Raw genomic sequence first — 144,179 nt, forward strand, 5'->3', positions numbered from 1 at the left:
GCTGGCTTGAACACAGTACATAATTGTGTAAATTTTAGTGTATTAAGCCCTATTTGAGCTGGATTAATTTTACCTGGGGAGGTGCTGTAATTTGAATGATTTCCAACCAGATCTGTCATATTAATCCAGTATAAATATGCCATGTGCATAGTTTTTACAAGACAAGTAATGATTCTAGAGTGACTTACCTCCTATTCTCCAAACTCAAAGCTCCTCAATTATAGCAGTCCTGCTCAAATCGACATCCACTGTCTGAAATGTCATTAAGAAATGGCAGTTAAGGGGAACCGTGGAAGTCAAGACAAGATCTGAACGACCAAGAAAAGTCTCAGATAGAGCTGATCGTATGCTGGCCAGAAAGGTAAAGCAAAACCCCCACATGACAGCAAAGAACCTGCAGGAAGGTTTAGCCAACACAGGAGTGGTGGTGCACTGTTCTACTGTGCAGCGCTGCCTGAACAAACGTGATCAGCATGAAAAATTCATCAGAAGGAAATCTTACCTATGACCTCATCACAAAAGTCAACATCTGAAAGTATGCAAAACAATATCTAGAAATAATTGCTGTGGATGGATGAAGTAAAAATAGAACTCTGTGGCCACAATCACCAAATGTATTTTGGAGAAAAAAGCAGCAGCATTTGATGAAAGGAACACCTTGTGCAACTGTTCAGCATGGGGGGTGGATCCATTACAGCACCTCCCCGGGTAAAACTAACCCAGCTCAAATAGGGCTTAATACACTAAAATGTATGCAATTGTATATAACAAAACCGGATGAGGCTGAAGTCACCTTCCTATTCACCAGCTTCTTGTTCAAATTTTCCCATTCCACCTTAAATGATGCAGCAGTTAATGAGGCGTCTGATGCATCAGAATCTAACTGCTGCATCATTTAAGGTGGAACGGGAAAATTCATTCTACTTCAACTTCAGCTTTCTACAAAGCTGAAGTCAGCTTCTTATTCACAAGTTTCTTGTTCGAATTTTCCTGTTCCGCCTTAAATGGTGTAGCCATAACATTCTAGAGCCTCAATTTTCCCGTTCCACCTTAAACGGTGCAGCAGTTACATTTTGGAGCCTAAATTTTCCTGTTCCACCTTAAATGGTGCTGCAGTTAATGAGGTGTCTCAGGCACCAAGATGTAACTGCAGTAACATTTAAGGTGGAACTTGAAAATTCAAACAAGAAGCTGGAGAATAAGAAGAAATAAGAAAACAGCACCACCTTTGTTTTCCTTTTTTGTGACCTGAAGACACTAAACTCATTTCCCTAATCCTCAAGTTCATGATGAGACTCCTGAAAACCACATGCTTCTGATGTTGGCTGAATTACAATGTGAAGGAAAATAAACTCGAAAGCACCTCTTGCCTTCATTTGGTGAGTTGAATGAACCCACTTTACTAGCCTAATGCTAGTCTATATATCATTTAGATGCAAATAAGTTGTTATTGTTGGGAAGTGTGGTGCCTGCCGCATAATGCTGATGTAAACATCCATGCAATGATCTTTAGATCCGGGCTATTTGGGGTAATTTGGGGAAATTACAGAGATCCTTTATCCCACACAGATCGGCCAGTCAAATAACGCACAAATTACATTACAGGACCTCCTCTGGTAAAACTAATCCAGCTCCAATAGGGCTTCAGTCAGCTAAAAGCAAAAGGCACCCCAGCTAATGACAGCACAATGGGTGTAAAAGCTTTTTAAAAGTGTTATCGAGTTTATATGCTGAGGCCATTTTTCACTTCCAAATAAAGACTAAAATTACAATCTCTCATCCATAATGACCACCAGCCAATCACCAGCCATTTTCCTTATTTACCAGCAGCAGTAATGAAACTTGCAGCTAATCAAAGAAGGAGCTGACACGCACACAAAGTAGGGATTATTTTCCAAAATGTGAGTTTATGACTATAGTCTGCAGCATGTCTAATTATTTATAATAGTCTATCTAAACATCCGAAGGGAAGTGCGGAATAAATTAAAATGTAAATTGGCCAAACCCCCCTAGGGAGGTCTCATGTTGCCTAATTAAAACTCTGATGCATTTAATTTGAGGGCGATTAGCCCAGCCAAAATGAATACGCCCAAGCATACGTCCCACAACACGCATACATGCACAAGGCCTTGCAAATAATTTCACCAATGTAAGCCCCGAGGCGCACAAATTAGAATGTTAAATGTTTTATTTAGTCGGTAAACATTTGTGGAGTAAAATATGTGGACCACCACTGTTCTTGGGTGAGAAATGATGATATTTGGCACAACATAGCATATTAGTTTTGAAAAGAAATGAATGGCAGATGAGCAAATGGCAGAACACTAATCAGAAATATACAGGTTTCAATCAAGATGTGCAATGCTATGTGCATTTTAGTTGACATTAAATTAAAAATTTGGTGAAAAATGGCATATTTTCCCCCCCTTTACCCAAAATGTAGTTGATTAGTAAGGACATATTTAGTGTGTGAAGGCTAATGTAGCTAACAAGTAAACCACCAATTAGCACTGCAAGACTTGCTTATCTGGTTTCTGACAGTGTTTAGACAAACCGTTACATATAAAAAGGTATGAAAGTATGGACAAAATTCACTTTCTAGCTATGCACACTTTTGTCTATGTTTCTAGATAACAGTTTGTCATACAGTGTCAGAAACCACATAATCCAGTCTAGTAGAAATTACTCAACAACTTAACAAGGTTTGACACAACTGTGCAATGATTTAGACCCACGGTTAGCATGATGCTAATTGTTGGACTAATAGCTCCCATTACTTGTAAGCTACATTAGCCTCATAGCATCAGTACAAAAAAATCAGTTCAAAAAATATATATTTTATATATCAATATAAAAAAAATAAAGGAGCAAATTTCAGACACCAAACATGTAAAGTAAAAATTTGGTGAAAATTTGGCCATTGTTATGTTATTCCACGTGGTTGCTAAGGTGTTGCTAGGCCATTGTTATGTTATTCCAGGTGGTTGCTAAGGTGTTGCTAGGCCATTAATATGTTAGGTGTTGCTAGGCCATTGCTAAATTGTCCCAGATGGTTGCTAAGGCATCGCTAGGCCATTGTTAAGTTATTCCCTGTGGTTGCTAAGGGGTTGCTAGGCCATTAATATGTTAGGTGTTGCTAGGCCATTGTTAAATTGTCCCAGATGGTTGCTAAGGCGTCGCTAGGCCATTGTTATGTTATTCCCTGTGACTACTAAGGTGTTGCTAGGCCATTGTTATGTTATTCCAGGTGGTTGCTAAGGTGTTGCTAGGCCATTAATATGTTAGGTGTTGTTAGGCCATTGCTAAATTGTCTCAGATTGTTGCTAAGGCGTCGCTAGGCCATTGTTATGTTATTTGATGTGGTTGCTAAGGTGTTGCTAGGCCATTGTTATGTTATTCCAGGTGGTTGCTAAAGTGGTGCTAGGCCATTGATATATTTGGTGTTGCTAGGCCATTGCTAAATTGTCCCAGGTGGTTGCTAAGGTGTTGCTAGGCCATTGATATGTTAGGTGTTGCTAGGCCATTGCTAAATTGTCCCAGATGGTTGTTAAGGTGTTGCTAGGCCATTGCTATGTTATCCATGTGGTTGCTAAGGTGTTGCTAGGCCATTGTTCCACGTGGTTGCTAAGGTGATGCTAAGTCATTGATATGTTAGGTGTTGCTAGGCCATTGCTAAATTGTCCCAGGTGGTTGCTAAGGTGTTGCTAGGCCATTGTTATGTTATTCCATGTGGTTGCTAAGTTGTTGCTAGGCCATTGTTCCACGTGGTTACTAAGGTGTTGCTAAGCCATTAACATGTTAGGTGTTGCTAGGCCATTTCTAAATTGTCCCAGGTGCTTGCTAAGGTGTTGCTAGGCCATTGTTATGTTATTCCACGTGGTTGCTAAGCTGTTGCTAGGCCATTGTTATGTTATTCCGTGTGGTTGCTAAGGTGGTGCTTGGCCATTGATATGTTAGGTGTTGCTAGGCCATTGCTATGTTATTCCAGGTGGTTGCTAAGGTGATGCAAAGCCATTGATATGTTAGGTTTTGCTAGGCCATTGCTAAATTGTCCCAGGTGGTTGCTAAGGTGTTGCTAGGCCATTGTTATGTTATTCCATGTGGTTGCTAAGTTGTTGCTAGGCCATTGTTCCAGGTGGTTGCTAAGGTGTTGCTAAGCCATTAACATGTTAGGTGTTGCTAGGCCATTTCTAAATTGTCCCAGGTGCTTGCTAAGGTGTTGCTAGGCCATTGTTATGTTATTCCACGTGGTTGCTAAGCTGTTGCTAGGCCATTGTTATGTTATTCCATGTGGTTGCTAAGGTGGTGCTTGGCCATTGATATGTTAGGTGTTGCTAGGCCATTGCTATGTTATTCCAGGTGGTTGCTAAGGTGATGCAAGGCCATTGGTATGTTAGATGTTGTTAGGCCATTGCTAAATTATCCCAGGTGGTTGATTACCACAGACATATTTGGTGTGTGAAGGCTAATGTAGCTAACAAGTAAACCTCCTATTAGCACTGCATTGTCTTATAGACTTGCTTATGTGGTTTCTTACAGTGTATAATATACTGTTACATAAAATGTATAGAATTATGGTTAAAATTCATTCTTTTTAGCAATGCTAACACACTTTTGTCTATGTTTATAGATAACAGAGTGTCATACAGTGTCAGAAACCACATAATCCAGTCTTTTTGAGATTACTCAACAACTTAACAAGGTTTGAAGCAACTGTGCAATGATTTACACATGCAGTTAGCATGATGCTAATTGTTGGACTATTAACTTCCCTTACTTGTAAGCTACATTAGCCTCGTAGCACCAGCGCAAAAATAAAGGACCAAACTTCAGACACAAAACATGTTTTTTGAGTGACTATAGTTGGAGTAAGAGGTGAAAGTGCACATTTTGTCAGCTAAACTCCACACAAATGAAACCAAATTGAACTGGATTGAATGCAGGACATGGCAAGATAACAGCCAGGCTCTGAATCATGTCCGTCTGGAGCTACTCAGACAGAAAATTGTTGGAATACGGCAGTTAATGTAATAAATCTGAGAGTGAATTACTGTTTCATTTCCGAAGGAACTGCTGAAAGACTCCAACCCACAATGAGAGAATTTTTTTTTTCTTTTGCTGCCTTTATAAAATATTACGTTAATAATAACAAGCATAATATGAGTTTAATGGCAGAAATGTACAGAGATAAGATGGTTATTCAAAGGCCCCTGAAATAACATCCAGCGGAGCATTTATTCCCAGTTGTCATGGAAGCCATATATAAATGAGCTGCATATATTGAAAACACCAGGGTTAGATGAAGGCCTACAAATGGGAGTTAAATTTGCACATACATTCACTTCGCTGCAGGAGTTAATGAAATACTGGCAACATTACTGAGCATATAGTTATTTTAATACAAGTGGAAATTGAGTTTTAAATGGTGAGGCAGACAGTCATGCTGTACGTAGCCCTTTCATGTACACATAATCTGAATAAATGAGTAAAGAAATATAATGTAGATAGTGTGAGTGTAAACAGAAATAAGGGCATTGGTTAGGGGCTGTTACGTGGTTGCTAAGGTGTTGCTAGGCCATTGTTATGTTATTCCAGGTGGTTGTTAAAGTGTTGCTAGGCCATTGATATGTTAAGAGTTGCTAGGCCATTGCTGACCAATTATACATTAGGTGTTTCTTGGCCAATGATATGTTATTCCAGGTGGTTGCTAAGGTGTTGCTAGGCCATTGTTATGTTATTCCAGGTGGTTGTTAAAGTGTTGTTAGACCAATGACATCTTAGGTGTTGCTAGGCCGATGATATGTTATTCCAGGTGGTTGCTAAGGTGTTGCTAGGCCGATGATATGTTACTCCAGGTGGTTGTTAAGGTGTTGCTGGGCCATTGATATATTAGATCTTGCTAGGTCATTGATATATTATCCCAGGTGGTTGCTAAGGTGGTGCTAGGCCATTGATATGTTATTCCAGGTGGTTGCTATGCCATTGATATGTTAGGTATTGCTAGGCCATTGCTAAATTATCCCAGGTGGTTGCTATGGTGTTTGCATGTAATAGTTACACTATATGGACAAAAGTATGTGGACACCTGACCATCACACCCCCTTTGTGGCTATAACCACCTCCACCTTCTGAGTATACCTGTTAGTGGATGTGACTGAAACACCTGAACTCAATAATTAGGAGGGGTGTCCACATACTTTTGGTCATATGGTGTATATAATTATTACCAATCATTAACAAGCTATTAGATAACAATAAAGCTTCCTGTCATTATACAATGTTACACAAATTTCTAGCATGACTGCAGCTTTAGGGGGTCCAAGCACTTGTTTTCTTCTGTATGCAAAAATATCTCCTATTATTATTATTATTATATATATATATATATATATATATATATATATATATATAATATATATATTATTATTATTATTATTTTCCCTGCATTCTTTAGCTTTTTAAGCCTTTAATCCCTCTCTCTGATGACTGCACTGCCTCTAAAGGGCTGACCCACATAAAAGCATTATCAGAAGTAACTCTATACTAATGCATACACTCTCTGAGAATGGATAAGAGCCTATTTCAGGAAGAGCAGAGCGTCAAAACAGCGCGCAAGAGATAAAGAGTAAGAGTAAGAGATGAAAGAAGGGTAACTAGAATTTCATTCTGCACTGGCAGAAACAGCTTAGCCTGAACTGAGGAAACGCAGCCAATATAAGTGACATGTACAATTCAGCTTTTAGGATGCTGTGAAAAAAAGTTCAAGTACAGCCAGAAAAGCACTGAGATGAAAGGCAAATAGCACAGTGCAGATGTTAAAAAGCTTTAAAAAGTGTTATCAAGTGTGTGCTTTACAGAGCAAAATAAAAAAAAAGTCTCACACCAACATTTAAGACTGATCCAATCTGAGCCTGTTCTTTATTTACTAGGAGCAGTTACAAAATTGGAAGCTATTCAACGAAGAAAAAGACAACATAGACAGTATTTTGCTAGAAAGTTGCGAGAGTCTGGTAGGTTTCATTGCTCAATGTGAACAAGAACCACCACAGGCCGACGTGTAGGGCCCACCAAGTAGCCCAAAACAGGCCGACAAGTTTGGTTTACAATGACCACTGTTAATGTTAGCTAATGTTCCACTGATCATTGCTTAGTAACCGGAAACTCACAATGCATTTCAACTGAAAGGAGTAACAAGTACATTGTGGAAGTTTTAGAATTTGGACACTCAGAGAAAAAGACCGGCTTATCTATTATTAAAAATTAGTATAAACTCAAAGTTCACCTTTAATTTAAGGAAATTTACATCCAAATCAGGTATGATAGGAATTATAACTATTGCCATACGTAGCCCCCCATTTTTAAGGATTAAAGGTATTTGGACAATTGGCTTCTGAGCATTTCCATAGCCAGGTGTGTGTTATTCCTTCATTATTTCACTTACATAAAAGGTCTAGAGGTAGCATTTGGAATCTGTTGCAGTTGGCTCTCAATATGAAGTCCAAAGAGATTCACTGCCAGTAAAGCGAGCAATCATTAGGCTAAAAATCTGAAGTTTCACCTCCTCGCCCACAGATGTCACTGTCTCCAGAAGTCTAAAGGAGTTAAGTCACCTGATCTTCTTTAGCAGCCATTTTGTATATAAGCATGTGGTCTAGGCATTTTTCTTTGTGAAGTCTTGTTCTAGCCATGCTATGCAATTCTGAGTGGTTTATTTCTGGTTTTGCTTTCCTGGTCTTGCTCTCTTGCTGTGTGTTCTGGTTTGTGCTTCTGCTTTGAGCTTTCTGGTTCAGTATGTGATCACCTGGATTTGACCTTGCCTGTTCAAGAAAATGGGTTTACTACATTAAGCCTGCACTTGACTCCAAGCCCTTGTTGCGAGTCCCTTTGTGACAACCAGAGAGATGGTGAGAAATTGGTGCGGCCAAATCCAACATTTGTAACATTAAAAAGAAAGAATACACTAGCAAGCTCAGAAACACAAAAAGGGTCTGGAAGACCATGGAAAACAAGTGTGGTAGTGTGTCAAAGTCAACAACCAACAGAAGACTTACCTCAAACACAGGAAGACCAGATTATTGTTTGCCAGAAAAAAAAGAAAAAAAAAAAAGCCAGTACAGTTTTAGAACATCATATGGATAAATGAGATGATCCAAAGCCTCCTTATCTGTGAAGCATGGTGGCGGTAGTGTTATGGCGTAGGAATGTATGGCTGTCAATGGAACTGGTTTCAACGATGCTGAATCCAAATGCTATTTACAAACATTATTGAGTGTTGTGTCAACCACAACTGAGCAAAAGGTCAATTAGAGTAATTGCTATTTTGATCAAGTGGCTTTGATCTTGCTGTAGCTTTGAAGTATTTCCAGAGTAAAAATTCAACAAAACGTGGTGCAAATTTAAATTTCATTTTATTAAGTGTCTTTTTATATTTTGTATATTTTCATATACAATACATATAAATATATTGTAAACAGTTTGTTAATTCGTAGATTTTAAATCTATCTATCTATCTATCTATCTATCTATTTATCTATCTATTAAGGATTTTGAAAGACACCATTAGTGGACAGTAGAGAGCTATTATGATCTTACTGGTGTTTTGGTGACCAGACGGTAGCTGGACAGAGAAGCCAGCTTGAAATTCCCTCCCTTCAATCCCCAAATGGGCTTTAAAGCTCTGCTAGAGAAAGCACACGCAAGGCAATCCAGTTATCTGTACAAGCACAGGCCACACACCAGGACCTCTTCGATTAGCTGAAAGCAGTGAGGAAACCTGAAAAAAGTACATTAATAAGTAAATAAATACAAGGAAACATTCCGTTGCTCTTTTAATTATCATTGCAGTTTTTCCAAAGAATCCACACATCCGAAAGGAGCAGATAAAGCTTAGTTTTCTTATATTTCAGTCCGAATGGTTTGTCCCACATTTCAGCCCAGACTGCTTTTTGAAGGAGTCACAATATAGGGCAGCCAGTCAGAACAGAGGTTGGAAACAAAATGAAGCCAATCAAAATGAAGAAAAAATACCATGTGATCATCACATGACATAATTTCAAAAGAAATAATGTTGATTATTTGCAGCTAACCTGATTGGTTAAGTAGCTAGCCAGCTAATGTCACAATGACAGCTGTGTAAGCAGTTGTTGGTTCTGCTTTGTTAGCTTGGTGTTATCATGATCTACATAGGCTATCATTTTTTTCTCCATTAATAAATCGCCATTTCATATCAAATTGGAGGTTCCTTTTGGATGAAAAAGGAAATAATTTTTTTACAGAAGATTATACTATATAGACAAAAGTATTGGGACACCTACACATCACACCCTACAGGAGCTTTTATGAATCCCATTCTAAATCCATAGGCATTAATATGGAGTTGGTCCCCCTTTGCAGTTATAACAGCTTCCACTCTTCTCGGAAGCTTTCAAGATTTTGGAGAGAGTCTGTGGGGATTGTTCAATGGGGTTGAGGTCAGGTCTTTGTGCAGGTCAGTTCTTCCACACCAAACTCACCCAGTCATGACTTTATGGAGCTGCTTTGGTGCACTGGGGCTCAGTCATGCTGGAACAGAAAAGGTTCTTCCCCAAACTGTTCCCACAAAGTTGGAAGTGTAGAACTGTCCAAAATGTCTCGGTGCTGAAGCATTAAGATTTCCCTTCACTGGAACTAAGGGTTCTAGACCAACCCCTGAAAAACAACCCTGTATCATCATCCCTCCTCCACCAAACTTTACAGCTGGCACAGTGCAGTCAGGCAGGTAACGGCTCTCCAAGCGACATCCCGTTAAGTTACACAAAATGCTGATGAATGCATTGCTTGATACCTGAGCCATTGTGTTGTGATAGTTCTGTTATAAATTTTTGGCAAAAAAACATATTTGTAATATAAACAATTATTCCGGGATTAAGCAATGTGCAACTGTGATCTATCACAGCTCCTCTGATGAATAACGTTGCTCACATGAGCTATGAGTTTTGCTGACCCCGTGTGACGCAACACTGCCAACCCAAACAACATAAAATGCATGCAGGGTGGAGAGGGACATACAGGCCATTGTAAGGAAAAAATAGTACCCAAAGAAATTTTTTCGAATTTAGCACTATTTTACCGTGACATACACCGATCAGGCACCGCCTCCTTGTTTCTACGCTCATTGTCCATTTTATCAGCTCCACTTGCTATATAGGTGCATTTTGTAGTTCTACAGTTACAGACTGTAGTCCATCTGTTTCTCTGCATACTTTGTTAGCCCCCTTTTGCCCTGTTCTTCAGTGGTCAGGACCCCCATGGACCCTCACAGAGCAGGTACTATTTGGGTGGTGGATCATTCTCAGCACTGCAGTGACACTGATGTGGTGGTGGTGTGTTAGTGTGTGTTGTGCAGGTACGAGTGGATCAGACATAGCAGTGCTGCTGGAGTTCTTAAACACTGTGTCCACTCACTGTTCACTCTATTAGACACTCCTACCTTGTCAGTCCACCTTGTAGATGTAAAGTCAGAGACGATAGCTCATCTGCTGCTGCACAGTTTGTGTTGGTCATCCTCTAGTCCTTCATCAGCGGTCACAGGACGCTGCCCACAGGACGCTGTTGGCTGGATATTTTTGGTTGGTGGACTATTCTCAGTCCAGCAGTGACACTGAGGTGTTTAAAAACTCCAGCAGCACTGCTGTGTCTGCCAGGAGAGATACGCCACATGTATGACCCTTTTGGCATGTGTAAAATCATTTGGGCATAAAGAACCAGAGGTTTTTTTTTGCTACTGTGTTTCCTATCACTGTATAAAAGAGACACCAGTCTTCCTTTATTGCTGGATGCATTGTGATTGACTGACTTGTCTAATCAGAGTAAGAATAAACATGACTGAAGCATGACTTGAATTCTTAGCTATGTTAAAACAAAATAAAATCTGGATTTTCCGCTTGGTTAAGAACACATTCTTTGTGGTTCAAATGAATGCAGCAGCAGCATTCAGAAATCCTGTTATACAGGAGAAGAGAGGACTAAATCCCCAGAAAAAGCCACACTTTTGTGTCGGCCTTGCAGAGTTAAAGGTCTGTATATGATAATGAGTGTTTAAAAGGTGGGTGAGCATCCACCCCGGCATGCTCTGACCTCCACTGTGGCTCTCACGCGGTCAGAAACCACAGGACGTTCTCACTTTCAAATCCTTCACTGTCCAAATGCAGTTAAAAGAACAAGAACTTTGCTATTTATTCTCCACAAAATGTGTGTGAGGATCCCACTCACAGCTGTGAAGACCCTCAGTGACGCATACACTCGCTAAGAACAAAACCTCTCTGATGGTGCCACAAAAGCAGCATTTCCACTTCAGACCTTCATCTGTACTGAAGCTGAGTGGGCAACAATGCATCTCCTTATCTAATACACACACACACACACACACACTCACACACACACAGAGCTCTTCCCACTCACACTTCCCCCTTCTCCCACAGAGATGGATGGAAAACTCCAAACTGTCCTTTATTTTCTCTCCTGTCCTCCTCCGGATTGTTGGTGTGTTTTCAGCCGGTCAGCAAAATCGCTCCACTGCAGATGGACTAGGTTCTGACTTATTGGACCACTGTGTGGTCAATCGCTGGAAAAAGAGGCCCGGACGGCATCGCACAAATACAAGAAAGTGAAACAAAACTTTTGTTGTTGAAGTTTGACTCAAAGTTTCCCTCACCTCAGGATTTATCTCGTCGCTAAGGTCAACAAATGATGACGCATCTGCATTGGACAAAAATAAAGATGTCCAGAACATTTGCTAGCACTGGCTTAATGTGGTCAACATTAGCCAGGCTAGTACATAGCAATGTTACTACAAAAATAATCTCCCATTAACATCCCATTCATGGTGTAACTTCATTTAATACAATCCTAAAAGCTTTGCATTTAGTATGACCTAATGTTTAGTATTTTACCCTGTGGCTCAATGACCATGCTGGTCGCCCAGCATGACCACTATGAGTAAGCTGGTCAACCAATATGACCAAGCTGGCAGACCAGCAAAACCATCTCAAACAAAAAGATTCCCTGTGCTGGTCAGTCATCTAAGTTGGCCTACTAGCATGCATGACGATGACCATGTTAAGGGTCTGTTTTTGCCTAGTCCAGCTGGATGTCCAGTTTGTCAGAATCATAATCAATCTAGTACATCTGAAACCTTAGGATGAGCATTTAGTATTTTACTGTGCAGCTTGTTGACCTGGCTGGTTGTCCAGCATGACCAGCTTGATCCACTTGGATGACTAGCATGACAAGCTTGACCAATGTTGGTCAGGCATGACCAGCATGAGCTAGGAAATCATCGAAATCCTCAAACTCAAATGAAAACATACCATTGTGGGTCATCTCACATTAATTACATGTTCTTGATTTGCCTGACTCATCATGGTTGACTACTGACCGAACAGCAATATGATTGCTTCAGTCCGTATGATTGATTATGTTTTGCTCACCCTGAAGTAAGAGGGTTACTATCTGCTGGACTGATTTACCACTAAACTTCCAAGTCCAGTTTGAGTCAAAGTACTGCTGTCAGATGTCAGACAGTCTGAAAGGTCCAGATCGTTCTGTTCACGACTATCGACATCAGTGGGAGACGGCAAATTATTTCAGACTGTTGTTACCGTAGTAACATTAACAGGAAAGCTGTTCTTGAGAGTGCAACGTCCAGCTTACTTCAAGTAGAGTCATACTTGTAGTCCAGAAAACTTTACTTGTTTGCACTCTTTCAATTGTAGCAGCTTCTTGACCCAACTTGGCTCTAATGGTACACATCCATTTCCCTTCACTAGTGTTGTCCCACTTGTGGGGCATTTGTCTGTAATTTCATGTGTTAATTACAAAATCAAGGGTTTTAAATAATCTGTTCATAGTCAAGTAAGCAACTATGCCATGCATAAAAGGAAATTATTCAGGAAGCTATGAGAATATACAGTGTATATATACAGAATATACATATCTAGTTGCCCAATTGGTCAGTTGAGACCATCTCTGTTTTTTCACCCCTCCATCAGTCACGTTCTTACTGCTCGCTATTCCAAAATAAAGCTTTAAAGCGAAAGATTTAGATGATGAATTTGTGGACAGAGTTAAAGGTGCAGTTATTATAGATTTTCTACAACTACTGTTGTAAGTCTTACAATGAGAGCATTTTAGTGGACTCGCGCAGAGGTGGACATCCCCTTGCTAAGTAAGCTAACAGTTTTCCATACTGGTTAATGAGAAGAGTACTCCACCAAGAAGCTTCCTGCTGTCCAGTGCTGTGCACCTGCATGCCTCACTCACCCTTCCAATGATACTGGTCCCGGCGCATACTCAAAAGAAATGCAATCTGAATCAACATATTGTGGCATCCCTAGATGCTGCATTGGTGTCAGAAGTGGAATACTGCCCCCCAGCAGCCTGGAAAGAAATGGGGCTTCAACGAACTCAAAGGCACATGGCAAAGAAGAAGAAACAGCACAGCGTGGCTTGGTAGTGGAGCCTGGCTGGAGGATGGAGAAAGAAGCAGTGGCGAGGACACATGGCCGGCGGCTAGGGGTAATGACCAGCGGCTGGAGTGGCATTGTGGCCTGACACCACAAAAATCTTGGGTAAAGTTCAAATCTGCCTTTTTACGTTCATGTTCAAAGACTATAGTATATCTACAATTGAGACTTTACAAATAAGGTACAGATTTCATGGCACACTGCACAACTGTAATTCTGGTAGCAACACAAAGTTGATCTGAAGTAATGAAAAGGTACAAAATGTAGGCAAAATGCAAATTTACACGTCTGAAAATGGAACTGAATGCACATTTCCAAAATTACTCACTTTTTATAGTTGCACCTAATAATTCAGTACTTAATAACTTTATAAATGCTTTCAAATTTCACAATTCATGAATACGATATGTCTTGATTTACATCTAACTCCACATAAAAGCTTAGGCAAAATGTCAAAACCATGAAAATGACAAGATAATATACAAGTTACACTGTTGTGGACACCCCTTATTAGTGAATTCAACTGCAATGAGGTGCACTCACTGCTGACACAGGAGTTCAAATACACATTCAGCTTGTATAATCTCCCTAGAAAGGCATCAAGAATAGAATGGGGTGCTCTAGAGCAGCCACACATGAGTTCACAACGCCCAGTGCCAAGTGTCAGCTAGAGGGGTATAAAGCCACCCAGCACTGGGCTGTCAAGAAGTGGAACTGCGTTCGTTGGAGTGAGAGAGCTCTACAATACCTTTAGGATACATTGGAGTGATCCACAACTAATCACCCAACACCAGTTCTCGACCTCATTCTTGTGGCTGAACACAATCAAATCCTCACAGCAATGTTCCGACATCTAGTGTAACACCTTTCCAGAAGAGTAGAGGCTGTTACTGCAGCCAAACACCTTTTAATACTCTTGGTTTTAGAAGAAACATTTGGATGAGCAGGTGTCCGCAAACCTTTGGCCATATAGTGTATTTCTGACCACTTGCAAGTAGACTTAGAAGCACATTAGCTACATTAGCTTATGTGTTGGTGGCATTTCCGCTGTATTATTGTATTATTAGAAGACAACATTGCTATGTGGCAAAGCAACAAGCGATTTTATTTATTTTATTTATTTTTTTTTATTCTTTATTACCATGGTTTAAATAACCACCATCTCTTGAATGGACTTCTTCTTCTATATATGTTGAGGACACTGTCACGCAGCCACAACAGGATGATAGGCATAAGAAAGGAAAAGATACCTTTCAGTCTCAGCACCGCTTGCAGCAACGTTTGCATGACTGGTTTTGACCAGAATGTTAACGCTAAGCCTGCTCGTTCTATCACCAGTTCCATTAGCCGATTTAATTAGCTTGAGCAGAGCCTGCCACTCAGAAGCAAATCAGTGGCTATTATAAATTAGCTCAGCATGGGGCAAATGCTATCATAACCTGAATTAAAAACAGATACTGTGTAACCTGATTCCTTCATAGAGTTCTTTCACTGCATTATTTTTATTTATTTTGACCAACTGAGCAGCCCGTGGATATTCCTGCCCACTTGGCATCAGCCTGTTGTCCCAGGATTAGCGATGGCAATTTAGAAGTAGAGGATTGCGTGGTCAAAGTGGGTTAGTGGGAGAGAATGCACTGAGCTTTTTATACAATGCCATTTTCTCTCTCACATATGCATGCAAATCTGACCAGTGTGGTCACATGATTTTGTAGAGTCAAGGTCTGTCATTTCTTCATGATGCTAGATTTACAGTGTAATGGTTTTTGCATATTTGTCACACTAAATGGTTTTAGATCCTAATACAAGAGATAAGAACATGAGGAAACACACAACTGCCTAAACATAATAACTCTGCTCTGCTAAATGCTTCCTATAACTGGAGACAGTCACATTGGTGTGGAGCAATTATGGATTAGCTTTAATGCAGCCATCAGTGGGCTACCGAGCACTGCCCATTTAAGGTCCTCCCACAGCTTTCCAGTGGGGTTCAATTCAGGACTTTGCTTAGGACACTCCACAAACTCTATTTCTTTGAGCCATTCAGAGATGGACTTACTTGTGGGGTCAGATTGCTGCCTTGCTGCATAACCCAACTGTGCTTGAGCTTCAGCTAATGGACTGATAACTGAACATTCTCATGCATGATTTTGTAGTAGGGAGTCCATGGTTCCATCAATTGTGGCAAGTTACCCAGACCCTGAAGCAGCAAAGAATCCCTACACTATCACACTACCACCACCATATTTCACTGGTGGTATTAATGTGGAATGCTGTGTTACCTTTACGCCAGATGGAACAAGACCGTTTTCTTCCAAAACGTTCCACTTTCAGTCCACAGAACATTATTCTTAAAGGCTTCAGGGTTATCAAGGTGTTTTGGTTAGACGCACCTTTATGGTACTATTGGTTAGCAGTGGTTTTCGCCTTGCAACTCTCCCATGAAAACCATTTTTGCATAGTCTCTTTCTAACGATGGAATCATAGATGCTGACCTTATCTGAGGTGAGTGAGACCTGCAGTTCTCTGGGTTCTTATGTGACTTCCAGGAGGAATTTTGGTAGGTCATCCGCTCCTTTGAGGATGAAAAACTCCTTCCTTCTTGTTAATATGTAAAGCATGTGGACATGTGAACACTCATGCATGAATGTTCCACAGTCTGAAGTTGCTCCAGCAGGGGGAGCTATCAGCATGCACTTTTGTGTGCATCATTTAGAAAACAGAAACAAGCATCCACACCAGCAGGAGCTCGCCCACATGTTTCCAGTCACAACTTTTTAAAACATACTCTGTATTTTTAGACATCACCCAGACCTAATAGTAGTCAATGGATAACTAATAGTACATAATGCTAATGTAAGCAAAGATGACTCATGATGTTGACATGCCAAAAATTAGTGGGAGACCACCAGAAACATTCAAATTGCAATGTTTTATTAATGATAACGAGGACTTTGAGGATGAAATGAAGATGAAGTTGGGATTGTGCCTGTTGTAAAAAAAAAAATACCAACCCAACTATATATTACACAACCAGCTTGTTGGGTTATCATTACACTGAGAGTCTGGCGGTTCCTTCCACTGTCTCAGTAACACTAACTCATACTGTTAGTGACCACACAGCAGCAGACTAGTGATTACTGAAAGAAACAGTTCAGCCATTCAGCTAAGCGGCTCTGTTAGCGTGTTTTTCACACCGAATACTGCTGCCTGTCGTCCCACACCACCAATGTGTTGTTAAGCTCTGTCTACTGGCGCGCATACACTTGTCAGAAATTGCTTCGAGGTGGCAGTCACAGGTATCGGTATCCCCATCACCAAGTGCCAGTATCGGCACCGTTACCGATACAGTATCAGTATCAGTGTAACACTAATATTCAGATTCACTTAAAGGCCTTCCTTGATTAGGTGTGGTAGATTTAGGTTGAGTCCAAACTCTGCAGGATGGTGCATCTCCAGGACCAGGACTGAGCATCCCTGTACTGCCTAGACTAGTGATCACCAACTTTGGTCCCGGAGATCTACCTTCCTACAGAGTCTAGTTCCAACAACAATCTGCCACACCTGCTCTGCCTAATTAGCTGCTTCAGAAGTTCCCGATTTGCTGGATGAGATGCATTAATGTAAGGAAAGGGAGGGAGCAGAAATAAATTCTCCCGGAAAGCAGATCTCCAGGAAGAGATCACTGGTGACCACTGGTCTAGACTTTATCCTAATTAGCAGAGGTAAATTTCACATTGTGAGGTTTTTAATTGTGTTTTAGTGTCTCAATTTCATAAAAAAAAAAGATAAAGCTATCTGAAATGTAGGTGACTAACAAATTTCATTTTTTAAAGATAACAAAAAAGGAAATCAACTGTGCGTCTCTCCCTGCAGGTCTGTCTTCCTCTCTCTCTTCCTTTCTTCAGAGGTTGTTTAGTCTGTGTGACTCATCTCTCCAGTCTAATTTTCATGCAGAGCTCTTCCTCTCTGTCTGCTGGTGAAAGCTTCAGAAAAGCTCAGTGTTCTCTCTCACTTTGTAGTTCCTCAGCAGAACATCTCAGTGAAGACCAGCAGAGGCCATCTTATTCCCCAACTCCTCAGACTCATCAGCTGCATAATGAACAACGATTTCATGTCTTTATTCACGCAGAGCTTGGGTTAGTGTCGAACAAGCTACTTAAAAGATGTGACAAAGTAAGTTACGAGATACTCTATAAAAACGGCTCAGCTACACGAAGGCTGCCCTTTACTAATTAAACTGCTAGTTATATAGCTAAAGTAGTTTGCAACGTCGAGGCTAATGAAAAATGTTAATGACCTACCAGGTAAACAGTTTGTTCTTAGAATTTTTTTCAATTAAAAAAATACAAAAGTATAGCATAATTAGTTCTTCTCATTTGGTCTTAAGGACTGATTCTGGATTCTAGTGCTAACTCCATAGCTAATGCTGATGGTCCTGAAAATATTGGAAAAAGTCATCAGCTTCAAGCAACATAACACTAATATTCTGAAAGTATGGGTATTCTTTCAAAATAGCAAGCTGGATTCTCTTTAGAATCATAACCCTAGCTGGAGTGGTAGAAGAAGAAGAAGAAGAAGAAGATGAAGATGATGAAGAAGATGATGATGATGATGAAGATTCTCTTTGGTTGGAAAATGTCTAGGGAGCCTTAGTTAGAAATTATGGAGAACTTTTAAAATCAAGACGAGATCTGGAAAACCAAGAAAATTCTCTGACAGAACTGCTCAAAGACTGGTCAGGTATGCAAAGCAAAACCCCCATGTCATGGCCAAGAACACATGGGGTGATTTTGCCAGCATGGGAATAGTGGTGAACTGGCCCAGTGTGCAGAGTTGTTGGACAGACTGCAAATGGAATGCATGGAAGGGTCATCAGAAGGTGAGATTGTATGTATGTATGTATGTATGTATGTATGTATGTAGATATAGATATACAGATATATATATATATATATATATGTATATATATATATATATATATATATATATATATATATATATATATTACGCAAAACAATACTTAGATGAACAAAAGGCATTTCAGAATGCAGTGACTGTGGTCTGATTAAACCGATATTGAACTGCTTTGCTTCTATCACCAAAGGTATGTTTAGAGAAAAAAGAAGCAGTATTTGATGAAAGGAACACCTTGCCAACTGTTAAGCATGGGGCGTATCAGTTGTGTTTTGGGGTTGTGTGGCAGCCAGTAGGACAGGAAATGTTGTGAGAACAGAAAGAATTTTATGAGGTTACACTGGATACAGTATGTCCCACTTTCGCTTTAATGACAGCATGCGCTCAAGCTGGCATGGGCGCCACAAGTTTGTGCAAAAGCCTCTCATGAGCAGATCAAATCCACCCGAGAGTCGCCTGAACACGAGCTTGAATGGAAAGAATAAGACTCAAAAACAAATCTGACCTTTTCGTACAAAGTCAGGTCAGTGTCAATGCCAATGCTAAAATCTGTATAGTGACCAAACAATAGAGTAGAATCTTGAATTTTTCATCTTCAATTTGCTTGTCATAGCAGTTCTTTCATTAAAATATTTTACATTTCTAAAAATTGAACTTGAATATGGTCTCAGACTTTTGGACCCCAGTGTAGTTAGAATATTGTAGATACTTGTAGCAAAGCTATTGCCCAACGCTGCCTAAGGCAACCAAAGACAGCAGAGAAAACTCACTATAGTTGTTGCTCTGTTTACATGGCTTTCCCAAATCCCTGGACACGGTACAGGGGTGAGATCAAAGGGTAGCCGTGTGTGCGGTCAAAGATCAGCATGGCCGGCAGGTCTCAAAGATGCTAAACAGAAGGATTGGACCTAGCATCCCAGATTAGCCCAGATTATTACTTACAAATCCCACCACTTGCTTAATCAGGACTTCACTGCTGATCTTAGCTCAAGTTGTTTCTCTTACAACCTCTAAATTGGGTCTAGCAACTACTAAAGTGGAAGAATGTTGCTTTGATGCTACATCTATGCTACTGCATAACAAATTAGCATCTTAGATCATTGGGTTGAATCAATCTACAGGACTACACTGAGGTCTGAAGCTAAAAGGAGCTGCTTGGAGATCAGCAGGAGGTGGTTCTGGCCCTGAGGCCTCCATATGTGCAGGCGTAGGGCTGAGATGCCCAAAGAGGATTGGCCTTTATTGTCTTACGGCTCAACCGATGCTAATCTAGAAGGAGTGAGGGCAGATAGACTGGCTAATTCTACCTGGGGATCGAGATTGAACTTGAGATCCACTCTTAGCCCAGAGCGTTTATGAGCACTGAGTGTATTATTGCGCAGGTGGGATTAGGCTAACCTTTAAAGGAAGGCCCACAGTGCAATAACTCAACCTGTGTGCGTCTGATTACAGTTTGTCAAAGTGACAGTGCTGATGTGAGATCAGTTTATTTTGCCTTAGGTGGCCTAATGAGGGTTATTAAAGAAGACGGAGGGGATCGTTCAGACGCTGAGGTGCTGAGAGACAGTCTGAGAGAGAGAGAGAGTGACTGATGGAGAGACTAATGGTTGGTTATAAACTTGACATTATCATTATTAAATAAAACACTGACTGATAATCTTTTTGGCAACTGGTCCACCTTTTAAGGGACCCTCAGGGAGGAACCTTTCCAGGGAAACGCTGTTTAGACCATCAACTTTTAGAACATTTAGAGTCATTATTATTTTTCTGTACTTTAGGTTTACATAAGAGATTTATTTAAATATGATCGCATACTGTTCTTCTTTCAGCAGCAGTAGAAAATGCTTAATCTGTGAAAGTGTGTGAATATTAAGTAGCCTAATTATTACATAGTTATATAATGTAATTAAATATGTAATTACATTCTATAATTTAGAAACATGAAGGAAACACAGAATGGTTGCGCAGCTTAAATGGCTTCCACTTCCTGCTAGGTTGTTGCTAGTTTCTGTAGTGGTTTCTCTGGTGTTGCTGGCTGGTTGCTATGGTGTTGGTAAATGGTTGTCACATGGTTGCTATGGTGTTGCTGTGGTTGCTAGGTGTCTAAGTAGTTGCTGTGCTTTTGTTAAGTGGTTGCTATGGTGTTGCTTGGTGGTTGCTAGGGTATCCCAGGTGGTTGCTATGGTGTTGGTAAGTGGTTGCTAGGTGGTTGCTATGGTGTTGGTAAATGGTTGCTAAGTGGTTGCCATGGTGTTGCTAAGTGGTTTCAACGGTATCCCAGGTGGTTGCTATGGTGCTGCTAAGTTGGTGGTTGCTATGGTTGCCTAAGTCCATTGCCACTATAAATTTCCTGCTACCTTAATTTCACTACTACCTTAAATATCTTAAATCCACTACCACCTTAAATCTCCTGCTACCTTAAATCAAGTGCAACCTTAAATACACTACCACCTAAAATCTCCTGCTACCTTAAAATTGTGTGTGTGTGTGTGTGTGGTGTGGTGTGGTGTGGTGTGGTGTGGTGTGTGGAGTGTGTGTGGCGTGTTGTGTTTTTGAAAAGTGTGCTGTGTTGAGTGTGTGTGTGAGTGTTTTTGTATCATCATAACGTAGGAAAGGTCTCAAAACATTTGCACTCTGTTCATTCTTATGGAAAGAAATCCACAAAATTCTGTTGCTACACAGAAACCGTGCATCTGATCAAAAAGCTGTACACAAGCACGGATCACACAACCAGACAATCTGGAATGGTGTTGATATCTTGATAACATAGTATATCTTGATAGTTGTGCATTGCAAAGAAACCATAATTAGAAGGTAAAAGTTTGTGAAATTAAGTTGGCTTGACAAAGTACTGGTTTGTTTATGATGTGTTTATGTTGTTGTTTTTGGTAATATTAAATTAAAGGGGTTATTTTTGTGGTTTGGTTTTTTAAATAGCTGTTGCTATGGTATTCCAGGTTGTTGCAAGAGTGTTGCTAGTCGGTTTCTCTTGTATTCTGGGTGATTGTTAGGTTGTTGCCTAGCTATGGTATTGCAGGTAGTTGTTGGGGTGTCGGTAGGTAGTTGCTCTGATACATCAGGTGGGTGAGCCCATGTTGCTAGGTGGTTGCTATATACAGGTACTTGTTATGGTGTTATGGTGTTGCAATGCGGTTGCTGTGGTGTTCCACCTGGCTCCTAGGGCACTGCTAGGCAGTTGTTAGGTGGTTGCTGTATTGGTATGTGGTTGTTAGAGTGTTGCTAAGTGGTTGCTAAACGTATCTAAGGCTGTTGCTAGGCTGCCAGGGTGTTGCTAGGCACACTATAGTATTTCAGCTGGTTGCTAGTGCATTGCTAGGCAGTTGTTAGATAGTGGCTCGGTCTTCGCTATAGTATTGATCAGTGGTTGCCTAGGTATTTCAGGTGGTTGCTAGGGGGTTGCAAAGCTAAGGCATCTGTATGGTTGTTAGGGTATTTAGTATTCCAGGTGGTTGCTAGTGTTGATAGTTGGTTGCTATGTTATCTCTAATGGTTGCTAAGTTGTGCTACAGTGGTGCAAGATGGTTGTTATGGTATCTCTTGTGGTTGCCAAGGGGTTGTGCCTGTGTATGTGTGTTTGTACTGTGTATGAGCATTTGTAATGTGTATTTAGTGTATTATTGTGTAATAACTGTGTAATTAATTTGCATTTGTGTGAATTGTGTGGGTATAAGTGTGTAATTACTGGGCGTTAGTCTTGTATGTAAGTCTGTCTGTACAGAGGTCTCTTCTGTGACATTATTTATTAATGTAATTTCCATTTGTCAAGTTAACCAAGTAACTGTGTGATTAAATACATATATTTGTTATATAATAAATGTAATCTATATTCATATAATTCAAACAAAGCCTGCTTTTGTTATAGTCAGCCATAAACATGACTTTATTCATTATCATTTATATATTTTAAACTAAAATATGACAAAGAAAACATCAGACATGAACAATGTGGACAGTATAATACTGATTATGGGATCAATGCCCACAAATTTCTGCATCAGTCCGTCCCTGGAGGTAGCCTGCCTGGCTCTCAGAGGGAGATTTGAAGGGATAAAGGATTAAATTGTTTGCAGAAGGCCACCAGAGGAGGGAATCCCGCTGATCTGTTTATGGCTCTGACCGACTCAGCCAGCGAAACTCTCCCAGGGCCAAAAGCATCGGTCAACGTAACAAAGCACCACATTACTCCCACCGCCATCCATTTTCCAGCCTCAGGAGGATTATGATGTTTCTATACACACGACACACTGGTTTGTACTGCCATTTTTGTGTCCCTATGTTCTTCTGTTTATGCTAGATGCTACTATGCTAATGCTAACCCAACCCTATTAAGGTTTAAAAAGAATTTGATAAGTAAAAAGATACTATTTTAGAAAAATATCTTGTTGTCGCACTAAATTTTGTATATCCACTCCAGTTCTAGATATTAGTGCTGCAATTAAAAAGGTTCTAATGTAAATTGCATCTGGTGTCATTCTAAAAGATGTTGCCACTGGCAAATTCACGTGACCACAATTGATCGTCTGACAGGAGAGTCTCGCAACACACTCTCTTACCTTGTCATTGCTCTGAGAGAAGCCAGCAGACACTCGAAAAGGGTTGCAGGATGACCTAAAAATGGCAGAACAACAGCTACACTGGAAACAAGAAGTAATAAAATGAACTGCAATCATTTCCATTCCTAGAACTCTGCTAAAAAACAAAGCACAGAGGCGCATGTCTAAAATTGGCACTTAAATCAGAAGAATACATTCTTTTTGACTATACAAAAGTAGAACTCTGTGGAAATAATTCAGATCGCCGTTCTTGGAGAAAGAGGGAGTTGCATGTAAGGTCCCGAAAACACCCACAGTGAAGTATGAGGGTGGGAGCATCATGATATGGAACTGCTTTTCTGTAAATGGTACACAGCATTGAGGGAAACTGTGACATATTCGAGGAGAATTGAAACGCTTCAGCCAAGGAACCAAACTTGAGGAAAATATTGTTGCTGTTCAAAGAAAAAAAGTATCTCCAAAATAGTAACTTTACAGGAGAGGAGAAAAACACTCGTACCTTTTAATGTAAGTTAATGTAAAGAGATTTTATTCCAAGTGATTTTGGAGCATTTCTACTGGTCCATTCATCATTTCACACAACATAAAGGAGAGCTGGTGTGTTAAAATAATGTAGAAAAATTAAAATCGACAAAAACAGAGATGCATGGTTTTCTTTGGACAGCGACGATATGGACGTTTCAGCAACACAATGACCCCAAACATACAGCCAAAATAACTCCAGACTGGTTACTAAATAAGAAAGTGAAGGCTCTTATGGCCTAGCCCTGACTTTCCCATTGAAAATTATTTATGGATTTTGAAATTGCAAGCCCACTAGAGGGACCCTCGTGACCTCGGGGAAACTGAAGACTTGTGCTAGCTAGCTATTTGTTAGTGATCTACAGATGATCATAAATATGTAGAAGTTATTATTCAGTCTTAATGTGGTGTTTCTAGGAATGTTTATCAGTATGTTTACTGATAAACACATAATGGCACCACTATTCAAAAGTACTCATTCAAAACCCAGTTAGCTTAGCAAGCTAGCAAATTTTTAGCTAGATAATTCAGTTTGTATTTCTGTTTTTGTGTCTCTGCTTGACTGTAGATACTGCTGTGCTCCACCGAACCCAACGCTAACCTTAGAATTAGCAACTAAATGATTAGCTGTAGCTTCTTTAACCCAATATACACCTATCAGGCATAACATCATGACCACCTCCTTGTTTCTACACTCATTGTCCATTTTATCAGTTCCACTTACTATATAGGAGCACTTTGTAGTTCTACAGTTACAGACTGTAGTCCATCTGTTTCTCTGATACTTTGTTAGTCCCCTTTTACCCTGTTCATCAGTGGTCAGGACCCCCATGGACCCTCACAGAGCAGGTACTATTTGGGTGGTGGATGATTCTCAGTCCAGCAGTAACACTGATGTGGTGGTGGTGGTGTGTTAGTGTGTGTTGCGCTGGTCTGAGTGGATCAGACACAGCAGTGCTGCTGGAGTTTTTAAACACCTCAGTGTCACTACTGAGAATAGTCCACCAACCAAAAATATCCAGCCAACAGCGTCCTGTGGGCAGCGTCCTGTGGGCAGCGTCCTGTGACCACTGATGAAGGACTAGAGGATGACCAACACAAACTGTGCAGCAGCAGATGAGCTATCGTCTCTGACTTTACATCTACAAGGTGGACTGACAAGATAGGAGTGTCTAATAGAGTGGACAGTGAGTGGACACAGTGTTTAAGAACTCCAGCAGCACTGCTGTGTCTGATCCACTCATACCAGCACAACACACACTAACACACCACCACCACGTCAGTGTTACTGCAGTGCTGAGAATGATCCACCACCCAAATAGTACCTGCTCTGTGAGGGTCCATGGGGGTCCTGGCCACTGAAGAACAGGGTAAAAGGGGGCTAACAAAGTATCAGAGAAACAGATGGACTACAGTCTGTAACTGTAGAACTACAAAGTGCACCTATATAGTAAGTGGAGCTGATAAAATGGACAATGAGCGTAGAAACAAGGAGGTGGTCATAATGTTAGGCCTGATCAGTGTAAGCTCACACACAAATACTGCTATAGTGAGGCAAAAATTTCAGACGTCCAGTCTGAGATGTAAAACCACAATGACCAGCCAGACTGAGCTCATTCCTTACTTGCTAGTAGCAGATCTGAAACTGCCAGCTATTCAATAAAGAATGAGCCAATACAAACTCCCTGCAAGCTCACTGTCTGCCCTCAGCACCGTTATTCCGTGTTGTCAGGTGTTTTTCTTTCTTTCTTTCAGGGATAAAAGCATACAGCGCTGTCTTTCCTTCAGAGCTGGAGCTGATATGATCAGGACGCTACAGGAAGGTCAGATATTTCTCTCTCTGCACAATAAAACCTGCACTCCACACCTGCAGTCTGCAGAGAAAAGACGAAACATGATGCTAAACAGCTTTGCTAATTCTCTACTGACAAAGTAGATCGTTCAGACGGAGTGGAACGGAAAATTATGGTGAAAAAATGACAAATTGCCAACATTGTAGCTAACAGAGATGGGCAGCACTTTCCATGAATACAGTCCAGTTCATGTCCCACAACCTTTTTGAAGGTAAAAAGCAATAAAGTGACTTTTTATCTCTGTAAAAAGTGAAGGAATCTGTACTTAAAATGTATTAAAATCCACATTTAAACCATCACAAAAACAGAAAATGTCCGTATTCACCTTTTAATATGGTGATGTTGGGCCCCCCTCACTGACATTAAACTTTTCTATAAAATATATTGATTCAAATCTTCCAGTAACACCAAAATTACAATGTGTTTTGGTTCACTTCCAGTTTAATTTTAGCCTGTGCGTTTACCTTAGCCATGCGTTTCCTGCATAAAAAACTGAATATTCCGTTTATTATGATATTTACAGGAATTTTCATCTACTTGTTGATTTCTGCAGAATGACCATCAGAGTCAGCATTTAGTACCACTTTAAAATAAGACCTCCCTTATAAAGAGTTTATGAATGGTTTAAAATGAGTTAATTAACGGTGATTATTTAGGTCATAAAGATCTTAAAATCATTAATAAGCAGTTACAACGCATGAATAAAAGGGCAACAGTGACCTGTTTGCCTAATAGTGAACCTTCATTCATTCACACTATTACACCTCAGATTTTGATGTTTATTGATCTTACTTTGTCTTCTATATCAGTCAGAATTAAACCTGTCAGCTTAATTTTCTTATTCATCAGATATAACAGCTCCCTTTTGGCCTTTTTATTAATGTGTTATAACTGCTTATTAATGATTTTTAAAGTCTTTATGACCTAATTAATAAGCATTACCAAACTAATCTTAAGCCAGGTACCCAGGATTCTCCTCCTGTTCTCTGAATTTACACACAAATCTTTGACCAATCAGCCCTTTCACCAAATTATTCTTAGAAAAGAATAATATTCATAATTTTTAAGTTTGAGTAAACTATGTGGTTATTAGTAGTTAGCATGCAAATTCGCACCCGTATAAAAGCTACCCACTCCTGACTGCTGCTTATTTTAGACTAAATGTGCCCATTTTTAACCCTATTTTTTACAAGAAATAAATTGAAAAATTGCTTGAAACTAAGATTCTAATGTTAACATTTTGATAAACTCTTCTGTTCTATGTTGTATACATCTATACTTCTATATGTTTATCTGTTTTTTACTGCATTAAAGGGGAACTACACCAATTTTGCAAAATTACTTAATCATTCAAGCACTAAGTTTACTTAATTATTCAGAGTGGTTTGGTGTGAAACGCGCCTCTCTAGAGAAACTTAAAATCAAAATTGTTCACCATTGTAGTCCTAGGAACCAGACGTCCGTAGGTCTACACTACAGAATCACCATTTTATCTGCTATCCAAAATGACCAGTGAACAACATATGTCTTATAAGGATTTATTTTGCTGCTGTCAGAAGAAAACCTTGTATCTCCATTTTTGTCATTTTTCAGTTTTTGTTGTAATTTGAAAATGCCTGTTGCTCTTTACATTGTATGTAGATTTCATGATGAATGGACCAATAGAAACGGCCCAAAATCACTTGAAAAACGTCTGGTTCCATTGACTTACATTAAAAGTAAAGTAAGTTTTTTTCCTTCTCCTGTAAAGTTACCATTTTGGAGATATGAAGTTTTCTTCAGACAACAGCGATATTTTATGCTGATAATGGTTAAATAGTGCTAAATTTGAAAAAATATGTTTTTGGGTACTATTTTTTACTTACAACGCCCTGCGTGTACCTCTCCACCCTGCACTCCTTTTGTGTTGTTTGGGTTGGCGGTGTTGCATCACACGGTGTCAGCAAAACTCAGAGCTTATGTGAGTAACGTTATTCATCAGAGAAGCTGTGATAGATCATAGCTGCTCCTTGCTGTCCTTCCCCGTAAACTGGTGAGCAGAGTAGCAAGTAGTTTATTGTGGACAGCATCAATTTCTATTCGCTCTGGGTTCTTCTGCTTCGGCACTGGCGGGTTTTCTCTTTTTCTCTCTCTCGTGCGGCGCATTCACTGAACAGAAAACAACGCCAAGCAACACTGGAACTACAGAAAGCAAAACAGTTCAGATAAGACTGAACAGCTGTGTGTTTTCACCCAATCCCCAATATAAATTCACCCAAGATAATATGGCATAACTAAAATTCCGTGATCAATATTATTTTCAATTCGAAATAAACACCAAACAATCGTACTGATAAACACTTTTTGTGCTTTTTGTCGCTGATTGGGTGAAACAGCTGCCGTACAAACCTTTTTTGAACCTTTGGACTTTCTGTAGTTCCAGTGTTGCTTGGCGTTGTTATCTGTTCCATGAATGCGCCGCCCGAGGACCTGATTAGTCAAAGGGAATGTGAATTTGAGGAGGAACTGATTAGACACAACACCAAGTTGAATGGCTGCGGCTACGTGCTAGTAACTACAAAAGCACATTAGCTGCTTTTGATCTCAGTTGAGATGCGGTTTTGACAGGAAACAAAAAAATAATCCTGGAGTTATATTTTTACTAAAAATACATTTAGAGCAAAACTTTATAACAAAACTATCACAAAACAATGTCTCAGGTGTCAAGCAACACATTCATAATCATTTTGTGTAATAACTTAATGGGATGTAGCTTTAAGACCCCTTTGGACGTCTGGTTCCTAGTACTACAATGGTGACCAACTCTGACTCGGAAACTTTCTCTAGAAGGGCGCATTTCACACCGAACCACTCTGAATGATTTTGGTTACATCTAAACCATTAGATGATTAAGTAATTTTGCAAAATCGGGTGGAGTTCCCCTTTAATATCAACATAATGAAAAACATGATCTCTGTGTTCAACCCTGTCACTCGCTTTGTTTGACAGCTTGAGGTGGGAAAATGCATTTTCTTAAGGTTAAGCATTTACTGTGATGAACACTTTGTCAAAACATACCAAATTTTTGAAGAGTTTCATGGCTTAAAATTAACTCTGTTCATGAAAAGTGCTGGAAACCCATTAGCATCAATCAGCATCATACAGACTGCGTGTCTAAGTCATCACACTCTTGGCTCAAACTGTGTGGAGTTGTTCAGTGTCTCTAATAGACTTGTTTTTTTGTGGTTTCTGACACTGACACATTTGTTATTTATATACACGGACAAAAGTACTTTTGTCCATTCTGTAAAGCCTGAAGCAATAACTTAAAAGTCAGAGGTGTCAGGTCACACTTTGGACTACGTCATACGTCTTTATGTATTAACTTCACAAACATAATCTCAAAAAATGCTGTAAAATCAACATCATACTGATGAAAGATATGAAGACAAAAGTAGATAATTCACTCACATCCACAGAAGACACATCTTTTGCCGAGTGTTGACTGAGTTCTCTTTGAATTCTCTTTCAATGCACTCGCAGTCATCAGATTTATCCGCTCGGGGAAGGGGTCCGAAACACAACCCATGTAAGAAAATGTTCTTCCGCAGATTGCATGCACTTCCACCAGAGAGGTCTCCAAATCCCAAAAACTGACACAGTGTTGCTTTAATTGAGCCAATCTTTTTCAGTAGGACAACTATAGCTGGGGGCAGTCGTGGGCTGGAGTTGTGGGCTGGAGGTTAGGGAACCAGCCTTGCGACCAGAAGGAGCCGACTGAGGTACCCTTGAGCAAGGCACCTAACCCCCAACTGCTCCCCAGGCGCTGTGGATAGGGCTGCCCACTCTGGGCAAGTGTGCTCACTGCCCCCTAGTGTGTGTCTTCACTAGTGTGTATGTGGTGTTTCACTGCACGGATAGGTTAGATTGCGGTGGTAAAATTTCCAATGGAGTCTGGCTGCAGACATGCACTCTCAGCCAGATGCACTCTCAGCCCTAGTGACGTCACGTGCACATGCACTCTCTGCCACAATGGCAGAAGCAGCCCAACGGCATGTTAAATTTTGGCTACTGATGCTTAGCGACATCATCACTTAATCCATTTTTTGGCCAAAACACGGCTAGAAAGTTACATTTAATGTACCTCCTGTTGAAAAAAAATCATAGAACCCATAAAAAGTGTCTGTTAGTTCCTGGTGGTTTTCAGTAATTGCTAATGGTATTCTGTGTTTTCCTGATGGGTTGATATCACAGTGTAAAGGACTCTGATCATTTAATCAGGTGTTTTGGGACTGATTCCACATACATTTGATCATTTCCTAACACTCTAATGGCAACCATTAAGCCAATTCCCATTAGGAAGCAAAGCCATCAGTGCAAACACACTTACGTTGTGACAACGTACTGTTTCGGTGCCCACAGCGTCGTCTGCTCGGTGCTCTCGACGTGGTCACAAAGTGGAAATGTAATTCCTCAGAAAGAGATGACAGCTGACAACTTTCTAGGAGGTTGTGACAACATTGACGAGACAGCAAAAGTAATCGGTACTATGTTGACTGTATGTTGTCACAACCTCCTAGAATCCTTAATGAGTTCTATTTTAATCAAACTTACTGTTTTTTGATAACCTGTTCTGATCGTCTTCAGCCTGGCTTTCATGCGTTTCAGCAGTAACGTTAGCCTTTTTGTTTTTTCTGACATTCATGTCTTATGGTAGGTTTTATTTTGAAAGTTTCCCATATTTAATTACCTTATTATCAGTATGGCAGCGTTAATATACATTCAGTGTAACTCTTGTTGCCCAGCAGTTCGTGTTTCGCTGTTTTTCCTCATAAAACCAACAAAATCACTGTCGTGGCAGAGCAGCACTGACGTCATTAATAAGCTAGTGGTGCATGTCAGACTGAGAGTGCATGTCTGCAGCCAGACCCTTCTCAAAATGTCCCCATAGTGGGACTAATAAGGGTCACTTAATCTTAATCTAATCTTAATAATCATTTGCAACGGTAAAATACAGAGCCCTGCTGGTGACATCCTATAGAAATGAAAATAGTTTGTGACCATGACTTAGTAAGGCGTGGGAACAAGATAATTAAGTGGAGGCCATGACTTAGTAAGGCATGGAAATGAGATCCTAATGCGTGGCCACAACTTAGTAAGGTGTGGGAACGAGATCCTTATGCATGACAAATTTAACCAATATAGCGAGATTTGTTTGTATCGTCAAATCAAGTCGATGTAAAATATTCTTTTTTTTGATGGCACAGAATTCTTCCGTCGTAGCTAAATGGCTAGCAATTTTGTTTAATTTTCTTTTTATGATTTTACAGTCTTGTGTTATATTTGCATGCATTTGAAATGATCAGGCCACTCAAATCTTCTTGTGGGCCATAAAAAAGCCTGTATGTATTAAATAAGGGTGGCCCAAGAATTAAACTCTGCGGGACACCACAGGTCACTGGAGCTTTCTCATTACACATGCTTTGTATTGTACATAAATCTAAACTCTTTTAAAACACTAAACAAACTCAGTAAATAATCAGTTTCAACTGTTTTAAGTGCTTCTTAACTACTTTTTTTAGCTTAGCTAAAGAAATCCAAACACCCCAGTGCAGGCTCGATTTGACTAACTGGTGCTCTGCTATTACAAGTATAGATGATAAAAACACTCGGTGTTGGAGTGACAGAAAGCCGAAACCCAACCAGTTCGGCAGTGCTTTAACCTGTAGCCTGCTAGGCTAAGCTAACGCGAGCACATTGTGCCTCCCGCTGCACTACAGGCTCAGTTCTAGCACACTGATGATTAAAAACACCCATTTATAGGATAAAGACACGTATCTGAGAGCACAAATGCTTGAGTTGCAAAAGGAACTCGATGGTTGCCCCAATCAGGAGCCCCCAGACTATATGTTTAATCCATCTTAAATACAACCCAGGAAGAAGAGTGGCAGCAGAGGGAGAGGAGAGAGAAAAGAGGCAGAACAAAGGGCAGCAATAATGGAGTGGAAGTGAAATGAATTGCATCTGAATAAATTTGGAAAACGAGGAATGGAAACAGATATGAGTGCACACGCATACCCGTCCACACGCAGCGACTTCTCCCGAGATCAGATCTCAATATTTTTGCATTTTAAGGCTGTGAGTGATTCTTTTCAAAGGCCTTCGTTTTTCATCACTACACATGCACACCTGTCCACACAGCTGCAGCGATTCCTCTCAAACTCGCTAATATTTTAACTTCACATTTCAACACAACAGCCTGTTTTTACCATCTAGTTCAACCAAAAAACTCTCTCTTGAATGTTCTGTTGGTTTGCTCTGCTGCAGTCTTACTACGGACCCTAATTGCAAAACAAGTTGAAACAGTATGTGAAATGCTACTGAAAACATACAAAACTCCAGCAGCACTGCTGTGTCTGATCCACTCGTACCAGCGCAACACACACTAACACACCACCACCAAGTCAGTGTTACTGCAGTGCTGAGAATGATCCACCACCCAAATAGTACCTGCTCTGCGAGGGTCCATGGGGGTCCTGACCACTGAAGAACAGGGTAAAAGGGGGCTAACAAAGTATCAGAGAAACAGATGGACTACAGTCTGTAACTGTAGAACTACAAAGTGCACCTATATAGTAAGTGGAGCTGATAAAATGGACAATGAGCATAGAAACAAGGAGGTGGTCAGAATGTTATGCCTGATCGGTGTATGTTAGTGTTCAAAAGTAGCCGAGGGAAGTCAGTAGGTTTTCATGTGGATGAGTAATAGAGGCTGCCTCAGACGAGCTAACGAGCTAAAGCTACAGCTAGCTGGTAAAGCACTGGATGCTAATGAGGACTCGTCATCTTCTTAAAGGTCTTTTCTCATCAGTGCATGATGTGGACGAACATGTTGATGTGATTGTGCCATCCATCTGTCTTCCAGGCCTTTCTGTGTTTCTGATCTCACCACTGCATTCTTTCTTTTTAAGGATGTACCAAATAGTTCACTCAGCAACACCTAATGTTTTTGCCGTCTCTATGATTGGTTTGTTTTCATTCTTCTGTCTAATCATGATTTGCTTTACTGGCAGTGAAGCTCTTTGGACTTCATTTTGAGGGTTAATAGCAACAGAAGCTATAGGTAGACAATTAAACTAACAATAACTTTGTCAACGTTTAAATATTTATAGACCTGGAGCTCCCGAGTGGCGCATCATCAGGAGATCGCATATTCGATCCCTGGTGATGCTACAGCTATCTGTGGTCAGGAGTCCAAGAAAGCCCAACTGGCCTTGCTCTCTGGGTGGGTAGGATGGCCCCCTCTTTCCCCACCACTCAACATGATGCTAGTCAGTGCAGGCATCTAAATAAATAAACAAGTTATTCTTTATTAATCCCACAACAGGGAAATTCACCTCCGCATTTAACCCATCTGTACAGTGAAACACCACATACACACTAGTGAACACACACACTAGGGGCAGTAAACACACTTGCCCAGAGCGGTGGGCAGCCCTATCCACAGCACCCAGGGAGTAGTTGGGGGTTAGGTGCCTTGCTCAAGGGCACTTCAGTCATGTCCTGTCAGTTCAGGGGATTGAACTGGTGACCTTCCAGTCACAAAACTGGTTCCCTAACCTCCAGCCCATGACTGCCCCTAAGCTTGTAACTCGGCGAGGCTCCATGTGCCGCTGCTGAGGTGCCCACATCTGAGCAGGTGTGTCCTCTGTTGCGTCCTCTACGTCATCTGTTAGCTGATGTAACAGAATTGGCGGTTGACGCTATCCTTTGAGCACGTTCAGCTCTCCAATGACATTGCATGAGCAGCAGTTCGCAAAGACGCGGTGGAACTTCACAGGTCTTGGAGGAAGCGTGTACTAGCCTTCGCCCTCCTAACCCTGGGGGAATCGTGTGATTGGGGGAGTCCTAACTACTGGGGGGAACTAGATACGACTAAATTGGGGAGAAAATTGGGGGGAAAAAATAATAATTATAGACCTGACTGTGATATACTTACTCACAAATATGCGTAAACTCACCACATTTAACAGTCCTGTTAGAACATAAAACTGCCATTGGATTTAGTTCTGTATATTTTCTCCGTCTTTCCTTGATTAAACAAAAGGAATAATTGAATAGTTCTGCCAGAAACACTCAGGAGGCAGGAGTGGAAAGATCAGCATGAAAAGATTCAGCAGAGTGTACAATATTTTTGGCCTAGGCCCCGTCCTTGTTCCAGGTCTTGAGGTGTTGAGATCCTTGCTGATCCTGCTGGATCAAGATGGCAGGGATGGAGCCTACCCCTGGACAATCGGACAAGGACCAAACTCATGGTGGCGAGGAGGAAGGAGGGGAACGTGAAACATCTACACCTGAAAGCAGCAGAATAGGTGCATAAATCGAATCATTTTAAAGACAGATTTATACTCGTCCAAAGGTATGAATGAATGAATAACATAGTATTAGCAGAATTTTTGCTAAAGCTTCCATTGATTTCAGTATTTGGCTACTGGCACCTCTAATAATTAATGGGGTACTAAAGCACCCATGTACATTCTTGTTCTCTAGTACACACAATCTTAGTAATAGGTGACTGGATTCCTCTTGCTGACTACGCCAATCTGAACACACCACTCGCAGGATGCTCTGTCCACGCCGTAAACCACACTGATCCTCCATGTGTGTGATTCAAAGTGGTGGAGCAGAATTAGGTGACAGATGCAGAGATGCAGAGGGTCTAAATCCAGGGCTGATTTAAGAAATCCCCCATTTAGAGGTTGATGTCTGAAATGTAGTGTAACATTTGCACAGATTAATGTTGTCATTGGCTGGCTATTGGGTTTAAAAAGAGGAAAGAGAATTACAGATAAACAGTCTGGTCCCCTCATGCCTCGTACTTTATCAGGGTCAGTAAAGACGTCAGTCCACACAGACACACAAGAGCTTTAACCCTCACCGGTGAGCCATTCTGAGAATTTCTCAGAATTCTGAGAGGAGTTTCGGTGCATGCATGTTCACACTGACCACAGTGAAACATGTCGGCATGTAGAATCTGAGCTTTCTGTGTGCTACAGTGTTTCTTATCACTGCATAAAAGATGCACGACTCATGTTTTCTTGCTCAAAAAGGTAGTTTATGAGACAAACTGAAAGAATGAATTCTGATTTTTCAGATCACTTTCTTTACATATCAAATAAACACAATAACAGAACTCAGAACTCATCAACAGAAAAGATTAAAAAGAAGAAATAGCCCATTTTATTTCAGCCTAGGGTTCATTGGGCCTAAGATTTTGGTTTGAACCTGAATATAGCCCAAAAAAAGCCTGACCTACAGCACCAAATTGAGTCAGAATTGAGTCAGAAGCCCAACAAAATTTTATCAATTGTATCAACGCATTTGGTGCCTGAAACTGAAGTGAACTCAAGGAAATTCTGTCCTCCAACTGGCCCAAAGTTAAACCTGGTTAAGACTGTCAGGGCATTTCTTCACCGCACAATAACTGACAGTGACGTAGCCATGGCAACGTAAAACAACACCAATAATTTTTTAGCTTATTATTTTCTGGCAGAGGTCGGACTTTCAATCAGTGTAAGATATCAGATTGCAGGGGTAAACTTACGTTCAACTGGGAAAGTTTATGTTGGTGAGTGTTAGTGACTCAAGAAAACCGAACACCATTAGCAACCACCTGGGATACCATGGCAATGCCATAGTCCAGGCATGTCAAACTGGGGACCTTCTGGGCCAAAGTGCTGTGGATATTAGCATTTACCCTCATCTAATGCTATGAATTCAGTTCATGAAGTCCTTGCTAATTAGCTCATGAGCTGAGTCAGGTGTGTTTAAATGAGGCAGTGTGCTGAAATCTGCAGTGTTTTGGCCTGCAAGGACTCGAGCCTGACACATGTGCCTTAGTCAGTGGTTTTGGCTTTATGAGTAACTAGGCCAACACTGCACATGTGCAGTATGACAGGCTAGAAGTGTGTGTACAGTTTGGGTTACAGTACTCCTGAATGCACAATACACACACACACTAAACTATGTTGTCATGGTGAATGTGAGCAGAGATTGTTAATATTCATGAGGCTGTCTATCTGCTTATCTCCAGTATTAGCTAATAAATGAATACAGTACTGATCAAAAAACTGCCAGTGTTTTATCTCCATATCCTTTCAGACAGTAAATATGCACCCAGATGGCGCGGCGTGTGTGTTATCAGGGCTTTAGAGATAAGACGCGTCTTGTTTGGAGAGTCAGTCAGCAGCCGGTCATTTGCTGTTATAATAAGCATGTTTTAGGGAATTGATATGAAGCACAGACTCTGTACACATGCCAGGTGTGATGTTCATTGTAAGAGTGTATTGTTTCCATGGTAACGGCAGATTAAAAGTATAAAAGTGAGGATAAAACCACCGCCTGTTATTGGACACAATGGCACTGATCTGAGTTCAGTTGTTTCTCTTTATGGCTATGGTAAGAATCATGGAACTCAAGACTAGTGGAGGCACAACCCAACACATTTTGGTTTTTGGTGAATATTTTTAAAAATATTTAAGTTGGAATAAGCAGATTTTTAGACAAGCAACATAAACATCTCTGCTACAAACGAACCCATGAATTAGGTTTCTAGCACCTACAGTTCATGTAAAAGGTCCCACTTTATATTAAATATCTCTAATAACTGTGTAGTTACACATGAATAACAACACTGTAACTGCTGATGATTTAGTCACTGTTACAGATGGATTACAGAAGTACAGCCTATGTAATTACACATGTGTATCAACTTCAGTGTTGCCTCATGTAATTACACAAGTGTATCTTCTACGCAGGAACGTTCCTGTAGTGTAGTGCACTTTATAAGTGGACAGTTCCTATGTAGTTGTTATGTAAGTACTGTGTAATAATGCAGTGATAATATAAACATTTTCTTTGGGGGGAAACACAACACAGTTAAATAACGTCATTAAAGTTACATGTTAAGATAAGGTGACATCTGCTGTATTGTCACATTACAGAATGGTTTAAAGCTGAAACTTGTTACAGTGTCACAGCACTAGCAGAACGGCTCGACGGTGAGGAAAACCACACCTCCTCCAAGTGAACAAGTACTGTGTCTGTCCACAGCTGATGTGCGAAGAACTCTACACAGAGTCAACCCACGGAAGGCTCCAGGATCCGACAGTATACCGGGCAGAGTGCTCAGAAAATGCACTGAACAGCTGGCTGATGTTCTCACGGACATATTCAACATCTCTCTGAGCACTGCAGTCGTTCCAATGTGCTTCAAATCCATCACCATCATCCCTGTGCCGAAGAGGTCTCCAGTGTCCTGTCTCAATGACTACTGTCCCGTTGCACTCACTCCAATCATCATGAAGTGCTTTGAGAGTCTTGTCATGAGGCACATTAAAGACCAGCTTCCTCCTTCACTGGACCTACTGCAATTTGCATTTCGCCCCAACCGCTCAATAGATGATGCCATCTCCACCACACTCCACCTGGCTCTCACCCACCTGGACAATAAAGACACCTATGTCAGAATGCTGTTCATAGACTTCAGTTCAGCATTCAACACCATCATCCCTCAGCAGCTGATTGGAAAACTGAGCCTGCTGGGCCTGAACACCTCCCTCTGTAACTGAGTCCTGGATTTCCTGACTAAGAGACCTCAGTTAGTCAGGATAGGTAATAACATCTCCAGCACCACCATACTGAGCACCGGCGCCCCTCAGGGCTGTGTGCTCAGTCCGCTGCTGTTTACCCTGCTGACTCATGACTGTGCTGCAAAGTACAGCTCAAACCACATCATCAAGTTTGCTGATGACACAACTGTGGTGGGTCTGATCAGCAAGAATGACGAGTCAGCGTACAGAGAGGAGGTGCAGCGGCTAACAGACGGAACCAACAACATGTCTCTGAATGTAGACAAAACAAAGGAGATGGTTGTCGACTTCCGAAGAGTGCGGGGTGACCACGCTCCACTGAACATCACTGGTTCTGCTGTGGAAATCGTCCAGAGCACCAAGTTCTTCGGCGTCCACATCACAGAGAACCCCACCTGGTCCCTCAACACCAACTCCATAGTCAAGAGAGCCCAGCAGCGCCTCTACTTCCTACGGAGACTGAAGAAAGTTCATCTCCCCCCCCATCCTCACTATGTTCTACAGAGGGACTGTGGAGAGCATTCTGAGCAGCTGCATCATCGCCTGGTTCGGGAATTGCACCGCCTCCGACCGCAAGATCCTACAGCGCATAGTGAGGACAGCTGAGAAGCTCATCGGGGTCTCTCTCCCCTCCATCATGGACATCTACACCACACGCTGCATCCGCAAAGCCACCAGCATCGTGAACGACCCCATCCATCCCTCACACGGACTTTTTTCACTGCTGCCGTCTGGCAGAAGGTACCGGAGCATCCGTGCCATCACTGCCAGACTCTGCAACAGCTTTGTCCCTCAAGCAATCACTCACAAGGTCTGAACTAAATCCCCCCCCTACACACTCATACACATCTCTTTTGATGCTCTACTTGCACTATCTATCTGGAACATTGTTGCCAATACTGTGTTTACCCTGTTTTTCACTACCTCAGTAACTGTTTTACTACCTCAGTAACTGCTGTGTATATGTATGTTATATGACGTAACTTACAGATCACATCATGTTAAATATATCTGCACCTTATTCCTCTACCTCATGTCCAGAAATCTGTGCTGTGTCGGTGCTACACTGTCCGGTCTGTTTACTGTGTCTAATGTCTGTTTAATTTATTGTATTTATTGTATTGTTTCTAACTTAAATTTTGTTTGCACTCTGTCTGCACGTTCATACTTTGTAATTTTGTACTTTTGTACTTTTTGTTCCTTGTTGCACCGTGTTGTTCCTGGAGGAACGTAATTTCGCTCCACTGTGTACTTGTACATAGATGGAATGACAATAAAAGCCTCTTGACTTGACTTGACTTGACTTGGTGGTGTGTTAGTGTGTGTTATGCTGGTCTGAGTGGATCAGACACAGCAGTGCTGCTGGAGTTCTTAAACACTGTGTCCACTCACTGTCCACTCTATTAGACACCCTACCTTGTCAGTCCACCTTGTAGATGTAAAGTCAGAGACGATAGCTCATCTGCTGCTGCACCGTTTGTGTTGGTCATCCTCTAGTCCTTCATCAGTGGTCACAGAACGCTGTTGGCTGGATATTTTCGGTTGGTGGACTATTCTCAGTCCAGCAGTGACACTGAGGTGTTTAAAAACTCCAGCAGCACTGCTGTGTCTGATCCACTCAGACCAGCACAACACACACTAACACACCACCACCACGTCAGTGTTACTGCAGTGCTGAGAATGATCCACCACCCAAATAGTACCTGCTCTGTGAGGTCAGGGTTATTATATAGGCCATATGACACTTGTATGAATGCATGTATAAAGCATGAAGAATACAGGATTTATAATAAGCGCTACCACCATTTTAATATCAGAACACAGCGTGTAAAAATATGCTGTAAAGATGGGCGACTTCTTTACAAACACTGAAGTTCTTAAAGCCTGAGTAGACTGATAAACCAATGTGATGCTGCTCTAGTAATCCCACCACTGCTCCCATAATCCCACTGCCACCTCATGAACTAAGCAAGCAATTTGGGATTATGGGAACAGCAGTGGGATTGTGAGAGCAGCAGTGGGATTGTGGGAGCAGCAGTGGGATTATGGGGGCAGCAGTGGGATTGTGGGAGCTGCCGTAGGATTATGGAGGCAACAGTGGGATTATGGGGCCAGCAGTGGGATTATGGGGCCAGCAGTGGGATTATGGAGGCAGCAGTGGGATTATGGAGGCAACAGTGGGATTATGGGGCAGCAGTGGGATTGGGGGAGCAGCAGTGGGATTATGGAGGCAGCAGTGGGATTGTGGGAACTGCAGTAGGATTATGGGGCAGCAGTGGGACTGTGGGAGCAGCAGTAAGATTATGGGGGCAGGAGTGGATTGAAGCCAAAATAATGTAAAATTTTGTAATTTCATTTAAATAAGTGAAATTTTAATGAAATATATTAATAGAAGAATTACATGAAGAAAACTGCTAATCAGTAACAGCAAGGAAAAATGTGAATGAAATAAAAATTACAATTAGCTGTTACAATTTTTCCCATCAGTTTTATCGATATGTAAAATATATATATGTTCTAAATAATGTCTTTGGAATACATTACTAAATACTTTCAGGACAGTGTATTCAGTATTCAGCCATCACTACTTTTTCTAAGTATTCTTCCCACCCCTAGTTTGAATGATGCTAATTAGCAGAATAGTAGCTTCCGTTACTTAGCTATATTAGCTTTGTAGCTCCAGTGTAAAACTAAGGTAGCTAATTTGCTGATCGACTACATTTGGTTTTCACTTTGTTTTTCTTAAGCTTTCCTCTATGGAGATAACTGTTCCACTTTTTCCCTAAATAACAGTAAAATAAAGAGCTTGTAAAGTTAAAGTTGAGTCTCCTACTTTCTTTAGCATAGCAATTCCTCTCCTAACATGACTGTGTGTCAAAAAAGAGGGTACAAGCTAAGAGCTAAAAGGAATGTGCCTTAATCTGCACCTCATAATTCCGCTTTTAAATAGCTGGAGCAGATTGTAGCAGCCGCCTTCAAATGAAGTTAAAGTGCGGCATGACAGACTGTCCAAAAGCATCCAGCAGCATTCACGCATTTCTATTTATACAACAAATTATGCGAGATATTTTTACAAACTGGAGTCTTTTTTAACAAGCAGATCATTTCACACCCCTGCTTTTCCACTCAGGACCATTCAAATATAATTTGGATCCTCGGCTTGACAGACGTGAAAGTTTAGCACGGCTGACAGAGGAAGCGTTCGCTGTCGAAGATATCTGTGTTACAGATCCTGAGGGTCTGTCACACATCAGACACAAGTACAGTCAGTGAGAGTCTGTTTGAAATGTGTTTTGGTCCAGTACAGTACGAAACAGAGAGACAGGCCGACAGACAGACAGACAAAACACCTAAGGGCCGACTTCACCACTGTCACTTATTTCACTCTGACATGCAATCCATCTTTTCTTCCCTGTCCACCTTTCTCCAGCTCCTTCACTTCACCTGGGGACATTTTTAAGTCCTTTTTAGTCTTTTAGTCCTGTTTTCTTAATATCAGGAGTCAATTTATACATGAGAAAATATAATTTCCATTAGTAACAGTATCAATTTTTGAATTATCACTGGTAAAATATAATTTTGACTAGTAAGAAATTAATTTGTACTATTATGAAATTTTTATTTTTATCAACATTTAAATGGAAATTTGATTCTTGATATTGAATATTACATTGTTACTTTACTACTGAAAATATAGTGTCTACTAGTAAAGATTAAATTGTTACTAGTAAAAATGTTATTTTTGTTAACATTTAAATGGAAATTTAATTCTTGATTTAGAATATCACATCGTTACTAGTAAACGTGTCATTTTTACTAATGAAAATATAGTGTCTACTAGTGAAGATTAAAGTCTTACTAGTAAAAATGTAATTTTTGATATTAAAGATTACATTTTCACATGTGTAAACTGAATTCCTGATATCCAGAAATCACTAGTAATGGATGAATTATCACTAGAAAAATATAATTTTGTCTAGTAAGAATTGAATTTGTACTTTTAAAATGTATTTTTATCAACATTTAAATGAAAATTTAATTCTTGACATAGAATATTGTTACTAGAAAAAAAATTCTTTTACTACTGAAAATATAGTGTCTAAGAGTAAATATTAAATTCTTACTAGTAAAAATTTTATTTTTGTTAACAATTAAAAGGAAATTTAATACTCGATATAGAATATTGCATTGCTACTAGTACAAATGTCACTTTTACTACTGAAAATATAGTGTCTACTAGTAAATGTTAAATTCTTACTAGCAAAAAACCTTTTCGCATGTGTAAACTGAATTTATGTGCTCTCCACAAGGACAATACCTTTTCAAAAATTCCCAATTTTCTTCTTAGCCAATCAGTCAACACATATGTAGAGTTAAAATTTCACTTCTTTGGACAGCTAATGTGTAAGACATTAATGAAGACCTGGATGTGGTTGAGAAAAGTTTTGGTGCTGAATTTTTACAGAACAATTTGTGCTATTTGAATTGGCCAAAAATAGCAGTGCAAACTGAGTTAGCAAGCTAGCTAATCTGGAGCCAGAAATCCTCACTGATTTACTACAGGTAATCACATTAATTAACAAAGCCTTGGTGAGTAAACAACAGTACACCCTCATGTCAAATTGTAGGTTCAATAGTTATAAACAAGATTAGCTTTTGATTGCTGAGGTTAGCGCTTAGCTGGCCATACAGAAGTAAATGGAAACACCCCACAAAGGCAGGAATACACACTGCTGTGTGTGTAACTCTGTACTGAACTCAGTGAGTTATACCCCATTGTGCCAGCATGTCACATTTAGGAAGATGGACGACCACAGCACCGCATTCATTCCCAACACGTCCATCCATCATCCTTCACTCGCTCGCTTTTTCACAAATCTCTCTTTCAGAAAGTCTACAAGGCCTTCCTCAACTTCTCAGAAACCAACACTAATAAAGCCACAGCCTCACTGCCCACCGAAAGTGACCAAAACACAATCCAAAAGTCTTAACAGAGTCCAGCTGAATTGACCTGTCCATGTTCTGCCTGTAATATGCTGCTTTGCTACTATTGCCAGGTGGTAGAAGCTTTATAGAATGTTGGTAAAAGTCCCATTCAGTCTAATCAGAAACTGCACCAAACAACTAGCATACATTTAAAGCTTTAACCCTCTACTGCTCGCATTATGAGAGCAATTAAAAAAAAATTGATTCACCTTTCTTGCATAAAATCGACCAGATTACTAAATTTAAAAACATTTTTAAATAATAATGTGTGCGGGGTGTTTTTGGGGTATGTTGCCCTGAGGCAACATTGTGCGACAATAGGAAAAAATGATATACAGTCATGTTTCCTGAAGTGGTGAGATGTGGCTCTTGACTGCCTGAATCCATTCCACTGCCCTACAATGTTGCTTCAAGGCAACAAACATACATCTGCAAATTCTCATTAAAAAAAAACCATATTGAATATTAAAAAAGAGGTGTCCACTAAGAGATAGTATGACCAAGTACGTGCTTTTTATTGACTTACTCGAACTTATCCTTTTATTATTAACCCTGTCATTGTCGTTAAATATGTATAATGTAAGTGTAAAGTAAGGAAAATGGGTTTGTTGCCTAGAGGCAACGTCATGAAATAGAGGGTTAATCACTTGAAATTATATTTTTTTTGTATGTGTGTCAAAGGATACATTGCTAAAACAGATTGAGTATAGCTTTTCTTTGTCTAATTGAGGTTTTTGATTGACAGGCTAAGAAGATAAACGCACTAGCATCAATGGTTTTAATGTTGCTAGGTTATACCAGTAGCTAAATTAGCATGTAGTTACTCTAAGGGTTTACTGACAGAATATTCCCCCACATTACTGCAAAAGGGAAAGCATGACAATATGTTGCTTGTGCTTTGAGCTATTAATACAGTTCACTCCACAACAGCTAAATAGAAGCTTAATAAGCTAGCAATGTTAAAATGGCATAAGGTTGTGCTCAGTCAGACACTTTATTACTAAAAACCTAAAAAACACTACTCTATCTTAAGAGTGTGACCATTTAAGGACATTTCTTGGTAGGTTGAATGGGATTTTTGCTAATTTTCTATTAAGTTCAAGTGCACTTTAGAGCCTGAATCTGGCCCATACCCATGACTTTGAGACATGAGCCTACCAGGGCTGACTAGTACTGCTAAATTTGAAGTCTGAACCCAACCTGTACTTGCAATTTTGAGACCCAACCCAAGCAGGACTGACTAATACTGCTAAATTTGATGACTGAACTCAACCTATACCTGTGACTTTAAGATCCGGCCCAACCAGGGCCGACTGGTACTGCTAAATTTGAAGCACAAACCTGACGCGTACCTGCAATTTTGTGATCCAGCCGAACCAAGGCCGACTACTAAATTTGAAGCCTGAACCTGACCTGTACCAGCAATTTTGAGATCCAACTGGTAGTCCTAAATTTGAAGCCTGAACCCCCAACTGGTATCCATGACTTTGAGACCCAACCAGGGCTGACTGGTACTGCTAAATTTGAAGCCTTAACCCAACCCATACTCATGACTTTAAGACCCAACCCAGTCAGGGCTGACTGGTACTGCTAAATCTGAAGCCTGAACCTGACCCATTCTCGTGACTTTAAGATCTGACCTAGTCAGGGCCGATTAGCACCAGCAATTTTATGACCCGATCAAACCACAGCCAACTGGTACTGCTAAATTTGAAGCCTGAACCTGACTGTAAAAGCAATTCTGAGACCCGACCCAACCAGGGGCGACTAGTTCTGCTAAATTTGAAGCCTGAACCTGACCATTAACCATAACTTTACGAACCAACCAGGGCCAACTGGTACTGCTAAATTTGAAGCCTGAACCCGACTGGTACCCATAACTGTGAGACCCAACCAGAGCCAATTGGTTTTGCTAAATTTGATGCCTGAACCTGACCTGCACCCATGACTTTGAGATCAAACCAGAGCCAATTAGTTCTGCTAAATTTGGTGCCTGAACCCTACTGGTAACCAAGACTTTGAGACCCAGCCAGAGCCGACTAGTACTGCTAAATTTGAAGCACAAACCAGAACCCACTTGCACACACTAACAGATGTATTATTGAACAGTTTTACAGTGCTTTCCTTTGTTACTACTGTCACTTTGTTTCTGTTTTATCAGAAAATGACTGAAACTGAAATACTCTGCACTTACCTTAAAGTTGAAGCAGCACTGACTTAACTGGGGCGAGGAAGTACTCTGAAAGTGACAGCTGTTTCTGACTAGTAGATGCTGTGGAATGTGTTACTGAAGAGACAATTTGCCAGTCCTCTTGCTATTATAGCTCGAATATCATCACAAGCTTTACACCAGTGGTCACCAACCCTCTTCCTGGAGACCTACTTTCTAGTACTGTTTATTACCAACCTGCATTTAAAATGCTGCCCCCTCCCTATAGCCTAATGCATCTGATCCAGCCAATCAAGGACGTCTGAAGATTGTGGTTCAAACCGCAGACCACAGGAAGATAGATCTCTAGAATCAGGGTTGGTGACCACCGCTCTACACTGTAGATGACCACTGTGCTTTTTATCTGATGTAACAACCAGATCATAATGTTTCCACAATGAAAATGTCCTTGACTTGTTTGGATTTGTGAACAGTTCCTCTTTAGCAGTTTTCTTTTTTATTTTGTCTGCAGTTTTCTTTTTCATTTTCTGTTGTACACATTCTGGGCTCAAACTACCATTCAGTGAGACAGCTTTATATGGTCTGTCAAATATTTATTATTTATCCTAAAATCCGGCCCACAAATCTACATCTGAGTATATTTGCTTCATGCATCAGACACTGTGGCTGGTTACCCAACATAAGCTATATAACATCAGATTAGCTTGATAACAACTAGAAGGGGAAAGTTTGTGAACAAACTCAAACAAACTTTAACTTTAAGCTTATAATGCTCCAAAAGTTAAAGCAGCTGCAGAACACTGATGTTTTTTATAACTTAATTCTGTTTATATAATAGTTCCAGACAGTGGCTATGTTGTTGCTATGAGGTTGCCATGGTATTCCAGCATGTTGTAAGGTTGCAACAGCTAAGCTGTTGCTAAGCTGTTGCTATGGTATTCCGGGTTGTTGCTAGCGTGTTGTTAGACTGTTGCTATGGTATTCCAGGTGGTTGCTTAGGTGCTTCTAGGCCATTGCTATGCTATCCCAGGGGGTTGCCAAGGTGTTGCTAGGCCATTGTTATGGCTTTCAGTAAAGTCAGTGCTACCTTAAATGCAGTGCCTCCATAAATCCATTATTTGTGCTGTGATTGCTGTGCATTAGGTTTTAAGCATGTGAGTCTGTGTGTACTGTGTGTACTGAGTGTCTTTGTGAGAGATATGCATTGTGACATCACTTGTGGCAGGTAGACTTGAAAGTTTTGAAAATTCTGCCATTCATTTCCTATGGGCAAAAAATGTCATCTTTTTTACGAAAACGATACGTCGGATTGATTAGAAAAGCACAAGCAACCCAATCGGGTACAGGTCCTACGATCCTGAAGTTTCATGGTTCTAGCTCAAAAACTGCAGGACAAGAAACATTTTATTTTTTTAACATAGAAGAATAATAAAAAGAAGAAAATTATGAAAATAGTAAGTTGGCTTTTTCAAGACATGTTAATAAAAATAAGAAGAAGAAGAAGAAGAAAAAGAAGAAGTAGTGGTTGGTGGTGCCAGAAGAACTGCTAATAAGCATGGACTAAGATGTGCTTTAATGAGTATATGTATATGTTCTGTTGTCAAAACACATCATTAAAATATATGGGACACATTTTTTCTCTCGTTTTTCTCTCGTTTTTCTCTCGTGTCGACTCCCGTTTTATGAAAACAGCATGGATAGTGACCCACAATTATTTTGGTTGGATTCAGACCCGTGTACTGTATGAGGGCACAAAATTTATGTAGGCATATTCCTTCAAAATTAATGCTGTATGTGAAAAATCACCTAAACCAGCCTGAAATTTAGAAATTTTGTTGGGCACTGTCAGGCTCTGGTCAGGTAGCTGAACTCCATTATGGGTTTAGCACAAAGACACGCATGCCATATTCTCCAGCTACTTGCCTGCATTCCGAAAGTTGCTGCATTTTTTTTTTCCCAGAGCCATAGCCGCCTTGCACCCGTCCGACTGTGCAGAGGGCTCGCCTGTAATATTATTACAGCTAATTGGAGTCATGGGAAGATTTCCCAGCCCAGCCGCTCCTGCAGCCTGCAGGCTGAACTGAAACCCTCTTCAGATCAGTGCATTTAAGAGGGAGAGCGAGAGAAGAAGAGAGAGAGAACTGAATGTTCTTAATCGGTAGAGCTAGAGTGAGAGAAATTCATGGGTTATCACAATAAATATGCCCACAGAGTACATTTAAAATGCCTGTTTGGTAAGAAAGGCTCTCTATCTCACTTTTCTCTCTCACTCTATCTCTCTCTCTCAGTTTAGTAGGCTTGATTTCCATGAATACTTTACATAAAATATACAGCTATATGAACAGGTAATAGAATTATAGTAGAAGCTATGTAAGTTGTTGAGCAACAAATTCTCAACATATGTCCAAAAGTATGTGGACCCCTCCCTGAGTTCAGGTGTTTTAGCCACAGTCATCGCTAAAAGGTGTATAAAATCAAGCAGATAGCCATGCAAACTCCATAGACAAACACTGGCAGTAGAATGGGTCATACTGAGGAGCTCAGTGACTCTAAACATGACACTGTCATAGGATGCCACTTTTGCCACAAGTCAGTTTGTGAAATTTCTTCTCTGCTAGATCTGCCCCTGTCACCTGTAAGTGATATTATTGTGAAATGGAAGAATCCATGAGCAACAACAGCTCAGCTATGAAATGGTAGATGATACAAACTCACAGAGCAGTGCTGCCAAGTGCTGAAGCACATAAAAGTTGCCTATACTCTGTTGCATCACTAACTACAGAGTTCCAAACTGCCTCTGGAAGCAACATCAGTACAGAAATAGTGGTCAGGAACTTCATTAAATAGATTTCCGTGGCTGAGCAGCTGCACACAAGCCTAAGATCACTATGCGCAGTGCCAAGTGTCGGCTGGACTGGTGTAAAGCATGTTACCACTGGAGTCTGGAGCAGTGGAAACGTTCTCTGGAGCTTCACTATCTGGCAGTCTGATGGATGAATCTGGGTTTGGTGGGTACCAGGAGAACACTACCTACTGGAATGCATAGTGTCAACAGTAAAGTTTGGTGGAGGAGGGATAATGAGCTGGGGCTGTTTTTCAGGGTTGGGGCCCCTTAGTTCCAGTGAAGGGTGATGTTGATGCTACAGCACACAAAGACATTTCAGACAATTCTTCCAACTTTGTGTGAGCTGTTTGGAGAAGACCCTTGCCTGTTCCAGCATAACTGGGCCCCTGTGTACAAAACAAGCTCCATGAAAGACAAGGTTTTACGAATTTGGTGTGGAGGAACTCCAGTGGCCTGCACAGAGCCCTTACCTCAACCCCACTGAACACCTTTGGGATGAACTGGAATGTAGATTTTGAGCCAGGCCCTCTCATCCAACATCAGTGTCTGACCTCACAAATGCTCTTTCGATTGAATGGGCACAAATTCCTACAGACACACTCCAAAATCTTGGGATAAGCTTCCCAGAAGAGTGGAGGCTGTTATACCTGCAAAGTGGGCCAACTCCATATTAATGCCCATGGTTTTATAATGGAATGTCTAACAAGCTCATATAGGTGTGATGGTCAGGTGTCCACACACTTTTGACCATATGGTGTATTCGGCCTCTTCAGTTAACAGCAAGCTGCAGGTCCAGTAAAGCCTCTATTGAGAAGTGGAGAGAAAAAGCCTTTAAGACTGAGTGAGTGAAACATTCAATCTCTCAGCGAGAGAGAGAGAGAGAGAGAGAGAGAGAGAGAGAGCGGCACTGACGTTAAAACCTGAGAAAGAGGCTTTGTCAGCTCGAGGCTGGAACCGCATGAAGTTGAAGAAGCACACGCACATCAGCAGAAATGGATTTACTGAACACCAGACTGAAGAAGAAATGCGAGAAAGAGTTTAGAAGAAAAAGCCACGCAGAGATTTATATATAGTTGTATGCAAAAGTTTTGGCACCCCTGGTCAAATGACCAGTTGTTTTTGTTTGTTTGTTTTTTTTTCAGAAGGAATGATGCTTTTAGCTTTTAATTAAAGAATAGTTCATTTTTTTTTTCATCAGAAAATGTTCATACTGGAAAAATATGACATGTATGTATAAAACGAATTATAACATCTTAAAAATCAGCTTTTAATGAACTATTTTAGCATGTAAGATATCACTTTTCATTGGTAAAAATTCAAGCATTTTTCCAGTCTGTTATAATTGCAGTAACGATTTTTGCTAACATGAATTGAAGTTTAACATGTGGTCATTTTTTAACAATTTCACAATTACAATTAAAAATTAAACTAGCATTGTAATCACATTAAAATTCTAATTTTAGCTTTTTTTCATGTTTCTTGAGCTCAAGAATTTAGTTCACAGATGTAAAAATTATATTTTAGTTAGTATATATTTAAATTTTGATATCAGGAATTCAGTTTGCACATGTAAAAAATTAAAATTCCGCTTGGATATTTTTAATTTCAGTAAAAATTCAGTTTTCACTCATAAGAAATGAAATATCACTAGTAAAAATATCATTTTCACATGTGTAATTTAAATGTGTGTTACATTCGTCATAAATTGAATATCAGCATGAGAAGCTAAAATGCTTACATAAAAATCAATTTAAACATGTAATTAGAATCTTGAATTACTCTTCACTTATTTAGATTACAAGCAAAACCTACTTTCCACAGAGGAGGGGGATTCGTCAAACATGGAATTTGCCCTCAGGAAGAAGAAGCTCAGTATGTTTAGTATGAACAAGTTCAGTACGAATCGCTGCCATCACAAGTAAATAAAGAAAAAGTGCTGTAACGCCCCACACTGTGCAAACAGTAAAACTCCAGCAATCCTCATTTATGAATGAGCAAATATGTTACTACAAGGCTATTTATTGACATGACAGTAAATCTGATGCCGCATTTTCTGTATCTGGCACATATAACATAGAATGTGTGTGGTTTGTTGTAACATCAGTATAAGTGTTGTGAACAAAAGGATGGAGAGTAAATTTAGAGGAGTGGAAAGAAACACTTATACTTTTTTTCAAGTAAAAAGTGCTGAATCAGTGCAAAAAGCAGAAGGAATAGACTGATGAGGGTAAGAGAAGGCCAGAAAGTTCATAATCACAACCAAAGAGTGGATTTATTAAAAAAAAATAGTGCCGTAAAGCTGTGGAGACACGGATGGAGAATTGTGGAAACTGCTGAGAAATAAAGTGCAGCATTTCCTCTATAACAGCACTGGGTATATGAGCTCTGGGACAGGGAATGAGGACAAAGAGGCTTATGGGTGGAAATCTATCAATCAAGCACACTGTTCTGGTCATACATAGTAACTCACAAACTCGCACCATTAGAGACGCTAAACACGGCACTTTTCCACTGAGAGAATCAGATCAGAATTTGACCAACATTTCAGCAAATAATCAAAATTATAGCCAAGACATGTAGTGGAGATACAAGGCTAATGTTGCCAAACAATTTCAGAGAAAACTGTGCTGTTGCCTCACAGCAAAAAGGGCTTGGGTTCGATTCCCCAGCCGGGTAACCAGGGTCCTTTCTGTGTGGAGGTTGCATGTTCTCCTCGTTCTTGTGTGCGTTTCCTCCCACAGTCCAAAGACATACAGTCAGGCTGATTGGACATGCGAAATTACCCCTAGGTGTGACTGTAAGTGTCCTGGCCAGGTTTCCTTGTGATGGACTGGTGACCTGTCCAGGGTCTTTCCTGCCTTCTGCCCAATGAATGCTGGGATAGGCTTCAGCATCCCCCCTAACCCAGGAGGAAGGATGGCTTAAGTGATGACTGACTAATAAGATTTCTGTTTTTTTTCAAATAAAAGTTAGGTCCAAAGTTCAGAAGAATAATGTTTTTTACAGCCTGTTGTGCTCATGTTAACCAGGAATGCCAATATTTGTGGAGGGCACTGCTGTAGAATTAAACTATAGCAGCTTGGCACTAGCATTTAAACCACCCATATGGAAAAAATATATATATATGCACACGTATTTTTATATATTTTAAATACATTTCAAATACACTGCAGTCCATGCTGAAACACATGACAAACACTAATATGTATTTCAGAATATACTGCCATATAAACCAATTTTAAAATACACTTATTTTAAAATGGTTGGGGAAATATTATACATAGAGATGTAACATAAAAAATATATGTATGTAAATCTTTTTTTTTGAAAATTTGAAAATGTATGTAACCTGCCAAAATACAGTCTAATGCACTTGTTTGGATACCTTTTGAAATGAATTTGTATTCTAGTACAATGCAAAGCACAATGCAGATCACAAAAGTCAGTACCGTTCATTCAGTTCATGTATATTTGGTTATATCTGTAGTCTTTGTTAAAACTACATACAATTGATAACAAATATAAATAAATGCAATTTAAAAATATATTTAATTAATACATTTTTGGCCTTTTTCATATATTGCAAAAATATATTTGGAATATATCGTCGCTGTCCAATGACAAACAAGTATCTCCAAATTAGTAACTTTACAGGAGAAGGCAAAAACACTCTTACCTTTCAATGTAAGTCAATGTGAAAAGATTCTGTTCCAAGTGATTTTAGAGCATTTCTATTGGTCCATTCATCATGAAATACCACAGCTGGGTTGTTGAAATGATGTAGAAAAATAAAAATTGACAAAAATGGACATACATGGTTTTTGTTGGACAGCGACGATATGTTTTTTTTCCATATGCGCACTTAAACTTGCAGTCCACATACAGAGGCTAACTGAATTGCCAGAAATCAGCTCTTTTTCATTGTTAGTCACTTCAGCTGAATGGTCCGAATGACTGTTGTAGGAATGTTTTGGTAATGTTCGTTAGCTTGACGGGGGGGTATGACTGCATGTAACATCTAGCAAGGTGATACAGTTGTTCTGAGGCTGCCAGGCTGAATATAATACAACTCAAACAAAGAGCGAGAGAGAGAAACAGAAGAAGAAACAGAGAGAACGTGTTTAAGCGAGAGAGCGGCTGCTGTTCTCCGTGAGTCAATATGAAAGGAGTGGAAGTGGGGAAAATCCCATTACTGCTCACACCACGATTCACTGTTTAAACTAAACAGCTGAAGGAATGCAGCGAGTCTGCCAGCAGCACTGGAAAAAGAGACGTAGCAAAGTGTATGTCTTTGTGTGCATGTGCATTGAACACTTCTGTGTGGACAGCTGTGCTGTGATTTCTTCATAATTCTAACATCTATACCAATAATCTTGCTCAATCCCCTGTCCCTTTTGCCTCAAAATCAATAGCTGCCTTTTTGGTGAGCTCCAAATGCTTAACATGCTGCTGCGCAAAGGTGTTTTGTTAACTTCAAAACACTCAGCAACATTAGCTTAAACTTCACAGCATGTGAGAGACTGTGAGGTATGTCTCTCTTATTTGTTATGTATGGCGTAATGTCATAACAAACATCAACACATCCACGTAGTTTGACACTAATATCAAGATGATGCACTTTGAGTTTCTAGGTTTCCCGAAGCTTCGTGGCATTATAAGTTAGTGTTGTGCCCAAAATCAAATAAGACGCTTGCATAGAAGAAGCTAACCTCAGCTTTGTTGTGGTTACCATAGTCACCTCCAGTCGAATGGATTATCATAATACCATATCTTACATTGATTCAAATCTAACTCCTGCCAGAAAATAAAAGCTTAAAAAAGAAATGGTGAGAAGTAAAAAAGCATGTTGCTGTGGAGTTGTATACATTGCCATGGTTACAATCACCGTGCAGCTTGAATCATTGTATATATGCTATTGTATATGAAGTTTTTAGCTGTTGCTATTGAAGTTCCATTGAATTAAATTTGTTTTTTTATTATCTACTTATTTAAATGTAGCTACCCAATTACACAAGTAAATAGTTACATAATGACTTATGATCACATTCAGTGTACATTTACTGCATTATCACTATTTTATGAGTTCGCTAGGTAGCTAATGCTAATATTGTCAACATGTATGTCAGTACCTCATTATATTTCAATGTAAAAAAAAAAATGCTAAAAGTGTAGTGGATGTTTCTTCTTTCTGTGGAATAAGACTGTATATGCAACATTAACTTTCCATCAAATTCAAATTATAATAAAACGACTTTTTTTTTACTCAAAATCACAAATATGCATGAAATATTTAAAATCTGCACTTTTCTGCACTCCATTTTTCTTCACTTGTTGCAACTACAAAAGAAAAACCACAAAGGAATTGCTACATGCTTTTGTTACTCCTAGTAATGACTGAGAGTTATAGATTCCACATGTACAGATGCCCAGCTAGCTGCTAACTACAGTATAGTCAGTCTACTGCTAACAAACACTGAGATAGAGGCAGGGACCCAATGTTTTTCCATCCCAAAGAAATTACATTCAGCTATGTTCTTAGAGACACCTTAGTCATGGACAGCACTCAGTCCAGATGCTGCATGAACCGGATGCCTATCTATACACTCTGCGGGTTCACACTCAGATGCTACAAAGCTTTCTTGAACTTAATTCAACTGGCAGAAAAAGAGAGCAGTCCAATCTGAAAGTCTGCCCACTCCAGCCCTCGCACTTTCAGAGGCCGACCGTTTCATCTATGTGATATGAGGAACACTTCAGAAGAGACTTGTTTCAAACAAGTGGCTTGGAGGAAATGAACCAGTCTCGCAACAAAGTGGCTATGAAAATGGCTAAGAATAGCAGGAGAAACATGGTGTCTGAACAGCATCTGAACAGAATCTGTAATAAGGCAAAATTTAAGGTGAGGGCAACTGTATATTTCTGATTAGGGGGCCTGTGCTAGCACACATGCTAATGACCTCAGCATTAGCTACCTAGCTAGTTAACATTATCTTAATGTACTCTTTAGAGTCATAATTCTGAAAATACCAGTCAACGTACCTTATTGGTTTGTTATTTTGTACTTAGCATTCATGATAATAGCACTTGTTGACACCTGGAAGGGCTAATAATTTGCTACATTGTTTTTTCATAATGCTATATTCACATTAGGAGGGAACAGGTTGCTAATGATGCACCAGGTTTGTCTCTTTTGGATGTGTCTAGGTCAAAACATAAAATCTCTACTTTTGTATGGTGTGTATAAACAAACCATTATAAGTTCATATAAGTTTATTTTTTTAGGAGTAAAACTATTCAACATAGCAAAGTATGACATGCCAGTAAGGACAAAAGTTCAGAGAGTAGATACTGGGGACTTTGGACAACCAGTGTCTGTGATTGGTTTGATGAATTTGTTGGACCCCATTACTTAGATTGTCACTTTACTGTGTCTAGATGTTCAGAATTGTTTACAAATGATTTCAAACAAGTCTGAGCTGAGTCTCGAGTCTCTGAGATTCAAGTCAAGTTTTGAGCATCTGAAGTTCAAAACCAAGTTGAGTCTCAAGTCTCTGAGAAGCAAGTCTGTGCTGAGTCTCTTGAACTCGAGTTCAAGCTAAGTCTCTGGGGTTGGAGTCGAGTCTTGAGTGACTGGGGTTTGAGTCCAAGATGAGTCTCTGGGGTACAAGTCTGCGTGAAGTCTCAAGTCTCTGGGATTACAGTCCAAGTCGAGTCTCAAGTGTCTAAAGTGCAAGTTTAAGGTAAATCTTGAGCCACTAGGGTTCAAGTCTGAGTTGAGTCTCAAGTCTGAGTCGCAAGTTCATGTTGAGTCTCAGATCTCTGAGGTGCAAGTCCAAAGCAAGTCTTGACCACAGGTGTTCGAGTCTGAGTTGATTCTGGAGTCACTGGGGTCAAGTACAAGTAGAGTCTTGAGCCACGGAGGTTTTATTCTGAATTGAGTCATTGAGGTTTGAGTCCAAGTTGAATCTTAAGTCTCTGCAGTGTGAGTTCGAGTTTAGTCTCAAGTCACTGGAGTTTGAGTCTGAGTCAAATCTTGAATCATTGGGGTTTAAGTATGAGTTGAATCTCTTGAGTTTAAGTACAAATTGATTCTCGATTCTTGGAGTTTCAAGTCTGAGTTGAGTCTCAAGTCACTGGGGTCCAAGTCAAGTCTCTAGGGTACTAGTCTGAGTCAAGCCTTGAGTATCTAGGATTTGAGTTTGAGCTGAGTCCTCAGTGTCTGGGGTGAGAGTTTGAGTCAAATCTTGAGTCTCTGGGGTTTGAGTCCAAATTGAGTCATTGGGGTTTGAGTCTTGAGTCACTGGAGTTTGAGTCTGAGTCAAGTCTTGAGTCATTGGGGTTTAAGCATGAGTTAAGTCTCTGGAGTTACAAGTCCAAGTTGAGTCCCAAATCACTGGGATCAGAGTCCATGTCAAGTCTGGGATTTGTGTCCGAGCTGAGTCCTCAGTCTCTGGGGTGAGAGTTTGAGTCAAATCTTGAGTCTCTGGGGTTTGAATCCAAGTTGAATTTTGAGTCTCTGGGGTTCAAGTCCAAATTGAGCCTGTGGAGTTTGAGTCAGAGTTGAATCATGAGTCTCTGTGGTGGGAGTTCAAGTTGAGTCTCACGTCACTGGAGTTTGAGTCGAGTCTTCAGCCAATTTTATTCATTTACGTCATTAAGGTTAGTAATTTCATTATTTAATCTCCACTCGATTTCTTGTCAAGTCCCAGTTTTGCTTGTTGCTTATTCTTAAATTGCAGCTATAAATTGCCTGCTTCCTTAGTAATTGACTGGTCATCTGTCACTCTGTCCTCTGCCTACATGAGTGCAGGATAAGCCTGGCTGGACCCTCGAAAAGTGTTCTTGCAACAGTTAGAGGTGACAACTTTCAGTGTTTGCATAAGACCCATGAAGTCTCAACATGTTTTCTCCTTTTTTAGACATCTTGAGGTGTCTCTTGATACCGTTTGAGGCCTCTTGATCCACAAGTCATTGGAAATGTTTAATCTATGTTCAGCTCAGTCACAATTATTATTGATGGCAGAGGAACGGTTTGTTCTGTTCTACGAAATCTGTTCCTGGAGAGATTCGCCCCAACCTTAATCCAGCAGGTCTGCTGCAACTCATCAAAGTCGTCAGGAGTCTCTGCGTATAACTGGCAGGTGTGCTGGGTTAGTTTTGGAACTTGACTTCTGTTCTGCTCTTCATGTTCGTTTCTGTTCTACAGGCTGTTTTCCCAAACCTCAAACTTCTTGTTCAAATAAATCTGACTGCCAAAAACAGCTGTGTTCTGAAGCTTGTGGGTTTGACGGGCTTTCGACCCGTCAGCACGCTCAATATAGCATTCCTTAATATGATTTTTTTTACCGATGAATCACGTGTTGTCTTCTTGTCTCGGGGAATTTATTGAACTGCTGTGTCTTCACTTGCCCTGTGAGCTCTTTATTAGGAAAGAATGAGCAAGGCCCTTTACCCACAGAAGAGGAATGCTAAGCATTCAAATCTAATCTAGATTTGGCTCTAGATCTCTAGATCTGACCAAAGCCCTGGAACATGACTGTGACAAGGATTTGGCATGGCAAACTCGGCCTATGAATTGTCTGCGCGCGGTTCTGATTTATAACTAAATATCTCAATTTATGTGAACATTTCTTTGCTCCAGAAAACTGTCTGCGAATGTGTTTGTAGAAGTGATCACTGCATTTCAGCACTTGGAAAATGCAGCTCTTGTCCAAGACATGGCTAACAGGAGCACGAATGAAAAATGTTACAAAGGGTAAGGCTTGGATTAATTCCTAAAAATTGCAGGTATTGCTGGTGAGAGCAAAAGCGTGTTGCAATTAAATCTGAATCTGAGAAATCTTTTTAAAATATCATATTTTTGTCCTTTATTGACATTGAAATGAAAAGACATTGGAAGTGTATGATCTAAGCCATCAATACAGAACAGAAATCAAATGCAAATGTGATTTGTTTAAATGCTAAGGAAATTTAATCAACTATGTATTTTACTACTAAGTATTTTACTACTATGTAGTTACTACGTACTTACCATGTAACTACTATGTAACTACTAGGAAGCTATATTATCATGTTAGAATGATATAGCAAAACAACAATAACTCAATTATAAGTCATGTGCGCTTAATACTGTTGCTAAATTCCCACCCAGTGTAGGTGCTGGACTGTTTCTTCTGATTGTGGGAGCTTAACTGAGCTGTGTTAGTCCCTTAGCATAGTACTTAATTATGGTAATGGTGAGTAAACAAAGTTCAACATGCTGCAAAAGGTAGGCTACTGAATTAGCCTGTACCTGCTGTGGGATACTGTCAGATGTTATAGTGAGTGCTTAGGGGGCTACATAGTTCCTAGGGTGCCACATAGACAGCTAACTAGCATAGTCCTTGACCATGGTAGTGGTGAGTAAACGAAAGTTCAGTATGCAGTAAAAGGCCAGTTAAGTAGATTGTACACTAGTATAAGTAGTGTATAGTAGTATGCTATCAGTTGTTATAGGGAGTACTTAACTGACCTGTACTACTTCCCATTGTTCAATATGCTATAAAATGTAAACCCTGGTTGTTTTCTCTGATTATGGTAATGAGGGGCTAATTTTCTGAAGACTTAGCTAGAATCAAGTAGGCTAGTTGCTGGTCGCCAACCCCACTATAGCATCGACTATGAAAGGTTTTTCAGAGAACTAAAAGTGGTTCTTCTATTACATACCTCCAAAAAAATCTTCTTGGTTCCTCTTTATAGTTTATTTGCAAGACTTTCAGACATTTCTAGGTAATTAAATTGTGGTTGCACTACAATTCACATAAACCTGGTCTACAGTCAGCTTGAAAGACTGAAATGATAAAAGTGAGATAGAGAGGCATTCTTAGAGGCAATGAAACATGTAAATTCCTGGGCCATAAGCTGTGTCTACTGTCCAGCTGAATCTCCCTGCTTCCATAACCAGCCTCCCCCACCTCAGAACCGCGCTGGAGTAGGCCGACGGTGATGACAATGATAGTGATGATGCATTATCTGAGCTTTATTTCCCCTCAAATGACCCCCTTCTCAACTCTCACTGCATCTCCTCCTTTAAATCTGATAAGCCCTTCCCCTGAATGCCAAACGGCTCTTTTCAATGTGGACGAGAGACATAGAGAGAGAGAGAGAGAGAGGGAGAGAGAGAGAGAGAGAGAGAGAGAGAGAGAGAGAGATCGCACATCAATAACTTTTAAGGCAGCAGGAAGGAGCCCGTTTAAGACGTGTCGTTGGGGAGACAGATAAAAGTGAGTGTGATGGTCCGGAGGGGCCGTGGCCGAGTTGTGAGATAAGGCAGAGCTTATTGCAGGAGAGCTCATAAACTATATTGTCAGAAGCTCCTCTAGAAACGCTGCTGAAACAAACACCTGCTTCAGGAACTTAAAAGAACAGCCTGCCCAGAGATACTATAGCTGCTAGTAATGAATGGGCTAATTGGGGCTAGTTAGCATCATCAACTTGCTAAGAGAGCAAATACTACCTTTTAAGATTAGAACTTGTTTAGGCTGCAGTTGCTGGTTAGTATATTAGTATATCAACATTAGTTAGTTAGTTAGTTAGTTAGGACATTAGTCTATTAACGTTATTTAGTTAGTTAGTTAGTTAGTTAGTTAGGCCATCAGTCTATTTACGTTAGTTTGTTAGTTAGTTAGTTAGTTAGTTAGTTATTTAGTTAGTGCATTAGTACATCAACATTAGTTAGTTAGTTAGTTGGTTAGTTATTTAGGCCATTAGTCTATTAACATTATTTAGTTAGTTAGTTAATTAGTTAGTTAGTTAGTTAGTTAGTTGGGCCATTAGTGTATTAACATTAGTTAGTTCGTTAGTTAGTTATTTAGGCCATTAGTCTGTTAACGTTAGTTAGTTAGTTAGGCCATTAGTCTATTAACGTTAGTTAGTTAGTTAGTTAGTTAGTTAGTTAGTTAGTTAGGCCATCAGTCTATTTATGTTAATTAATTTGTTGGTGTCTAGTATATTAACATTTTAACATTAGTTAATCAGTTAGTGAGCATTACTTAGTGCATTAGCATGTATCATTGGTTAGTTAACATTAGTGAAGTAGTGTGTCAACAGTTGTTAGCATTATTTAATGCTTTAGGATGTCATCATTGGTTAGTTATTTAGCATTAGTGCAGTAGTGTATCAACAGTTGTTAGTTAGCATTAGTGAATTAATGTATCAATGTTAGTTAGTTTGTCAGTTAGTTAATATTACTTAGTGCATTAGTGTATAGCACTTAGTATAGCGCTTATAACTCTTTGGAACTTGAAAATAATGCCTTGTAAGCATACTTATAAACAGTAATAATGCATCATAAGGCTGTTGTAACACAAAAGTCACTAAAAATTATAATGTACTTCCATAGCTAATGATCTGTACATAATTATACAGCACTATAATACTTATTAACAGTTATGAACATATTGAAAGCAGCTATAATACTTATTAACAATTATGAAAATATTATCAACATTTACAATGCCACATTCAAAATTTAAAGTGCTTCAAGTAAAGAGATTGACATTTTAGGTTATTTACATTTGAATGATAAGCGTTGCACTGTTTGTGTCTGTCATGGTGTGCTCTGTAATATACAGTATATCGCAGATATACAGAAGAAAACCTCGTATCTCCAAAACGGTAACGGAAAAAACATACTTTACTTTTAATGTAAGTCAATGGAACCAGACTTTTTTCCAAGTCATTTTGGGTCGTTTCTTTTGGACCATTCTTCATGAAATTTACACACAATGTAAAGAACAACAGGTATTTTCAAATTATGTCAAAAACTGAAAAATAACAAAAATGGAGATACGAGGTTTTCTTCCGACAACATTGATATCTTTTATTAATGCAGGATCAGCTGTGAGAGCTTCCTGCCTTGCAAGGTCAATTAGGAGTCACATGTATTCTGGTCATATCTGGTCAATGTAGGACAAACAAAACAAAAAATCATTGTTTCTATTACAGGTTTTTTAGAAATTAGTATATTGCTGCTGTTGGAACAAAACCTCGTATCTCCAAAATGAGAACGGTACAGGAGAAGGAAAAAACATACTTTGCTTTCAATGTAAGTGAATGGAACCAAACGTTTTGTCCAAGTAATTTTGGACCATTTCTTTTAGTCTCTTCATCATGAAATTTACACACAATCAACAGGCACTTTCAAATTATGTCAAAAACTGAAAATCAACAAAAATGGAGATACGAGGTTTTGTTCCGACAGCAGTGATATTTAAGTTATATTACTCACTACACTCATACCAAACTGCCTGCGGTAGTAACACAATGGGTTTCCATGGTTGAGCAGCTGCACACAAGCCTAAGATCACTATGCGCAAAGAAAAGTGTCAGCTGGAGGGGTGTAAAGCATGGCGCCACTAGACTCTGCAGTGGAAACATGTTCTCTGGAGGGATGAATGCTTCACTATCTGGCAGTCTGATGGATGAATCTGGGTTTGGTGGATACCAGGAGAACATTACCTACCAGAATGCACAGTGCCAACAGTAAAGTTTGGTAGGGGAGGGATAATGGGCTGGGGCTGTTTTTCAGGGTTTGGGCCCCTTAGTTCCAGCAAAGGTTGATGTTGATGCTACAGCACACAAAGACATTTTAGAATATTATAGGCTTCCAACTTTGTGTCATCAGTTTGGGGAAGACCCTTTCCTGATCCAGCATGACTGAGCCCCTGTGCACAAATTCCCACAGACACCCAGAAGAGTCGAGGCTGTTATAGCTACAAAGGGGGACAATGGCATATTATTCTCCATGATTTTGCAATAGGATGTTCAGCAAGCTCATATAGGTTTGATGGTCAGGTGTCCACATAATTTTGGCCATGTAGTGTAGCATATCTAATACAAACAGACACTCAAAAGTCTGTTTAAAGTGCATAAACATGATAATACATTTTGTTGTATGGTAATTCAGTGTTGAAATGAGGCCTTGGATTAGCAACTCCGAGGAAACTTTGACTTTCCAAATGGGAATTACAAGTTGGAGGGACGTTCAATAGGATTTTTTCCACTTTGAAGTCAGAAACTTCCTGACCTAAAGCCAAACAGTCACTGCAAAAATCAAAATAGTCACCTTCATTTTTTAAGTTTTCAACTTTTTTCAAGATTCCAACTTTATCCGGGAATTTTGTTGGAATAATGACACAAATATTACAAATACACTACAGGTCACCACATAGCATACATACAATTACACATAAGCTAAAAAAGATGACATCTGCAAACTGAATAAACTGATAATTTGCATGCAAAGCAGACTTTAAACCATATCGTCCAGCTACTCAGTGTTGCTGAAGTGTCCAGTGGATGCAGTCGCCTGGAAACTAAAGCTATTTGGAGCCTCTGCCGGTTCCGCAGGCAGGAGGCTGAGCCTCGGCTTCAAGTGTGGGAGAAAAGAAGAGAAACTGCAGAGCTACTCTTTCAGTGGAGGTTAATGAGAGTCAAAGGGGTGAAACGTGGGAGGGGATGAGAGGAGAGAGTGAGGGATGGAAAACGGAGGGTGAGAGAGAGTCAGTGGGGGCCCCGTGGCCTGAACATGACCTTTGTCCCAAGCTCATACGGAAATGAGTCCTCCTATGTGAGCTGTGGCTGATTTCACTCTCGCAATTTTAAAGCTATTATTTTCATTTTGTTACACAATTACTATCATATAATTACATAATTTATTACCTAGTTGCAGGATTTACATTTACATTCATCAGGTTTCAGTCTGCACATCTGATTTTTTTTTCGGTCTGATGGGTTATAATGAGTTATTATGCCCCTTAAAAAATTGTTGTTCTGAAATGTGTTTTTCATGCTGTAAAATACTAATTCACTTGTTTCTGCTTTATTTCTTACCTCTTATGTATATAATGGTAAAGCACAGCATGATGTACAAGTACAGTTACAGGCTGTAATTACAGTAAAATTAAATGCTGGAGCTGTACAATGCAAACTTACTTCTTTCCATCTTGTTTCTCAGTTACGGCATCTCACATCAGGTGAAAAACACCAGTTCTTCAGAGAAAACAATGTCGCTAACTGCACTAAAATTCTGACTGAAATTATATTATGTAAACTATTATAATCACTCATGGTTTTTCTATTACTGTTACATGTAAACCCACCTACAGACAAGTGTAGTTAATCCAGGAACAGATGGAGTAAATATATTGAGATTAGACAGAATCAGGGCTGAAAAAAAAGTCACATGTTCCTTTTCTGTTACCTGGTAACAAAATACTGTCACACACTTATAAAGCACAGATCTGGGAAAATGCTCAGAAATTAGTTCAGTAATGGAAAAAAGTCACAACGCACCTCGTTTATCTTTATACAATATCTTTCTATTTTTTATCTGAGCTTATCTTAACCTTTAGTGACTATTTTATAATGACATGTTATCAAATTGTTATAATTACTAACTTATTATTTAGTAACAACTTGAAAATTAATGTGTAATTTTTAGGTTAGTACAACTTGTTACCATAATATTATCAATCAAATCAAATCAGAGTGTAATGTTTACATGACCATTGATCGGGTAACTGCAGAAACCTAATTATGATAGCATCCAAGATTATTAAAAGATTTTGTCAAGAAGGAAATAACAGAAAAAGTGCATTAGAACACCTAAACTGAACATCTGAGATGTGAGGTAAGGTTTTATAGACTGATGAGTCTAAATTTGTAAAAGGAATTACCTCCAGAAAATGTACCTTCTAAGACTGAACTTTGGAGGAGTGGCTGCGGATTTCTTTGAAAAAATTCAAAGCGACTCTCCTGAAAAGAAAGGAAGCTCTAATAAAGGAGTTTACACACTAAATACTGAAGGCTATAATATTTTAGAAGTAGTTGAAGCATCTGTGTAATTTTCTATTAAAAAAAAGATTTTCTGCCACTGAAAAAATAATATTTTGTGTTCAATGTTTATTTACTGTTTTGTCTGGGAATTAAACAAGGGTGTTCCCTGACTTTTGCACATTTCTTTAGGTGTACATTTTTGCTTTTATACATTCATTTTAGAGCTTACTGCATTAGCTCTATGAGCTCTATTGAATTAGCAAGCAATGGGCAAAACCTTCAAGCAACATGACGTTATCATTAATTATTGCGTCTTCTCTTCAGCTAAAGCAGACGATTAATGCTGTGTCTGCGAGATCAGAGGCCGTTGGCGTTTGCTTATCCTAGCGCCTCTCTGCAGCTTCCCTTATGCCGAAAGATCTGACAGACTCTTCTGAGGACCTCATGAATAATCACACACCTATTAATCCCATCTAAATACATGAGCATATGCATTTGTGTATGGATCGTTGCTATGCAGATGAGCTAGGATAGGATGGTAATTAATGTAGATGGACAGGAAGAGAGGGAGGGAAGTGAATAACAGTGAAGAAACCAGAGGCTAGCATGCAGCTAGTTAGCATGGAGCTAGTGGCTTCCAGGTGAGATGGTAGGGCTTTGGCTGGAGCTAATGGTGTGATCCCTTTTAATAAAATGGAAGAAACTATAAGGAAACCATTGGACATGCTAGCCTAGTTAGCTCTGAAATCTTCTGATACACATAAAGGAAAAAAAAAACATAAGAAACCAGAGTGAAACAGGCCAGGATTTAACTAGATAGCATGGACCTAGCAGTCTGATCTCCTCATATGCATACAGGTGCATTAAAAGAAAGAACCTGGGAAAACGCATAAAGGTAAATAAAAGAAGAAACCAAGAAGGGCTAGCCTTGGCTAGTTAACATGGAGCTAGAGGTCTGATCTCTTTATATGTGGAGAGATAAATAAAAAACGAAGAACCCGGAGAACCCGCTAGTAGTCTGATCTCTTTATAAGTGAACAGGTGAATAAAAAGGAAGAAACCAGGGAAACTAGCTAGGGGAGAGGCTGTGCTTTGGCTAGTTAGCTTGAAGATAGTGGCCTTATGTATCACGTTACATTTGCATTCAGGACAGTAAAAGTAAAAAAGTCAAGGGAAACCAATGAAATGGTATCACAACAGTGGTCTGATATCCTTATATGTATAAAGGTAAATAAAGGAGGAAACTAAGGGAAAGGCTAGTCTTGTCTAGTTAACATAAAACTTGACTAGCAGTCTGATCTGCTTATCTGGAGAGGTGAATAAAAATTAAAACAATAACACTAAAAGAAACCATCCTTGGAATGCTTCAGCTAGGTAAAATTAAGATAGTTGTAATTGCCTGGCCTGCACGCCCCGCCCACCAACAGAGGTTCAGGGAACTTCAATTCCCAGAAGCCCTCAGGCTGATTAGGCCCGACCTGGCACACATGTGGACACCTCTACTTAAAGCTGTGGCAAACAGCAGCCCTTTGTCACACCTTTGTAGAGGGGTGACAGACACGGTACTTAGCCCAGGTGGGTATTTAAACAAAAAAGAAAAGAAAAGGAAAGAAAAGAAAAGAAGGCTGGAAAAAACAAAAGAGAAAAATTGCCCCACAACAACTTAAAAACCAAAAGAAGGCTTGAGCAACAAACGGCTCCAGGCCATACAAAGGTGTTTGCTCCACAAAGAGCAAACAGGTGAAACATAAAGTTGATCTTCCTCTCATCATAAAGGAAGTCATTTTTGTTTTACCGATTATCTTTTATTTCACTTTTCTATCTCAGCCTTTGTTTGAGCGCTGCTTTCAGCGTCCCCTTTGTTTGCCTTTTTCCCGCCCTTTTATTTCCCATTCGTTGAGGTGCTTTTCCCGGTGGCGCAGTACATTGGCAGTTCGAGTCTGGCTTTGGGTCACCTCAACTCCAACGTGCACAGTCACCAAATTCACACTCCATCGTCTCATTAATTTAAGACACTTTCTCACAGGTTTTCCCTTCTTCACTTGGGTCCGCATCCCTGCCGTCCCGTAACAATAGTGGCCTTATCTAATTTGAATTTAGGACAATGAAGTCAAGAAATCAATGAGAAACCTGTGCAGTGGTAATACTTCAGTTAGTGGCCCGAAATCCTTAAATGCACAATGGTAAAAAGAGAAGCCAAGGCCAAGTTTTAGCTAGGTAGCATGGAGCTAGTGGCCTGAATTTCTTATATACAGTGAGGAAAATTAAAGATGAGAAACCAACCAGGAGACCAGCAAGGCTTCAGCTAGTTAGCACGGGCCTAGCAGGCTGATGTCCAGGTGAACACAAATCTGGGAGAAACCAGAGGAAACTAGCTTCAAGAGCTGCTCTGCTTCAGCTGGTTAGCATTGAGCTAGAGGCCTGACCTTCTTAAATGTTGTGAGGAAAATAAAAGACAATAAAGCAGAGGAACATCGGCCAGGTTAATCAGCCAACCAGGCTGGGATTCAGATAGTTAGCATGGAGCTAACAGTCTGACCACCTTCTGTGTGGAAAGGTGAAGACACCAGGTGAGACTAGCCAGTAGAAAGACTATACTTGGGCTAGTTAGCATGAAGATAGTGGTAAAGAAATCAAAGGAAACCCAGAGGAAAGGCTGTGCTTCAGCTAGTTAGCCCTGAAATACTAGCCTGATCTCCAATGATATCCAAGGGAGAGGCTAGCCTTTGCTAGTTAACATTAAGATAGCAGTATGATCTCCTTATGAAGAGCTAGCGGTCTAATCTTACATGCAGTGAGGAGAACAAAACTGAGAAAACCAAACAGAGGAGAAAGGCTGGACTGCAGTTTGTTAGCATGGAGCTGGCGGCCTGATCTCCTTATATGCTGGACCAGCCCTCAAGGAAACGGTGTCATTGTAGCAGGAAGGCTGAATTTAATTTAGGTTTCGTGAGAGGAAACAGATAAGCATGATGTTTCAATCTGATTATGCCTGGCTTTATCTTTCATAAGACAAAAGGCTAAGAATATGTGATCCCTTGAGACATCTAGCACTGTAAAGCTATACACAGTGAATATATTAGCATCCCTTTGCCTGTTTTCAAATGACCAATCAGAGAAGGGAAAAGACAGATCTCAGAGTCAGATTAGACGGTGAACTGCTAGCTTCCTTGGTAACATTAGCATAAAGGCGGTTTCACAGCAGAGTCATCTCTTCCTTCAGAGGAGGCCCAATGATTTCCATGAAATGAGGAATAATAAAGGTCTGTAATTTGTAGTTATTTTTTATTTGATAGAATCATCACATTTGTCTCTGCAAGTATTGTAGTAATACTCTTTGTTTCAATATATTTTGTTTAGAAACAAAAGAGCTGAATTCACTGAATTTTTTTCTCTGTGTTATCTAGGCAGATTTTGCCAATCAAGCTCTCCCATTGGTTAGGACTTCAGGAGCTGAACTGAAGGCCTTACACATTAGATGAACTGGGCTTCAAATCTGATTCTGAATCAGAGTTGAGTCTTAAGTCACTGATCTTCAAATCTGAGTTGAGTCATGTGTCTGTGGGGTTTGAGTCAGAGTCCAGTCTTCCATCTCTGGGGTTCAAGTCAGAGTCAAGTCTCGAATCTCTGGGGCATGAATCGAAGTCGAGTCCTGAGTCTCTAGGACTCAAGTTAAGTTTTGAGTCTTTGGGCTGCGAGGTAGATTCAAGTCTCAAGTCTCGAGTGTGAGCCCAGGCTGAGTCTTAGATATGTTACTGAGAGTGAATACAAGCTGTAGTCTGACCAGGTTTCAGTCAGTTGTTAGGAATGGAAGACGGTAGTGAAAGAAAGACATAGAGTGAGAAAGAAGATAACAAGAGAGAGAGAGAGAAGAATGAGCAAGAGAGAAAGAGAGAGGGAGTCTAAGAGAGTGAGGCAGTAGGAAAGAGAGGGAGTAGTGCAAAACTGTGCTCTTGAGGTGATGACCATCCTTTCAGTAAAACGAGGAACAACACAGACAAATGATTATTGTATATGAGCTGATTTGCATATTCCTCACCATACAGTAATCAAATTTCTGTCTGACTGACCAGATACATGTTTTCTGGGGAGCTGGGGACTTGAGTTGGTGGCTCGAGTCACATGTTGACTGACTCATGATTCAGTTCTGCCCTTCACACTGAAGGTTTTCCTATAAAGACAGGCTCATTATTTGAAGTTATGTTGAACCTGACAGGTTTTTAGTGGGAGTTACTTAGCCTGGGCTCATGCCACAGAGACTTGAGACTTGAGTCTGACTCAAATCCCAGAGACTCGAGTCAGAGTCAAGACACAACATGCACCCAGAGACTTGAGACTCAGTCTGGGTTCTTGCCCCAGAGACTCAAGACTTAACTCTGACTCAAATCCCAGATACTGAGTCTTGACGCTGCCTCACAGTCCAAAGACTCAGGATTGGACTCAGACTTGAATCTTAGAGATTCGAGACTCTACTCTGACTCATGCCCCAGAGGTTCGAGAGTTGCTCTGACTCAAGAGTTGCCAGAGGCTCGAGTCAGAGTTAAGACACAACTTGCACTCCAGAGATTTGAGACTTAGCCTGGGCTCACACCCAAGACTTGCGACTTGAACCTACCTTGCAGCCCAAAGACTCAAGATCCTAGAGACTCGGGACTCAACTTTGACTCATGCCCTAGAGATTCGAGACTTGACTCTGACTTGAACCCCAGAGATGGAAGACTGGACTCTGACTCAAACCCCACAGACTCATGACTCAGATTTGAAAATCAGTGACTTGAGACTCAACTCTGATTCAAACTCCAGAAATTCATGACTTGACTCAGATTTGAAGCCCAGTGACTCCAGACTTGACTCGGACTTGAATCGCAGTGGCTCGAGACCTGACTTGGACTCAAATCCTAGAGACTCACACCTCAAAGATTTGATTCAGACTTGAATCCCTGACATTGAAGTCTCAACTTGGATTTGAACCCCAGACACTTGAGAATCAACTCACGGCTCAACACTCAAACCGCAGAAACAGGTGATTCAACTCAAACTCACATCCCAGTGACTTGAGATTCGACTCTGACTCAAACCACCAATGCTCGTGACTCAACTCAGACGTCAACACTAGTGACTTAAGACTCAACTTGTGAACATCTCTGGCATGTGGCTGAAAACTTACCAGGTTACAATCCAGATGGAAGACACATGATATGGCCAGGTGTAAATGGGGTCTAAAACTCACAGGTGGGCCAATGCGCCTCAAGCTGAATTGCTCTGTTGACCTCACACACACACACACCTGTCTCGTCCCTGCAAATGAGAAAATGGTAAGATCCAGGCATGACTGAAAGCTGGAGAGGCAGAAACTCTTTCAACCTGTGACAGATTTAAGGCATGCAAGGCAAAAAACTCTAGTAGCTGGCCGTGTTGGATAAACAGAACAGATTCCATGGGTGGCCCTGAGAAGACCGACACTCTTTCATGTGTGTTTACAGTAGCAAACTCATCGTTTACTCGCCCAAAGAGCCACTTCAGCTCCAGAGAGAAAGAGAGAGAGAGAGAGAGAGAGGGAGAGAGAGAGAGAGGAGAAAAAGGAATAAGGGAAGGAGAGAGAAAGACAGTGAGAAAGAAAGGGGGAGGAGTAAGAGAAAGGGGAAAGAGAACAAACAAAGGGGAAAAGATGGGAAGAGAGAAATGGCAGAGGGTAAGAGAAAGGTACATAAAGAGACAGAGAGAGAGAGGAAGAGAAAGAGAGATGGAATGAAAAAGAAAGAGAGAGAGAAGATCAGTTGCAACATCAAAGCTCTGATTAATCACTGATTGCCAAAACACTTTCTGCCCTCGTCTCCTACTTAAAACAATCATCTTCTTCATCATCAAACAGTTGCGGCCATAAATGAGGCCAGTCAGGCACTTCACCCAGTATACCTAAACCAAGGTCCAGTCCATTGTTCAGCTTCTTTGTTTGATGTTCTCGTCTCCTTTTCTCAGTGAGGTTCTTCTTGATCAGCTACACATCCTTTCAGACCCACAGCGCTGAGTCGTCTTGTCACAGTGGAAGGATGGACAGAAACACCTGTGGATGTTTTCAGATCTGAAGCAGCTTGATTTTCTTCTCTCTCTCAGAGACGAAAGCTTTAAGTGCTGTTTATCTGATGGGGACAGTTTTGGTGTCTACCAGGTCTTGCATGGTTGTTAACATCACTGTAGGAGGAAAGTAGGCATGTTTTCAATAGAGTGCCCATTAAAGGTGCACCCTTTGTTCAATTGTGCCCATATAGTTTGTATGATCTCCTAAGAAAAGCATTGGGATGCTCTGGAGCAGCTACACATGAGCCAAAGATCACCATGCCTAACGCTAAACATCAGTTAGAAGGGTATAAACCACCAATGCAAGAACTGTGTTCTCTGGAGTGGTGGCACTCTATCCGACTTCTCTCATGCTCTTATGGCTGAGTGCAATCAAATCCTCAAAGCAATGTTTCAACATCTAGTGTGAGGCCTTCCTAGAAGAGTTGAAACTGTTTCTGCATTCAAAGAGGGGATAAACTCCAAACACTGTGCGTCGACAGATGAGCTACAGTCACTTAACAAGGAAGGGGTTTCTAATAAAGTGGCCAGTGGGTGTATCAATTTGAAAGTTGTTTAATCTGATCCAATTTGATCAGGACCCCTGGCTTTATCATCATGTTTGAATAATAGCCTATGACATTTCATGCATAAATACAATTCTACACATAAATCAGAACCATTAGAGTCTCCTCTCGCTGAACTAATGCGGGCTACTAATTCAATTTTATCCCTTTTAACACAGAGCGAATGAAAATGTGCTTTTAATGGGCCTCATTACTTAACCAGGAGACATGGTAAAGAGTGCGCCTGTGACTTTCCATTTCATAATTTGCTTTGGAAGCTAATCCGCTCGCTGGCTGATGTGATTATGAGTTAAGTTGAAAGATGTCTAAGATAGCTGCTGAGAACATAAACAGTTTGTATGTGTTCTTATGCATGAGGATAATTTGGCTAACCCTGCCACACATTAGGAGGCAACACGGTGTTGATTGAACATGGCAAGGATTTGCATGCGATTAGAGGAAAACAAAGCCAATGATCTCAGTGGAAAAAGCATACAATGCAGTCAAAAAAGTAAAAGAAATAGTATTTGGACACAGTTTTGATTGTTTTGGCTCTGTACTACACCACAAAGTATTTGATATGGAACAATGACTGTGAGATAAAGTGCAGAATGTTCAGGTTTAATTCAAGGAATTTCAGCGTTTCTTTTATTTTTGCAGACCCAGTAATTGAACAAATTGGCAATTTAACTATAGTTTCAAATAGCATTTGATAGCGACTGAGCAGTTAAGATTGTTCATAAATCAGTCTTTCCAGCACTCTACAGGTTGATCTTCATCTCATCTGACCATTAGACTTTGTCTGAAAACAATACAGGCCTTTTTATGTACTTCTTTGAAAACTGTAAGCCATTCTGTTCTTTGAGCTAAATAGCAGCCAGAAGGAAATGTGAATGCAGTTACTTCATGTTTGATTAGCTAAAAAGCTTGGAAACACTTTTTGTAACCAGCTAGAAGTTTTTCTGTTCTTGTTTTATGAATTTCCCCTAAGCTTCCTTGCAGAATGCTTCTAGTTCTGCAAAATTCTTGGACGGTCTTGCATGCACAGCATGTTTAAGATCTACTCATATATAGTCAGTGATGTCAGGGGACTGGCAGGGCCATTCCAAAAGCTTCCACTTATTTATTTTGTATTTTGTGGTGGATTTACAGTATGTTTAGGATCATTATCCTATTGTAGAAGAAACACTCTTAAGATTCAGTCTCTTGATTTTCCTGGGCCACTGGCTGCCACACAGTCCTACAGCTTAATAGATCCATCCCTCATGCTTAACAGTTGGCAAGGTGTTCCTGTCATCAAATACTGTTCTTATTTTCTCCAAATATACCTTTTGTGATTGTGGCCAATTTTTAACAATTTTTACTTCATCAGCCAACAGCACTCATTTCCAAAATGTCTTTGGCTTATGCAGATGTTGTTTTGCATACTTCAGACATTGCCTTTTGTGATAAGGTCAAAGGTAAGGTTTCCTTCTGATGACTCTTCCATGCAGCTCATGTTTGTTCAAGCAATGCTGCACAGTAGAACTATGGTCAGCTAAACCCTCCTGCAGGGTAGTAGCTGTCATATGGGGGTTTTGCTTTGCCTATATTGTCAGCATACGAGCAGTTCTGTCTCAGAGTTTTTTTTGGTCTTCCAAATCTTGCCTTGACTGTCACAGTTCCTTTGCAAGCTGGAAGTGGGTTGATATATTTATAACCTTGTCTACTTTGTAATATCAGTTAGCTTCATTTTCAGATTCTCAGCCAGCTGCTTAGAGGGGCCCATTGTTGTTGAGTGTTAGCACAAGGTTTGAAGACTCAGAGAATTTGTCACATTTTGAATGTCATTAGCTGCCAGTTCCTACTGACAATTCTTGATGAGCAGTCCTGAAGTGTCAGTTAAGGCCTAACAAGTTAATTAAGTCCTGAGACTTTACAATGGGAAGGGCGTCCACGCTATTTACACATTTTGCACATACCATAATTACTGTTATTTTTCTCTGTTTCACAAGTTAACCAAATCTAAAGTAACTTGTAAAAAGTAGTTGTGTTAACTTCTTTGCATTTCATAAATTATCAGAATACGTAATTTAGCCTGGGGTGCCCAAACTTTTGAATATAACTACATCTATGTCTACAGCCTGGAGAGATTGCTTAACATTTCAACTGTTTTTCTTTAGGACTGAAAATATCCTTTCATCAGCCACAACTTGTTTTCTGTGTGTCTACCAGGTTATTTGCTAGCACTAAGCTAGCTAGCGTGTTCTTGATAACAATGTACTAAACATTTACTTTTGAAACACGTTTTGTTCTGGCTTTGTCGCTGATTGATTTATTCTGATTTTCCAGCCTCATCATGGCCTGCATTACAGACAATGACCTGTCTTTGGTCCTCATGTTGAGCGACAACAGCAACAGACTCCAGATGCAAATGCCAGATCAACTCTGGAGCTTTTGTTTGCTCGCTTGTGCATAAATTGCTGCTCTAGCAGCTAAACATCCAGCTATATTGGTCTCTAGAAATGGGATAGCTTTTTATTTCCTACACATTTCATTTGATATTGAATGTACATAAATTTAGTTTGTATAAACTGTTGCCCGATTGGCTCTTTTGGGTTGTTGTTCAATCAGTTAATTTTCACTGCTGTGCTCTATAGTCTCAGCCAACGTACTTTATATTGTGTTTCTCATTTTATCATAAATATTACTTGGTATATGATATTGTTTGTGCTCTTAAGTAAAAGCAGCATTGTTTCTCTTTTTTATAGTCTTATCTTACTAATAGGAGTCGAGGTGGTGTTGTTTCTCAGTTCCTGGAAATAAATAATGGGGTTCCACAGGGGTCTATTCTTGGGCCAATGCATTTTTACAGTATATAAAGTTGAGGTAGGAACTACACTGAAAATTGTAGAATTCATTTTTATGCAGATAATAGTCATGTATTATTGAGCATCATCTGTAACACTAGCCATTAAAAATGTATATGACCCTAAACACACAGCCAAGACAACACAGGACTGGCTTTTTCTTGAGTGGCCCAGCCAGAGCCCTGACTCGAACCCAATTGAACATCTCTGGAGTGACCTGAAAATGTCTGTCCACCGACTGTCCCCATCCAACCTGACAGAGCTTGAGAGGATATGCAGAGAAGAATGGCAGAAAATCCCCAAATCCAGGTGGGCAAACCTTGTGGCATCATACCCAAGAAGACTGGAAGCTGTAATCACTGCCAAAGGTGCCTTAACTAAATACTGAGTAAAGGGTCTGAATACTTATGTCAATGCAATATTTTAAGTTTTCCTTTTCAATAAATTTGCAAAATTTTCTAAAATTCTGTTTTCACTTTGTCATTATTATTGAGTATCTTCTGTAACACTAGCCATTAAAAATGTATAGATATATTTAATAATGTAACAGTAAATACTTCAAGTTATACAGTTATATCATTGTACAGTTATTCAGCATCTTTCAAACTGCAAATATTTGGGACTTTGGATCGATGGCAAGCTAAAAGCCATCACTGCGAGCTGTACAGCAAAATTGGCTTTTAATCTCTGTACATAGAAGGAAATTCCACTCATTTTTATTCATAAAGCTCTAGTGAAGCAGCTACCACCCTACATTTCAACACTTCTTACAGTCAGAACAAATGAAATATGCATTAGGCATAAGGTTTGGCTGGTTCTGAATGCACCATTCTCATCCACGGAATTTGGAAAGAAAGCATTTTTCTGCAATGCTCTGTTTATGTGGAATAATTTCAGCTTCAACTGACTGATAAAATGCAACATCTTTCACATTTTAGTCCATTTAAACAGCTTATAAATAATCTGATATATGACAGCTGTGTAAGTTGATTTCATTTCCACTCATTTGTTTTATCGGTTTTATTGGCTTTATTTGCTTTAAACGCTGTAAATTAGTTTAGAGTTTCAAAGATGTTCTTAATGATTATTGACATTCCTTAATTTGCCTTTACTGTAGATATTGCATTTTATTGAATGCCTACAACTACATGGCTGAGGTCTCAGTGGGACAGGTAAATAAGATACAGTGCTGTGAAAAAGTATTTACCTCCTCTTCATTCCTTCTTTTTTTAGTAATTGTCACACTAGATGTGACAGATGGTAGTGTAATATAAGACAAGAAGAACATGAGGAAACACAAAACTTAGTTTAAATGATAATTTCATTTAGTGAAGAAAAAAAATTGGCAACACTTTTTGCCACCTTTAACAGCAACAGCTACAACCAAATGCTTTCTACACCAGATCAGTCTTTCGCATCACTGTGGAGGAAATTTGGCCCATGATTCTTTGTAGACTTATTTATTTCAGCCACATAAGAAGGATTTAGAGCATGAACTGCCCATTTTAAGTCCTGCTACAGCATGACCAATGACTGGAAATTCCCCTACAGGATTTTCTTATAGAAAGCATAAATCATGGTTTTGTCAATTATGGCAATTATGGCAAGTCGTCCAGATCCTGAAGTAGTAAAGCATTGCCACACCATCACACTACCACCACCATGTTTCACTGTTGGTGTGATGTTCCTGTTGTGGAACACTTTGTTAGCTTTTACACCAGATGCAACAGGACCCCTGTCTTACAAAAAGTTCCACTTTCGGCTCATCAGACCACAGCAGGGACGTTGACTGGATGTGTAAAGATCTGGGGCTCAGCCCAGTTCTTTGTAATATTATTTTGCGGTACCCTCAACCAGAATACATTTTTTAGTTAACCTGCGACATTTTTCAATTTCACTTTTTTTAGTTCAATGTAAGGATCTACACAGCAACTTGCAAGATTTTAGAATTGATGCAGTGACTTATGAAACTTAGATGTTTTAAAAGCATCAAAAGCAGAGATGTTTTCTCAGTAACACTATTCCTAAAGTTTTTTTCTCTTTACATCAACCAGTCCTTTTTCCACATCTCCTCTCAAATGTCCTACTAACAGATAAATCATTTATTTATAGCTATTTATATTTTTCTGAATGTTAAAAATAGTCATTCAGTAAAACGTTTCTTGATCTAAACTACAGATGATCACACTAAAACAAACCATTCCATCTGGGTGATTTTGTGAACATACATTTTAGTGCTCTGCTGCCCAACCTCACTCAATTTTCTTTTGCTTTCTCTCTTTCACGTTCTCTTGTGCACTCATTCTCTTCATTTATCTCTCTCCTAATGTTAAGGTCTATAGCTGTGAAGGAGTAGGTGAATGTCCCCCTCAGTTAAACCATGAGAGGGATGTGCAAACAAGCTTGGATGAAACATGTGGGATGTTTGAAGCTGGTTAAAAATATTCAGGGCTGTAGCCCTAGAAGCCCAGGATAGGTGGTACCTCAGATGACCACAGAACATTACTCCAAAGGGCTTCACTGTGTTTTGGCAAATGTGAAACAAGCCTTTATGTTCCTTTTAGTTAGCACTGCTTTTCACCTTTCAGCTCTTCCATAGAATCAAGAATGCTGACCTTATCTGAGGCAAGTGAGGCCCTGCAGTTCCTTCGATGTTCAGCCAGGTTCTTTTGTGATTTCCTGGATGAGTTGTTGCTGTACTCTTGGAGAAATTGTGGTAGTCCAGCAGCCTCTGGGAAGACTTAGCACTGGTTCCATTTGGAGATAATGGCTCTCACTATAGTTCACTAGAGTTTTGGATACTATGCAAATCTTTTCAAGACTATATAGCTGTATTTCAATACTTTTGCACTACTTTCTTTAGACCTATTTCACATTGCTGGAAAGGCTCAGGTTCAGAAATCAGGTTTGGGTGTGTTTAGCTTAATTGATCCCAAAAATCAACAAAATTTGGTTAATTGGTTGATTGAGTAAGATTGCAATTATTTTTTTCAAACAGGCCCAGCTGGTGTTGGATAAATGTTTAATCACTTAAAAATAGTATTTTTGTGTTTGGGTCGTTCTCCATTTGGAGGGGAAACCATGTCACAAAGGTTGCAGGGCTTAAAAAGATGCTTAAAACATGAGGCACTGCTCCAAACCACAGTATGTACATTTACACAGTTGACCTAAGATTAAATAACACCTTTTCCATGATTTGTCAGATTTTTCTTTTTTATCATGTTTCATAGTCGCTCTGCATCTGTAAAACAGCGCATCATATAACCAATTTTCAACATTTGAGAAACCATTTTTATATAAAAGAATATATTAAAGAGGTTTAACTCAGGAATTTGTATAAAACCGATTAATGTTTTTCATCATTAACGTTTTACTACATTTAAAATGATGTATTTTATTTTAAAAATTCACAAATTGTCACAGAGAAATGTTTCTGTCACAGAGACATTTTGGTCACTGGTGTTATCAGGAATCTTATGTTACATTTTAACACAGTATTAAATATTACTATTAAACTGCTTCTTTGGGTCGAGGCTCATCTAAAAGGAAGCATTTTAAGGCAAGAGAAGGCGAGTCACACTCGCTCACTGTATTTCATTAATTTATTAATAATTGTGTTTATCAGGCAGCTCAGAACTTCTATGTGTCACCAGAGTTATGTGCTTTAATGGCTGGGAAATTAAAATTTTGTCAAAATAATGTCATAAATCATTTTTATTACTGATTTTAAATACACAAGGTCACCTGAACCACAAATGAGTCAGCCAATTTACAAAATCCGCAGTTTTAACCGGAATGTCACTGAAGTCACAGTCACTGGTGTTACACCACATTCATACAACACCAGTGACTGTAAAATATGTTTGGAATTAAGCTCTACTTTTTGATTATATGATAGTAATGGACATATTAATATTATTTAGTTTTGGAATGAAAGAAATAGATTTTTTTAAACATGTATCCACCTGAATTCCCACTCCAAATGGAGAATGACCCGTTTACACAGGTTATCTTTGTCATATTCAATTTTCTTTGAAGAGCTAAAACAATTTAGTGTGCAAATATGCAAAAATATGCAAAATTAAAAAAAAGTGAAATACTTTTTAGTAATATAATATAGGAGCAAGGTAGGAGATATACTGTATACATTAAAAAGAGTACCGAGGCCTGCCCAGAACTGCATAATAAATCAGTGGTTCATAATCCCAGTCCTGTGGGAAGCCTTTTCTGCATAGATGAGACTTTTTCCTGCTTCACACCTGATTAAACTTCTCAGCTTATTAACAAGCTTTTTTTATAAGTCGAATCAGGTGTGTTTTATCAGAAAACATTAAAGAGATGCGATGCGTGAGTCCCCAAGGACAACACTGTACACTACCCTCTTACACGAACTGCATTCAGATCACCTCTCAAAGGAAGTGTTTTATTAAAAATGGACAGCTCCAAGGTGGACTGGCCTTTCAAGAGAAAACAGATATTTTGCCCCAAACCTTCAAACAGGTTGTGTTTCAATTAAGCAGGTTTTTCAGAATCATAATGAAATCACCTTTTATTGTGAGTAAGTACACTTGCTTGGACAATGATTCTGTCCTGGTTAACCTTGTTTGTGTTATGTACGACAGATGTTTGGATACTAAAAATACAATTATAACATGCTGACTGATAATTATCTATCTGAAGAAGAGCTACACTACTGATACAGTGAGAGGAAACAAGTACTCAAACTTTTTTTGTTATTTTGTTACTCCTATCCCTTAGGACACTTACGGAGCCCTGCTGGTAACACCCTAAATAAATAAAAACAGTAAGTAGCCACGACTTAGTAAGATGTGGGGATGAGATCCTAATGCATGGCCACGTCTTAGTAGGGCGTGAGATTGAGATAAGCCTTGACCACAGCTTAGTAGGGCATGATCTCGTTCCCACACCTTGCTAAGTCATGGCCACACATTAGATTTATACAGGATGTCACCAGCAAGGCTTTGTAAACACTAGACCAACAGTGAAGCATGAAGGTGGTAGCATCATGATATGAGGCTGTTTTTCTGCAAACAGTATTTGGGCACTATATGCCATCTAAGAAAATATGAATGCAGTGATGTACCAGGAGATATTAGAGGAGAATTTACTCTTATCAGCCAAGAAAGAGGAGAAGGTAGATGTTTCAATAAGACATTGACCCCAAACATACAGGCAAAATGGCTCAAGACTAGTGAGTGTTGCATTTCAACAGAATGGTCGTCATAACCTTGGTCAATTCCAAAAAAGCTAATTACTTCTTACCGTAGATGCTTCAAAGTGACAACTACAAAAAAATAGCTACGGTTATTAACCCCTTAAAATTCTAACCTTATTATACACTAATGTTTATTATTCAGTAAATACAGAGACTTCAGGTTGAGCTATTCTTAGGTTAAGTGTGTAATAAAACTTTGTGCCTGTTGGCCATTTAAGGGGTTTATTTTTGGTGTATGAGTATTTTCCCCTACCTATTTGCTTGTATACTGGTCAGGAGAAATGATTAATACCCTGGTCACCACAAAAACAGCATATGTCCTTTTTTGGATGCTGGTGTGCTAGTCAAACAGTATGAAAATGCTGTGTGACCAGCTAACCCAGCACCATCAACATTAACCGATTAATCCAGATAGGGTCACGGTAGCAGTTGGGAGAGCAGAGAATCCCAGACTACCCTGCCCCCCAGTACTTGGAGATATAATCCCTCCAGCGGGTCCTACGATGACCCCTGGGTCTCGTCTCCATAGGCCGTGTCTGGTACACCCCTACTGGGAGGCGTCCAGGGGGCATCCTGATCAGATGCCCGAACCAGCTCAACTGGCTCCTCTCAATTCTGAGAAGTAGCGGCTCGGATGACCGAGCTCCTCACCCCGTTAAGTAGAGTGTAGCCCACCACCGTGTGAAGAAAGCTCATTTCCACCGCTTGTATTCACAATTTCATTCTTTCGGTCATTACCCAAAGCTCATGACCATAGGTGAGGGTGGGGATATAGACCGACCAGTAAACAGAGAGCTTGGCCTTATGGCTCAGCTCCCTCTTCACCACTACAGTCCGGTACAGTGACCGCATTACTGCTGCCACCTGTCCCAGCCTGCGGCCGATCTCACCATCCCTCTTCCCATCACTCGTGAGCAAGACCCCGAGATACTTAAACTCCTCCACCTGGGGCAGGTCCTCTCCCCTTACCTTGAGTGGGCATGCCATCCTTTTCCGGGCACCAGACCAGTTTAGATGCATGAGCTGTTTTTTCAGCAGGGATTAACGTGAAATGAGGTTAGCTAGCATTAGTGAGTGTTAACATTAACCTGAGCAGTCAATGTAAACCTGATCTTGTTGCCTAAATTATGAGCTACTTCCTATAGCTAAAGTTAACATATATAAGAAATATTATTATAATGCCAGCAGATGAAGAGAAAAGAGAACATAATCCATTCTGTCAGCACTACCTTCAATAACCTTACAAATTTCTAGATATAGATTAATCACAGTCTGAGTATCAATTCAATAGCTATATCTGTGTTTGATCACCTTTTGTGAAGCTAAAAGTTAGTCTGAAAGTCTAAGTTGAACCTCTTTCCTAAGACATTCTTATTGTCCAACTACAAACCTTAAAGAAATGGCGTAACATTATCACCACAAAAAATACCTTTATCTTTTAGAATTTCATTCTCATCACCCCTTTTTTTCTGTTTTTCAGGTCCAGATGTATCCATTCCTTATTGAGACATCTTTAACCAGTTGCTCTTTTCTCTGCACTCAAGCATCTTAGATAACATAATGGGCCCCCTAAGCAGCTGCTTATGTCGTTTATGAGATAGCGCTAACTATTAACTACAGCCCTGGTAAAGACCACGTTTTTTCAAACCTCTGGCATGAAGTAGCATCTTCAGACATAAAAAAGCCCATTGTCACTGAGCCACTTTAAACATGAATGTAATGAATGCTTTCAAGAGAGGTCAGGCAGCGTTTGAAGGGTCGTTCTGCCGGAATCTGGACGTTTGACTTGTGTGTATGTGTGTTTGTGGTGTTTCCACTGTGAGCAGGGGATTAGTTTAAACTCTTTAAGAGTCGACTGCTCTTTTGAACTCTACATCCTGCTGATAAAGGCTCTTATAATCCTCCAAAAGCATCCGCTTAGCCTTTTGGCTGACAGGCGTACATGTTACAACACACACACACCCACACACACTCACACACTCACACTAAAGAACAGCAACAACAGTTCTAAGATGTCCTCAAATAAATAAGACCTGAACTTTAACAAAATGTACAATGTTTTCTTTCATCTCCATCTTTCCTTTATTGTCTTTCTCCACCACATTCAAACCACCTGGATCTGATCCATGAAGATACATTGAACACAAATTCAAGGGTACCAAAAGTAATAATAGCATGTTTTTTGTATAAAGCAGTTTTCACTTTGCTCACAAAATCTCACAGTGCTTTACACATGAATATAAGTAAAACATTAAAAGATGAAAATAACAGCACAATTGCCAACAGGAGAAATCCAGCCTCAATACTCTGGATTTTAAAACACATATAACACCTAAAAACATTTAAAAACAAGCTTGCTTTCCTAATATTTTCTTGAATGCTGTTTAATAGTTTAGGTAGTATGTAAGAAAGTGGCCTTCCACCATCTAAGCTGACCTTAACCAAGCAGGTTGGTCTAGATGGGCTATAAAGCTTCAACAGATCAGTAAGATGTACCAAACCCAGGCCATTAAGGGCTTTGAATATCATAAGCAAGGCCTTGTAGACACCTTGTAACTGGTAGCTGCAGTACAGAGGCCCTCAAGGACCCAGCCTAGGCAGCCAGAATGCTTTGTTACAGTGTTGCCCAAGCGGCCAGCCCAGGCAGCCACATATCTGCAATGCAGCATCGCCCAGGCAGCCACGTAATTGCAGTGTAGCATCTTTCAAGCAGCTCTATCAGGCAGCCTCATAGCTGTGATGTAGTGTCACTCAAGCAGCCAAGTGGCCGGTCCAGGCAGCCTTTATAGCTGCGATGTAGAGTCACTCAAGTGGCCAGCCCAAAAAGTCTTTGAACCATGGGGGAAAGTCACTCTCGGCTGCTATCTCAATGGATACAATGGAAAGCAGGAATTGGGCAATTGGCTGCTCATTTGGTATTTTTTGGCAGCTGGATCATTAATTTATTAGTTCATGCACAAGAGGGTTAGCAAAAGCTCTGGAGTTGGGTGTAGCATTTGCATCTGGAGTCAACAAGACAATATTTGTGTCTATAAAGGAGGCCAAGACTGAAAAAATCACAGTAAATCAATCAAAAACAGAGCACTCAGTGGGAAGACCGCAATAGTGAATGAGCAAATGCTTTCAATCATGAAGGAACAGATTCTCCAAAATATATGAATTTAAGACAACCATACAGAGAAGATAACACTAGCATGACCTCAGATGGTTTATTTCAAGATGCTAACCACTAGGATCGGGAACAGAAAGGTCAGGTTACAGTTTCAGTTATGATGCATTAGGAAGTGATTCAAAATTCAAATTTCACCTCTGATTATTATTGTTAAAAAATAATATAAACAAACAATTTTGGGAAATGCTTTACACAGTACTGCAATATAAATGCTAAAAACATAATACAACCTACAAAAATACACAAGAGTTTTACATTTCAAACTAGCCTGAGGATTTTATTTTGGGTGCACATTTTATTGAATATTATCATAATAATAATAACTGAATGTACCATTTGAACATTTTACACACATAATACATAAAGACGTTTGTAGACAAAGTCTTATGAATAAGTGTTTCCTCTTCAAGAAGTGCAGGAAGCATGGTGGAGGTAGTGTCATGGCTGAGACCTGTGTAGCTGCAGTGGAACAGTATCAGTCTTCTTTACTGATGTGACAGGATGAATTCTGAAGTGAACAGATTCATCACAACCTGCTCAAAGCCTCTGGACCGTGCTTCACCTTACAGCAGAACAATGACTCACAACTGCTAAAGCAACTGTAAAGTTTTTCATGGCCAAAAAGTGGAATGTTCTTAACTGGCCAACAAGAAGTCAATTGCCTGAATCCTACTGAGCAGCATCTCACTTACTGAAGACAAAATGACGGAAGACATTAGGGTTCCAATATTAGCATGAAGCAAAAATGACTACAGTATAGTCTAGTGATGTCTATGAGTTACAGACTTCAGGCAGAAATCAATTGCAAAGGATTTACAAGCAAGATTATATTACTTTATTCATTACTCATAAAAAGCCCCTGATTCTTCTATGGTTCACCTAATCCAGATGTAAATACTTCTAAATTAAAACTGAAGATTCTGCACTTTGTCATCGTCGCCACTTACTGACTGCACTGTGCTTCTCAAATAACACATTAGTGAGTCCACCAGGACTTACAGTGTGACAGCAATCGGTCCATCTAGCCATCCATCAGCCCATCATCCTCAGGCTTCTCTAACACCCTTCTCCTCTCCGTCATCATCCTGATGTATCTCTCCATAACACCTCTCCATCATCTGGCCTACTCCGTCCATCATTCAGGAAAGAGAAATAACGTTTTACCCAGAAGGCATGAAAAATATATCTTCCAACTCCTGTGATTTTAAGGCTACTGTATATACAATCATTCAAAACTAACATGCAATTATTAACTGAGGAAAACTTTAATTAGATTACCTGAATAAATAAACACTGAGGATTCCTTTATGGAGAACAGCCAACCACCAAATATTCATCCTGGGCACATTCAGTCCCCACAAAGCACTAAATACCACTGGGGAGCCCTTAGGGCCCACTAGGCCTTCATGTATGAATGTCACGTTTGTAAGCATCTACAAACACATTCATAACATGTTATAATGCATTCATAGGACATCATAAACATGGCTATAAATATTTATACAAATATTTATAAAAACATTACACATTATAGCCATGCTTATTATGCATTTTAAGTACTTTTCGTAACAAATTATAAAAGCTCATAAGTTGTATTTGTCCGCTCTAAGTAAAGTGAAGCGTACTGTACTAAAGCCTCCTCCAGTGTTAAGAGTGAGGCTTCAAGTTAAAGTGTTTACTGAAACACTAAAACAAATATACACCACTGTTAGCTTGGCACTGACTTAACACTGCATATCCAATAGAATGCTAGCAGAAATCAGCATTACTGTACTGTAGTGTTGTGTTACAGAGTGAAGGGTTCTAGCGCTTGACGTTAGAACCAGTGAGGGAACAAATTACAATGATAGCACTCGACTATCTCGCCTCTCCCTCTCCAGGCCTTCATTCCACAGTAACCACGCTCAGTGTGATGTCAGAGGGGGTTCAGGGGAGGGGCTGATGGGTACTTGGTTTGCTGTGATGTAATGTAGTGTTTAAAGTGAGAGCGCTGGGTAAGAAAAGCACATTGCAGCAGTGATTCTAGGCTGGACAGCCTGTTTGGAGCATCTGAATATTAAGGACTGAAGCCCTGAAGATGCAGCTCTAACAGCGCCAACAGTGAGAAATAAAATACTGGAAATCTCAGGGTGTAAATAAACTCTGTATTTGTTTTTACTTTACGCTCTCCAAGCTGGGACTGACTTCTTTGGCTCTGACAGTATAACATGTTATTAACACTGCTTATGATGCATTATATTAACAGTTCATAATGTATAATAAACATGGCTATAAAGTGTAATTCAGTGTAATTTATTTTTATAAATATTTATAACCATGTGTATAATGCCTTATGAGTGCTTTATAACATGTTATAAATGTGTTTATAGATGCTTACAAACGTGGCATTCATAGAAAGTGTTACTGACTTAACATCAGTACATTAGGTTGTGTCGTGAGGCTTTCTGGGATGAATGAAATTACATAGACTTTGAATCTCTGTGTATACTATATGGCCAAAAAAATATGTGGACATGTGACCATCACACCTACACGAATTCTGAAACCATGAGTTGCCACCCTTTGCAGCAATAGCAGCCTCAACTCTTTTCTGCTTTCCACAGGATTTGACGATTCTGTGGGAATTTGTGCTCAATCAGTGCATTTGTGAGGTCAGGCACTGATGGACGAGAAGGCCTGGCTCGACATACCAAGTCATCACAAAGGTGTTCAGTTGGGGTTAGGATCAGGGCTCTTTACAGGCCACTGGAGTTCCTTCACACCAAACTCGTAAAACCATGTCTTGATGGAGCTCGCTTTGTGCACAGGGACATGCTGGAACAGGAAACTTCATTGTTGGCACTATGCGTTCCAGTAGGTAGTGTCCTCCTGGCATCCACCAAACCCAGATTTGTCCATCAGACTGCCAGATAGTGAAGTGTAATTCACCACTCCAGAGAACATTTCCACTGCTCCAGAGTCCTGTGTTGACATGCTTTACACCTCTCCAGCCGACACTTGGCATTGCACATAGTGATCCTAGGCATGTGTGCAGCTGGTGTCCATGAAAACCCATTTCATGGGGCTCCTTATGCAGTTATTGTGCTGACGTTGTTTCCAGAGGAAGCGTGGAACGCCGTAGTGAGTGCAGCAGTAATTTTACGTGATTTTACCTGCTGGACACTTAGTTTATATGGTCTACTGCTTCGTGGCTGAGCTGCTGTTGCTCCTAAACACTTCACAATAATGGCACTTACAGTTGACTACGACAGATCTAGCAGGACAGAAAATTCATGAACTGACTTCTGGCCAAGGTTTAAAGTCATTGAACTCATTCTAATGTCAGTGTTTGTCTATGGAGACTGCATGGCTATGTGCTTGATTTTATACACCTGTTAGTGATGCGTGTGGCTGAAACACCTGAACTCAATAATTAGAAGTAGTGCCCACATACTTTTTTCCATATGGTGTACGTGGGTGTAATCTACCCTAATGAACATTGCCCTACGATGAAGTGTTATTCTAATTTCTTTAATAATTAGCCAGCTAATTCAGTTTGTACTGCTGGTAATGGCTCTAAATTCAGTTTTATTTACGACTGCACATCCTCTTTTGTTCTATTTCCTGTCTTTATATAAGATCTCTCTCTCTCTCTCCCTCTCTCTCTCTCTCTTTCTCTCGCTCTCTCATTTTGACCGACTGTGATGCTGTCCTCTCTCTAACACATGGACATTTCTAATGAGACCCTTCTCTAAAGCACACACACACACACACACACACACACACACACACAGCTGTCACATTAACATGCTCTTCACCCTCTTAAACACTCCATCAAATGACTGGCACAAAAGTGCTCTCAGTGGACCACAGTGACCTGGCATCATGCTTGTTAGAGAGACGAGAGAGAGAGAGAGAGAGAGAGAGAGAGAGAGAGACAGAGAGAGAGAGACACATTATGAAAGAATCTTTTTATTGTGTTATGTCTTAAGCCCCAGCCACTTCTTTCAGGTGTGGCGTCTGCAGAAGGTAAAGAAAACGTCCACTTTTACGGCACCTCATTTTCGGGGATGACAGCACAGGCAGCATTAGAATGGGATACTGTGGCACTTTGGACTGGAACATCAATGGCTGCCACAGCCAGGTTTGTAAGGGTCAGATTAGACAAGCTGACTCTGCTATGTGGCAGTCTGGGGAGATTTGTTTGGGCAAATAAAGCTACAGCTACACTGCTGGCAATATCTCTGGGTTTTTGCAACTGATCTCTCAGAAAAAAATAAAAAACTGTATTCATCCATGTCAAATAGGCCAAACCTGGAAATAACCAAACAATCACAACTTTCTTTGCATCTGTGTCAAATAAGCATGTCATTACAATAGTTAGCTGAGAGAGCTGGCTAGCTAATTTGGAGATTATCTTGTGTAAATACCTGTACCAGCTGTGCCTTTTCGCAAATGTATTTCCTCAGAAAACAACTCTATGTCAAAAAAGCCAACTATTACTGTTTCTAGCTGGCAGAGCTAGCAGCTAGCTAGTCTAGAGCTTTGTTTGTTCAAATAATGTCCTTGCTGTGCTGCTACCTGTGGAAAAGCTCTGCCTTTTTACAAATGTTTTCCTCAGAAAACAAATTTTGGTAACACTTTCTATGAATGTCACCTTTGTAAGCATCTATAAACACATTTATAACATTATAACATAATGCATTCATAAGGCTTTTAAATATGGTTATAAATATTTATAAAAATGTATTACACGTTATAGCCATGGTTATTATGCATTATGAATGGTTAACATAATACATTATAAGTACTGTTCATAACAAATTATAAGAACTCATAAGTTGTATTTGTCCGCTCTAAGTAAAGTGAAGTGTACTGTACTAAAGCCTCCTCCAGTGTTCAGAGTGAGGCTTCAAGTTGAAGTATTTACTGAAGGATTTACTGAAACACTAAAACATTCACAGTAAAGCTCATTACAGGGTTCAAATGTCAGAGTTTAAACTAGTGCTGCCATCAGTGTTTTACCCAATGTGGGAGTCAATGTACACCACCGTTAGCTTGGTATTTGTCTTTACTTTGCGCTCTCCAAGCTGGGACTGACTTCATTGGCACTGACATTATAATATGTCATTAACACTATTTATAATACATGATATTAACAATTCATAATGTATAATAAACATGGCTATAAAGTGTAATTCAGTGTAATTCTTTTTTATAAATATTTATCACCATGTTTATAATGCCCTATGAATACATTATAACATGTTATAAATGTGTTTATAGATGCTTACAAAGGTGACATTCATGTGAAAATGTTACCACAGTATGCTTTAGACAAACAGTATGCTTTAGATTTGGTTTTTCAACCATATCTAAAGCATACTGTTGCTAGTTTGCAAGCTAGCCAGCTAACTAGCTAGTCTAGAAATTCATGCATGTGAATCTGCTGCTATTCTTCTTCCAGTGAAAAAAACACTACTTTTTTTGCAATGTTTTCCCTCAGAAAAATTGTTTTTCATCCATATCAAGCAAGCATGCTGCTACAATGATTATCTGAGTTAACTTCCAACTAGCCAGCTGGCTATTCTAAAGATTTATGTGTGCAAATGTGTTGCTATAGTGCTTCCAGTGAAAATGCTCTACCTTTTTTCAAATGTTTTCCCTCAGAAACCTTGTTTTTATATCCATATTAAATATGCATACTGTTAAAATGATTATCTGAGATAGCTGCTGGCTAGTCTAGAGATTAGATGCGCAAATCTGTGCTATACTGCTTCCAGCAAAAAAACTCTACATTTTTTACAATTTTCCTCCTCAAAAACCAACTGGTTTTTTCATCCATGTCAAATGAGCTTTGGACAATGGACAGTGTAGCATGTAGGCTAACAAAAGTGCTATTTTTAATCGTCTGTAAATGCTACAAATATTCTCAATGTGACATTAGACAAATCTAATACAGGCTATTAAAAACATGATAAGTAGTCCTTGTCCCACCAGGCGAGATTGAGGATGAAGTTGGGTTGAAAAATGCGAACAGACTTTTGCTCTAAGCTCTCCGTTTCTCTCTCATCTGAAGTTGGAGGTTCTGCAAAGCTCTCACAAAGTTCTCTTGTCTTTATAATTAGATCTTTCTCTTTATCTGAGCTGCTCAGTTATGATATCTGCAACTCCAAGTACAACTCCCACCATTCAAACTGCCCTCTGCTTTGTAAATATGGACCGGCGATCGAAAAAATCAATTCTCATTTAATCTTACGCCTTCAAATCTGCAAGGTCAGGCCGTCCTGAAGTGAGAGGCGGAAAAGGGAGAGTGAGACTGAATGACAAAAAGAGATAAATGTCTTTTTGCCGCTTCAATAAGAGAAAGAAAGCAAGCTTCCAAACCAGTATGTGGAGAATAAGTGAGTAAGCCACTTAAATGGCCCATTTTATATGTGCCTTGTATTGTATGTACTGTGTTTTTTCCCTTGAAATCCACTTATAACCATGGATTTACGTACCAAGATAGGCATAATTCATTTTTACATCAACATTTTCCTACCTTTTTTTTTTGATCTGCCAGAATTAAACAGATTTCGGTCACACTTTCTATGAATGTCACCTTTGTAAGCATCTATAAACACATTCATAACATGTTATAATGCATTCATAAGACATTATAAACATAGCTATAAATATTTATAAAAATGCATTATACATTATAGCCATGTTTGTTATGCATTATGAATTGTTAATATAATACATTATAAGTACTGATCATAACAAATTATAAGAGCTCATAAGTTGTATTTGTCCGCTCTAAGTAAAGTGAAGCGTACTGTACTAAAGCCTCCTCCAGTGTTAAGAGTGAGGCTTCAAGTTGAAGTATTTACTGAAGGATTTACTGAAACACTAAAACATTCACAGTAAAGCTCATTACAGGGTTCAAATGTCAGAGTTTAAACTAGTGCTGCCATCAGTGTTTTACCCAATGTGGGAGTCAATGTACACCACCGTTAGCTTGGTATTTGTCTTTACTTTGCGCTCTCCAAGCTGGGACTGACTTCATTGGCACTGACATTATAACATGTCATTAACACTATTTATAATACATGATATTAACAATTCATAATGTATAATAAACATGGCTATAAAGTGTAATTCAGTGTAATTCTTTTTTATAAATATTTATAACCACATTTATAATGCCTTATGAATACATTATAACATGTTGTAAATGTGTTTATAGATGCTTACAAATGTGACATTCATAGAAAGTGTTACCCAGATTTCTTACTATGCTAATATGTGAATATCGCTGCTGTCGGAACAAAACCTTGTATCTCCTTTTTTGTTGTTTTTCATTTTTTAACATAATTGAAATTACCTGTTGTCTTTTACATTGTCTGTAAATCACCTGATGAATGGACCACAATGACTTGGAAAAACGTCCAGTTACATTGACTTACATTAGGAGTAAAGCATGTTTTTTCCTTCTCCTGTAAAGTTACCATTTTGGAGATATGAGGTTTTGTTCCAAAAACAGTGACACGCTCTGTTGGGATTGGCTGAAATGTATGCAACAAACTGTTAAGATCAAACTTCTCAGGGATGTCTGGAGGTTAGGGAACCAGCCCTGTGACCGGAACGTTGCTGGTTCGACCCCCTGAGCTGACAGTGCGTGACTGAAGTGCCCTTGAGCAAGGCCCCTAACTCCCAACTGCTCCCCAGGCGCTGTGGATAGGGCTGCCCACCGCTCCGGGCAAGTGTGCTCACTGCCCCCTAGTGTGTATGTGGTGTTTCATTGCATGGATGGGTTAAATGCGGAGGTGAAATTTCCCCGTTGTGGGACTAATAAGCGTCACTTAAGCATATTCTAAAAATTTTAACTGGGCTGTTTTTGCAGCTTTTTTCATAAATGGACTGTCTGGGCTGAAAAACAAAACTAACACTGTTTACATAGTAAGATAAGTTCAGCTTTCTCTTAAAAGCCCCAGGCAACAAAAAATGATTTTTTCTTATCAGGTTAATCTTGCTCTGGTGGGCAAACCAAATACACAAAGTATGCCTTGTTGTTTTTTTATTTCCCCCAAATTTTTCCCATTGCAATGTAACCTAGATGGTGCTAATCTTGGGTCACACTTACATTAGCATTAACAAACCTGTGTCCCCTCGTGATTTCTCTTTGTTTGAGTTAAAGACACCTACTGAGAGAAGGCTAACCACCAAGCGAAAGCTTACCAGCAAATTCTAGTATAACGATCTGGCTAGCTCATCTGTCTTTCTGACATCTGTTTCTTTGTTCATTTGTAATTTATCCTCACAATGTTGTGTTTGTATCTGATCTAGATTGGATAGAGGGATGCTCATTTGAATATTAGGCCACACCCAAACAGTTCTATTATAGGTCTTTTTAAGCAGCATTTTATCAGATTTTTACCTTGTTTTTGTTCAAACTTTGCTATATGTTTAATTTAACCCCCAGTTTTAGTAATATACACAAATGTTTGTGCTCCCTGGCACTTTAGAGCCTGGCTTGTGCTCCCTGGCACTTTAGAGCCTGGCTTCGAAATTGCAACAATTTTCTTTATTTTTGGATTCTTGATTAGGCTAGGGAATCCTTACTATTAAGATTTGCACATTTCATTCATTTGCGTCAGCACTTTTAATGGCCAAACACTCGGGTGTGGAAAAATGAGGTTACAGTAATGTATGAGGAAGCCATCTGGATGCATAAAGCCCGTAAGTATAAAATATCGGGCCCGGAATGGATAGCGCCATTAAGAAGAATGATGAACATGGTTTTATTGTAAATCAATCATGCACGTTATTACCAGCAACGGCTTCATAAGGAACTATTATGAAGTAAAAGACAGCACCGCAGGAGAGCTTGTGTAGCTCATAGTGAGTCAATCACCCACACCGTTAAAGGCTTTCTCTAATAACAAGGCCGTAATGTAGCCCGCTTTGTAATGCTTTGTGTGTCTAAAAAAAGGCAGTTCTGCCTAAAAATACTCAGATAGAGCATGAAAAGCGATTTGCATGATCATAAGCGAAAACGCTGAAGACGACAGAAGGAATGCCGTCGGGAGGCGGCTAATGACATTTGGGAAATCCAATTTCTGAAACGCTTCCCTTCCAGTCAACAAGCGAACTATAAAAAGGCAGAGGGACACCTCGTGTTTGGAAAGAGAGGCTTTAAAACATTTCACTCCCAGTGGAAGCTGAAGAATTTCTGCTGACTGACAAGAACACGAACTTCTAGATGTAGGAGGTAGACAAGATCACCTAATGATAGACAGCATCGGTATTATTAGAACAGTCTGTCTCTTTATTCACTCTGTTTTTACACAAGAGACAGGCTTTAGTAGCTACTGTATGTTTCACACTATGGTGATTACGTCTCAGATATAATGATTAGACTTGGAAAGGCTCTTATCCTACATCTTTTCTTTATTTTTGACATTTGTGTGGGTTTATGTACCCAAAACAGTCCAATTTTCCACCCTTTCTTTATCCCTGAGAACTAAACAGAACTGTTTTGTTTGTGCTGTGCCTTTAAGACTGATATATGTATATGCACTCTGCTCTGATTTGCCGCACTGTGTGTTGCCTCAGCAACCTGGGATGCAACATTCTTTATAACTTCAGTGTGAATGGGTGGGGCTAAATGGGTGAATTGGTGGGTAAGCTGGCCCTCCCTCATCACTCAGTATGATGCTAGCCGACACAAGCATCTATTAGCTGATGTAACAGAATTAGTTTGAGTTCTCCTCCATGTGAACGGAGCTGTCTAATGATGTTGTATTAGTGGCAGTTTGAAAAGATGCAGTGGAGCTTCATGTGTCTTGGAGGAACTCTACATATCTTGGAGGAGTGTCACGTGTCTTGGAGGAACTCTTTGTCTAGGAGGAGCTTAATAAGTCTTGGAGGAGCTTTATGTGTCTAGGAGAATCGTCATGTGTCTTAGAGGAGCGTCACATGTCTTTGAGGAACTCTAGGCATCTTGGAGGAGCTTTATGTGTCTTGGAGGAACTCTGTCTTGGAGGAGCTTTATGAGTCTTGAAGGAGCATCACGTGACTTGGAGGAGCTTTATGTGTCTAGGAGAATCGTCATGTGTCTTAGAGGAGCGTCACATGTCTTTGAGGAACTCTAGGTGTCTTGGAGGAGCTTTATGTGTCTTGGAGGAACTCTGTTATAGAGGAGCTTCACATGTCTTGGAGGAGCTTTATGTGTCTAGGAGAATCATCATGTGTCTTGGAGGAGCTTTACGAGTCTTGGAGCAGCGTCATGTGTCTTGGAGTTGCTCCATTTTCTTGGAGAAGCGTCATATATCTTGGAGGAGCATTACATAGCTTGGAGGAGCATTATGTGTCTTGGAGGAATGTCATGCGTCTAGGAGAATCGTCACATGTCTTGGAGGAGTGTCACAGGTCTTGGAGGAACTCTATATGTCTTGGAGGAACTCTATGAGTCTTGGAGGAGCTTCATGAGTGTTAGAGGAGCATCATATGTCTAGGAGAATCGTCAGGTGTCTTGGAGGAACTCTGTGTCTTGGAGGAACTTCATGAATCTTGGAGGAACATTGTGTGTCTTGGAGGAGCTCCATGTGTCTTAGAGGAGCTCCACTTACTTGGAGGAATGTCACATATCTTGGAGGAGCTCAACGTATCTTGGAGGAGCTTCATGTGTCTTGGAGGAGCTTCACATGTCCTGGAGGGGAGCCTTGGCTGTTGAATGGGACTGAATTTGGTAGAAAATTGATAGCCAGTGTTGAAATGTAAAATCACTACTAATTTGCTAACCACACCAAAGTGAACTCATTTTGTTTGTCACCAGTTTTGTCTGAAAAACATGTAAAGGGTTAAGGGTAACTTTCTAGAAGCACACTTAGGCATAAATCATAGACAGTGTTCTTAGATTTGGTAGATATACAGCACTGTTTGAAAAGCAACACAACTTTGCAACTGTTCTAATTCAAATTAATTTTACCAACAGACCCATTTGTAATGTAAGGCTTGCCCTCATTACTAAGATACATAGTCTGCCCACCTAATGAGCTGTGAGCCCACCAGCTTTGCTGATAACCATTGGAAGAAGATGTATATCAAGATGTAAGCTAGAATGCACACCAGTGTGAGGGAAGGCTTGACATCTAATTCATCAGGCACGATGTAAGCATTTGCCAGCTGCACACCTTTGATGTTTTCAATTTAAAAATCCACCCAATTCCTTCCAAATGGCAGAAATGGTTTGTTTTTTGTCTCAGTGTAAAATTACCATTTGAACAACAAACCCATAAATGGTTTGATCCACATTATGTTGGAATCGTAATAACAGTGTTTATCAGCATCAGCCTCCAGTGCTTCTGTGAAAAAGGCCACACCTGGTGATCATTAAGTCTGGAATCAGATCAATCAGCTGTGCTGTCTGTAGGAGTAGAGCGAAAACAGATTGTGTAAATCTGCTGTTATTAGAGAGCAGTTCAAACTTATTTTGTTTTCTGTAAAGGCAGCAGATATTACTTCCATATTTTATAATACCAACTGATCAGGCATAACATTATGACCATGTTTCTACACTCATTGTCCATTTTATCAGCTCCACTTACTATATAGGTGCACTTTGTAGTTCTACAGTTACAGACTGTAGTCCATCTGTTTCTCTGCATACTTTGTTAGCCCCCTTTTACCCTGTTCTTCAGTGGTCAGGACCCCCATGGACCCTCACAGAGCAGGTACAATTTGGGTGGTGGGTCATTCTCAGCACTGCAGTAACACTGACGTGGTGGTGTGTTGTGCTGGTGTGAGTGTATCAGACACAGCAGTGCTGCTGGAGTTTTTAAACACTGTGTCCACTCACTGTCCACTCTATGAGACACTCTTACCTTGTCAGTCCACCTTGTAGATGTGAAGTCAGAGACGAGAGCTCATCTGCTGCTGCACAGTTTATGTTGGTCATCCTCTAGTCCTTCATCAGTGGTCACAGGACGCTGCCCACTGGACGCTGTTGGCTGGATATTTTTGGTTGGTGGACTATTTTCAGTCCAGCCGTGACACTGAGGTGTTTAAAAACTCCAGCAGCACTGCTGTGTCTGATCCACTTAGACCAGCACAACACACACCAACACACCACCACCACGTCAGTGTTACTGCAGTGCTGAGAATGATCGACCACCCAAATAGTAGGCCAAAAGTATGTAGACACTTGACCATCACACCTATGTTTGTTGGACATCCCATTCCAAAACCATGGCCATTAATATGGAGTTGGTCCCCCTTTTGCAGGTATAACAGCCTCTACTCTTCTGGAAAGCTTTCTACACAGTTTTGGAGTTTGTCTGTGGGAGTTTGTGCTCATTCAGTCAAAGACTTTCTCCTTCATTATGCAACTGGCTAGCCTTACATCTAATCCTCAGAAATTTCTCCTAAAAGGGGGCAGTCATGGGCTGGAGGTTAGGGAACCAGCCCTGTGACCGGAAGGTTCAATCCCCAGAGCCAACAGTACGTGACTGAAGTGCCCTTGAGCAAGACACCTAACCCCCAACTGCTCCCTGGGTGCTGTGGATAGGGCTGCCCACCGCTCTGGGCAAGTGTGCTCACTGCCCCCTAGTGTGTGTGCATTCATTAGTGTATATGTGGTGCTTCACTGCACGGATGGGTTTAATGCGGAGGTGAAATTTCCTCATTGTGGGACTAATAAGGGTCACTTAATCTAATCTAAAAAAGAATTGCTTGGAATTAATTGCTTTTTTGACCTTAAGTAAAAAAAAATTATTAGTGGCCTCTGACTTCTGAGATAAATATGACTTCTATATACTTTGGACAGGAACCGCACCCCCAAAAGAAATCCAGGTACATGACATCTTTAATATGTTAGCAGTACACTAGTTCACCAATGATATCTTGCTTTGCCAGGCATTGAAGCAGATGTGAATTAGTGGATCTGGTCCTGATATGCCGCCAGACTGTCGCGACAGCCTTTACACACAGAGAATATAAAAAACCGAGACAGGACAGTGCTGCCTTTGTTCCTGAAGCCGGTTGATAAGGGTCATCTGACCAACAGCAGCATGATGTTATCTTATCATGCAGTGCAGCCATGGATAACACTAATAAAACATGTTAGCTTGTGAATTACACCAATAAATCGTTACAGCATTGTGAGAACTTTGAGATTGGGGACTTTATTGAGATGATTTATTGTTTGTCTTCATTGTTTGTTGTCGGTATTCAATGACGGAAGAGGATGTGCGGTACCTTTCATGCGATGGAGAGCGGTAAATGATGGTATTGTCTAACATGTAGGGAGATCAATCTGTAACGGGATGGAGTAGAGAGAGTGGCCTTAGAGCATGACGGTCGAGTCAATGCACTACCATCTATGAAGAATATGTAGGTCAGTTTTAGTGTGATGGACAACTGTCTGGGAAGAAAAAGCTCATGTGGGTAAATATACATGAAAAGAGACCAATTAGCAATTAGCGTTAGGCAAATTTTGTCATGCTAATTGGTGGATAGCTTCCCTTCACTGTTTGCCACATTAGCATGTTTGGTTGAATTATTTCTTTAATATAAGATTTCAACAAGATTTTATTATTGCTAGTGGTAAGGGCGACTACATACACCTCCCATGCTGGATGAAAAAGGCTTTTATAGCCCAGTCTAAGCACAGCACAGTTTGGTGATGTCCCTTCTCATATACACCTAACTATGCTGGACTTAAGCCCTCCAGGATCCATGTTTGGCCATATACTATTAAATTTAACTCTATTTTAAAAAATACAAAGCTGGGCAACTATATATTACCATCTTAAAAGGTCATGGCCCACCAGGGGGCTGAAAGTTTTATTAAACACTTCTATAACCTAAGAATAGCTCTTTGCAGTTTGCAATGAAGTCCCTGTAGTTACTGAATAATAAGGCTTAGTATGTAATAAGTGTGGGATTTGGCCCTTCCTCTAATAAAAATTTAGCCCAATCTAGAAGAACTCAAAGTTGGTCCTTCCACCATAAAATTTAGCCCAATCTGAAAAGAACTTAAGTTGGACGTTCTTCTTTTATATTTAGTTTTACTTGAAATGAACCAAGTTGGGCCTTCCTCTATCAAATTTGGACCAGTCTGAGAAGAACTTAAGTTGGGCTTTTCCTCTATTAAATTTAGCCCAATCTGAAAAGAACTCAAGTTGGGAATTTCTCTATTAAATTTAAGCAAATCTGAAAAGACCTTGATTTGGGACTTCTTCTATTAAATTTAGCCCAATCTGAAAAGAACTCAAGTTGGATGTTCTTCTTTTATATTTAGTTTTACCTGAAAAGAACCAAGTTGGGCCTTCCTCTATCAAATTTGGACCAGTCTGAGAAGACCTTGATTTGGGCTTTCCTCTATTAAATTTGGCCCAATCTGAAAAGAATTCAAGTTGGGAATTTCTCTATTAAATTTAAGCCAATCTGAAAAGACCTTGATTTGGGACTTCTTCTATTAAATTTGGCCCAATTGGAAAAGAACTCAAGGCGGACCTTCCTTGATCAAATTTAGTCCAAGCTGAGACAAAGTCAAGTTGGGCCTTCTTCTACTAAATGCAACTCTATCTGGAAAAAAAAAAATAGTTGGGCCTCCTTCTATTAAATTTAGTTCTATCTAAAAGGAGCCTCATTGGTCCTCCCTCTTTCAAATCTAGTCCAGTCTGACAGGAACTCGAGTTGGTCCTATCTCTATTTAGAGTGGCTCTTTTTGAAAATAACCAGGTTGGGCCCTCCTCCAACAAATTTAGCCTAATCTGAGAAGAACCAGAGTTGGGCCTTACTCTATTAAATGTAGCTCTGTCTGAAAGGAGCATCTTGAGCTTCCCTTTATGAAATTGAAAAGTTGGGCCTTTAACTGTTAAATATCGCTCTATCTGAAATCTGCACTGCTGCATCCTCTGCAGAATCTGCCAGTGATGTTAGTGCACAATTTTGTTCTATTACCTTCTTCATATACTTCATTATTGCCTGTAACACTGTAAGTGCAATATATCATATAAATATTCCACCTAGTGAGTTGCGCTACGTTTTATGGTTCATTAAGCTCAGTAAAAACAATAAAATTTTATTCATTCAAATCGCACTCAAAGCTCCATTCTATAAATCAAAACGATATACTGTGCACGTTTTGAAATACGCTACATGTGCTCTGTACAAGTATGTACAAAATTAGCTATTAAAACACTGAGCTGCAGTATTAAAGCAGCATAATGTCATAAGATAAGATGAAATGGGGAGATTAATGATGAATAATGAATAGGAAAAGCTGTATCAGGTCTCATACAGAGGGCACTGAAGGCAATAGAAAACTAATGAGAGGAGTTCACACCGTTAGAAGGCTAATTTACCCACTGATAGCTATATATGATGCAATCTTTCTCATCTTTGTGTTTCCAGCAGGGCTCTAATGAATCGCCTAAACGTGCTCTCGACCTACAAGTCATTTTTCTTCTCATCAGTTTGCCGTTCTTATTCTTGCTTCATCGCATCATGCCCTGGAAGTTGCGCTTCCAGGAGCTTTAATGTGACCAACGGCACTGTAGTCAGGTGCCTCCAAACATCTCATTTTAATGAGCTGTGGGTGGTCTTGTCTCAATGAACTGTGGCTGGGTGTAATGGGCCATGGTGCAAATGCTTAAACAAGACCCTTAAGAAAAAGAGCTCGCATTACCTCGGTTTATTAATTACAAGCCTTGGGATCAAACCATGCTAACATTTTTCCAAACTGGTAGCTGCCAATTCCTTTCCAGTCTTTCTCTGTAGCACAATAGCTAACAAGCAGGAGGAGTGAGAGTTAGCATAGGCTTTCTCTGAGAAATCTAACCAATCGGCACATCTTCTCTCTACCCATGGTTGGCTAATACTCTTTGAATCGACAGTAAGTGATGAGAACACGGTCAGATGTGGCCAATGGACGGCTGTGTTATTGCTGGAAACAGAAATTAGCCTCCAAACAAGGACGCAACCTTCTTAGCCAATTGCGCCAACCACTCCATGCAAGATTTTTGAAGCTAATGTTTCCTGTAGGACGGGTAATAAGGGACAGAACATGCTGGGGACTCGCTTTGAAGTTATCGGCCTGACATATGGCTGATGAAGTGGCTGCACTTTGTCATCATTTAGAATACTAGAAAGGACAGACAAGTCAAACACCACACAAATATTGAATGTCTAAAACAGACAGGACAGCAGCTCTAATTGCTAATGAATGTTTTTGAGAGTGGTGAGTCTCGGAGTATTGGACTATTTTGGGGGTTACGTTGGGCCAGAACATTCGGGAACAGTGTGTCTCTACCCTGTAGGTAACTTATTAAAGGACTTGACCACCTTCTTCTCTAGACCTGCAGCATAGCTGAACGGATCCATTAGTCATACTCACTGTCACAGTAAAAATAAAGACAGTCGTCTTTCACAAGAAGAATTAAGGGCCACGTTATCTCGGAAAGTGAGATCATCTTAAATAAAAACAATATATCTAATATTTCACATTTTGAGACTATAAGACTGATAAACTTATTTATAGACAGCTTTTACTTGTTTTATAAAAGATTATCACATGAAGCAGATGATTTAGCTTGTTTCAAGGAAAAAAATTCTTGAAACAAATAAAAAATGTCTAGAAATAAGATTAATAATCTTATAGTGTTCTTCCATCAATTCCAATTAATGCCTGCTAGCCAGCTAGTTGACTTGGAATGTTAATGCAGCAGCACGGCTCGTCTTCAATCTCCCTAAGTTCAGTCATGTCACTCCACTGCTGCGCTCCCTTCACTGGCTTCCTGTAGCTGCATCAGATTTAAAACTCTGATGCCTACAAAGCCAAAAACAGACCAACCCCTCCCTCCCTAATGGCCATGGTCAAAACCTCGAGCCCTTCGAGCTTCAAGTACAGCTCAGCTTGACCCACCATCCTTCAAGACGCGAGGAAGACAAGCATCAAGACTCTTCTCTGTACTGGAGCCCAGGTGGTGGAACAAACTCCCACTGGCTGTCCGAACAGCAGAGTCTCCCAGGTCTTCAAACGCAGGATGAAGACACAGCACTTAAGTGAGCACTGAGCACTGGGCTTTTGTTTCTAGCAGTATCTGAGCTCAGGACTGGCTTTCTCTTTAGCCTATTTGTAACTAGCAAAGATACTTTCTCTGGATAGACGAAGCACTTTTGTAAGTCGTTCTGGATAAGAGCGTCTCCTAAATGCTGTAAATGTAAATGTAATGGTGTGGCCTTACTTGTGGCTTGGTAAATAAAGCAAACCAGCTAAACCAATTTCTGTAGTCTAGTTAGCAACAGAAGCTATATAAGCTAACTTTAGCAAAGAGGTAAAATGTGTAAAATGTGTGGTCATGCTACCTGGCTTGTTAGCAAGCTAAGGAGGTTTACACCTATATCCCCAGGGCTGTACATTCCCTCAGCTCTTTAAGTAAAATGCCAGCTCTCAATATGAGACCTTAAGGAGTCTTATTAAAGGGTTTCCAAAGGTCAGGGTTTGGGCTGTGGGGTCATTAGAGGTCCTACAATAAGAGATCTGTAATAGGAATGCATTTGCTCTCAGTTAGGGTAGCCTTAGTGAGGTAATTACCTATTTTTTTTTTAGAAGTCAGAGTGTAGCATACATGCACAGGACATGGGGAATATGGGGCAGTTTCCTAGAAATGCTAATGAGCAAATAAAGGGCCCTATAAACATAGGACCCTAGGAACATAGGGATGATACCCTGCAGAGCTAGCGACAAAAAGAGGTGCAATGTAAGTTTTATGCTCTGACTTCTCAAAAAGGTGACCCCAGGAAATTAACCAGGACCTTAGGCTTCCTTACAGTATCGTGGAGTATTATTGAGGTTTGATGGATCATTTAAAGAGCTCAGGGAATAAAGGACCCTGGGACAGAGAACCCTGGAAACAAAGACCTTAGGGATCATAGGCCAGGGAACATAGGACCTTGGGAATGTAGGATCACTGGAATGTTGGACCAGGGGAACAAAGAACCCTGATAATGTAGGATCTTGGGAACATACAACCCTGGGAATATAGAACCCTGGGAACATATGACCCTTGGAAGACAGGACATTGGGAACATATGACCCTTGGAAAATAGGACCTTAGGAATAGACAATCCTGGAAACATGCAACCTTGAAAATATAGGACCCTGGTTCATAGAGCCTAGGTACCATAGAAGCCTAGGAACACAGGGCCCAAGGGTGCATATGACTTTGAGAATGTAGCATCCTGGAAACACACAACCCTGAGAACCCTGGGAACGGAAGTACACTCTCCATGGAATAGGTGAACTTGGGACTTTGTGATTATGTAGTTAGCAAGTCAGTTTTCCACCACCTTCTAAATTCCAAACATACCCCTGCTGAGCACCATCAGTCCTTACGTGCCGACTTACAGAACTCTCAAATAAAAAGTTAGTATCCTCAGTGAAGTCCAGAACTTTTCCAGAGAGTCCTAAAACTTCATCTGAGCTGGATCTCTGGTGTTTTGCTGCCGCTCGAGTTGACGGATTGATCCTGCTGAGGAGACAGCATGGAGTCAGTGGCCAGCCAGTGAGACGGAGAGAAAGCTCCAGCAGCCACATAGAGGAAGACAGCGGTCTGTCCACAAGCCTTTAAAGGGACCATTTAACACAGGCAGACGCACACACACACACACTCGGACGAGCCGAGACAGACCAGCAGGCACACATTCAACTGGCTACTGCTTCAGAGAACTGTTAATGTCGATCTAAAACTCTGCATAATTCTGTTATTTTCTTCAGCAGTCAGTGCCCAGTTGGCCATTCAAACCCCAAGCTTGGGCATTTATTAGATTAGAGTCTGCGAAGCAGCTATGATGTTCAAAAGGCTGAAAAGCTTAGCCAGACATGTGGAAGTTTGGAGTAACCATTCCAAAATTTGGAATGAATGTTGGATAAATGTATAAAATGATTGTAATATGCTGGACCTGTTCAACTTCATAGATTTAGAATAGGCTAGCTTCTAAAGTGACTAAGTTGATATCCTTGTGTTTCAAAAGTGGTGATCAAATCTAGAGGCAGATAACTTGACCTTTGAAGGATTAGTGTGAATAGAGTCTAAGTTCATTGTATATTGTATATCACAGTAAATCAGTAAAAAAAAATCGTTAAAAATCTCAATTTGATTGCATCGGGGCTCAAATATCGAGACAACATCATATCGTTTGGCCTCCTCTCCTCACTTTTATTGGGGGTATAAACAGTTTCATTATCTGGGAGTCGACATCAAAATGAATGTAGCTAGCTATTATCTTGCTAATGGTATCCAACAAAAGAATCTTGAGATCCTAGTTGATAACAAGTTTACCAGACGTGATGTACCTTTTCACGATTTTCGCTGGATAAAAGTGAAAAACTTGGCAATTAATGTTGCATGAACAGACCCTCCTGATGCTGCTGCTGCATAAACTCAAGCTATTTAATTAACCATTGCTCCACCTGTTTTTCCCCGTTTTGTATTCTAATATTTTATACTAACACTGTTTGCTGTCCGTTGTTGACCAGAGGAGGATGGGTTCCCCTTTTGAGTCTTGGTTCCTCTCAAGGTTTCTTCCTCTTGCTCTTAGGGAGTTTGTCCTTGCCAGTATCCCCACTGGTGACGCTCATGGGGGCTCGGACCCGGATTTTTCTGTAAAGCTGCTTTGTGACAACACCTGTTGTAAAAAGCACTATATAAATGAACTTTGACTTGACTTATAGTGAAAAAATGTACCTTGTGCAATTCTATATGATCTGAGTGCATCTTAGTACAGCAAAGAAAAAGTAGGACAAAACTACTAGAACTAAAGTAGAAAGACAAAACTATAAAAATGATACAGGTAGATAGACAGCTAGCAAAAAAAGTGCAAAGTGAACCAAAGAAAGCAACTACACAAAGCTTATAAATGTTATGCTATGACTTCTCAAATAGTTGACCCCAGAAATTTAACCATGACCTTAGGAACATTGTCATAGGCTTCCTTACAGTATCATTGAGGTTTGAAGGACCATTTAAAGAGCTGAGGGAATATAGGACCCTGGGAACAGAGAATCCTGGGAACATAGGGCCTAGGGAATAAAGTGCCCAGAGTACATAGGACTTTGGGAATGTAGGATCATTGGAATGTAGGACCAGGGGAACATAGGTCCCTGATAATGTAGGACTTTTGGAAGATACGACCCTGGGAACATAGGACTTTGGGAACAAATGACCCTAGGAAAAACCCTGTATTGCTAGGGTGTTGCTAGATGGTTGCTATGGTATTGTAGTGCCAGCATAGAGAAAAACACAGAATAGGCCTTGATTACACCATGAGAAGTGCCCTTCATTAAATACCAGGACAGAAAGGCACATTGAAATTGTGGGAGGAGGTCATCACTGTCCATATACTTCATCCTCATGGTGACCACCAACACATACCGACCAAACCCACTTCCTGACACAGAACAACTCAACAAACACATACCACATACCTTCGACTGACAAACAACAACATAAACAACATTTACATTCCTTTTCCAGTGGGCGAACGTCACAAACAACGCATATACACAGCAATTAAGCTACAATAACAACCTATTTATGTTTTTAAGTCTCTCTCATCATCGCAACGGCAGGACCTGTGGTGCTTCTCGCTCGCGACTCCACACGGCCACACTTCCTGCATGTAAACGGCTGAATGAGCCAATAGCAGGACACTACATTATCTTAAAAACTGTGGGATGAGTTATTAGACAAAAATTAGCAATCACTATCCAGCAGCAACTGTTCTTGCAGTCGACATCAAAGTCAAAATGTAGCTAGCTATCATCTTGCTAATGTGATCTGTCAATTTGGCTAGCAAGCTAATTAATCACATGTAGTGTAGGTTAGTTGGCTAATTAGCATAAGCTAGTTTTTGCTGGTTGGATTTACAACATTTTAGACGCTTTATTGTGTTTGATTATGCTAAAAATATGAAAGTACCTGTCATCTAAGGCTGACCGGTAGGGGTGGTGTTGGCGGCAGGGGTGGCATTGTAAGTGACGTCAAAGCATTTGGGTCATTCTACAAAAATGTCCATTTTTGTGTTCCTAGCGTTTACAGATATATTACACTTTAAAAACATGTTAGGGTTACAATTTGTTTACATTTTAAAATAAAATAATACGTTATTTTAATAATTAAACCTTCTTGAGCCTCAATTTAGCAATATTGGTATTTAAATCAGTTATATAGAATTCCAAGCACCACAGAAGAGCTCATCCTCACAGTCATGTGTGAAGGCTGAGGCCATATTCTGAGGTAAAAACACATTTTTCTGCGATTTTAACTACAATAATCTATACATGACTATGAAATGTATAAATTAAATCTCATAAAGAAAACAAATGGCAAATAAATATAATAAAATATATGATGAAAGTTGTTGAGTCGTTGAGTCGTTGAGTCATTGAGTCGTGTCACTGGTGTTACCGCGTAACAAAAAATCTCTTATTTTGAAATAAAAAGTCACACTGATGACATCACTTGACTTCCTTTTCCCTGTTTTCTGAGGATCTATGAAGAAAAGCACATGGTGAGTCCACTGTGTCTTTCAGTTATCAGAGATTTTCTCATTTAGCTCATGATTTCATATGAAGCTTTTAGCTGAAGTCACTGGTGTGACCGACTTTATTCTGAGGTAACTGTGATAAAACAGAACACAAATGGATTAAATTCCATATTTTAGTGGATATTCCATGATTGACAACATGTGGTTTGATGCTCTGTAGCAGCCGTTTTATAAAATGCATTGTTCATTAAAAATGTCTCTGGTGTTCCCTTTATTATGTGTAACACCAATGACGATCTGTAACACCAGTGACTCCTATGGACAGATAGAAAAGTGGACGTTTCTGTAGAATGACCCTTTTATGTTGCTTTATGCCTTCTCGTCCAAAAACGATCCATCAAAAATAATCAAAAAGATTACTTTGCTTACACAGTCACCAAATGAGTATGCAGCACAATTTTCAAGCCATCCTTCAGTCACTTAAATGTCAAACTATCTGTCTGACAGTCGCTAAATGTTAGTGTAGCTAACTAGTTGATAGAAGCTGGTTAGCATTGTCTCTGCTGTAGCTCCACCACCGAACATGTTTAGATGATAATAATTAGAATCTGAGGGAATGAAGTCAAACAACCAGCCATGAAAGGACTGAAAGGTGAAATTAAACCTGTTCTGTGCTGTTTGGATCTGTAGCCTCATCACTGACTTAACATTAGCTTAGCAAACAGGCAACAGATCAAAACAGTGCCACACACCACAGTGGAGGCTTGATTCTGACTAACTGGTGAAAAAATGAAAATGAAATGAACCTTTTTTAGCCAACTGTGTCTGAACACATCGGAATTAGACCTCCGCATTTAACCCATCCGTGCAGTGAAACACCACATACACACTAGTGAACACACACACACATGGTGCTCACATGATATGCTAATGCCTGGGAAAGCAAAGGTCAAAAGGTTTTGCTAAGCTAAGGATAACGCGGTTAGCAGGCCAAGCGTGCCACCACCACAGCATAAGCTTGGTTTCAGCTAACAGAAGCCAAAATGACACCAGTTTGGAGGAAATCTGAGAGCGCAGGCGAGTCGAGCGACTGGTGTTGGAGTGAGAGCTGAAATGGACCGTGTTCTGTGGCGAGTGTAGCACTTAGCCGTCGCTGAGCAGCTGTCACGGCTCTGATTTTCCCCTCTTTCTGTCAGAGCTGCCCATCGATGAGCTCCCGCACCACCAATCAGTGACCCCTCTGAAATATAAACGGGTGGAATGTGTTTATTTGCCCGTTCAGACGTGGAACAGAGATTTGACGTCATCATTTTTGAATATATTACTGTAATTTCCACCCAACCCCTGCTGTCGTCCTCTGAGGAGAAGAAGCGTTTGGCTAAACCTGGAGGAAAATGCTAGTAGAAAGAAAAATGTAACAGCTTGTGTTTTTGGCCTCCTCCTCCTCCTCGTTTTGTGTAGGAAGCTGCTGAGCTGTCAGGCCGCGTGTTAAACTGTTATCAGCTACCTGGCACGCTTACAGAGATGACCTTCACACACATACACACTCGCAAGCATCAAAGGCAGCGGAGCAGATAAAAATTAGACTAGGGTGGGGTACAGGCGTGAAAGAGCTGTGGGCAGTTAGAGAGCCCCCCTTCCTCCCTCCAGCACTGCTAATATGAAATATTCTCATACGCCGAGCTCACAGCACGTCGTGACCCGAATCAGATGGAGGAGGACGACCTCAAAGCGGTCAGGGGTATTCCACCCAAGTACAAAATTCAATAACCTCTACCGAATCTCTAGCTGTTCTGATCAGTTCAGTAAATTTCAGTCGGCTTGTTCATTCGTTTGAAATGTAATTGAAAGAAGCTGTAGAGTCACTGCTTTACATCACGTGTTCTCGCTAAAAAATAAATACTTTTACACATTTATCCCCCTTTCAAGACATGTTTACTGTCTGAAGTTTGCCTTTTTTCACTGGAGCTAGACGAAACATTGGGTGACATAGACTTCTATGACTTGTTAGCCACATTAGCCTTGTAGCTCCAGTGTGAAAATAAAGAAGCACACTTCAGACACCAAACATGTCTTGGCTAATTGACCACATTTGGGCTCAGGAGACAAAACTGGAAATATTTTTTCAACGAATCATTCCTTTAAGGGCTGAAATTTCAGACTTTAGTGGAGTTGTCATGCAAGGAGGCACTCACTGACTCTGATAAGGTGAGGAGGTGTGATTCAGCCAAGGAGAAACCTATTAACCCCCTCAGACCAACATGTACTACTAGCCAAACAGAGACAATGCAACCTAAAACTAGCCTGTTATGTTATGTAGCATTCTGTAATGCAGCACTGCCTCATCAGTTTGGCAGACTTTATATCTTTTTTGTGTTTTTTTGTCCATCAGTGTTCTCTCACTACAATACCCAGCATGCTTTAGGAGAATGCATCATGCAAACACTGGGAATCCCTGTGGCGTCAACCAGTCCTGACTGCTAGCCTCTGATAAATACAGGCTAATAAATACAACAATGCTAGCATTAGTTGCTCCCATGGACCCTTACAAAGCAGGTACTATTTGGGTGGTGGATCATTCTCAGCACTGCAGTAACAGTAGCCACGTTTACATGCAGCCTAAAAATCCATTAATAATCAGACTAATAGCTCAATCGGTATAGAATAATAGTACAAAGAGAAACAGATGGACTACAGTCTGTAATTGTAGAACTACAAAGTGCACCTATATAGTAAGTGGAGCTGATAAAATGGACAATGAGCGTAGAAACAAGGAGGTGGTCATAATGTAAATACAATATGCATGATGATTACATGTTTAAAAATGAACTAAAAAAACATAATTTATTTCACAGAAAAAAAAAATTAGGCCTTGTCTGAAGGCCTAGATGGCCCTGGCGATACTTTCATTTGGGTGTTCGAACGTCTGCAGTTGTAAAATTATGTAACCCAGCTTCAGTGTGAGCAGGGGCAGGGCTCTGTCTTTGTTTAGGAAACAGGCAGAAGGAGCCACGAAGTGTGGGTTGCACTCACGAGGCCAAAGGCCATTTAGGGATCTTGCTATGGAGAGCAGAGAATTGTTAGGGTAATTAACACAGAACTACATCAACAGAAGGGATGATGAGAGAGTGCGTGTGTGCATGCGGTCAGGGTTAATTAACACGGACGTGCCTCAGTGAAACACTCATGTATGTTTGAAGACGGGGTTAATTAACAAATGCCTGAAAGCAAAGCTAATGCAAAGTTTCATTGTTAGCTTCTCTTTTATTATAAAAGTAGCAAACAAAAGGCAGTGCAGTATGATACGGTTACTGATTCAAACTCTGAACTGTCCCTGGTGCCTGTGACTGAACTCATATGCTCCACCAATACATCCAGGCTTGGTACACTAGGTAAGTGTTCTAGGCAAGAAGGGCAAGAGTGGGTAATTGGCAGAGTCGAGAATTCCCGGTGGGCCAGTACTGTTTTACTGGTCACTGTGAGCTAAAGTATAAACTCATGCATATAAGCACAAGAATGTTCAGACAAACTATAAAGGTTACTTCCAAGTTAAGTTCCACCTTAAGCTGTACAGCCTTGTTTGCTGATTGTAACCGAGTCTCGTACAGTCTAGAGAGACTAGACAAAGCTGTTAAAGAAAGATTCTTAGGCCTGATTCACACATGCTGCATGGTGTGAGCAATGTGGAAAGTCTTGCTTTCCCACAGGCCGCACGTCCGAAATGGCAGAATGTCCCAGACGCCGCACTGAAGCAGTGCAGTATTTAGAGTAGACCCTGAGCCAGTTTTTTTCTGCACGTTGCAGCAAAATACACTCAAATAAGCCATAAAATTGAAGAAAACCACAAACTTAAAATGCTATTTTTTAATTTAATTTAATTCATGTTTAATGTAGTTAAACATTCTGTGCTGTAAACAGATTTCCCGGTTGGTCTACCAGGCTTGAAACTTTTGCCTAGTCAGAATGCTGTCAAGGGTAAACAAACATACCTTGTACTTTTATAAATGATATTTTTTATTGAGCAGAGTGACTGATGTGACTATTTCTTGATGTTGTCATTTTGAAATAAGCATGAATGTCCCTTAAAAAGACATCATATAGAAGGCAGCATGTGTTGGTTCAAAATGTGTAAATATCTTTCAGCATTAATTGTGCTTTTACAGATTTACAAGTTAGCCACTTATACCCCCTCTTTACCATGACAGACGCTGGATCTTAAACTTTATGCCGGTAACAAACTGGATGGTCCTTTTCTTCTTTGACCCAGAGAATATGGCATCCATTATTTCCATAAACAGTCTGAAAGACTGACTCGTCAGACTACACTAAACTTTTCCACTATGCATCAGTCTATTTCACATAAGCTCGAGCCCAGAGAAGAAGGCAGTGTTTTTTTTGTTGTCTTATGACTTCCACTGTGCATAGTGCAACCTTAACTTGCATTTGTGGACAGACGGTGTTTCTAGACAACAGTTTGTCATGTATGCCCGAATCCGTGCAGTGATATCCATTACAGAAGTGTGCTGGTATTTAATACAGTGTCATCTAAGGGGTCGAATGTCACTGGCATTCAGTTTTGGTTTTTGACCTTTCTTTTTACACTTTTCTTCAGATTCCCTGAATCTTTTGATGATATTGTGTACTGTAGAAGGTGAAACATTGGGCCTCATTCACCTAACATTCTTAAGATCACGTCATGAATCTGATGTAGACTTTTTCTTAGGACCTTTCTCAAGAGCACTCAAGAAAATACTTAAGAAAATATGCTGTTATTTTAAGGTAAAATTGTTACAAATAAACAAAAGGTGGTCCCAGACTTTTGCACAGTCCTGCAACAGTAGCAAGCAAGCATATTACATTGTCATTTTTTTATAGATGAAAGTCATTTTTGTGTGCTTACTTAAGTTCACTGCCACCTTAAATCTCCTGCAATCTTAAGTCTATTGCTACCTTAAATCTATTACTACCTTAAATCCAATGCCACTATAAATCCACTCCTACCTTACTTCCACAGCTGTCTAAATTCACTGCCACCTTAAATTCACTGCTGCCTTAAATCCATTGTTAACTTAAATCCACTGCCACCTGGAACCTTGTGCTGCCTTAAATTCATTGCTACCTTAAAATCTCTGTTCCCCTAAATTCAATGCCTCCTTAATTCAATTGCTAAGTTAAATCCACCGACACTTTAAATCTCAGGCTACCTAAAATTAATTACTACCTTATGTCCACTGCTCCCTTAAATTCTTGAAAGTTATTTTTGTGTGAGGGGCCCATAAATGTTTTTCACACTGTGTTTACATTGTTGTATCATTGATCAAAATATAGGGACTCTTCATGATTGTGATCTAATCGAGCGCTTCGCTGTACGGCTGTTCAAATGTTTGCACAGGCGAGAGAAGAAAAGTCTCTGGAGTGGATGAATACTGCTCCGCAGAGGCTCCCGGCTTCGTCGGCCTCGGCTGGATAAAGCAGCGTTCCAGGTGTGAAGGTGAAATGGAAGAGAATTACATGCACGTGCACCTTTCTGTGTGTTTAATGTGCAAAAAAAGAGAGCGGCTGATGCATGAAGGTGAGAGCTTCGCACACTCCCCCTTGAGCGTATTTACAGCAGAAAAAATGTTGATTATACAACAGCTGCTGTTACTCACACGCAGCTCGCGGCTGAGGAAGAAACAAGCATTGTTAGGCTGCAGAAAGAGAGAAAGGGAAGCTTTGTAGTGTGGAACGCCCCCTGCTCCGGTGCACTGCTGAAGCAGGACAGGATAATTGCTGTAGTGAAGCCACTTCCACTGCTCACTCTGAGTGACTTGTTTTGGCAAGTTGGTGAACGTAAACTCTCAATGGGATGAGAAGCTTCTGTCTAAGAGTTTAAAATGCCAGATTTAACATATAATGTTGTAATAAACTAGACACCTAAATGTAAACTGATGGTTTATTCACAGTGTAAAGTACAACCCCATTTCCAAAAAAGTTAGGATGCTGTGCAAAATGTAAATAAAAACAAAATGGAATGATGTGCAAATCATTTAAACCTTATATTTCATGAAAATAGTACAGACGACACATCAAATGTTGAAACTGAGAAATTTTATAGTTGTTTGAAAAATATAAGTCCCATTTTGAATATAATGACGGCAACACGTTCCAAAAAAAGTTGGGGCGGGGGCAACAAAAGGCTGGTAAAGTTGTGTAATGCTAAAAAAAAATGCCTGGTGGTTAATTAGCAACAGGTCAGTGACATCACCACGTAGAAAAAGAGCATCTCAGAGAGGCTGAGTCTTTCAGAAGTAAAGATGAGGAGGGGTTCACCACTCTGTGAAAGACTGAACGATCAAATAGTCTAACAATTAAAGAAAAACGTTTCTCAAGATAAAATAGAAAAGGGATTTCTTCATCTACGGTACATAATCAAGAGAATCTGGAGAAATCTCTGTATGTAAGGGACAAGGCTGAAAACCGGTATTGGCTAGCTGGGATCTTTGGGCCCTCAGGCAGCACTGCATTAAAAACAGATATGATTCTGTAGTGGAAATCCCTGCATGGGCTCAGAAACACTCCTGAAAACCACTGTCTGTGAACACAGTTTATCACTGCATCCATAAATGCAAGTTAAAACTCTAAAACACAAAGAAGAAATCATATATAAACAGGATCCAGAAATGCTGCCACCTTTTCTGGGCCAGAGCTCATTTAAAATGGACTGAGGTGAAGTGGCAAAGTGTCCTGTTGTCCGACGAATCAACACTTCAAATTTTTTTTGGAAATCATGGACACTGTGTCCTCCAGGCTAAAGACCACTCAACTTGTTATCAGCATACAGTTCAAAAGCCAATATTCATGATGGTATAGGAGTGTATTTGTGCACATTGTATGGGTGATGTGCACATCTGTGAAGGCACCATTAATGCTGAATGATATATACATGTTTTGGCAACATATGCTGCCATCCAGACGTCTTTTTCAGGGAAGGCCTTGATTATTTCAGCAAGACAATGTCAAACCACATTCTGCACGTATTACAACAGCATGGCTCCATATTTAAAGAGTCCGGGTTTTAAACTTATATGTGGGCAGTCCAGACCTGTCACCACTGAAAACATTTGGTACTATAAAACAAGAAATACAACAAAAGAGACCCTGAACTGTTGAGCAGCTGAAATTCTATATAAAGTAACAACAGGAAAACATTTCATTTTCAAAACTACAGCAGTGTCTCCTCAGTTCCCAAATGAATGTTGGTAACAGAAAAGGTGATGAAACACAGTGGTAAACAGGCCCCCGTCCCAGTTTTTTTGGAACGTGCTGCTGCCATGAAATTCAGAATGGGCATGTATTTTTCAAAAAACAATAAAATTTGTCAGGTTTAGCATTTGACATGTTGTCTTTGTACTATTTTCAATTAAATATATGGTTTAAATGATTTGCACATCATTGCATCTTGATTTCATTTACATTTTGCACAGCATCCCAACCTTTTTGGAAACGGGGTTGAAAATTATTACAGAGTAAACCAAAATTGTAACAGTTATTAAATAAAAATGGTATCAATTTATAGTTGTTTTTTGGCATAAAATTACTATAAAGAGCAATTTGATAATTCAGATTTGCTCACCACTTTTTGAACATGTATTTTAACTGTCTTCATGCTATACAGCATTATGGAATCAGCTACAGCTCCGTTCACAGTCTTTATTTTTAAGCTTTGATCTGAAATTTATAAAATAATAGCATCATAACCGAATCATTTTGTGCATGTATCTGCACCAAAATAGTTTTTTTTTATCATTTTAACTTTAGAATGGTGACTCCAAACTTTTAAACATTAGTGTAAATGAGCTCTGTTCTGATTGGCTGCCCAGTATTTTGCCTCATTCGAAGAGCAGTCCAGGCTGAAACACTCCTTATAACTTCAGTGGAATGGGTGGGGCTAGGCTGAATAGGCAGATATGTGAATGTGTTGCTTTTTGGGACATTATGAAAGGGAAGAATTTAAAACTGGTAGCTTACTTTCCATATATGACATGGTTAACAATGTTTACATACGATATAACTCTCTTTATTTCAAAAAGTAAGAAAAACAAAGAAGAAAATTCAGTTTCCCTTGATGTGGCTCCTGTAAGGCGTATTCTAATAATTTGCAGTTAGACAAGGATCCATATTATCGCTACACATGTTCAACTTATGTGCAGAACATATAATAAGAGAAGCAGGACTGGAGGAAGATGAGGATTCAGGATATTAGACTTGTAAGGTAAATGAGTTTGAGTATGTGTGTGTAAGAACCATGCTAATGTATTTAGAGTCTCTCTGGGTGAGAAGAGACAAACCAATGTATAAATAAATATTGCTTAACCACGCTCCCCACGGGGCGATACTCATATTCCCCGGGACGTGAGAGCCAAAAACTGAAACTAGTTCAGCATTATTATGCTAAGAAGTTTAATATGCAAGTCCCATGGCTGAGTAAAAATGTTGGTCTAGGATGAGGCTGGACACAGTGACTACAAATCCCCTCTCAAAATAAAGGGCTGAACCCAGATCAGCACTTTTCCTCTAAAATGTACTGTTCAAAGGCTTTGAACAAGGTGAGTAAACAGTGTCCAGCTGTACAAGCCAAGAGACACCCAGGCCTCTTTACTTTCAGCTAGCAAAAGCTAACTAGCACTGCTTTTCTGCTACACCTCCAAACAAATATAATAATAAGAGGCAAGTCACACAGTTTATAACTGTATACATATATATAACTGTATACATATAACTGTATGAAATAGCTTCTTTGTGTCACAAGCTTCAAGTGCCGTATTCATGCTATCATCCCTTTTCAGTGCAGGAAGGTTCAACTATGCACACAACTCCACTGTGAATATACCAGCAAATTCGACTTTGGGGGTTTTTCACTTTCTTATCTTTTTTGGTTTAGTTAGATCCATGGGTGCCTCAGATTAAATATTTAGAGGCAATTCTTGGGGATTTTTCCCCAATTTAGTTGCACCCAATTCACTAGTTAGGACTCCCCCAATCACACGATACCAACAGCGCTAGGAGGGTGAAGGCTAACACAGGCTTCCTCTGAGACCTGTGAAGCACCACATCTTTTCAAACTGTCGCTCACGCAACATGATTGGACAGCCGAACGCTCTCAGAGGAAAGCGCCAACCGTCAGATCTGTTACGTCAGCTAACAGATGCCTGTGCTGACTAGCATCACATTGAGTGATGGGGGGAGAAGGGGCGGCCATCCTACCCATCCAGAGAGAACGAGGCCAATAGTGCTTCTTGGACTCCCGGCCACGGATGGCTGTAGCATAACCAGGTATCTCCTGATAATAGGGCCAATGCTTAGACGGCTGCACCACTCGGGAGCCCGAGGCGATTTTTTTTTTATTTTGTCCTTGATGTTTAATCTGGAGGAGGGACATGAATGAAACGAGGAACTGTGGGTGAATATACACCCACCGAGCACTTTTTGTTGGTACCAGACAGGCTGCTTTGAATATTTTCATGTAACTGCTGATCTTCTGGGATTTTCACACACAGCGTCTCCAGAGTTACTCAGAATCGTGCAATAAAGAAGAAACACCCAGTGAGCGTCAGTTCTGCGGACGGAAATGCCTTGTTGATGAGAGAGGTCAGTGGAGAATGGCCAGACTGGTTCAAGGGGACAGAAATGCTACAGTAAGTCAGATAACCAACTGGGGTGAGCAGAAAAGCATCTCAGAATGCACAACACATCGAACCTTGAGGTGGATGGGCTACAACAGCAGAAGACCATATCGGGTTCCACTTCTGTCAGCCTAGAACAGGAAGCTGAGGCTGCAGTGGGCAGAGGATCTCCAACACTGGACTGTCGAAGCCTGGAAAAATATAGCCTGGTCTGATGAATCTAGATTTCTGCTGAGGCTCACAGATGGTAGGGTCAGGATTTGGCACCAACAGCATGAGTCCATGGACCAACAAGGCATTATGTCAACAGTCCAGGCTGGGGGGGGTGGTGTAATGATATGGGGAATGTTTCCTTGGCACACATGTTTATATTTGAAATATTTTCATATATCGCCCCACTTACATGAGACCTTATTTGAATACCCAGTTTTCAAAGTCGCTGAGAGTCTTCAGTTCATAAACCAGTGCAGTTTTCCAGTTTGCCTTGTTTTACGTTAAGTTCTTGTTGAAAAGTCTTGTTGAAAAGATTTTTGGCTTGTCTTTATTTAATTACGTTCTTCTTGCAAGCGTTCACCAGCATTCTTTCTTTCATTCATTCTCCCACTCTCCCTGAAAGGTACACTTGGTTCTTCAAGGGTTCTTTAGTAAAGGGAATGGCTCTGTTGAGAACCATGAGTTCTATATAGAGCCATTTCATGCTTAACATGTTCTCTACATGATGAAATGGTTCTTCAGATTGATGGAGAATGTGTTGTATGTGTTCTATACAGAAACTTTTTAGAAAATGGTTCTACATAGTGCCAAAAAAAGGTTCTTCTATTGTTGCGCTTGACATCGAGTGTAGCTTTTCCATTCGAGGGTGAATCATTAATAGATGAGAGTTAGAAGAAAGACACAAGGCACACAAACCCGCAGTGTTTTTGTCTTCATATCGTTGAAGGAAGCCCTGCAGGTCCCTCTCTCCATTCCCGGCGTTCCGAGCAATTTTTCACCGTAAATTGCTTTTGCCCAGGACAGAGTGACCACTTCCTGCTCTCTCTCTCTCTCCCTGCAACTCCACTTCTCCATTTCTTTCTCTTTCTCGCCTCCTCAACACTCCTCTTCCTCGCCCAAAGCTCAGATGATTGACGAAAAATTCAGAAACAGAAATTAATGGCAAAAATGACATTTTCTTGTAGCGCTTCAATAGGATTGGCATGAGGAACGCAGTGAATTTGTTCTGTTAATTAGATGTCACTGAGGAGGGGAGATAAACCAGTCGCCGTAGTAACAGGGTCGTGGTGGGATTATTACGGGGGGAGCTGTTTTCATGACTCTATGTTGGCGTTTAGTTATTATAAATCTTCTCATTTCTTCTCTCCTCTTCTCATCTTCTACTCACGTCTATCGTCTTACACTCCTCTATTTGACATTGACTCTTCTCATCCTGCCATTCTGTAACAGGATTCCTCTCTTCTCTCCTCGTCTCGTTTCTTCTCACTGTTTTGTCGCATCTTTTTTTTCTCTTCTCTCCTTTTCTCATCTCTTTTCTTCTTTTCTGTTCTCTTCTTATCCTCTTGTGTTGTTTTTCTCTTTTTTCTTTGCTTCATTTTCTTCTCATATCTTCCTTTATTGTCTTCTCTTTTGTCTCATTTCTTCTCTGTTCATCCCCTTAGGTCGTCTTCTTCCCTCCACTTTCTTATATTTTGTTCTTCTTTTCTCCTCTCTTCTCATTTCTTCTCTCCCCTTCTCATCTTTTTCTCACATCAGTTTTCTTCTATTCTTCTATTCTTTGTCATTCTCTCTTCTCAGCTTGCTATTTAATAGGATACTTCTCTTATCGTCTCATTTCTTCTTGTTGTTTTGTGACTTCTCTTGTCTCTCTTCTTTTCCATTCTCTTCTTTTTCATTCTTCTCATCTCATCTCATGTTGTCTCTTCTTATCTTCTCGTGTTGTTTTTCTCTTTTTTCTTTGTCTCATTTATTCTCTTTTCTTCTCATCTCTTCTTGTTTTGCCTTGTCTTATTCTTTTCTCCTTTGTCTCATTTCTTCTCTGTTTATCTCTTTAGGTCTCTTGTCTTCTTCTCTCCACTTTCTTATACTTTGTTCTTCTTTTCTCCTTTCTCCATTCTCTCTTCTCATACTGCAATTTTTTAACAGGATTCCTCTCATCTCTCGTTTCTTCTCGCTGTTTTGTTGCATATTTTTTCTCGTCTCCTTTTCTCATCTCTTTTCTTCTTTTCTGTTCTCTTCTTATCTTCTCATCTCATTTTGCTTGTCTCTTTTTTCTTTGTCTCACCTATTCTTTTTTATTCATTGTCGTTTCTTATCTTGCCTTGTTTATTTCTTTTCTCTTTTGTCTCATTTATTCTCTTTTCTCCTCTGGTCTCTTTTCTTCTTCGCATGTCCCTTGTCTTCTTCTGTTCTGGTCTTGATTCTTCTTCCCTCCACTTACTTGTATTGTTTTCTATTTTTTCTGTTTTCTATTCTTTTCTCCTTGTCTCCATTCTTCTCTTATTTCCTCTTTCTTGTTTTCATCTTTTCTTGTCTCATCTTTTTTTTCTCCTCTGTCTCTTCTTTATTTCTTCTGGTCTCTTGTCTTCTTCTCTCCACTTTCTTATATTTTGTTCTTCCTTTCTCCTCTCTTCTCTTTTCTTCTCATCACATTCTGATTCTTCTTGTATTTTCTCTTCTGTTCTCAATTCTTTTCTTCTCTCTTTTTGTTTTGTCTCTTCTCTTTTCATCTTTTCTCATCTCCTTTTCTTGCACATTTTGTCATTTTTCATCTCTTTCCTTCTCTATTCTTGCCTTATTTTTACTTTCTCTTATTCCTTCTCCTCTTCTTTTCTCTTCTCATACTATTTCTTCTCTTCTCATCTGATTACTTCTTTGTTATTCTGTTCTATTCTGTTCTTCTCGTCTTTTCGTCTCATCTCATGTTCTTTCTTCTCTCATCCCCTCTCATCTTATTTCCTCTGCTTTTCTCTTCTCATCTAATTTTTTCTTGTCTCTTGTATTATTGCCTCTTCTATTCTTGTCTCATGGTTGGTTCATTGGGGAACCAAAAGTGGTTCCTCAATGGCATCACTCAAAGAACCCAATGTGGCACTTATTTTGAGACAGTACATTATTACCATTGAGCCTTGCTCCTGCGCTCTTATACCATTTTAACGCTCCTCCACTCCAGAACCTTCATGTTAACCTCAGGCAGGTTTGCTAATGAGCTGATGGGTAAACAGTGCAGAGCTACACTTTCCTACAGTGATCCATCTCTCTGAGTTCCCTCCTCCTCCTCCTCCTCTCCCTCTAAAGGACTGTAGGTCTATAGGTGAAGGTGATGGACTAACGGCTCAAGGCCCTTCTAATGCTCAATTACAGTCTGAGATGGTTAGGTGATTATCTGACCACAGCTGTGGGGATATCATATAACACACTTACACGTAGACACCGGGGCCGTGAATCACTGTGATTTTATATTAGAAAACGGATATGACCTCCTCACAACAACTGAACTCGGTATCACTGCGCTACGGCACGAAAAACCCTTCTGCTGTTAATGGATTAATCTTTGACTCTAATGCTGATCGCATGGAGCACCGAGTGAACTGATGAAGTAAGAACACATTTCTGTTTAAAAAGAGGGGCTGAAAACTTATTTTCTGTACTAGAACTGGGCTGGTCAGCTAGCCAACAGGCTAAAGCATAGCAATCAGGCTAAACTCCAACATTAATATCACAGGCTTGAATTACAGTACTTACGGTGTGATTCACTGAAAAACGGCAATATAACAGTCTAACGAACGTCACCTGAATGGATTCCATGCATTAAATGTCCGTGTTTCAGTCAGAAGTCGCGTCAAACCCAGGCTGAATCCCAAACGGCTCCATACTCCCTGGCTAAATAGTCAGCTGTGTAACATTAAGTTTACAAATTCTATCTTCTGCTGTCAAGTAATGACTGCCTGTCGAGTCTGAATGTGGATGAATCCCAAATGACCCATTTTTAGTGATATTTTGCTCTGTTGGGCTGCAGGATCCAGTATTTAAACTCCTACGTAGTGCACTATGTAGGGAGTAGGGAGCCGTTTGAGATTCAGCCCCAGTGTGAGGCGTCGTCAGACTGACAGAAGACTCACGGTGGTGATTTGGTGACCAAAAGTCCTTAGAAACCGAAAGTATTTTCATTAAACAGTGCTGTGTTATCATAAGTTCACTGTCACACAAAAAAAAGTTTTAAAAATCATAAAAAGTCTGCAGTATAATTTACAGTGATGGGTGACCGAACATTATTCTCCTCATTCAGCGGTCAATGGTTGCTTAGCAACGATACCGTACTCTAAAGGAACTACATTTCTTGGCGGAATACTTGTTTATGTCGATTATTATTAATAATAACTTAAATAATTATCTAAAAATTTGTGTATTTGAATATATTTTATGTTGGCCGCCATTTTATAAAAGCTATAAGCCACTTGAGGCCGAGAGTTACTGTGATTTTATCACAAGGAAGGGAGTTTTACTCTGCTTCGCATCGTGCCTAACAACACCCTTCCCCGTGATAAAATCGCAGTGACCCACAGCCTCTCATGGCTCATTGCTTTATTAGCTATGTTACCCACTGATTTATATGTATTTCCAAAATGAAAGTCTGGCCACGCCACAGGCACAGTGCATAAAGAGAAGGGTCTTAGGCATGCACCTACACGCAGCCGGACCCCCTCATCCTCTGACACACACACATAACAGAAGCCTTTCTGACAGCTCGTCTACCCTCTGCCCTGTCCTCTGTCCAGCCGAGGTGACAGACGCCTTGCGCTTACTCTCCACAGGACAGATCACTCACCGTCATCAACAGGGCAGTGAGGTCAGTTTGTGTGTGTGTGTGTGTGTGTGTGCGTGCTAGTTTTTTTATGTTTTCAGAAAAATGTTTTGAAGCAGGTGAAGCTGGGTAAACTTGCTAAGTTGAAAGAATTATATTTACATTTAAAAACAGATAAAAAATTACTGTCCCATATTTTCATGTCACTAACAAAACCCTAGGCGGAGCCTTATTTTAGCCACAGCCCTGTATTTTAGAGCAGGAAGTGGCCACATGGTCAGCAGTTAGATCCCACTGTTTTGAAGTCAATGTGTCCCAAAGTCTAAAAATCAGTGTGAAACATTAAGAATTGTCACTATTGAAACACACATGTTCTACTGTCACTACTGAAACACATTTTCTACAATCCAATCAAGCATTTTTTGTTTTACAAAATATATTATGATTTTATGTGAACAACTTGTCAAAGCCATGAAAACTACTGAAACAGTCACCACCGAAACATTTGGTAGTGTTGTGATTGTTTTGGTTGTGATATGGTAGTGAGTGGTAATCGATAGCGATGGTAATGGTAGTGATAGTGTTTGTTTTGGTCACTCAAAGCAAAAGGATTTTAGTCTAAAGTCAGTTACAAGTCTGAAATCTAAAGTTACTGTGCTATATTTTCATGTCACTACCGAAACACAGAGTTTTTGTCTGTAGGTGGAGTCCTATTTTAGCCACGCCCCTGCATTTTAGAGTAGGAGGTGAGGCTGCATCCCTGTCCCTCATGGCCACACGGTGAGCAGTTAGATCTCATTGTTTTGAAGTAAATGTGTCCCAAAGTCTGAAAATCAGTGTGGAACATTAAGAATTGTTGCACATTTTCGCTAATTCAGTTTTTTTTTATTATTATTCTTAGGGAGATTATTATTTATTATGATTTTATTTGTGTACAGATGTTCAAAGCTGTGTCTGCTCATCATGTACTGGCTGCATTTTTGAGTTCTGCTCAAAATGAGTTACAACAGTCACTACTAACATGTCACCACTGAAACATTTGGTAATATTAGGTAGTGTTATGATTGCTTTAGTAGTGGTAATCTGGTAATGATAGTGTTGTGATTGTTTTGGTCACTCAAAGCAAAATGATTTCTGCATCCCTGTCCCTCATGGCCACATGGTGAGCAGTTAGATCCCATTGTTTTGAAGTAAATGTGTCCCAAAGTCTGAAAATCAGTGTGGAACATTAAGAATTATCACTACTGAAACACATTTTCTGCAACTAAGTAAATTCTTTTGTATTTTAAGGAAGAATATTATGATTTTATGTGTGAACAACGGTTCAGAGCTGTGTCTGCTCAAAATGAGCTAAATTTGTCAGTACTGAAACAATCAATACTGAAACATTTGGTGCAGTTGGAGGTGTTTTTATTGTTTTAGTAGTGATGAAATGGAATGTTCAATCATCATGTTCAAATAAACATAATAAAGGTATAGCGCCAGTCGAAGCAAAAGTATTTTAGCCTTTACACTTAAAAAGATGGTTCTTCAGTAAAAAAAATGGGTCTATATAGAACCATGAACACGCAAAGAACCCTTCGCATGATTAAAGGGTTCTTTGCATAGTGAAAGGGTTCTTCAGATTGATGGAAAATGTGCTGTAGATGGTTTGACGTAGGACCTTTTTGAAAAGGGCTCTATGTAGCATCAAACAGTTTCTGCTATTGTAACAATATCATATATATATATATATATATATATATATATATTATATATATATATATATAGGTACTGGGACACATGTATGACCCCACGTCCTGACATGGCATTAAAACAAACTGTGTGAGAGAGAGAGGTGGGGGGAAGGGCCGCCTGGGTGGTCTCAGGCACATTTTATCCTCTTTACCTTCACGAACACATAAATGGATACCGTGACAGACCCACCCCGCAGACTGTGTGTGTATGTGAGGAAACCGCCTGGCCCCCGTCTTAGCCGTCAGCAGAAGTTTGTTTGGAGGGCACGGTGACTCATGGTCTCTTAAAACACACACACACACACACACACACACTGTGTAAGGTCCCAAGGTGAAGAGGCTTGAGGGTGGATGGGTGTCTGAGAGCTTGCGTTAGCTTTGCCTGGGGAAAAAACTCTAAACCAACAAACTTCCTGCTCTCTCTGCAAGCTCTCGCAGGCCGAGCTTCCACTGTCTGAACTCCCAGCTAATTGGTCCAGGTAGAGCGTTAAAAAAAGTTTTAGAAAGGAAAAATAAAGCATTTGTTTTCCCCAAGTGAAACAGGGCTGCTAGCATTGTGGCATTGTTTTCTGCTTCTGTTTGACAGACGGAGTGTTTGGTCTGGAACTGCAGGAGTGAAGGCCAGCTTGGCTCAGCAGTGTAGGAGCACAGAACAGACATTTATTCATACACAGTTATTCATCTACACCCCTTAAAGATGAATTATATAGTAATGCAGTGCACAAGTCAGAGACCACCCTTCATTACTTTTCTGAATGAAGCCACTTCCACAGCAGAAAGCTTATATTTAACGAAATTATTAAGAAGCCTCAACGACTAAACATAATATCAGACGTTTCAATGTTCAGTGTGTCATTCTTTACCTTTATTCCAGCTTCCTTTCTTTTTATGAAACTCACTTTCAGTTCCTCAAAGAATCTACAGACACACCTCTAAAGCTCAGTCTTGGAAGCTGATTGATGATTTTCTGAAGTAATCAAACACATTCAGTGATGTTGAGGTCTGGACTCAGATTCATTGTTTGGTAAGTACGTCTCGAAGGTCTCAGCACTGTGCTTAGGATCGTTATCTTGCTGTATAATGAGTTTCTTTCCCAATTAAATGTCTTTCAAAGGGAATTGTATGATGTGTTAAAATGTGTTTGTACTTATCAGCATTCAAGATGCTGTCAGTCCAAACAACATATTTGTAAATTGTATAAAAACCAATTGAATGCGAATAATTGTCACTGGTATTTAAACGAATTTCAAAAAGCAGAAAAATAGTAAGAAAAAGTAGTTTTTGCTGTGAACGAGCATTCGGCCAAATAATAGTAGTTTTGAATCAATCTGGCAGTGAGATGATGATGGTTTGAAGAGTCCATATCATGGTAAAGTGAAAGAAAGTAAAAGAATATGATATAGTATGTAAACACCAATAACATCCCATTCACTCTTTTCTCCATACAGTCCACATATGGAAGTATTAGCTCCGCCCATTGACGTTGAAGTTATAAGGAGTGTTTCAGTCTGGATTTCTTTCTGAATGAGGCACAATACAGGTCAGCCAATCAGAACAGAGCACATTTACATTTTCAGTCTTAAAAGCACAAAAAATAGTAAATAAACAGTAAATAAAAAAGAAACTCAACTAAATTTCAACAGAAAGCCAAAAATAACGCTATAGTTTTTTTGTGTATATATAGCTGTTAGGGGTGATGGGACAAAAGCGTCTAAGGCTAAAGCTTAACGCTAAAGCAGAGCAGAGTAAATCTGCGTTTTCGTTTATATTGTTTAGTCTATACTAGGACATCAGCACATACTGAGACATACTGGACATTAAATGTTGTGGCTGCCAAGCTGGTTTGTGTTGTGACTCCTGATCTAACCTAGCTTTTAATGCAGAGGGAGCCGGTCGGATTTCTCGGTCATCCAGTAGTGTCTTTGTTACGTGCCGCCGCAGACTGTCCAGGCGCTGCACTTACCCACTTCCAAGTTCTGCCTTTCGCGTTCCGTAACTTTACGTTATAAATTAAATATTTAGAAAATCGTTTTTTGACATTTGTGAATCGATTCAGGGCGGCACAGTGGCGCAGTGAGTAGCGCTGTCGCCTCACAGCAAGAATGGCCTGGGTTCGATTCCTGGCCGGGCGACCAGGGTCATTTCTGTGTGGAGTTTGCCTGTTCTCCCCGTGTCTGCGTGGGTTTCCTCCGGGTACTCCGGTTTCTTCCCACAGTCCAAAGACATGCAGTCAGGCTGATTGGACACACTAAATTGCCCCTAGGTGTGTGTGTGAATGTGTATGTCTGTCTGTCTGCCCTGTGATGGACTGGCGACCTGTCCAGGGTGTATCATGGGCTGGGATAGGCTCCAGCACCCCACCGCGACCCAGAAGGATAAGCGGTTTAGATGGGTGGATGGATGGATGAATCGATTCAGAATCATTCACGTCTGCATCGCGATGCATCTAAGAATCGATTTTTTCCCGCACCCCTAATAGCTGTACATCATTTATTATCACTAAAAGTACGTTCAAAAGATTTCTTAGATCATTAGAAAGCAGCACTTTTTTAAAGGGCCCATATGCTCCATTTTTCTTGCGTACTTTCCCCCCCCATATAAAACGTCCCTTATGACATTTGTGTGTCATAATTTGTTTTGACAGGACTCTTTGTCATTTAGAGTAAAACAGACTGTTTTTGTTGCTGTGCCCTTAAAGGCCTTGACACAGAGCATGATTTATTCGGAAAACAATTAATTAATTCAACCACATATATAACTGATAGTATCTTACTCACCACACATGATTTTTCAGATAAGGAAATGCACCATTAATTTATTCACCCTCTGTTCAATTCTCACAAACTTTCCCCGGCAACAAAAACTTACTGACCAATCACAGTCACTCCTGCTGGTGGGATGGCAACAACGAAGATGACCAATTGGCTGTGCACCAGTGAATAGAACTTTCTCACAAACATCAAAAGGAGTAGAATCTCCAAAAGCAGCTCAGACTGGGCTACGAACATCGAGTTGAATGTGGATGAAGCTCTTCATGCTACTTTTACTTTTCCAAAATGAACAGCAGCCCATTGTTATGTTTGTTGCGCTTCATCTCCTGTGGATCTGCAGCTCCAAAATCAGCTCAAACTCATCAGCTGCCAGTGACAGCACTCGTAAAGTTTAGCTCCTGAATGAGGTGGAGAAAGTCTCCATTTTCCTTGGAAGGGACATCCTTCACAATGACAGCATGTCCATTTTGTGAGAGCCGATTGGTCTTTTTGGACGTATAGTCTGCCCATTTTTTTTTTTGTGGTGCTAACAATATTCCCAAAATTCCCAAAAAGTCCAGATTTGAATATTTCGCATTTGGCCTTAAGACTGATATATGTAAATGACCTCTGTTCTGATTGGCTGCTTTGAATTTGAAAAAAAAGTCCAGGCTGAAACACTCCAGCATGAATGGGCGGGGCTAAACTGCTATATGTAAATACCCCTTTTCATTTGATTACTTCACAAAAACAGCATTGTTTTTCCAGCTTAATTTCCATATATGGACTGTATGGACTTGGGATTGAATGCTATGATTTGAATGTTCATATTTACTACTTCAAACTATTTTACTTCAAAAAATTCCAAAAAATGTATCCTTTCATGTTGATAAAATGATCCTCCAGCAACAGTTTATAATGCTTTATTACAGTGTTCAGGCCCGGCCCTTAAGTAGAGTGCTTCCCACTTCTCTAAGGTCCTCTCCGATTGGGAATAACGCTAATAATTCCATTTTAGATAAGCATGAACAGGACACGGCTGCCTGTCTCGCAGCATAATTGGAGGCAGCTACAACCTTTAAATCTGAGGGAATTAAAAGCTGAAATTAATTTTAAATGGATTAATTCCACTTGTCTGACCAGGTCTTATCAACGTTTTGGGAGTAAAACGGAACTGGAGCTTGAACTCCAAGACCGAATTCCTGCAGCACTGCAGGGAAAAGGCAGCTCCATACTGTCTCGCCACGTGCAGCTGCATTTATTGCTAACTTAGTAGCAAAAGTGCATGGTTCAGAGTATTGCGCTCAGTAATTCTAAGCAAATGCCAATGCCAGGTGTTTCAAAGGCCTTAGGCTTGCATTGTCTTCAAACACCCTTCAGAATAGCCTGGAATTCTCAAACAATTTGCAATTGACTATTAAATTTAGAGCAATAAGCCTCAACCCAAGCACATTTTCTGATCTTCCCCTGCTCTTTCACACCTGATTCAACTCAGCAGTGGCATTACAAAGCCCTTATGTGCTGATTTGATTGTGTCAAAATGCAGAAAGCACATAAATATGCCATGCATGGAGTCATCACAAATAAGAACCGCTGATTTAGATGCATGGTATCAGTTTTATGACTAAGAAAGCATCTCCCTTTGCTGTTAATTAGCAGAAATATGTCTCTGAGCCTTCATAGAAGCCAGACATTTTTATAATTCTGGACCTAATTAGAGATTATAAGCCCTGGTGATGTGTGCATGACAATTTTAAGTGCAGAAAATGCTGCTTGTAGCCCACATTGCAGGGGTTTGCCTACCCACAAATTAGCAAGCAAGTGTCCAACCAAGTGAAAGGTTCAATCCAGTCTAAATCAGTGTAGCGGAACAGGAAAACATGAAACAAAATACCAAAAGGTCAAAACTGTTTATTTTATTGCTTTATTTCTGACAAAATGAGTTAATTTAGAGGGTTGGTTGGGTTGCCACATATTCTCTGTTGCGTCACTCACTACAAAGTTCCAGACTGCCTCTAGAAGCAACATCAGCACCAGAACTGAGCATCAAGAGCTTCATGAAATTGGTTTCTCATGGCCGAGCAGCTGCATACAAGCCCAAGATCACTATGTGCAATGCCAATTGTCGGCTGGAGTGGTGTAAAGTATGTCACCACTGGACTCAGCAGTGGAAACATGATCTCTGGAGTGATCAAGCTTTACTATCTGGCAGTTTAATGGACGAATCTAGATTTGGAGAAGACTACATAGTGCCAACAGTAAAGTTTGGCGGAGGAGGGATGATGGGCTGGGGCTGTTTTGTCAGAGTTTAGTTCCAGTGAAGGGTGATGTTAATGCTACAGCATACAAAGACTTTTACACAATTATAGCTTCCAATGGTTTTTGGAATGTCCTTTCCTGTTCCAGCAAGACATGGTTTGATGAGTTTGGTGGGGGGGGAACTCCAATGGCCTGCACAGAGCCCTGACCATTGAACACCTCTGGGGTGAACTGGAACATCGATTGCAATTCCAAACTCCACATTAATGTCCAAGTTTTTGAATGGGATGTCAGGTGTATTCTCACAGTGTGATCTTTGACAGGCATGCCAAACAAATATTGTTTGAAACTGATAAAGCAGAATAATTTTGATGTTTTGACAAAAAACATAGTTGTGCATTACATCAGAGTCATTATAGGAAAGTCTCTCCAGCAGTTATTTCTAGCCATATAAGACCAGGCTCCTTCCTGTTTGATATGGGGGAAACCTACAAAACCAAAGCCAAAAGCCGTATTAACGTTTAAAATACATATTTGAAAACAGTGATAAAATCTGACTAAAACAGCATTGATAGTTTGTCACTCAAATATTTTGTGGCTCAAATAACTTGCAAAAAATGTGATTTTTCAGCTTGTTCTGGCCACTGTGCTTGGGGGATGGGGGGGGGGGTGCTTTTCCACTTGTGACTTAAATGGCAAGCTGATTCTTGAAGGACGAGACTTTTCTTCCTAAACAGACGCCTTATTCAACCATTTCAACCAGTGACCGTCCTCCTCCTTTATAATTAATGGTTACATTAGTCTGAATGGTATTTACTACACAAAACGCTTTTGTAGTATGGATAGACAGACAGATTTCAGAAAGATTCATGTGTTACAAATATAATGCTTGAACTGTTTCAACAAAGAATGTGAATGTCTAGTTTTTCTTTACACGCATGATCCATTGCCCACTTCTTATTGGAGCCAGGTAAGTTCAGACAGACCATCCATCCTCATAGGGTGTGGTAAATATAGCAAGCGATGGGGATTCCCAGATCGAGTTGTTTGACATTTTGACATTTTATACGTGATACAGCGTCTAAGCGTTGGCCCTTTCAACAGGAGATCGCGAGTTTGGTCCCTGATGATGCTACAGCCATCAATGGCTGGGAGTCCAGCCCTAGTACTAGTCAGCACAGGCATCTGTTAGCTGATGTAACAGAACTGGCAGTTGGCGCTTTCCTCCAAGCGCGTTTAGCTGACCAATGACATTGTGTTAGCGGCAGTTTAGATGGAAAAAGCGGTAGTGCTATACACGGCTAGGAGGAGGCCTGTGTTTGCTTTCGCTCTCCTAGCACTGGTGGTATTATGTGACTGGGGGAATCCAAGATAGTGGGTGGAAGTATATATAACTAAATTGGGGAGAAAATTGGAATTCCACCCCCACCCCCTGCCAAAAAAACATAAAAAAACCCAGCTTATCACGTTATTAAGCAACGCTTTCAAAGTGGTTAAGAAGGTGGTTAAAATGAAAACGTATTATGAAATATGAATTATGAATATCAACACTTGCAGATGCTCTTAACATATTACACCAACATTATGTTTGAACTTTCATTTCTTCGTCCTTTGAATATTTTCTTTATTTTTGGGGAGGTGGTCTTCAAGTGCAAAATACCTTTGCACAAAACAAAAACAAAAGTCCTTTACTACATTTAAATTATTATAAATAGTCTTATTTTATGAGATACTGACAGGCCATTGTGTTGTTTTAAGACATGTTTCTGAATAACAATTTTTTATGTCATGATATATTTTTAAGAATTACTTTTCCATAATATCTCTAAGCTCAACGACATTCTGTTGTCATTATAAGCTAAAACGGTCAAAACAGCCTTTAAGTACAAATTAATCAAGGTTTCTTCTGGACGCCCCAGCAGTTACACTGATTTATTAGATTCCATCAGCAGCAACACCTGATTAGATAAACCAGGTATTGGGTAGTAACTACAAAATGTCCTAGGGGAGGTTTAGAAATGGTTAAATGAACTCATCGCCCTACATGAAACCACTACTTACTGTATTAATGTTATTCGTATTTATTCTAACGTTGCTTTTCCGAGCAAATAAATTCTCAGACAAAAATAATGCTTAATATGCAGTACTGTGTAAAAGCTAATGTATGTGCACACCTCTAAAGTTCAGTCTTAGAAGTTGGTTGCATTTTCTGCCAATTAATCCCAGACACATTCAGTGATCTAGAGTCTGGACTCTGGGGTGGTCAGTCCATTGTTCTGAGAACACCAGCAGCTTCTTTGTTTGATTTGCAAATGGCTTTGGTTGTTTTGACTAGAAATGAAGTGAATTAATGGTGCTCAGTGACTTTTGCGCACTGCTACAGTTAGGAATATTTAACTAAACCAACATAATAATTAATGGAATAATGTTTTCCAAATGGAATTGCTGAAATCAGTTTGACTGGTGTGTTGCAGATTGGTGGGAATATCAGACCCACGCTCGCCATTTTGCAGATAAAGGCATCCACTGTTGTACCCAGTTAATGAGACCTCGCTGCTGTAGGCTAGAAGACACTGCTCATTTCTTTTAGCAGGACGTTTTCACGTTCTTGTTTACTAGATCAACTCTCCCCATTAGTCTTCCTTGCTAAACCAATGGCTCTTGTTTTCACCTAATTAGTCTGCAGCATCGATCAGTAGAAAAATACACACAATTGAAATTAAAACCAGCGGAAAGAGAGAAGTTACGGAAAGAGAGAAGGAATTACGTCCCGCTCCCTCCATTAAGCCGGGTGTTGTTTAATGCCGGACGAAGCGCACACATACATCTCGCTGACAGTGTAATTGTTCCGAGGCGCTGGCGGCCAATTTCAATCGAGCCCGAATGAGAGTAATGCCCGCGTCGGCCCGAGACGGGATGGTGGGGGGGGGCTGTCCTGGTATAAAAGGGGTTTAATTTCAGATCCGTATCAGAGCGCTGTTGGGTGCGAGGCGGTAATGACCTCCCCTCTAACTCGCACGGAAGATAAAGTGGAGGCAGCGTTTAAAGGAAGTAATCTAGATTGACCTCGCCCTTTAAAATGGGTGAAGGAAACAGTGGCAAATGAAGTCGTTTCAGGCGGCGGCCCGAGGACGACCGCTCTATTTACTCTTAAAGAGCAATGCGTGTCTGAATCTGCGTCTTTATTATATCGAAAGTCATTTGTTTTGCTGAGTTATGAATAAAGATTCTATCTCTTTAGCCCATTTCACCACCGCTTTCCTTAGATCTGATGCTACACACACACTGGCCACTTTATTAGAAACCCCTCCCTCCTAGTTAGAGACTTTAGCCCATCTATTGATGCACAATTTGTAATAGCCATCCTCTGAACACTTTAAAAAAGATGGTTCTTCCAGGGTTCTTTAGCTGAGGCTATGGTTCTGTTTAGAACTTCCAACTTCAGATTGATGGGGAATGTGTTGCATATGGTTCTATAAAGCACCAGAAAGGGGTCTGCTATTGTTACAATGTCAAGCATGTAACAACAGAACACTTTTGATGCTATATAGAATGAGTTCTGTGCAGAACTATATCTAACACCTTTTTCATCAATCTGAAGAACGATTTCACCGGGCAAAGAATCATTTAAGCATGCACATGGTTCTATATAGAACTTTTGGCTCTAATTAGAACCACTGCCTGAAGAACCATCTTTTTATGTTGGCTTGAAAAAGCCAATTTACTGTTCTTCAGAGTCTTCTTATTATGTGGCAGTAAATTTAAGGTGGCACTAGATTTAATGTATCATTAAATTTAAGGTGGCAGTGAATTTAAGGTGGCACTGGACTGAAGGTGTCAGTAAATTTAAGGTCGCGGTTAATTTAAGGTGGCACTAGATTTAATGAATTGGTAAATTTAAGGTGGCAGTGTATATAAGGTATCACTAAATGTAAGGTGGCAGTATAGTTAAAGTATCAGTAAATTTAAGGTGACAGTGGATTTAAGGTATCATTAAATTTAAGGTGGCAGTGAATTTAAGGTGGCACTGGACTGAGGGTGTCAGTAAATTTAAGGTTGCGGTTAATTTAAGGTGGCACTAGATTTAATGAATTGGTAAATTTAAGGTGGCAGTGTATATAAGGTATCACTAAATGTAAGGTGGCAGTATAGTTAAAGTATCAGTAAATTTAAGGTGACAGTGGATTTAAGGTATCAGTAAATTTAAGGTGGCAGTGGATTTAAGTTTGTAGTCCAATCCTGGTCCTGGAGATCTACCACCCTGAGGAGTTTAGCCCCAACACTAACACACCTGATCCAGATAATCAAGGTCTTCAGGGCCGTCTGAACATTACAGTCAGGTGTGTTGGATCTACATGTCCAGGGTGGTAGATCTCCAGGACCCGGACTGGTCACCCCTGTTCTAGTCCTTTATTAGTGGATCTCAGAGCTGCTCTTGGCTGCATATGGTGGTGGTCCACTCTCAACCTAGCATGTTAACCTTAAAGTGTGCAGTAAGTAAAGCAGCACTGCTGTTCCCCTCACTTGCCACCTCATTAGAAACCACCACCATGTCAGTATCACTGCTGTGCTGAGAATGGCCCCCACCTGAATAATATCTGGACAAAAACTGACCAATGATGAATGTGGTAGAGGGGAGTCTCATAAATCAGCAGGTGGGCTGCAACCTCTCCAAGCTCAGCACACAAATGACTTCTTCCATAACAATTGTTGACGAAAAACTGGTGAAAAACTCTTTCTACCTAATAAGGAGTTGTGCTGTACTTTGTTTGGTCACTACATAATGTTGAGTATCCTGTTTAATCACTTAACATTGCAGGTTTATGTATTCAGTAACTACAGGGACTTCAATGCAGACTAATGGAGCTATTCTTAGGTTATAGATGTTTTAATAAATCTTCGGGCCTGCTGGTGGACCCATGGAGATTAAAAGGCTGCACTACGAAACTGGAATAGGTTGTTGACTATGTAGCTAATAGGAACTGTAGCCAAGCAAATTAAATAGAACTTAAAATTAATTATATACTCAAAATTTGAGAGATTTTGGGGGAAAAATGGAGTTGATATAGTTCAATTTCTAATTAACAGTGGTGAACATAACTATTAGAAATCTTCCATTTGAGCCAAAAATGTCAAAATTTGCTTCTGCTACCATCCCTATAGGATTCTAGTTGTTTGTTAGCGCTAAGCTAACAGCCACTCCCACAATCACCTGACGTCTGAAACTTCTAAAAGACATTCCATGTTTTATTTGAAGCTTGTGACAGACATGTTAGCATACACTTTACCATCTAGCAGTTTCACAGTAGCTCTTTTGGTAAAGAGCTGCTGCCGCTGTTTTCATTTCTAACAACTCACTGATTAGAAAGCTACTCATATTCACAGTCAGTGACGTATCTAGAACTTCATGAAGGCCTAGAGTGATGTTTTTTCTCATGAAATTGGTCCCACCTGTTGGAAATCAAAATGTGATTGGTTGAATCCTCAATCACTTCATAATTATGCTGATAATTAATCTAATGTGCAAGGCCTTCAGTCCAGCTCTTGAAGTCCTAACCAATAGGAGAGCTCGCTTTGCTGTATCTACCTAGAAACCACAGAGAAAAACATTCCAGACTAGCCAATTTTTAACAGTGACACAAGAGTAGTGCTGTAATACTTAGAGTTAGGTGAATATCAATGAAATAAAATTACAGACATGTATTTCTTAGTTCCTAGGAATTATTAGGCCTTCTCGAAGTCGTAAAAGGCCCTGAGGGTTCCACTCGGCTGATTATATAAAATTTTTGCTAACATTCTGCAAAGCTTGTCCAAACATGCAACATTGCTAAAATAGAACACATTTGTAGATGGAGCATGTATAGATCACTTGGACAACTACAGATTTACAATGTAGGTGTAACATTGTGGCCAGTTAGTGGAAGTAGAAGGTAGGTGTTTCTAATAAAGTGGCCAGTTAGTGGAAGTAGAAGGTAGCTGTTTCTAATAAAGTGGCCAGTTAGTGGAAGTACAAGGTAGATGTTTCTAATAAAGTGGCCAGTTAATGTAAGTAGAAGGTAGGTGTTTCTAATAAAGTGGCCAGTTAGTGGAAGTAGAAGGTAGGTGTTTCTAATAAAGTGGCCAGTTAGTGGAAGTAGAAGGTAGGTGTTTCTAATAAAGTGGCCAGTTAGTGGAAGTACAAGGTAGATGTTTCTAATAAAGTGGCCAGTGAGCGGAAGTACAAGGTAGGTGTTTCTAATAAAGTGGCCAGTGAGTGGAAGTACAAGGTAGGTGTTTCTAATAAAGTGGCCAGTGGGTGGAAGTACAAGGTAGGTGTTTCTAATAAAGCGGCCAGTGAGTGGAAGTCCGAGGTAGATGTTTCTAGTAAAGCGGCCAGTTAGTGGAAGTACAAGGTAGGTGTTTCTAATAAAGTGGCCAGTTGGTTTCAGTATAAGGAAGATGTTTCATGGTAGGGAGGATGATGATGAGCGTAGGTTGTGTACGTACTGATATGTCTGCATGTACTTACAGTGCAGCTTCGGCTTTGGTGGGAATATTCCAGATTAAATGAACAGATGAATGAACGCTGCAGTCAAAGCTGTTTCTCACACATGGCTGCTCTGCTGGTGGACTGAAGTGGAGCCAGGGGTGTAGCTAAACTGATTCTTCTCAGAGTCGACACTGTCATCTTATTTACTGCAGAGTGGAGCGGCTGGATCTCCACCCCTCACTGATCAGAGAGATCACACACACCAACAGAAAAACACGCCCATTTGTATTTGTATCTCTGGGGGGGTTCTGCAGATTAGTGTTGTTACATACAGTGGTAACATACTATAGTATTACATACCTCATACAGTATTACTGTATTACAGTATGTTACACACAGCATTAATATATAGTAACGTTAAACTGTTACATATAGTGTTGCTATATTGCAGTACTACAGTGTTATATGGTGTTAATATACTACAGTATTACATTATTACTCACAGTATTTGAGTTAAATACAGTACAAATATTACAGTGTTACTATATTAGTCTTACAGTGTTACATACAGCATTCATTGTATAATGTTAGTTTTCCATATAATGTTGCATTCTTTATTACAGTACTACAGTTTTGCACAGTGTTAAAATATTATAGTGTTATATACATAAAATATTTTACAGTATTACTGTATTATTACAGTGTTACAGAGTGTTAATATATGACAATATTATATTATTACATGCACTATAACTATTTTAGTGTTACAGTGGTACATATAGTATTACTATATTACAGTACAAGTTTTAATAGATTACAGTATTTATGTTCTATACAGTACACATATTAGAGTATTACAGTATTACAGTACTACAGTGTTACAGTATTACAGTGTAACATACAATATTACTATATTACAGTGTTAGCATGTTACATATAGTATTGCTTTATTATGGTGTTACGGTGTTACATATACTATTACTTTAAATACTTTTGCAGTATTTGTGTTACATACAGCACATATACTACAGCATTAATATATTACCTTAATATGTTACGTACAGTATTACTAAATCACATTATTAGTGTTATGTGTATTATTACTATGTTACAACACTACACTGATAAAATACAATGTATTACATGATTATGCACGTTATTGCTATATTATAGTATTTGTGTTATATACAGTGCATACATTACAGTATTACTGTATGTCTTGTAACATACAGTATTACTATTCTACAGTACTGTGGTGTTATGTATAGGAGCAATACATCTCAGGGTTACATGTAATATAGTATCATTATATTACAGTATTAAACAGGGTTGCATATTATATATTAGTTATTATATAGTATGACAGTTTTATATACAGTATGACTGTATATAATGTAATTTCATTATATTAACATACAAGTTTAAATTATTCTTCCTGGTATTAATACCACTTTAATGTCGTAATTCTATGAATTTTTTTCTCAAAATATTACAACTTTTTTCTTGAAATATTACGACTTTTTTCTTGAAATATTACAACTTTTTTGTCGTAATATTACAACTTTTTTCTCAAAATATGACATCTTTTTTTCTCTGAATATTACGACTTTTCTCAATATGTCTTTTTTCTCTAAATATTACTTTTTTCTCAAAATATTATGACTTACTACTATTTTTATTTTTATTAACAATGGCCCTAAAACGCCGTCGTAGTTTCAGAGATGACAGATTCTTATGACAGTGACAAAATAATAATAATGCTAATAAAAACTGCTCCTGCTCAGCCCCTCTTATCAGAGTCATCATGGCCAAATTCAGTCCCCACAAAGAGAGCAAAACCCCCCACACACACACACTCACACATCAGTGATCACAGAGCCTGAGGACTGTATTCAGAGCTAATGTCCCTTGTCTCTTCTCTACAAACCTGCCTTGATTATCCAGCCCTCTCTCACGTCCACTCGGCGAACCACATTGGCGTTTATTGACCAGTTCATTTGCTCAAGTGAATCTGAAGGCAAGGAATCTTAATGACGACTCAGACTCTGAGCCATTCTGCATTCAGACGAGCTGACCTCGACTCGACATTAGGATCCGGCTGTAGGACTGCACAAAGCTTTTATCTCACAAAGGTAATGCTATGTACACTCACTGGCCACTTTATTAGAAACCTTTCTTGTGTAGCTTCACCTTGCTGCTGTACAGTTAGATACAGAGGTGGGAACAAGATACTAAGTTGCAAGTAACAAATAAGTCTAAAGTCTTGACCCTCAAGTCTCAAGGCAAGTCAAAAGTCAAGATAGCCAAGTCTCAATTCCAGTCCCGAGTCAGTGAAGGTGAGTCTCGAGTCAATAGTCCTAATCTTTGAGTCTAAACAAGTTAGTCTGCATTCTTCAGCTAATTTATGCCATAACACTGAATATCGGTAACATTACTGCAGCCTTTTAATGACAGCATGTTAGCAGCATATGGCTGTATATTCATTTATTATTATTATTTTTGAACTTAAAAAAAAAACTTTATATTTGATGATAATTTTTGATGATTTTTGGGAACATTGGGTGCACAGGATTAAAATAGAGACTAGTTTAGCCAATTAAAAACAATGGCTAGTTTGAATTGAATTAAGATGAACGAGCTGAACAGAAATGACAGCAAAATGATGGTGAATGTACGAAGCTGAAGTTGACTTTTCTTCATCAGCTTCATATCTGAATTTGCCGTTCCACCTTAAATGGTGCAGTTCTGGCACCTAACTGCTGCACCATTTAAGGTGGAATGGCAAATTCCAACACAAAGCTGGCGAATAACGTCACTGTCAGCCTCGTGGTGAATGTTGTGCTTGTTTTACCTGCAGAAGCTGTTAAAATCAGTCGAAACAGAGACACTGGGTTTGTTTTGTTTTATTATCATGAGAAAAACGGTCAGTTCGCCTGGTCAGTTTCCCCAGTAAGAGTGGAGTTTAAGTGCTGAACTGGGCGCATTGATAATGTTGATGCTTCACTTGTTTCCAGTTTATGGAGACAAACTTGAGCTGTAACGCTTCACTCGTCGTCCGAAATAAAATAAGCCGAGCATAAACACAGTGACGGACGTCTGACGACGTTACCGCTTATTTAGTTTATGGCAGGAAACGAATTCATTCACGTGAAAAATAATTTACAGTGTCAGACTCTCCACGATTCTTCCACTTGACGCTCAAGTCCGAGTCAGCGTCCGAGTCTCTGGTGTTGAAGTCGAGTCCCAAGTCTTTCTCGATTTTCTCAAGTCACGTCTAAAGTCATCAAGTTAGTGACTCGAGTCGGACTCAATTTCAAGTCATATGACTCGAGTCCACACCTCTGGTTAGAGACTATAGTTGCCTTTAGCACAACATTTTACAGTGGCAACATCCTCAACCTCGTCTGTTATCGTCTGTAATAGGCCATAATCTATTAGCTTTGTGTTTTGTCATATATTGAATGTTTGGTCCAGTGGTTTGGTCGTAAATATTTGCCCATACATTGTTACAGCTTGTATCTAATCTAGAGAAAACTCTATTACATACATACATACATACATCATCATCACTTGAGCTAATGAAGTAATGTAACGGCCATTAAGATGGAATGGGGTATTCCGTCAAGGGGGAAATGGCGAGGCCGAGTGGATGAGGCTGTGGCCAGGTTTCTGAGGCATGACAAGCACATGTTGCAGGAGCCAAAATGGCCACCTGCATGAACATGTGGACCACTGGTCAGCCATTCCACCACTCAAATAATATCTGGTCATCATCAATGCTGTGGTAGATGGAACTGTCACTGGGCTGTAAGGCCCATTATGGTTTTCCTATATGCCTCCTAGTTCTTCAGAGTGAACATCCTTGGGCTTCTGCTGCAGGCTGTGATTTATTGGAGTGAAGACCAGCCTGTCCTACTGTCACCTACTATCCACTTCACTGCTCACAGAGATTACGCACACACATGGTTTCACACCACACACAGGCACAAACTCACTCCAAGAGGTGGAGTTGTGGAGAAGATTCCTCAGTATTTACAGAGGCCTTGGAATGACATTGCCTTCTTATAAAGTCCATGCAGTTAATCTGCAGCTGTCAGAAGCTGGATAAACACGCCAAGCAAGCAACCAAATATGAGGGCTGTTCTTAGAATGAGTTTTTTTTAGTACGGGTCAATCACAGCGGCGTCTGCCAGTAAATTTTCACAACGGAAATTACATTCATTTCAGAGGAATTTGCTGTGATGGGTGACTTTGCGTCCCGAACTTCCGGAACGAAAACATTTCACCAGTGAAATGTCTTGCGAAGTTCAACTTTTCCTCAAACAATAGCACCACCGCTTTGGCTGCACTGACCTCTAAAGCGGAAGGGCTTCATATAGCAGCATGGAACCTCTGAAATGGAGGAAATGCTGACTTTAGCAATGTTTAAGCACAAACCTTTTAACATTTCAGCCTCACTGGCTATAAATAGGGATATAAAAGAGAGACTGCATGGTGGTCAGTCAGTCGGGAGACTGTACTGTTATGTCTACTTTTATTGTTTTCCTGTTTGTGCTGTCCAGTTTCCTAACTGTAATGTTAGCGTCAATATGTAGGACAGTGCTATGGCGTATACACAGATCAGGCATTACATTCTGACCACCTCCTTGTTTCTACGTTCATTGTCCATTTTATCAGCTCCACTTACTATATAGGTGCACTTTGTAGTTCTTTAGTGGTCAGGACCCCCATGGACCCTCACAGACCAGGTACTATTTGGGTGGTGGATCATTCTCAGCACTGCAGTAACACTGACGTGGTGGTGGTGTGTTAGTGTGTGTTGTGCTGGTCTGAGTGGATCAGACACAGCAGTGCTGCTGGAGTTTTTAAACACTGTGTCCACTCACTGTCCACTCTATTAGACACTCCTACCTTGTCAGTCCACCTTGTAGATGTAAAGTCAGAGACGATAGCTCATCTGCTGCTGCACAGTTTGTGTTGGTCATCCTCTAGTCCTTCATCAGTGGTCACAGGACGCTGCCCACAGGACGCTGTTGGCTGGATGTTTTTGGTTGGTGGACTATTCTCAGTCCAGCAGCGACACTGAAGTGTTTAAAAACTCCAGCAGCTCTGCTGTGTCTGATCCACTCAGACCAGCACAACACACACTATCACACCACCACCACGTCAGTGTTACTGCAGTGCTGAGAATGATCCACCACCCAAATAGTACCTGCTCTGTGAGGGTCCATGGGGGTCCTGACCACTGAAGAACAGGGTAAAAGCAAATATCTAGTGTGACTTTGGCTTAAGGCTACAAACTTAACTTTTCCAAAAACATCTCTTGCTAGTGATTTAAATGAATATTAATGCCAAATAAATATTAATATCATTGCATAGCGTTCCACGCGTCAGCTAGTGATGCGTCACAAATGCTGACAGTTCATCATCCTTCTGTTGCTTGGTTATGGACCCCTCTCCTGGATTTCCTTGGAACATTCCAGCTCCACCCCTTCATTATTCCCATCACCTGTTGCTTGTCGTGTTTGTTTGGCTCTGGTTTCATTCTTGCTGTTTTCCAGTCTTATTCGTGTTTCCAAGTGTGCCTCATTAGTTCTCCTGATTTTATCTTAGCTGCATTTTGTCCGTCTGCCTTCATCCAGTGAGACTACTTATCAAAATTGGACTTGCTGTAGGCAAATTTCTTATTAACATACTTCTGTTTTGGTTGATTAGTTAAATAGAAGATTATATTTAAAAAAAAATTGATGTTAGATAACATCACTAACTGGGCTAATTTAGGTAACAATAAAACAGGCAATGATGTTTAGAGCTGGAAATTGTTGAATAACAATCATTAAATCATCACAATTACTTCTTGTGCCTCATTGAAAGGTAATTAGTGAAACATGTACCCTCATTAATGTGTTTAAACCGGTCTGGTGCCTCCACTATTGTTCTACAATGACCAATATGACTGGCACTTTCCCAGATCCCAATTAAGTCTAACCAAAGACTATTTTTTAGTGCGGAAATCCCACTGGCATTGCACTTTAGCTTAAGACTAGGCTTCATCCACATTCATGAAACCAACCCTATATATGTCCTCAGTTGGTTTATTAGCTGCTAAAGTCACATTTGTGCTCACATCATCTGCTCTAAACAAACATCTCGCGACCCGCTGTCTCTCTGCTGGGGCTGCTTATTTACTTTCTCCAGTTATTCCTCTCCCAACTTTACATTTAGCCAATTCCTGTAGCGTGTCTCTCTGCTAATGCCCGCTAGCACCTCCTGCCTGGGCTCCTGCTGGATGGTCTGCTGTTTTCATGGATGTACCACCTTCACAGTGATCTTCTCTCTCACTGGGAGTGCCGTAAATAAACACTACAGGGATCTTCTGTTTGAATCCCTTTATCGATGCTCCCCCTCCTGTTTGAGAGTGTGTCGAATGGAGCAGAGCTGGAGCTGCTGTTTACAGTCTGGGGGCAAAAAAACAAAGAGTTGTTTTGTTAGATGAAGAAAAAAAGCACGAGTGTTTTTGTTACAGAGAGAGAGAGAGAGAGAGAGAGAGAGAGACACTGGCATATACTTGTATATTGTGATATCAACCATATTTTGAGGCCTAGCATCTTGTGGAAGAGACATAATTACGGAGTTGTTTGAAGAAGCCGATGTTTGTTTACTCATCTCCACATCTCTTCCATTAGATCCACTGTATGTGGATCATTACAGTGATTGTATTATGATCTATTTAAATCCAAGGCATTAATAGAGATAGAAATAAGCCCTTTTACTTATGTGAAAATTACACTTTCTATGTTTTTTTAGATCTTTGATTTCTTTTTAAGTGATGCTGAAATATATATATATATACTGAAAATACTAATTTTTACATTAAAAATGTATTTAAAAATGTAAAAAAGTTTTTTGTGTGTATGTTTTTATGTGTGCATGTCTGTTCAGACCTGTGTTTGCTGGTCAGGTACTGTCTAGCGTTTTTAAGTTCTGCTCAAAATGAGCTAAAATCATCAAACATGTCATGTTAAGTGCATCACATCATTAAATAAACAAAACTTTTGTTTCTCCTTAATTTTCCACTAAATAAAATGATTGTAGGCCATTGTGATGGTTTCTCGGGTGGTTGCTAAGATGTTGCTAGGGCATTGCTTTAGTTTCTCAGGTGGCTGCTAAGGTGTTGCTTGGCTGTTCCTGTGTTATCCTAGGTAGTCGCTATTGTGTTGCTAGACTGTTGCTACTGTATCTCAGGTGCTTGCTAGGCCTTTCCTATATTATCCTAGGAAGTTGCTAAGGTGTTGCTAGGCAGTTGCTATGGTATCCCAGGTGGTTGCTAAGGTGTTGCTAGGCTGTCACTATGGTATCCCAGATAGTTGCTGAGGTGTTGCCAGGCCATTCCTATGTTATCCCCAGATAGCTGCTAAGGTGTTGCTAGGCCATTCCTATGTTATTCCCAGATAGTTGCTAATGTGCTGCTAGGCCATTGCTATGGTATCCCAGGTAGTTGCTAAGGTAGATTTAGGCTGTTCCTAGGTTATCCTAGGCGATTATTAAGGTATTGCTAGGCCCTTAATATGGTATCCCAGGTGGTTGCTAAGGTGTTTGCTAGGCCATTGCTATGGTATCCCAGTTAGTTGCTAAGGTGGATTTAGGCTGTTCTTTGGTTATCCCAGGTAGCTGCTTAGGTGTTAGCTACGCCGTTCCTATATTATCCTAGGTAGTTGCTTAGGTGTTAGCTACGCCGTTCCTATATTATCCTAGGTAGTTGCTTAGGTGTTAGCTACGCCGTTCCTATATTATCCTAGGTAGTTGCTTAGGTGTTAGCTACGCCGTTCCTATATTATCCCAGGTAGTTGCTTAGCTGTTAGCTACGCCGTTCCTATATTATCCTAGGTAGTTGCTTAGGTGTTAGCTACGCCGTTCCTATATTATCCCAGGTAGTTGCTAAGGTGTTAGCTACACCGTTCCTATATTATCCTAGGTAGTTGCTAAGGTGTTAGCTACGCCATTCCTATATTATCCTAGGTAGTTGCTAAGGTGTTAGCTACGCCATTCCTATATTATCCTAGGTAGTTGCTAAGGTGTTAGCTACGCCGTTCCTATATTATCCTAGGTAGTTGCTAAGGTGTTGCAAGGCTGTTGCTGTAGTATCCCAGGTGGTTGCTATGGTGTTAGCTAGGCCGTTCTTGTATCATCCTTCGTCGTTGCTAAGGTGTTGCTAGGCCGTTTTCATTCCAACCAAGCAGAAAAACACCTCATATAACTAATCTACTAAGACTGAGACCAACTGATTAAACACATGGAATCAGGTGTGTTTTTGCTTGGTTGGAATGAAATCTGCAGACCTTTGTGGATAGAATTGGTAACCCCTGTTCAAAGACACCTCCACCTTGTGGGAACTGAGGTAAAAGCAGATTCTTTTCCTTACATTATGTACTTGAGAAGAAGTTAAATATTAGCATTTAAAAAGACTCTAAAAAGCAGTGGAATTGATCAAAATTGTACCTAAGTGCATGAATTGAGTAAATTGAACTAGTTACCTCTGCAGTGATGAAAAGTGCTTCAGGTGGAGAAAGGCATGACATAAGTGCACATAACTGCAGGGAGAAAGGGCTTTGAAAAGCAGCAGCTCTTAGCGTTGTGGCTACGTGAGGTCTGCACTCTTGGGTGTGTGCAGATATGCCGCTGTGAGTTCAAATAGTGGGTTCCCTGAATCAAGGTATTACAAAACTTGCTGGTGTATATGAATCACCCTGTTGAGAGTAAGACAGTCGTGTTACAGCACATTCCTCTTTTTAGTTGGCCTATTAAACATCTAGAGTGATTAATGCTATGAAAAGCCAGTTTGATGCCTACATGGCATGTCCAGTGTACAGTGATGGGGAAGTAACAGTGGCAAACAGTGACTATTAGACCTTCGGTTCAGGCCATAAATGTCAATACTCGATAAAAAAGAAGGAAAAAAAGAAACAATAATGCTCATTTCTGCTAGTATATTAGCACAAAGCTAACAGCGATTCAACATTTTTGGTTTGTTCCAGATTAAAACACATTTCATGCTTTATTTGAAGCTGTAACTGTAAGCTAAGCTGTTCCTATATTATCCAAGGTAGTTGCTAAGGTGTTGCTAGGCTGTTCCTATATTATCCAAGGTAGTTGCTAAAGTGTTGCTAGGCCATTGCTATGGTATCCCAGGTGGTTGCTAAGTTGTTGCTAGGCCGTTCCTATATTATTCTAGGTTGTTGCTAAGGTGTTGCTAGGCCGTTGCTATGGTATCCCAGGTGGTTGCTAAGGGTGTTAGCTAGGCTGTTCCTATATTATCCTAGGTAGTTGCTAAGGTGTTCCTAGACTGTTGTTATGGTATCCCAGGTGTCTGCTAAGGTGTTGCTAGGCCATTGCTATGCTATTTCAGGTTGCTAATGTGTTTGTGTGTGTGTGTGTACATATATATATATATATATATATATATATATATATATATATATATATATATATATATATATATGTTGCTGCTGTCGGAACAAAACCATGTATCTCTGTTTTTTGACATAATTTAAAAATAATTTATTTACATTGTGTGTAAATTTCATGATGAATGGACCCATAGAAACAGCCCAAAATGACTTAGAAAAAATTCTGGTTCCATTGACTTACATTAAGAGTAAAGTAGGTTTTTTCCTTCTCTTGTAACGAGAAAAAAAAACTAAATGAACACTGTACGAAAACTGCACGTATGATTGGTCTCTACAGCACATGCACACTCTTCCTATATAGGTGCTACAACTGAAACTTGCAATCTATGAGTGTGTTGTCTCTCTGTGTGTGAAATGTTGTGGCTATGCGTTGAGCTGCTAGTGAGCAATGAGTGCTGCATAGTTCAATTTAAGATTTCTTGATGCACTGAATAATAATAAAATCTTAATCGTCAGAGATTTCTATGCTCACTGAAGACTGAGCGCTGCTCTGCACCCCTGCCTTATTTTTATATACAGAGATGTGTATAATTAACTGTGATGTCTTCATTGGACTTGTTCTAGACTGTTTTGAGTCTGTGTTCAGACTCCCCTGACTCTGAACTGACCTTTCAGAAAGGTCTATGCCAAAGCAGCCACGGGTTCACTCCGTTGTTGAGACTGAGGTGGGTGTTGATTGATGGCGTGATTGAAGTGGAATTGATGGGTGTTGTGATTAGAGCAGTTTTGATTGATGTTGTGCTTGGGGGCGGTATTGATCACTCTTGTTTGGTAAGGGGGAAAGACCGGTTGGCCATATAAAGCCCAGTGGATGTGGGGGACAATTTTAAAAATGGCCCAGATCATGGAAAACTAAATATTAATCAATTTAGCTGTACAAATCTTAATTCCAAAAAAGTTGGGACTACTATGTGAAATACCAATAAAAATAGAAAGCAGTAATATGGAAAGCCACTTTGACCTGTATTAAAATTAAATTAAAACAGCACAAAGACATGATAATTAAAGTTTTACCTTATCAACTTCATCGTGTTTTGTAAATATACACTCATTCTGAAATTGATGCTTGCAACACATTTTGAAAAAAATTGGAACAGAAGCAATTTCACTAGGAATGTGAAATGTTCAAAAAACATCTTAAACAGGTGATGCTTGGGTTTAAAAGGAGCATCCTTTATGAGGGAGGATGGGTTGGGGCATCACTGAATAATCCAAGTTTAAGAATAACATTCCCCAATAAGCAATTGCAGGATTTTAGGTATTTCAATCTCTATGGTGCATAATATCATCAAACGATTCAGGGAATCCAGAGCGATCTCTTACGCATAAAGAAAAAGGCCGAAAACCACAGTTGAATGCTTGTGACTTTTGACCCCTCAAACGGCACCACATTAAAAACCAGCATGCTTCTGTGTTGGATGTCACTGCATGGGCTCGGGAATACTTTAAAAAGTCTGTCAATAAACACCGTTCATCACTGCATCTACAAATGCAAGTTAAGACTATTATGCACAGCGGAAATCAGGTACCAACAATATCCAGAAATGCCGCCGAATTCTCTGGGCTCGAGCTCATCTGAAATGCACAGTGGAAATGTGTACTGTGACGCATCAGTCTTTCAGATTGCATATAGAAATAATGGACGTCATGTTTTTTAGGCCAAAGAAGAAAAAGACCATCCAGATTGTTACCAGGGTGAAGTTCAAAAGCCAGGTCTGTCATGGTATAAGGGAGTATTAGGGGGCGCACATCTGTGAAGGCACCATTAGCACTGAAAAATATCTGCACATTTCGGAGCAACACATGCGACGTCTTTCCTGGGGTGCTCATGCTTATTTCAACATGATGGCATCAAACCAAGGTCAACACATGTAACAACAGCATGACTGCGTAATCAGAGTCCAGGTGATGTCACAAAAGACATCTCTCATACTGACATCATAGACAGACCCACAAACATATGTACACACACCTTAGCAACCACCTGGGACACCATAGCAAAGGTCTATCAACACCTCAGCAACCACCTGAAATACCATAGCAACAGCCTAGCAGCTACCTGTGATAATACAGAAAACACCTACAAGACCTTAACTACTACCTGAGGTACCATGGCAACTGCCTAGCAACACCTTAGAAACTACCAAGCAAGGGCCTAACAACACCTTGGCAACCACCTGGCATACCATAGCAACACCTTAGCAACCACCTGGGATACCATAGCAATTGCCTAGCAACACTTGAGCAACCACCAAGGATACCATAGCAAAGACCAGGCAACACTTTTAAGAGCCTAGCAACACCTTAGCAACTACCTAGCAAGGGCCTAACAACACCTTGGCAACCACCTGGGACACCATAGCAAAAGCTAGTAACACTTGAACAACCACCAGGGAATACCATAGCAATGGCCTAGCAACATCTTAGCAACAACTAGCAACCACCTGTGACAGCATGGCAACAGCCTTGCAACACCATAGCAACCAAATAGAATAACATAGCAACATTTTGGTCATAGTAACAGCTTTGCAAGTCCTGTTTTTAGCTCATTTTCATGGTTTTAAAGTTGGTTGAGTGACCAAGTTGTGTTTATTTACAGCAACACAGTCCAGCTAGCAGAGCATGTTAAGATGGACGTTATACGTTTCCAAGTGCAAAATAATTCCATACAAAAGGAATGTGAATGCAGCATCAGACAGAGAGAGAGAGAGAGAGAGACAGAGAGAGACAGTGATGGACAGTGAGAGAGAGACAGAGGAATGTGCCTATCACAGTGAAACTTATTCCTTTGTCTCTCCAAGAAAAACACCCCGATGACACTGAGTTTGTTTTATTCCTGTTCCGTGTCAGACCTGAGTCATCATCTTCTGGCAGAGGGAGCGCAGCTTATCTGTGTTTATGCTATTACAACGCCACGTTTGTTTAATTATTTAATCTGCCTTTTTAAGAGCACCTCGGGGGAGAGTGGAGTAAGTCCAGCGTGACGTTCTCTCACACAAGCAGAAAAGACTGCACTTAAAGGTTACTCTCATTTGTGCTCAATGATGATATAATGCAAATAACAGAAATCACCTCTCCAAGATTCGGGAGAGAAGCGGAGGACTCGGCCTTAGGTGTTACCACGGCAACAGCTTTGGGAACAAATGGGATTCAAAGCTCACAATTATTCAGTGATTCTACAATTCCACAAATGAGCACAGAAACACATTGACATGGTCTTTATTCAGAGCTATAAAAGAAGCATCTGTGCTGGTTTATTGCTGCAGTGTGTTCACTAGTGCTGTGTGTTAAACGCGTTACTGTGTGTTGCCATTAGAGTCATACTGAACCATTAAGGTCATTGTTGCACTGGTTTTATTTCATCCCTTAAATCACAATAGTGTTATTATTTCATGTGGGATGCATTAAAGTTGCTTTATTACAATAAATAAATTAATAGAAATAATAGACTTTGAGAATAAAGTCATAATATTTCGAGAATAAAGTCATATTGCTTGGAATAAAGTCATAATACTTTGAGAATAAAGTCATAATATTTTCAGAATAAACTCAAATTGTTTAGAATAAAGTCATATTGCTTGGAATAAAGTCATAATATTTTGAGAATAAAATAATATTTTCGATAAAGTCATGTTGAATAAAGTCATAATATTTTGAGAATAAAGTCATAATATTTTGAGAATAAAATAATATTTCAAGAATAAAGTCATAATGCTTTGAGAATAAAGTTGTATTTTTTACAATAAAAGCGTAATATTTCGAGTATAAAGTTGTGTTTCTTAAAATAAAATTGCAATATTTTGAGAATAAAGTCATAATATTTAAAGTATAAAGTCGTATTTTTAGAATAAAATCGTAATATTTTGAGAATTAAGTCGTAATATTTCAAGAATAAATTCATATTTTTTAGGGGTCTGCCAAAACGTGTTGGGGCCTTGGTTGCTGTAGTGGCGATGACGAAGACACCGAGGGCTCCAGAGTTGCACTCCTTGGGGATTGAATGTTTTGATTATCACTCTCATTGTTTCCAACAGCCCCAGTCAAATTACCTTCTACAGGAAGTAAACATGGTGACACTTTTCTGCAAATTTTAGTGCATAATTTCGAAACAGTTGCATGTCTGCAGGGAGGCCTCCAGGGTCACAAGGCACCCACAAAAATTGGACTAGGCACTGTTCAGCTTGCATTTTTAGTAGTTGTTCATGATGCACTTCAAAAAAAATGTTGTTATAACTGAAAAAAGTTAGTATTAGGGCTGCCTTAAAATTTTGAGTTAACTGAATTTTATATAGTTGAACAAAACAAGAATCTGTGTTTTGTGCCATATTTACTTATTACTTAAAGTGGAAATAACTTAAAATTTGGAGTGAGTCTGGGCATTAACTTTTACGTTAAAACCCAATTTTACTTGTGGTGCTCTGTGCTCACCGCTCCACAAGGCCATGCCTCCCATGCATCCTCGGCCGAGTGACCAGTAACAGGATTACTACAATGTTTTGTGGAATCCATTCTTCCATCTACCCATGGGATGTATCCTGTGCCACTGGCTACCACACAACCCCAAAGTATTATAGATCCACCCCATGCTTAACAGTTGGCAAGGTGTTCTTTTCATCAAATGCTGTTCCTTGTTTTCTCCAAACATACCTTTGGCCATTGTGCCCAAAGACTTCCATTTTAACTTCATCTGTCCACAGCACCAAATAGCCTCTGGCTTATCTAGATATTGTTTTGCATACTTCAGACTTTTGTGAAGAGGCCACGAGTCATTCTGATGAAGATCATGTTTGTGTAAGCAATGCTGCACAGTAGAACAGTATACCAACACTCCTGTAAACTAAACCTTCCTGCAGGTTCCTTGCTGTCATATGGGGGTTTTGCTTTGCCTTTCTGACCAGCATCTGAGAAGTTGTGAGAGTTTTCTTCTAGATCTTGCTTTGTCCTCCACAAATCCTTTTAAGAGACATTTCTTAATGACATTTTGGACAGTGCAATTTGCTGGACGCTGGAAGCGTTTTCTTCTTGTAGCTTTTCCTCAGCCGGCTGCCCAGGAGCCCATGGTTATTGAGCGTCAGCACAAGGTTCGAAGAGTCCAAGAATTTATTACACTCTGGAATTTTCAACAAGCTGAACAAGCTGACAGTCAAACAAGCTGACAATCGTGAGTTTTTCTTAAGACATTCTGAGCCCTTAATACATTTTGTCACAAAGCCATTGTTGTGCATTGTCAAAGGCACTGCAAGTTCATGTTTTACAGCAGAAACAGTCAAACACCAGTGCTGTTCTTGAGCAGAACCCAATAAATCTGTTCAGCCAATCAGCGTGCAGTATTTGGATCAGGTGACGCAACACTGCTGCAAAGTGTTTTAGGCAGAATCTCAAATGGCTCCCTTCCCCCTACAGAGTGCAGTACATAGGTCTTAAAATAACGACTACTGTATCTAAACAGAGCTCAGTGAGTCTAAAAGAGAACCACTTTGGATTCAGCCATGTGTGCACAATTCATACTGGACATAAATCACAGTATTTGGGTGTAAAAGCTATTTCATATAGTGCACTATATAGGGAACAGTGAGCTATTTGAGAGTCAGCCTTAGGATTTTCCAAGGTGTGATCATATAGATGTGTAATATTGTTTTTGTTGCAATTTGAAACCTGTATCAATTACATGGCTTTGTTTAATTCTGAAACACGAAACAACCAGTTATCTGCTTTTGCAAAAAGAAAAAAAACTGAATTTAAATAAAAAAAAAAAATCAATAAAGTTTAATTTTGTACGTTATCTGTATTTAATGAGTTATTTTCACTTCATCAACTCAA

Source organism: Colossoma macropomum, unplaced genomic scaffold (assembly GCF_904425465.1).
Source record: "Colossoma macropomum unplaced genomic scaffold, Colossoma_macropomum, whole genome shotgun sequence".
NCBI classification, from domain to species: Eukaryota; Metazoa; Chordata; class Actinopteri; order Characiformes; family Serrasalmidae; genus Colossoma; species Colossoma macropomum.